General features: G+C 47.7%; 1 protein-coding gene and 2 pseudogenes across 1 annotated transcript; 1 reads left to right on the top strand and 2 right to left on the bottom strand.

The window, feature by feature from the left end:
• Positions 1–11,113: 11,113 nt before the first annotated feature.
• On the top strand, positions 11,114–24,694 carry LOC149336376 (uncharacterized; annotated as a pseudogene).
• An 11,683-nt stretch (positions 24,695–36,377) lies between these two features.
• On the bottom strand, positions 36,378–37,843 carry LOC149336375 (uncharacterized; annotated as a pseudogene).
• Positions 37,844–71,462: 33,619 nt separating this feature from the next.
• On the bottom strand, positions 71,463–143,969 carry Pxn (Peroxidasin). Its single transcript, XM_089552852.1, has 23 exons — positions 143,755–143,969; positions 126,930–127,001; positions 126,063–126,134; positions 120,075–120,146; positions 119,622–119,693; positions 119,435–119,506; positions 117,101–117,264; positions 114,759–114,876; positions 111,667–111,857; positions 109,884–110,171; positions 107,485–107,601; positions 106,586–106,750; positions 103,645–103,911; positions 99,903–100,190; positions 98,702–98,935; positions 97,760–98,004; positions 94,508–94,813; positions 93,428–93,687; positions 92,275–92,557; positions 85,486–85,675; positions 81,083–81,200; positions 77,451–77,662; positions 71,463–72,499 (listed from the first exon to the last, which is right to left on the bottom strand). The coding sequence occupies exons 1-23, from the start codon at positions 143,931–143,933 to the stop codon at positions 72,414–72,416; spliced, it is 4,071 nt and encodes a 1,356-aa protein (XP_089408978.1). The 5' UTR covers positions 143,934–143,969; the 3' UTR covers positions 71,463–72,413.
• Between the last annotated feature and the right edge of the window lie 210 nt (positions 143,970–144,179).

Here is a 144,179-nt window from a genome sequence, read left to right as displayed (position 1 = left end):
TTGGGCCCTTCCTGCCGCTTGCCTAGGGCCGTTCGTACTACGAGCGATACAAGCCAGTTGACTGAAAGCAATTCGCATTCTCGCCTTCTCCGCTCCCGCCAGTACTCACTGGTGCACAAATACCAGAAAATGTGCAATTACACGATCTAATAGGTTGGTACGCTAAGGAACGCTATTACCACTTACTGACAGGCTGAATTGCCGACCTGTGTTGAGAATTCCAATCTCAATCGGGTCGGGGCACTGCTCAAGTCGCTGCGTTTGTTGTATCTCTGGCACAGTTATGCATAGTGTGGATTTTTTTTTACAGTGCATTCGATGCGATTTCAGTCGAATAATTTATTACAATGCATAGCAAAGTTTACCGTCCTGTGCATGCCGTGTATTTTTTCATCTTACGTTGCCATGGCTGCATTTTCCCTCACTTTGCAGTTCGGTAAAAGTTCATGTCGCCGCTTCTATTCATGCCATGCTGTGCAAATTAAATTAGTATTTTTGCACTAACGACATGTTTATTTTTTTCAGATGGTGATCCCCACACCCTCCCGATATTGGCGATCATGTGGGGCGGCGAAATGAAGTTGTGGTTAAATTTGTGAAGTCCTCACATAGTGTACTGCTGAATTAAAAGAGCTCTGCCAAGGCCGTTCAAATACTTGATCTCTTAAAATTATGCACAGAGTATAGTTTGGTAACCCAGGCGCTGCGCTTCGTTCCGCGCCCGATATTAGGCACGGGCAGTGGGTTTTTTTCTCTCTGCATTTCGTTCAGAAAGTGCGCTAACGTTTAAGCTTTTAGTTGGCGCAAGTATTTTTTGTTCACCAACTACGTCCACTGCCAATGCAACTCGGGACCGGCGGAAAAGCGGTGAAGAAATGGACACCGCCGACGTGCTGAGACCTTCGCATAACATGGTGCGCGTACATACTGGCAGCGTTTGTTTTTTTTTCTACTTTCGTCGACTATTTCCGCAACCGACAATAAAACAATGACGTCTAGAATACGTTGGTGTACCGTACAACATTGCTGCTTTTGTTGTACAGACGCAAACACGCGCTTGACCGGTAAGCAGGGAACACATGTGCGACAACTTCGCCGACGCGCCGCACCGATTGTCGCGTGCGATCTGCCATCCCACTGCAAGCAGGGACACACGGAGCGGTGAGCATCGCTGCGCCGCTCTACCCAAGCTCCGCCCACAACCGCTGTCACACTCCGCCGCCGTGCAGCGGTGCCTCAGCGCTGCTTGTGATCGTGTACAAATATCCCAAGAAAATACAAGATTGCCTTGTTATCAGAAAGTCTGCTCGAGCAGCGACAAAGCATGCCTGCTTATGTTGCGAGCTTTCGGCAACGACACCGCTCGCGGGCGCTCTGGGCGACGAGCTCTGCTACTGCCTGGCTGCCGTGGTCGTCGCTAGGCCTATAGCCTCTTTCGTATCGAAGCCGTAGCGGCCGGCGCTTCGGAAGTCGCCTGAGCTATAATAAAAGGCCTACTCCACACATCGCTCTACTGTCAACAGCATGATCTCACAATAAAGTAATAATATGGTCAATTTCCGCGACGCCTTCGGCAGCGAAGCGAGCGGGCGCCAGGCGAGCCGGCCAGCGGCAGCTGCGAAGCGGTTGAGGAAAGAAGTTTGCTTATATCGCAGTCGTTACCTTTAGCAGCAGCTCAGTATTGGTCAGCGATCCTCAAAAATGACATATTCTTTCACATTTCTCATCCCAGGGTTTATTATTTAAGTCAAGAACACACTTTAGCTCGTTTTTATGACACCGGCAGACGGGATGGCTCAGCCCCGAGCGCCCTGAGCATCGCGCTCTACGTCATCATGACGCTGCCGCTCTCTGCGCTCGCATTGGCTCCTGCTTCCCGTCGTTGCGTTTGTCGCATGCGGCTCGTCGTTCGCATCCAGCAGGTTGGACGCATGCGACGAGCTGCGTTCGGTCGTTGCGACGACGGTCGCAACGACGCGCCGCAGCGAATCGCACGCACTTTTCGCACATGTGTCCCCGCCTGTAGCTAAGCAGCCGCGGACGTTGCTCCGCGCGCCGGATTATCAGCCCAGGGGAGGACGGCAACAGTGGGGTGTCGCGTAGCGCACGTGTTTGAGAATATTTCTCCCTCTCCTGCCCGCTCCTCGTAAATTGGTGTATAGCGTTTCCTTTCCCTGGACTCCCTGGATGGGGGCCGGCCTGCCGACGAAGGAGTGTCCAGAAAAGTTCACGGTGGCACCCATCACACTCTCTCTCATTAGGGAACACATCCCCGTCACGGGTTGAGATGGAGAGGATGCCGTCTACGTCGCGCAGACACCGGAATGTCGAAGACCGGCGTTCCTGCGCTTTTCATGCGGTCGCACGTGCAGGGTTAAGGCTACGTGCAAGTCCACGCGGTGCAGGAAACGCTCACTTCCTAGAAGACGAATGCTACTGTCAAACTTGTTGACTGGACTAAGCTGGCCCCCAGGCCCTTCGGAATGTCAAGTACTGCCGGCCTTGGCAGCTAACATCGTTCTTTAGAAGAGGGTGCACTGCAGAGCTGCGCTGGCCAGTTGCGGGGTGGACTACTGACGCCTCTTCCGTGGCTCATTCAGGCGTGGACCCCGCGTGCCTTTCGGGACTCGTCGGCATTGCGCTGCAACCGCGCCGATTTTTCCTCGCGACGGAGGCGAAACGTAACACCACCAAGCTGACAAGCGTGTGTGCTGAAGCTCACGACCTTTAGGATCAAGAAGATGGGTTCGCCTCATCAGAATGGGATGCCTGTGCAGGACGACGACGTGGAAGAACTGGCGTCTGCCTCCGCCAGTAGTGACCATGAGCAGGTGGGTAATGATCGTCATATAGCTTCATTTCGTCAACGATCTATTAATTGTCAGATCACCGAGTGGTGTCTTCTCTTCTTCTCCTTGACCTTGAGGATCCTTGAAGTGGCATGTTGGGACTTCCAAAACCCTATGCTCGGCGCTCTTTTCTGTTTAAGGAGGTGGATGGAAATACCAAGTTCTCGTGTCCAGCGCTAGCTTCGCGTTCTGTGGCCTTCATATCTCAAAGACGTCTCAAAGACGTTTCAGCTCCATCTCCACTTGGGCGTGGCAGTGCGCGTTGCAAGCTCCTTGTCCCACACAGTCGTTTTTAGTACAACCCAGCAACCCAACCCAGCAACCCAAAGGGCACGCGACCAGCAGTCGCTTGCGACCAAGTAGCAGCTCGACAACACCGTTGTTCACACTTGCAAGCGCGACCAGCGGGTCGCTTTCTCGTTAGATTCTCGTTTGAAGCGAAAACTCTCGGGAATGACGTTGTTCGCGTGCTTTCGAGAGTTTCGTCTGTTTTGGCCGCGCCTCCTGTACATCGCGCTCGGTCGTCTAAACTGCTATTCGCAATGCACAACAACTACCCGAGCGAAGATTAGGTTGTCGTGACGGTTTTGATGTGCACCGTGGTCGTACAAGCGTCATGATGACAGGGGCGCGCTTCTCTGCAGGGCCGGCCTACCAGCCTGCAGTATGCCGGCCGCCGCGGCGTCACAAAAATGCGCAAATATTGCTTGTTCGCGTTCATACCAAGCCCTTGGGTACAGGAATGTAAAAAATGAATCATTTTTGAAGATCGCTGGCCAGTACCGAGTTGCTGGTAGAAGGGATAACAGCGGCAAAAGCAAATTTCTTCCCAGAGCCGCTTTGCTGCTGCTGCTCCATGCGGCTCGACTGTTGTCTGCTAGCCCCGCTGCTGAAGGCGTCGCGGAAGTCGAGCATGTCTTGATATTATTATGATACAAGGTCCACAATAAAGCGGTGATGAAAGCAGCATCTTAATTACTAGCGCTGGCCAGGATCCGAAGCGCCCTCAGTTGCGACATCGATATGAAACCGGCTAGGCTTAGCGACGACTACGGCAGCCCGCTGAGAGCAGAGCAGGTCGTCGCCCGGCGCGCCCGCGAGCGGTGTCGTTGCCGGAAGCTTGGCTCGCTCGCTGATTGGTTCAGAGGTTTGCGACTCGCAGTCGCGAGGCTGAAAAATCGAGCAGCGAGCGACTGGCCCGCGACTGTCGCTTTTCGACCAGGGCGACCGTATGCGACTGTCGCTTTTCGACCAAAACAGTCGCGCGACCTCTGCGACTCGCAAGTGTGAACGGGCCTTTTAAGGAGTATCGTCCACGTCAGTGGCACGACCTTCTAAAAGCAAATTTGACGTCACGCATCTTGGCGCCCGTCGCTTCCTGAGTGTTGTGTTGTAAATTAATGTCGCGGTAAAGTTAACCGGGAAAAGTGGGTGACGTCACAAGAGGTGTTCAGAGGTCTTTTCTTTCGAGGAGTCGACATTGCCGGTTGGCTATTCGTTGCATCGTTTTTAATACGCTCGATATGCCTGCAGTGGTGTGAGAAACGTCTCTTCTCAGAAGCGGAGCTGAGTCTTAAGATGCATGATAGTTCTTTATGCTGTATTCTTGAATACAGTATTCTTGAGTTTGGCAGATATATACTGATGAATTTTTATGGCGCGAGGGCATCTGAGGCCAAATAGCGCCATGGTGCAAGACATTTTTCTTTTACTCAAGATGGGGTCAAAGACCCACTTCTCAAGCATTTCACCCTAATGAGCCCAGCACCAGACCAGGGGAAAGCTTGTACCCATTGTATCATTGGTGGGTACCCGGCGGCACTGGGGATCGAACTCCCGGCACTGAAAGAGGGGATCTCGTAGGCCACGCTCGTAGGCCACGGCCGTGGCGCACCGGAAGTACGGCTTTGCGTGTTTCCTTCCACAGCCTAAATATGCAGGGCCGCCATTGCATGCTGACCTTGCGGCAGGTCTTGGTCAGCTTACAGGCTGGATGGATGGATGGATGATAATGGCTTTACCCTTTGTACCGGGCGGTAGCTTTCGCCACCTAGCATATACTTCCCCCATTGTTAATTTAATTTTCTTTTCCCTTTCGCTCTTACAATATCTAATCTGTCTATCCTTTTACCCTCGAAATTCACGCCTCCCTTGATTTCCGCCACCAATCCTCCAACCTCCCCTTCGTCAATGTCACGCTTTTCCCATCCACTCGCCCGTCCTCCCCAGTAAATCCCAGCGCTATCTCTATGGTCGTTGCTGTCCCCTCTGGGAGGGCTGGGCGGAGTTCTGCGCACCTCAGAACCAAGTGTTCTATGGTCTCCGTTTCCGTTTTACATGCAGAGTACAAAATATCCACTTCTTCAAATTTGGACCTATACGTTTTTGTTCTCAGAGTCCCTGTCCTAGCCTCAAAAAGCAGTGAACTGCCCCGCGAATTATCGAATAATCGCTCTTTTTTGATGTCCTGGCTGCTCAAACGCCGTACTTGTTGCCAACCATTTTTACAATGAAATACCAATGAAACAGCAAGCAGCCTTTTATTTCGCATGAACGGCTTGCGTCCGTCATCTACGCGCCTTCATTTCATGTCCGTTATGTGCTCGCTTTTTATGTTCGTTATGTTATGTTATGTGGTCGTTATGTTTTTTTTTTTACATTTCTCCTTCAGTGCCGCCGGCACTCAAGTGTTCCGAAGTCTTCTCCGCTCTCGCGTGCGCAGTTTGTAGACTAACCCGCCGTCACGAAGAAACGTGGTAGAACACGAGAGACGTAACGGCCTTCATTTCGTTCCAGTCAACTTTCGTAGACGCCCTCGGCTTCCGGTAGTTATCGGGAAAGGTAGTTAGTTATCCGGTTCGGGTGCACTTAAAAGCTTGGCGCTGCTATTGCAAGGGAATAGGCGCTCGCGTACACGGCGTACACGGTTTCGTCTTTTACCGACAAACATGTGCACTGATGGTGATACTATAGCTCCGAAGCGTTTCGGGTATTAATGGCACAGCGTTCGAAAAGCTTTGCGTCAGTGCAGACGATGTGCGTCGCGCTGGTTTTGACCAGACAGCGCGGCATGCGTAGAGTTTCGCGCTGTGTTTGATAAGGCGCCGGTGCAGGTCACGCGCCAGCTTTTTCGATGCTTCTATTTTTCTTCTCTGTGGTAATTGCTTGCTGGAAAAACGCGCATTCCTGAAACAGGAAGGAAAGCGTTTGGGGCTAAATCGCAGTGTGCCAGAATAAACAACGTTCGACGAAAACTTGTACATGTGATGCACTTTTAGCTACGCTTCAGCTGGCGTCCGGCCGCGCCATTTTGTGACAGCTCCGCGCGTTTGACAACGGCTTCTTTAAATGCTGCCGAGAACGATCACCGAGGCTCGGGGGGCATGGTTGAACGAGGGGTTGAGCGAGGGGTTGAGCGAGTGGGAGAAGTTTTGTTTTTACGACGAGACCTCTAAAGCATCCGGTTAACGCTCTGATGGTGCGGCGCGGGAACCTGTGCTTATTTTTTTTCGACTCTTTAGAAAAAAAAGGAGGCCAGTGAAGCCTTACGTCGATAACAGCTGATAGCAACTGTCGTACTTTGTTAAGGCTCGCGTGCCATCGCCTACCTGTCAAGATGAGCCACAGGGAAGTCATTTTTTTAGGTAATCGGGTTACTATCGGGTACTTTGTTAGTGCGCTGGCAATTACAGTGGCCACTCCGCGCATTTAGGCGTTGTGTGTTTTTCTGCTTGGTGTTGGTCGAGCAACCTGCCTATCATGTCGGGTTCCAGCTGAATTAATCACTAGAGGCTGCTCGCGAAGGGAACCCGGGCCGCGACCCAGCCCAAGTAACCCAAATCCCACCGATGGCAGCACCTGCCATAGAAGTGCAGTGGCGTATCGCTTGTCCGCTGCATCACTGCGCCAGGAGTAGTATAAGGACTCCCAGAGATCTATGAATCTAAAGGAGAGAATGATCAATAGAGATATTAACCCATTATTCCTATCCAAACAAAAGCCTTCCGGGAACACTGGATCTGAACACCGGAACGGAAGTGAAAACCAAATTGCTAACGCAACTAATTCGCATTTCACCTAACCCTCAAGTCCTAACTACACAAATCGACCAATTTTTTTTGTCCAGTTTTGCACCCACAAAGTCGGCCCCCGCGTTACATTCGAGTAAACGCGGTACAAAATTGGAACCGGTGGTGGCTTTTCCAAACGCGTAAACCCGCGGCCTGTAACACGTGTCAACAAAAATAGTGCAGGAACAGAACAGGGACAAGAAAGGACACACACGAGTGCTATTAGCGCTAGTGTGTGTCCTTTCGTGTCCTTGTTCCTTCCTTCCTGCGCTATTTTTGTTCACATGTGTTACCAACAAGCGGAGCGCAACAGTCGACCACTGGAACAAAAATTCCCTGCGAGAGGATACCGAACCGGTCTTAAAGCCTGCATCATGTCGTGTCCCACATGACGGACGATGTATCATTACGCTGGCTACTGGCGCAATCTGATGGCAAAATTCGGCTGCTTGGTATGTGGTACCCTGCATTTAATCTCGTTAACGAAAGCTGATTGTTGTTTTGGGCACTTCGCGGCCGTTTGAGTTATTTCAGCTTTATTTGTTTTAACGGCGAAAATGGGTCAAAAGTCTGCACGGAATCCAGAGCCAAGCGGCAGCCGGGATCTGCTGTCAGTCTGCTGTCTACACGCTCTTACAACACCTTTTGGTATTAAGACGCATCGTTATCTTCGAAAGGTTTAGCTCTTTTTTTTGCGCTATCATTGTGCTGAACGAGACCGACTGGAAGAATTGCGTTCACACTCTCGGATGGCGGCACTTCTCCCAGTATTGCTGATGCTCAAACTCATGCCGTTCACCTGCGCAGGTGTTGCAGGGCCACCATTTCGGATATCGGTACACCGTGCGGGGATACGACTCCTTCGTCGACTGCCGCCAACTCGTTTTCGTTGATCCGCTGCCCAAAACGCGGGCATGTTCCGTGTGCTATGACGTGCTGCCGGTCCAGTATCGTGCCTCGAGCGGCAGTGCTGTATGCGCCAGCTGCCTGGATGCTTGCATCAAAGAGGCCAACGCCCAATTGAGGGAAAGAAGGGTGAGAACCTGCTCCGAAGGCGAAGTCAAATCCCGTATGCCTAGCCTCAACTTCAACGCCAAGGACCTGGGGACTCTGCACGTCTACTGCCCTAACATCGATTACGGCTGCACGCACAGCAGTGAGCTTCGGCACCTTGAGGAGCACTTCTTGAAGGACTGTACCCACCACCCGAAGATGTGCTTCAGTTGCGGACGGCTGGACATCCGGCCTTGTGATTTCATGGCGCACATACGCAGCTGCAAAGTATGCGAAGACTGAGCGAGCAGCGACGACCGCCAAGGCACCCCTGTCCAGCATTTGCTGTCCGAATCGCCTGCGAGTCAGACTCTCGAGGAGCACTTGTGTGCTACGCAGGCCATTCTGGCCGAGGTCTGTGAGAGCGGTGGAAAGGAGCATAGACTAAAGCCTGGCCCGCATGGAGCGTTTTTTACCCGCGAAATCGCGTCGCGCGCCGCGTCTTTCCGTTCGCCCGAAAGTGCAGCAGCGGAAGTTCCGGTTACGTCACTTCAAACATAAATAGTAAGAAAACAAAAGTTACATCCTATATGTTTATTAAAACGTATTGGAATTATGTTAAAACGTATTGGAATTACATGTAAACCAAAAAGATTTTGTTCAGAAAATGTTTTTGCTGCAATAAAACTTGCTCCCAGCAATCGACTTCCTACATCGGCTGCGTTTGTCGCGCCGCCTTTACTGCGTTGAAAAATAAAAGAAAAGCAGCAAGGGACTCGCGCGCGTTGTGGTGTGATTCACAAGGTTGGACTTTCTGTTGACAAAAAAGGTACTTTTACTATTCCTAGGGCATTTTCAGAATAAAGATGGGAACAGCAGGCAGTGTTTGCAAACATCATAGGGGGCGTTCTAGAGTTGCCTACGGAACAGCGTGGTCTACTCTGTCGTCTGCTGCGCTACGCGTTTCGCTCTCGACCGCGCCATTTGTGAACTTTTCGTGTACAGCTGTGTAGGTTGTCTAATTTGAATGATCGCATTAGCGAGTAAATCTGGCATACGCGGCAGCACGTCGGACTTTGAGAAGTTTGTGCAACACCCTGCAGGCGGAGGCGCCTGTTGGGAGCATGCCCGCATTCGCCACATTCAACGTGACGTTTTTAAAAAAAGATGGCTTCTAAATGACGTTACATACTCTGTAAACTTTTCTCCAAAGCACTCGCCAACTGCTAATGAACGAGCGCCTTGATAGGTAGGGTGTGAAATGAGAAAAATATCCCTGCAAGTTTTGTTTAAATGCGTCGCACTCCCGCCCGGTACCTCCTGCCAAAGCTGACTGCCGGGTACCGCTGTTTTAAAATTTAAATACATGCCAATGAAAATGAAGCTTCATATTTTCACGTTCATGTGCACTCGGGAGCGCTGTAAACATTTCTGAAAGCAGTACGTACCTTGTAGCATGTTTTCGATGCACTCGTGCAGGCAGGGCTCATGCATCGCCCATAACATCGCCCATTTTTCTGTGTCAATGTAATCACATAATCGCTCAGGTATAGCCCACCTGACAAATAATTTCCAACAATACTAGAAATTTAGCACAAGTAACCGCTGTGTTTTGCGTTGCAATAAGCCAACCACTGTGTTCCTATACATATACACAAAACGAAATTTTTTTTTAGGCAGAGGAGGAGGAGGATTTATTGACGGGAAAGGCAGAGAGGTTGGCCGGAAAAACGAATATCTGTCCTGCTACTCAAAATGAATGAATGAATGAATGAATGCTCCTCCCGATGAAGACCTTAGCTTCGGTTGGCAATGCCTCCGGGACGTTTCTGCTTCGACAACGGGCACTGTCGTTTTGCGAAGCGACATTCCCAGCGAAGAAAGGACCTCGGAGTGGGTGAAATGCTACAGTGCTACTGCGAACACATCATGCATCATCTGCAGCGCCCAACAGGAGGGAAAATGTCAAAAGTAGGTCTATTTATTTATTTATTTACAAGTACTGCGGTCTCAAGGAGACCAAGCTTTCTGCAGTTTGGCAATGCATTAAAAAAAAAATCTCTTTAGTAGTTCATGAAAATCCTCTAAGATAACAAACTGCCAGGCAATTTAATTATTGCTCTCTGCAAATTATTTTAGTCAACGTTAACTGTCCAATCCAAACCTGAACAGTTAGCTAGAATCTAAATGTGCTACCTTGCCCCCCCCCCCCCCCCCTCCCGTGGTGGGGGGCATCGAACCGCAAGGTAGTTTGTATACACACTGCACATTTGTAGGCGAGCTGCAGCTTTACAGGAAAGCAAGCTTGAAGTGACGAAATATGGTCTAAATAGCAGTTCACAACCACAAGCTACCTTTCCCACAATATTTCCCCATCTTGGTCGAATAGCATCTCAAGAGGTGCATTCCATAACTTCAAGGTACCTTTTGTTCAAAATAAGTTCTCGCGACACGAAATCACGGTTAACATGCGATGCAGGAAAGCTACCTTATCTGGAACGAAAGTGCTGTTCAGAAACAGGTTAATTATAATGTGGCCATCGGCATAAATTTGTTGCCGGCTAGAATTCAAACATGATTAATGATTTGTAGTTATATTCTTTTGACTGGCTTTTTGTGTACTATAATTTAAGTTTGGAGAAAGTCACACGCATTGTCAGAGCGGTGTGGCAGGATACATACAAAAATAGCTTAAACGATGCAGTTTTTAACAATGCTAGCGAAATATGCACACCTAACGTTAGTTTAGTCCACTGTATATCAATGTGCAGATTAGAAAATTGAAGAAAGTGGTGTGTTATAGAATGAACATGTGTCCTTTGCAGAATGGTGTGTCACAAAGTTTGGAGGTGCCACCTCCATCACCTCAACAAGAACAAAAAATCCTCCAAGTGAACAAAAAACTGCAAGGCAATGATCGACATAAAGATAAAAGAAGTCAACTAAAGAGACCCCCCGCTATGTGCAGTGATCAAGTTGCACACTCTGCACAATCATGCAACAGCAAGTGCAGCTGCTCTTCGCCTTCTGCGATGCAGTGAAGACACAAAACAACTTTTCCATCAGTACTTTGCCGATGGACTTACCCCGGCTGATGTGATACGCCTTCACGAAGCATCTCTGTGTGTTGAAGGTGACACTGGAAGCCTGCTGAAACTTGCCAGTGGTACACTTAACCCAACCAAAAGGGCTGTTTACCATATGTACAAGAACTGGCGACAGGAGCATTACGGCACAGTTTCCGAACCACTGGGGAGGCTGCAGGAGAAGGTTCCTGAGTATGCTGAACAAGGTAAGTGAAAACAGGAGGAGGTCCTGATAATATATATCTCAGTGTGAGTGATACAAACCTTTGTACAACATGCTAAAGGAAACCCCTTTTTTTTTCCTTGGATGCCACTTGCCAGTGGGAATAAAATGCTGCTGCTTTGGGAAGTTTATTTCTGACCCTCCAAAAGGGTTCCTTTCTGTATATCACCCTGTGGCTAACAAGCAGCCATGTCAGTATGAAGGCTAAACTGATTTTGTAAAAGTTTCCAGTCTAGTTGCTTTGCTCAGTGACCACACCACAGCACGGGAGCATCCATGCACAATGCTGCTAAACTAGCAATACAGCAGGACCTCTTGTCTCTCATCACTAAAATCAGGCTGAGTTGTGATGTCCTCCAGCAGTCTCTTATTCTGTGCCACCACTTCAACACAAACTAGCGCAATCAGCACAAGTGCAGAGCTGAACTGAGAATCAATAATTATGGACACAACATTAGACCATATGAGACCAGGAGAGAATGTCGTCACTTTTGCCAGGTTGTGTTGTTGTAAGCAGACACATACTTAAAGCTAAATGCATTATTACTGTCCTGGAAGAAGTGAAACAAGTTCAAATATGTGTCTCATTAGCCCACTGAATGTACTCACGAGGGTGGACAATTAGCAGCAACAATGTAGTAAGCATGATCGCTTTCTCAATTGTGACACATAGATACTGCATAGCAATACCCCAGCTGGGAATTAAAAGCACCTATTAATAAAGAAGAGAAAAATTTTCCAGCTCTCACCTTGTTTACACAAAGATGCCAAAAATGTTGCCTACCATAGTGCACCTTTAGCAATCTATTTAATGCCAAAAATTTATTCAGGCCTGTAATGTCAGGAGATAGCTTTCTGTAACACAACAAGTTAGTGACAAATATTTGTTCTGTGCACTACAAAAGCAATATGCCCTAAACTTTTTCAGCCAATTATTAGAAAACTACAATGTAGCACATCCACCTAGCAGACAGTGAGCATAAATATGTGAACAAGCATATCTGGCTTGCATGGCTGAAGGCCCAACTGAAAACGATTCCTTTCATAAAATGCTAGGATGACCTAATACAGCATGAAAATTTTGTCAGTGCAGTGGCCAGAAAGTTTTAATGCATGAGGAATGTTTTTGATGCCAAAAATGCAGTCTTGATTATAGGTGATACAGCCGTCACCTTAGCAGAGGACACGGAAATGGTAACTTTAAAAAATATTTGCGCTGGAAAGGAATATTGCATGGCCACCAAACTTAGAGAACATACAGTACAAGCATGTTTTTGGTAAAAAAAAAAAATTAGGAGTTAACAGTGGAGTATTTTTGGAGCACTTTGATAAAAACTTGCAACGGTGCTGATGACAATGTGTTGAGAGTTCTTTTAGTTTTATTTTGCACATTTAGCTGTCTTATTTTCCTGTTGAGATGAAAGTGGACAGCTAGTAGCGGTACAAAAAAGTTAGATTATTCAGGCACCTAACCCTCTGTTCTATAGAACAAAAAATCTCACCTGACAACACCCATCTCTCATTTTATTGTCCTTCCTACCACACAAAAATATTTTGTTTTCATTGAAAATATGCTCTTCGTCCACATAACAGTAATCCATTAATGCAGGAAAACTTCAATTGGCTCTCAGTATCTCATGAAGGTGATAATTTGTTTTGCAACACAAACTATGCTTTCATGTTATGCCATACTAAACCATCAAAACCCGCTTTTTATGCAGGAGTTGATGTGAAGGTGGACTCAGAGGGAGGGGCAGGAAGCTGGGCAGTTCTCCTGGTAACTCCAATCATGAGGTGTGCCCAGCTGCTTGAATCATCCTCTGAAGTCATCTTCGTTGATTCCACGGCGTCATGTGACTCAACAAGCAGCAGCGTGACAGTTATGCTGACAGCGACACCAGCTGGTGCTGTACCCATAAGTCATTGCGCACAGCAGCCAGACTACTAAGGGCTACTCAGCTGGCTTCGAGCTCCTGAAGCACAACTACCCCTTTTGCTTTGGAGGCTGCGAGGTGGGCACAGGAAAATTGCAAATCATACCTACTGCATGTTGTTTGAAAGAATGCCAGGTAATTGCAGATTACATGAGTTAGGCAACATTGGTTCAGAATATTGGTCTGCTCCAGCCTGTACTTTCTGCAAGCTCCAAGAGGCACTGCTTAACAATATCAGCATTGGCTACAAGCCAAGCCTACAACTTTTAAGCTTCAACACCTGTTGAAGCTTAAAAGTTGTAGGCGTGGCTTGTAGCCAATGCTGATATTGTTAAGCAGTGCCTCTTGGAGCTTGCAGAAAGTACAGGCTGGAGCAAACCTCAAAATCTTGGACTTTTCATCTTGTTTGATAAAAAAAAAATCTGAGTTAATGCAAGCCCACACCAATGCTGCCTAAACTCCTGCTTGCCCAACCTGTCAGGTCAGTAGCAGTCCATTTCATTTAAAATTTGAGCCACAAATGAACAAGCTGTAGAGCTGAAGTGTTTGACATGTGAACTACACTGTGTAAATGTCACCTATACATTTAAATATCAAGCTGGATATAGATTACACATGAACAGAGTTAGGACCCTTTCAGTAATGCCATCAAAACCGTAGTGAAAAATATCATCATAGCAACAAAGGGTAATGTAGCAAGGTTATCTGGTTATCAACTTATCCGGCACCCGCATATATCTGTCATGGGAATGACTTAGCTGTTGCACAGCTGTCAGTATGTGGCTATTTCTTGTCTGCAGGCACCAGAGACTTTCATGACTGACAACAGTGCTGCTGGGAAAGCAGCAATTCTTGACAACTGGCCAGAAGCCAGGCAGCTCCTATGCCACTTTCATGTGGCACAGGCTGAGTGGCAGTGGCTGACGCTTGCCAAGCACGGTGTCAGCCCAAGTGAAAGGAAGTCATTGATGGCCATTTTTCAAAAGGTATGGAATTTATTCATAATCAGTGATCTAAAATTTGAATGCATACAGAAACAGCAGTGACTGAATGATTCAGAAGAAAAAGTTTTATGGTTTTATGGGGGTTTAATGTCCCAAAGTGACTCAGACTATAAGGGACGCCAGAGTGAAAGGCTCTGAAAGTTTCGGCCACCTGGGGTTCTTAAACATGCACTAACATTGCACAGCACACAGGCCTCTGGAATTTCGCCTCCATCTAAATTCGGCCACCGCGGCCGGGATCGAACCCACATCTGATGGTTGGGTCAGCAGCCGAGCACCGTAACCGGTGAGCCACAGCGGTGGCAAGGCCAGGTACTGTGCCACTGATACTACGTCACAGGACGATGTCTCACAAGTCGCATAGTGCATGCATGCTGTGCAGGCCTATGGTATTTGGTTGAAGAATGGGTGCTATAGCATGTCCAGTGCATGACGACACAGTCAATGCATTGACCACTTGTGTTTCAGTTTGTAGGAATCATACACACACTAAGTAATTGCAAAAAGTACAGCCAAACACAGCAGAGCTTTTGCCTCTCAATTCAGCATATGAAAGATGCAATAAAAAAATTGTGGGGCTACTTATGCAGCACAGTAGCGGCAGCATAAGTATCAGCGACAAGCAAGCATAACAAAGACCATTTGCAACTGTGGCGAGAGACAATAATACTGTTCAGATAAGGAGCTGTACTACATAACCTCATGATCGTAGACAGCGGTATACAGTCGAGCCCACTTATAATGAACTTGACGGTCATGTGGATTGGGTTCGTTAAATCCAAAGTTTGTAGTCAGTGGACTTGCCCCATTACAGCTCGAAAATACAGCCAGAGAAAAGTGAAAGTTATTTCTTTAAAAGGTCTGCTGTGCATGCCTGTTTCTTCGAAGCAGACCCTATCAAACCGCTTTCTAAGCTCTCCAGAACAGTCATGTGCTCGTGGCCAAGCCCTAAGCAGCAGACGAGCTGTTTCAATGACGTGGTAATACCGTTAGTAAATGAGGCGCTCACGGCAACTGGTGAAAGCCCTCGTCTCCAATCCTCAAAAACGTTGTCAGGGTGCACCGACAAAGCTACTGCAGCGCATGAGCACTCATAATGTACAGTATACATGACCCTTCTGTAAAGCTCTCAAGTAACGCATAGAGCTCCAAATAAAGCTATAGCTTGCTGTGACTACTAGGGTCTTGAAGCAATCTTTCCACCAGAATACAGTCGAATAGGCCTATAAACTAGATGGGAAATAGCACCTTACCAAAAAACAATGGCTGCTACTTTCAATCATACGGCGCACACTGTTCGAGAGCTCTAAACAAGGGTGACACAAGCTATCTGCTGTCTACGAATTGCCTGGACGCGGCAGCCGTGCAGAGACAGCCGCGCAGTCACGAGGTATGCCTGCAAGGCATACCTCGTGACTGGTATTCAAGCTTCTCAAATTGCTGTCATTGACTAGGCACTGGCCATGTGCAGCAGTTTGCTTCCAACACTGCCCCTGTCTAGAGCTTACCATGCTTCTGTTTCCACTTTAAATGCTTTACCCAACAGGCGTGCACGCAAGCACTGACTGACCCTGTAGCCTGTTGGAGCACACCTGGCCACTTTTTTTATTTATTTATTTGGGGGGAGGGAGGGGAGGGAGAGACAGCTACATTTTCTTTGGGAGATCACAGTAGCGGGGAGGCTGTGGGAGTTAGAGTTACTGTATATACAGGAACTCTAGTGGGAGTGAGCTTACAGCGCCTCCTTGTTAGTTATAACAGAGTTATATAGCCAAGGTTGTTCGTTTTATCGAAGATGCAATGTCATAGCCCTAATAGATTTTTTGACGGTAGCTCTACCTCATTTGTAATAACTGTTAGTTATAACTGCAGTCGTTATAAGTGGGCTAGATTGTATTCATGATTTAATTAATGGAAAACTTGAACAGATGGCTGGCATCAAATTATCCATAAAAACCAGCAAATCTGGAAAAGGGAGCCTTGAAATGATTCAGTAGGCCTGTTAGGGTTATGTCTCCAGGTGCTGCAAAATGGCACAGTAGCAGGTGGAACTGATTCTTCGTCCTTCTGGTGTCAGCTTTTTAGAGCGCAGCTCTTTGGCGTCCGTTCCTGGGTTTCGCGTCGGCGTCGGCCTCGTAACCAGCTCCGCCCCCAATGTCACGCTTTTCAATTGGTCGAAATGCTTGTGACGTCACAGTGCGCGAATTTCAAATGGGGCCAATTGTACTTTGGCTAGTAACCATGCAACAAATCAAAGGGATCGTATAGTGATGCTGCAACTAAGTTGGACTGAGTTTAGTTAATTGCTTAATTAATCAATTAGCCTAATTAATATAGAGGAGAATTAAGATGCCAGATTAAGAGAAAAGAAAGACGCGCGCCGCAGCGACAACAGCGTCCGCGGAAGGAGACGCTGCTGGAAAAAACAGATAAGTACGAAGCCGCGTTCCCTCCACCACCACGCACTTCCCCACTCAGTAAGACGTTGCTCGTTTCATGTACGTTGTGTCGAACATCCTAGACAGTTCCAACAATTGACAGGTTAATGACAGAACACGATGGATAGAAATACAATAATATAAATATGAAATAGCCTAATTAACCTTTCTAGTTAGACCGCATAAATCAATAAAACCGAGAACGAAATTGGTCGAGTTGGGCAATCGAACCAGGGTCTCCGGAGTGCGATACGAGCACGCTAGCCACTCCGTAATGCCAGCTGAATGGTTTGGAATGAACAAAGGCGCGTCTAGCTAATACGGCGTCTTCGTTCACTCCCATCTTCCCCCTTTCCCTTACGGCGAGGTGCAGGTGTCCACCCAGATATGCGAGAGAGATACATTTCCTTTCCTCAAAAAATAAATTTACCGTCCAGCAAGGCGTACAGCCGAATTGGCGATGGCGTTCTGTGGACTCCCTGGCAGCGTTGCAAGACGCTGTCGCGTTCCACTCTTACAGGCGAAGCTTAACATGTTAACCACACATCAGTAACACACGCAGACAGCCAATGGACGCGTCATTCGCTGGCAGCACTTGATTCATCATTCACAACCACATTCTTAACGTACGCTCCCTTGCCGCACATGCCAAGGACGTACACCACGATCACATTCTGCGCCATTCCTCTGTACTTTGCTTTGCTGAAACCTGGATGGATCCCGAAGAGCCTCTCGAAATCATAGATTTCCTATACTGCTGTGGTGCTCGCAGAGACCACAACAGAGCGGCGGGAGTCGCTATCTACTTGCGCACAGGTCTCTCTGCAATACCAGTCGAAATGTTTGGCACGTCACATGAAGTTGGCGAACTGTGCGCCGCAAAGTTGCCCAACGGCTTGCTGGTAGTAGCTGCCTACTTCGCCCCTACCGCACTCACGAAAGACGTCGTGCACTTCCTGCAACTCGCATTAACCGTCCATCGATCCACACCGATGTTAGTAGTGGGGGACTTTAATGTTGACATAAAGACAAACAGCAATTTCCTAACACTTATGCGGGAGAACATCCCGTTCCTCTCGCTCGTAACGCGTCCCACGGCTGTGACAACCTCGCGAGGCACTTGTATAGATCTCGTCTTTGAGAATCAAGCATTGGTGTACCAATTCGAACATATATCACTCTATTTCTCCGACCACAAAGCTTCCTTCATGACTGTCAAGAACTGTTAGTGGAGTCTTTGTTAAAGGAATACGTGTGAAAAATTAAAAAAAAAATTCTGTGATAGGGCATACATGTGTTGCTCGATTTCTTTGCCTCAATCTATCGAAAAGGTGAAACAGCTTATTTGCTGCGCTCAAATTTCGCATTAGGAAGTAACGTAATCGTCGGTAATTTTTTTTACACAATCACACCGATGCCATAAAAAGTCCTGAACATGCACTTGACTTTACACCTGTCTCACCATTCACGGCAAGTATGGACTTTGCCCAGAGAAGATGGCTGCTTTCTCTCAGGGTCATAAGTGTAACACCAGGTAGCCCCAGCAGTGACCTGGAACAAAAAGTTTGTACATTTATGACAACCCTATGTAGCTCCATGCAGATGTCAATGCACTCCCTCCCAGTTCTGAAGAGTGGTCAGAATCTGGATCACAAATATGGCAATAAAATGACCCATAACAAGAGTTAAAACCTGCTGCCGTGCTTGTAACCAATTCAAGAAGTTGAATTTTGGTAACAGCGTTTCGTAGAGGTCTTGCAATCCTGCATGAATGCTTGCTCCATCATTGCCAAGGCCTTCATGAAACTTTTCCTAATGTGTGCCCAAAATTAACGCACCTGCTCGTTCTTCCTGACTCTCTGTAGCCCAAATTGACAAACTCAACGTACGTTTGAATAATTGTAGCAATTTTGTTCTTGTTCATAATTGAGTGAAGTTTTTACTGTCCCGTTGAAGCTACACTAGTGTTTCCTCCTGCTGCTGGACTGCAATACAGCAACCGCTCTTGAGATGGCAGCACCAGTGATGAAAATTTTGGACAGTGACTAATAATAAAGCTAAGCTCTTAGACTGCATGTAAATGTTTGGAATGCACTTCTTATAACTTGGTTCATAACTGAAATAGGAAGTTTTTTATGTACTACGCTAGTGTTTAAGTGCTTCTGATCGGCGCTATTCCTTTTTTTCCTTCTTGCAACCCTGCAGATCATGCACGCTGATAGTAGAGAGGCATTGGAGGCCACCAAACAAGGCCTTCGCTCCCAAAAGCACGAGGGCTTCATCACCCTCACTGAAGTGCTACTGGAGAAGGAAGAAGAATGGGTGCTGCTCTTCCGACTGTCGGCAAAGACACGAGGCCGCAACACCAACAACTATTCAGAGGCCTCGATTAGGGTCCTAAAAGACATCATCCTGCATAAAGCATCTAATGTTGTGGCCCTAGCCGAGTTCCTCTCTGTTGTGTGGGAGAAGTATTTCTTGCACAGAATACTTGACCATGCCCACTCACTGGGCACATGCTGCAATATGAGAGGCTTCTGAAGAAACTGCCAGAAGGTACCGAAAACAACATCAGGTGTGACGGAGATGGGCATTATGTCGTCCCAAGTGGCAGTCCAGAGAGCAAGTTTTACACGGTGTACTCTGACATCGGCCTGTGCACCTGCAGCTCTGGACAGCAGGGTGCATTTTGTAAACACCAGGCACTCGTGCACAAAGTGTTTGGTGGGATCTTCCCAAATGTACCTCTGCTGACTAGAGAAGGTCGCTACAACCTTGGAAAGCTTGCGCTCGGAGACAACTGCCCCGGCATTGATTTCTTCGAAGGCCTCCATGAGGAGACACAAGCGCTGCAAAATGCTGTGTGCGGCGAGGCTCCCATCGATGTTCTTGGAACACTCCCTCTACCTCAACAGCTGCAACTAGCCAGTACAGCCCTCCAGAAAGTAGGGAAACCTCCAGTGCTCAACCACTGAACCAGGTTTGCTATGGCGCTATACATTTGCAAGACAAATTACGGCAACTCTATGTTAGCCGGAGTCATTATAAACCATAGTCATTGATGACAAGTGACTACCGTATTTTCTGGTGTATAAGACGCACCCGCCATATACGCAAGCTGTCATTGAAAAAGTTCGTATATAAGACGCACGAGTGTATAAGGCGCACCCCAGTTTACCCAGTTAGGCTAGTGAGGCTTAATAAACCCGCTTGCGTGACCATCGCAATATGCACCGTACCTGTGAGAAATTCTTAAGCAACGCTAAGTGATTGAAAAAGGCAACACTCACGCCATACCCGCCCACGTTTTAGCAAAAAAGAAAGAAAGAAACGAATGAGCTCCCCATGAGTACATCTTGTCTTGGCTTGTCTTGACAATGGCGAGAAGTGCGATTGTCGCCATCTTTTGGCATTTCTCATTACTTTTGCTTGGGGCCTCCGAAACAGCCGCACGTTTGTGCTCCCGAAGACGTCATCCCTGCTGTTTCATGATAAAGTTCACCTAAAAAAAGTTGCGCAAGGCGGTTCCGGTATTAAAGCATTAACCGTGTTAGAACCGCGTTACTGGTAGTGATATTTTTTCGGTGAAAAAAGCTTGAGCATGAACCCAAGTAATCTCTGAACTCGGAAGAAAAAAACGAAAAATTCGCATATAAGACGCACCCTTGTATAGGACGCACCAGCAAGATTTTTGAAAAAAAAAAGCCGCATCTTATATACCGGAAAATACGGTACATTTTTTGTGGTGGAGAATTTAAAATTCTGTGAAATCATAAAGAAAAATGTGCAACATTTTGCAGGAAACATAACACACAAAATAAATACATGTTTATTTCTAAAAAAACCCTTGTACTTCAAATGTACCTTCAGTAAAATAGCATGTGCTGGTTGTAGTTCACAATCAGGTAATACTTGGTATTCCCTCCACTTGAAGAATGGTGCTTGTTTGACAAAATGTCTCCCAGTGACTGATTTATCTCTCTACGTCTGCCATGGTGCACAATCCTACACATGCTGTTGTGACCATGCATGCAAGCCAGGCACAGCCATGCATTAGTCTGGCCTCGGAGTTCCCTCACTCATTAATGTAAAGCCTGGTACCATACAAGATAAAAACCCAAGAATGGATGTTGAGCATTGTTCGAAACTAGAAACTTTTTGTCACTACCATTAATGCTTCTTTCAAGAGATGACAGTATTATGACTTTTCCTATACAGGACTGTGAACACGTTGCCACTACAGCCGCCAAGCTCGACACGTTCACTTGCTTATGTATATGCAGAGGTCTAGCATGTCACAGCATCACCAAAACTGTGTAACAATAGGCTGGCTTTCATGGGAATTAAAAAAAAACAATCACATTTTTATCATTCTCTCGCTCCGATTGGTGTCTGCAATAACAAAAAACTAAATTGTGGTTACTAACAAGAATTCTGCGGAAATTCTTAATTACGAAATTTTCCCCCCAAAGCAAGCGGACCTAACAACAGTTCACGCATATTTTAGCCCATGGAGGAAGTAAATTTAAATTTAGTGGGGAGGCCCAAATGCCACTGTTTGTGAAGCCACCCCACAATCAGACGATGTGCTTGCACCATCTGCATGGCTCATCATCCTCCTCTCACATGCCTCTCTGTTGCCCACAGCAGCAACAGCCTACACACGCCGAATGGCACGCTGCCTCTTAGCAACCATGATTCTGTTGCTACTGGCACCATAAAGAAAGTTTATGAATAATATGTTACTTCTACCACATATGCATCACAAAACTTCGCTCATTTTTCGATGGAAGAAAGCTTAACGAACCGTGCCATGCCAGTATCTTTGACAAGTATCAGAATCACACAGCTCAGCTTCCTCTTTGCATGCAAGAGATTATAACAATCAGCCCATGGGTAGGCAAACAGCAGCCTTTAAGCAAAAAACTGTTAGTTTAGTTTGTGTGTGTTTCAGGAACTGGAGGAAGACCCTTTTGAAGCCCTCATAGACACCTTTCGGCACCTAAAGGCTGAAGTTAAAGGGTCCCTGAAAGGGGTGTCTGAGGTTGGCAAACAAATACTTGCATTATGTAGAGCGTAGGCCACTGAACGTTCATGCCGCGTACAATACATCAAAGGGGAGTAGATAATTTACAATACATTTTCATAAACTACCTCTCCCGATCCTCGCGGCGACCAGCGGCGGTGAACTTCCGCCCGAATCCGTACTCATTATGTCAGTTTGTACTCTTTACGTCACAAGTGCTGGGCTATGATTGGTTCGCGGTGCCAACGTGAAATCACGCATTTAACAAACTAGAAGCTCTAGATACTTCACACTCTTACTCTTTTCGGAAACATTTCGCATTTCAGCAAGCAGAGTTGTCGTTTATATGCATGTTTACGCAGTTATTGTGTGTTCAGTGTCAGAAATTAGTACTGCACTTCCGGTTTACAATGTTTTCGTCTGCTCGTGCCGCTTGTGTCACTCCGCCGGCGCCGCCGTCGAACCGAATCGAGAATCGAGGTGCGATTTGGAGTCACCGCACTACTGATTTCTGTCGCGACCTCCGTCGCATGCGCAATCAAAATGGACCGGCCGTGCTGTGTCGTTGGTTGCAAAGCCAGGGTTCGGCAAGATGTTGCCCTTCGGCACTGTCTGCCGAAAGATGGAAGTGAGCGAGCCGTCGTCGTCGTCAGGATTCAGCGCTCGATTTCTGAACGGCGTGTCCTTAAAAGCTTGGCCGACGCGCTGCACCGATCGTCGCTTGCGAACTGCCGCCCCACTACAAGCAGGGAGACACGGAGCGGTGAGCATCGCTGCGCCACTCTACCCAAGCTTCGCTCACAACCGGTGTCGCAGTCGCACTTCGCCGCCGTGCAGCAATGCCAGAGCTGCTTGGGATGGTGTACAAATATCACAAGGCAAGATCGCCTTCTTATCAGAAATACTTCTCGAGCAGCGACAAAGCACGCCTGCTTATGTTGCGAGCTTTCGGCAACGGCACCGCTCGCGGGCGCTCAGCGCGACGACTGCCTGGCTGCCGTGGTCGTCTCTAGGCCTATTGCCTCTTTGGCATCGAAGCTGCAGCGGCCGGCGCTTCGGAAGTCGCCTGAGCTATAATACAAGGCTTACTCTACACATCGCTTTGCAGTCAACAGCATCATCTCACAATAAAATAATAGTATGGTCACTTTCCGCGACTCCTTCTGCAGCGAAGCGAGCGGGCGCCAGGCGAGCCGGACCCCACGTCGGGCCAGCGGCAGCTGCGAGACGGTTGTGGCAAGAAATTTGCTCGTATCACAGTCGTTACCTTTACCAGCAGCTCAGTATTGGTCAGCGATCCTCAAAAATGACGCATTTTTCACATTTCTTATCCCAGGGTTTATTATTTACGTCAAGAACGCACTTTAGCTCGTTTTTATGTCGCCGGCAGACGGGATCCACGCTGGCCGGCCGGCCGGCATGCTCGGCGTACATCACGTTCGCACAAGAAAATGCAAAACAGCCATGATACCAGCGAGGATGCTTCCTAGATTCGAGCAACGAAAATATGTCTGTGCAAAAGTGGATCTTTCGGCAACGACACCGCCTGTGGCAACGCCGCGCGACGAACTGCGCGCTGGTCCCAGGCTGCCCTAGTCGTCGCTAGGCCTATCTGGTTTCGCATTGAAACCGCAGCTGACGGCGCTTCGGAAGTTGCCTGCGCTATAATAAAAGGCCTACCTTCACATCGCTTTACTGCGAACTCGTCCCATAATAAAAGATATGTTCGATTTCCACGATGCCTTCAGCAACGGAGCTAGCAGACGGTAGGCGAACCGCACCAAGTAGCAGCAGCACCAAATCGGCTGTTGGATGAAATTTGCTTGTATCGCAGTCATCACTTTTACCAGCAACTCGGTATTGGCCCACGATCGTCAGAAATTATGCATTTTTGACATGCATCTATCCAAGGGCTTGCTATGGACGAGAACAAAGAATACTAGCGCGTTTTTCAGTCGCCGGTGGCAGGCATCAAGGCTGGCAGGCCGGTCCGGCGTGGCTCGGCCCCGAGCGCCCTGAGCAGCGCGCTGTACGGCATCATGACGCTGCCGCTCTCCGCACTCGTATTGGCTCCCGCTTCCCGTCGTTGCGTTTTCCGCGCGCGGCTTGTCGTAGACATCCAGCAGGTTGGACGCAGGCGACGAGCTGCGATCGGTTGTTACGACGTCGTTCACAACGGCGCGCCGCAGCGAATCGCACACACTTTTCGCACATGTGTCCCCGCCTTAAGGCTGAAATCCCATTTCGGCACTCATCCGCAGAAGTCGTTCCTTCAGCTCGGGGTCTATAGTACGAGAGAAGCCGCAGCGACGGTTGCGAGACACAGGTGAACATAGCAGACAGCGGGAAAGCGAGCGAGCGAGCGAGCGATCGAGCGAAAGAGCGCGTCAACCGGAAGTAAACAAACCGATCTCGTCGATGACGTATTTGTGGGCGGAGCATGGTCCCGGCCTGTAATCTTTATTTTTTATGGTTCGCTCCGGTGTACGAGTTGAGAGGGAAAAGGCTGGTGGTCATTTTTAATAGCCATTATCTCTGGTTCCGCACAAGGTAGATCAAAAATTTTTGCGGTAGGATGATGGATCGTTCAATGTCTATCAATACTTCGACTTCTCTTTGCCTACATGGACACCGTTTCAGGGACCCTTTAACAACAACCAGACATGCATGAAGCACACAGCCAGACTTGCGAAAAAACTGAAAAGCCTTCCAAACAAGCAGAGCTTTGTCACAGCACTAATAAACATGTCAGCTGCAGTCTGCAGGGTTTCAAGGTGCCGAGGCAAGATAAGTGTGCAGCCAACAAGCATCGCAAGGAGACGACCTGGCCTGCACAAAGGCTCGAAGCATGTCCCACCAGGCAGGCCACCAAAGAAGGCCAAGCGCAGTTATTCGCTGTGTCGCAGTGTGGCAGACAATGTCCCAGCTGCAAAGTGACTGTCGACTGCTACGTCAGTCTGAGTGTGCCTGTGCGTGTGTCACATATATTAGGAAATTGGAAATAGAAGTATGAACTAAAATCTGGAAAAGAAGAATGGGATGACGATAAGCATGACGTGTATTAATCCCAGAATAAAGAAAATGAAGAAGAAGTATTCAGTGAGGTGGGAAGAGTTGATTGGTGGAGAAGATTTGATTTATTGGGGTTTAACGTCCCAAAGCGACTCAAGCTACGCCGTAGTGAAGGGCTGCGGAAATTTCGACCACCTGGGGTTCTTTAACGTGCACTGACATCGCACAGCACATGGGCCTCTAGAATTTTGCCTCCATTGAGATTCGGCTGCCGCAGCCGTGATCGAAACCGCGTCTTTCAGGTCAGCAGCCGAGCGCCATAACCACTGAGACACCGCGGCAGGTATTGGTGGAGAAGAGAGCACGATGACGACGAAGGCAAGGATGACGTGTACCAACGACGAGGCTATAAAAGCGCGAGGGATAACGTGGCACGGGAGGGAAGAACAGAGAATGGAGGCTCCGGCAGGTCAGGAACATCTTAGCTGGAAGAGAGCAACACCGTCTACTGCTCCGGTGATCTCGACTTCTATGGCATCGCACCGTAGACTACCTGCCATTCCTAAGCTCGTTCCGGGGGTCAACGGCTGATGGAACCACTTGCTACGGCCAGGGGTGCCTCCAGCACTGTTGCCACCCATCCAGGTGGTGCCCTCCATGCCAACATCGCCAGCAACGCCTCCACGAGCACTTGGACCAGGAGCTCGTACGACGACGCCAACGCCGCCACCAGCGACGCCAGCCTGAGCACTTCGAACGCCGCCTCGACGCCAGCTATCTAGATGCCACTTACTGGACCCATGCAACGCATCAGCAGCACCGAACCGTGAGCACATACGCCAAACACTAGTAGACTGGCTGTTCCAGGGTCATGTGTAGTGGTAGTCTTTATGTTTTGTGTTAGCTTTGTTAGTTTTGTGTGTTAGGGTTTGTGTCGCGTAGTGTGTATTAAATGTGCGTCTGTGTAGGTACACCTGTCGCCTAGTCCATTCTTTCGGCCTGAGCGTTCTCGGGGAGATCCGTGATAGTGTGCCCATGGCAGAATCGTGTATACTGAAACTATACGACACAATATATATACGAGCGGGAAACAACAAAAACAACCTGCAGCGCGAGCTATACCTGGATCACGGATTAATCAAATCATCAAGCACATCCACAGTAGCAAGCAACAGCGCCCTTCCGTACGCTTGTGCCCAGAGTCGAAGGTACTGGTACGCCCCACTGTGAACGAAGCTCCCAACATCCAACTTTTAGATTAGCTTATTTAAGGCCAGTGCTTCCACTCCTTCGTCTCCATCCTATCCGCTACTAAACGACTGCCACAGCTAGTGCTTCAACATCGTATTTGTGGCGTGCAAGTTCTGACTGTCGCACTTAGTTGGCACCCATTGTTGAAGAGGCACCGTATATTTTAAGTGTTTAACATCATAAGGGACGCTGCCCAGTTTGCAGGAAATATAATGCTTTAGATTTTCACACGGCTGTGTTGGGTTTTCTGACAGGTTACCTTTTCGCTGGTTGGTTATCGCCGCAGCCTTGTCGCCAGACGCGTACACTTGAGTTGGACATGAACTGTGGTTTGAGGAAGCTGTCGTGGCGTCCCGGCGATGACGCTCACATGTCGTTCGAAGCGAAAAACTACGCTTCGTTCCGGGCATCTCTTGTGGCGGGGCTCTTCGCTGCATGGAGGATGGAGTCCGCTGTGTGGGGCACATCGAGCCTACGTAGCTCGACTCGCTGATCGCAGTCACCGAGGGTCAAACCGTGGTAAGCGTAAGTGTTTCATTAACTTACATAGTGTAACTTTGAAACAATAAAGACGGAAATAAATTAATTTTGCAGCGAACTTAAACCGACACTGCAGAGGCTGCAGAGCGCCAATACGATTATACGATCGGATCGGATTGGATTGAATACAACGTCTGACTTGATGGCAATCACGATGTTGCTGCCGCGCCAATTTCGTGATCGATGGAAAACTGGCACTAATCGTAACCTATTTGTTCTACAATTTTGCGAACTATTTTATTTTATACTTATTTTACAAGATGCACTACTTTGCGTGCATTTTTTGAAAAAATTGTTCCAAAACTGCTTGTGTTATTACTCCGCCAAATTGGGCAGACCTTGCTTTGTTGGTTGGCCTGTTGGTGGAAGATGGCTGCCTCCAGGGTGCAAGATGCATTTCTTAAAAATTTTTATGCGCATTGCTCAATGGCACATTGCTTGGCTGCATATTCGCAGTCTTTCAGCAGCGATTTCTAGCAGTTCCCTTTGTAATATGACGAGGCATTTCTTCTTAACGTGTGAAGTCAGCCCCCGCAAATGCTTTCGTTCTACAGGCGCTTCATCGCATAGATTTTGTGTATTTCTGGAGGCATTGCGATTTCAGCGATACAGTCCGCCGCTGCTGGTCTGTCATTGCTTTATTTTTTACCCTCCAGTAGCAAACCTGTTGTGTGCTCTACTTCTGGTATTTGGTGACTTCTCATCACGACCTACTCTTCTCTGTATCCCTCATTAGATATCCACCGCAAAACACTCCCGTCGTGATGTGGTAGCTCGTAGTGGAAGCTGTGACGCCAAATAAGGTTTAGTGGACCATTGTCGAGGTGGATTAAATTTTGGTGTTGTTACATTGTCAGGACATGCTCAAGTGCCTAGCACGTGCATTGTGGCGAGATATTGGTACCGACTTCAAATTGGAGAACCGCAAAATGCTGAAGAACGTGCTGTTTGGCTGGGTCGGATTTTTGCTGTGCTGTGGGCACGCAGTATGCAATACAAACCTCTTCTGGTTGTTTATCGCCAATTTATAAGCGTGTATGCTTTGACATCTTTGCCACTCAGTAAACAAGTTGAAATGAGTTACCTGTCTGTGTTGCATTTGTGCCTTCCCACTGTAGTTTTTCCTAACACTGGCACACTATGCATTCGACCAAATAAATGTTAGTGTACCAACCTCAAGAATGCGCACTTTACGAGAATCAAGTGTGTGTTAACTAAACACACACTTGATTCTCGTGAAGTGCACATTTTTCATGAACAGTATTATTATTTCGTGACTAAACTATGAACACTACAGATAGCAAAAACTTTCCTTGTTAAAGGGCATGTGGGGTACTCATGCAAGCTGTCATCCAAAAAGCTGTGGCTATCCCATCTTTCAGCACAAGTTATAGGAAACACACAAAACTGTAATATTCCAGCATTGCAAGCTCAAAATAAAATTTTGGCTCATAACAGCACGAACAGCTCATGACAAATGCAATAACAGGAGGACTGACATGTCCAGATGTGAGTTGCAGGCAGTGTAAGGTCTGCTGAGGGGTGTGTTCAGAGTTCACTTTGAAGCTAAGTAGTTGCATTATATTTCAATTCCTAACAGGCAACCTGTGATGAAGCCTACTGCGTTGATTGCAGTGCCGCAACACAGCCTAGCGAGAGGGGCAAGCATTTTGTAGGTGCACTTGTGGTGCTTTTCCATGCCACCTGCTTGCTTTTATAGGCATGAGCATGTGTGCTCTGTTGAACCCACATGTAATGTATGCCAGCTGACTGCGCTAAGATGAGAGCATCTAGGCAAGGGATGTTTTCAGCCAAACATACATATCTAATCATTCATAATGTGGTTGCTGCCAAAGCAGCTGACAGCAGCAGGCTTTAGATGCACATTTAAACAATCTTCCTTTTTCATGAGATGTGTCACCTTACAGGGAGGGCGTCAAAACTCGTCTGCCACCCATAAAAATTTGTTGAAAACAAATGCTCGTTGCTGACACAGGTGCGGTCTGATTCCACAAGGTGCCAACTATGCCTGCAAAGTGGCAAGAACCACTATCTGTTGCCTGCGCCTGTCTTTAACATGAACTGCACTAGCACCGCTGAAGGTTTGTTTCCAACCTGTGAAGCAGCTCAAGGAGGCGAGATGCACGTGCGCAGAGCGGCCATGTGAAACAGCTGGATTGCAGTGCTGCCTGGGCACTGCAGGTTGCCCATGAACACAACGATGATGAGTGTTAAATCCTGAATGCACCCATTTCACCGAAGCGGTGGCCTAGTCGTTTCGGCCTCCGCCTCGCATGCGGAAGGTGCGGCGTTCGATCCCCAGTGCCGCCGGGTACCCACCGGTTTCTTTGATGGGTACAAGATTTCCCCTGGCCTGGTGCTCGGCGCATGTGGGCTGAGATGCGTGGAAAAAGGGTCTAGGCCACAGCTGCCTTGACGGATCAGAGATATGTTCCCCCGTCAAGCAACCCTAAATCCGCCTCGTGTGGTAGAAGCCCGACTTGTGGCCCTTTTCTCATGAATGTGACGAAGTTCTCTGCCTTTGACAAAGTTTGCTTTGTACCTGTCTTCAAGCCCACAGTGACGGGATCTGAAGGCACAGGCTCCTTTCCCAAGCAATGCAACCCTAGGAAGCCGAGCACCAGGCCGGGGCATGACTTGCACCCATTTTGAGAAAACTGGTGGGTACCCAGCCGGCAGCAGGGGTTGAACCTACCACCTCCCAAAGCCGAGGCGGGTGCTCTGCCACGAGGCCACGGCCGCATCAACCACAAAATAATGCTAGCTAAGCTCAAGCACTGGGGTTTCCGCGGGCAGTTTCTTGGCATAATTCAGTCTTACTTGAGTTCTCGATTGCAACAAGTAAAAATAAACAATGACTTATCTGATACTAGGCACATCGTTTCAGATGTACTGCAAGGTAGTATCTTGGGGCCATTGCTGTTTATTCTCTATGTTAACGACATTGTCTGTATTAGTAGACTTCCAATTTTCGTCATTTATGCTGACGACACCACTTTATTCTTTAGAGCTGCACAGTTGCCATATCTCGAAAAACAAGGCACAAAATGTTTGCAGTTGCTCCTAGAATGGTCTGAAAATAATTTATTAAATATAAACACTGCCAAAACGAAGGCTGTGCTTTTCAGGCCTTGTAATAAGTTGACAAATATGCCACCACTCTATTTAAGGATCGGTTAGTCACTTTATAGAAACAGTCCCTGCGGTAAAAAGCTTTGGTGCTATTTTTAATGAAAACTTGAACTGGAATGATCCCGTTGACGTGGTGGTGAACAAGCTTTCAAAGGTTGTCGATATTTTGTGTCGACTGAAATCTTTCATGCCGAAGATTAAGAAAATGTTGTACAGTGCGTTGTTTTCTTCTGTTGTAAATTATTGCTTTTTGGTATGGGGTGCCACGTCTTTTACGAATATTAACCGCTTGTATCTCCTTCAAAAGAAAGCTTTTCGAAATGTAATGAATGCTCCTCGGCTAGAACACTCCGAACCGATTTTCAATGAACTTAGACTTATACGTTTGCCACAGCTGTTTGAAACTTTACTTCTACGGCAGTATAAAGCCCGTGTTGATAAAACTAATTGTCCAACGCTAAAGCTGTCAGCCTTGCAATGCGGAGAACAAAAATACCCTACGTGAGCGACATTAAAATGGTATGTACCAAGGATACCAACAAATTATGGTTGTCAAATGTTGAGCTGCACTCTCCCATGGCATTTAAGTAAGGAGTCCAAAATGATTAACACCTAATACCAGATTTGTTGTTTCTGTTTCTTTTGTTTTCCAAAAGTGCCATGTTATGTACGACTGCAATGCCTCTGTAGGGTGTGTCGGCCTCATCAAGCTTTTCCATTGGCTTTTTGTCGGCACACCCAACATCGTCATGATGTTAAATAAAATAATTCTGATTTCAAGTGTTTGTCAATGCAACTTTCAAGTCACCTCCAAAAGTAAATTATTGAGGTCGCTTAATTATTTTCATAAAGCAGTTAAAAGTATAAGAATAATTGCAGTATAGGTATTTGGAAGAAATTCCTCACCAATATTAATTACGATGATTTTTATGCATCAACGCAGCATCATGAAGAGTGCTTCACTGTTTCACGCTTTGTGCTCAGCGTTAGTATGCAATGACACACTACTTCATAGTGGTGCAAGTAGCTTCTTTATACAGTCATTGCTATATGGACATCAAATGCTCTCCTCGCTACTTTTGCTCTTCTGTGTTCACCTTCTCTGTCATTGGTCTCCTTGCCATGTCCGCTTCGTTTAACTAATTGAATGAAACCTTAAACGTAAATGGGCCTATGTGGTAATGCAGTGGCAAAACCATTCTGTTGCACGAACCAGGATATAGGTTTGATTCCTGGTCTCACGTACATATTTGCATACATGTTTGCCCCCATCCTTTTTTGATATCTCTGTTCTCTGTGTTTCAGCAAATATTCCCTATCCCTTTTATTTCCGCTGGTCACAGCCCAGCCATAGCTTAAGATAGCACATATAGCAATTGCTGCTGCAGGCATACATATTTTCCTACACTTTAACAACAACAGACTTGACTCCATTTTAGGGTGTTACATTAGGGACTGGGATTGACAAGATATAGGACATTGCGGCAGGCACAAAAGTGTGATGGGCAGAATATGGCGGCAATATGGTATGGCTATGATAGTGGTACGGATTTCTCTTGCAGACTAAGTATGAAAATCCCAGTCTGCACATAATTTTAAAGCACACCGAACAACTCCAGGTGAGAACATTGAGAGCAGCATAAACTGCATTGACTCTCTAAGCTTGCTGAAAGCAGTCCACTCCAAAAAATTCAGTAAAATTGTTATTAGAAGATACCAAGCACCATACAGCAACAGCCACAACACATGGAAAACAATAAAATTATGCTGGGTCCCGAGCCAAGTCAACATATGCAGTAGCAAAAGAGCTGAAGGGAGTGCTGCATGAGCATATGACGAGAAACTAGAAAAAGTAAATATTCCGCATAGATTGCTTGAAGCTGGTGGATAGTAAGCTACAAAAGAAATAGCGGACCACTTCAGATAATGCAATCAACAATAAGGTACACCTGGTAAAGCAGAATCTCGGGCAAATCAAAGTCACGTCGAAACCAATGAATGCTTTATTGAACTTATGCCACCTCACATCAGACGTATGCGCCTTACACATAACTTCAGGCCACCGTGGTGGCTCAGTGGCTATGGTGCTCGGCTGCTGACCTGAAAGACGCAGTTTCCATACTGGTCACAGCGGTCGCATTTCGATGGAGGCTAAATTCTAGAGGCCCGTGTACTGTGCGATGTCAGTGCACGTTAAAGAACCCCAGGTGGTCGAAATTATTCCCGAGACCTCCACTACGGCGTCCCTCATAGCGTGAGTCGCTTTGGGATGTTAAACCCCACGAACCACAAACCACATAACTTCATGCTAATAAAACAAGGAAAACCTGTTTGTGAATTAAATGCAAAATTGGTTACGGTAAGACATTTTTTATGCAGAAAGCCCAAAGAAGTAAAAAAAAAGCATTTTACAATTTCCACATAAAAATATCTGTTTGAATCTTAATTTACTGTTAGCAAAGATTGCCACAGCAGATTTACAGTGAGTTAAGTTCCTAAAAGAAGGAAATATCATAAACAAACTGCAGCACATTAAAAGCTAATGGTCTCTGACCGCAGCAACCACTTTTCAACCCTGTGCTTGGCACATGGATAGCCTTAGTTTCTAATGCTCCATAAATCCAAAAACACTCATGCTTAACACGAATCCAAGGTGCTGCGCTGCGCCATGCCTCATTGCCTGCTCTGCACTGGCATGTTTCACCCCATAATTTCAATATATGCCTTGTCAGAGCTACCTGTCGATGAGAGTGCACCGGGGTGAAAGCAGTTCGCTTTTGAACTGCGCGCTGAATATTAGGGAAGTTCTTCTTGCAGTTTTTTCAGTACACCGACAATGGTGCTGCAGAGTTTCGTTGCCATACATTGCAGATGTATGCGGTATTATTTGGTGGGTTTACAAGACTGTTAGGGAGTCACCACGAGCGTGTAGTATGCTTTTCAATAGAGAGTCTGCTATCATCTGTGTATGCAGGCTTCATGAGGTGGAAAACTGAGTGTAGTACTCCCAGAACAGTGCCTTCACTTCACTGCTGTGTGCAGCTGGGGCATCAGCACTTTAAACTGGGCAATTGTGCTCGGTGCCTCAGCTCTTGACAGCATAAAGAGAATGAGGCTAAGCAAACGAGTGTCATTCTTTTTTGGTGCTTTTGTTCATCTTCTTGGCCTCAACTTGCACTTACGGCGTCTCTCATAGCCTTAGTCGCTTTGGGACGTTAAACCCCATCAACAAACAAACAAACAAACAAACAAACTTAGTGTTGCGTCAGCTCGCCACCTTGTTCGAGTCAGCAAGGTGACATCGCTTTCACGGCACAGCAACCTGCCAGAGAGAAGCAAAACAAAAATTTAAGATCTCACTTACATTTTGTACCACCTCTATAAGAAAACTGTAGCTGTGCTCACCGTTGACGCCGGTTTTGTGGCCGCGATACTCGGCCGAAGAAATCTCGAGCCTTCGGGTACTCGCGACGTGCGCGCCGGGTTTCGACAAGCGCGCCCAGCCAAGGAGCGCCGGCGGCTGGCGTAGAGATGGCGCTACGCACGCAGGCGATTTATATAGTGCATTGCTCGGAGTAAGCGTTCATGAAGAAAAATATTTTAATAGCGAAGCGTTTTAGTTTATACACTACACTACATACTCGAAGAAACATAAGCGCGTAGTGCGTTTTGTTTTCTTACTATTTTTGTTTAGAGTGACGTAACCGGAACTTCCGCTGCTGCACTTTCGGGTGTTCGGAAAGACGCTCGCGCGCCCAACGCCCGCGCCGGCGTCGACGAATTCACTCCCGCATAGTCAGCAGCCGAGCGGCGCGCGCTACGGGCGACGTTGACAAGATGGCTGCGCCCTGCTCGCCCACTTCGGAATAAATACATGTCACCGCTGGATTCTTCGACGTGATAGCTCGCTCAGATGGTAGCGGTTCGCTTTTACTTCGCACAGCTCGCCCACGCGTAGAGGTATAAGCGATAACTAGCCTTTGTTTTTCAGATAATTTCTCGATTTTCAAGCTCTTAGGCCTAACTGTATTTACCTCGCAAGAACGACACCTGGTGAAGCAGTTGTCTAGCTTTTAGTCACTTGCTACATTTTCATCTATTAGCAGATCTTCTACTTGGAACGAAAAAAGGCTCGCAATGCACCCATCGTAGTTATCAGCAATTACGGATAAAAAAAATTCTTCTACACAGCATTTATGTGCTTTGGCGTCTTGTCACTAGGTGGCGCTACCGTTTACGCGTGCGCCTGATGGACGGCGCGGCCAGCTAAAAGCGACTCCTCCGAGAGACAACACGCTGCTCGGCCGTTTCGGCCAAGAAACCCGAAGCCCAAGCCTCGGTACTATAGTGAACTAGAACTCGGTACCCTCGGTGTGTCAAACGCCCGTCTTTCCGGATAATAACTATGCTTTCCGGGAAGCACGACGCAGTTTTGGTGGTCAAGCTACAGTGCCAGAGAGAGCTCGCAAGCGCGTCTCTCGGCCGGCGTGGCTCCGCCCAGAGTCACGTGACGCCCGTTCCGGCTCTCATTGGCCCTCTGTCGCTGCCCTCTCCCGGCGTCGGCGCGGCGTCGACGTTTTTATCTGTTTCGACAGAACCCGACGATTTGGCAAAAACGTCCTCTCCGGCGGCAAAAAAACGCTCCGGTGCCGTCGACGCCGACGAATCGCCCGGAAAAACGCTCAAGGCTCAAGGCCTCCGCGCGCCGCCGTGACGTCACGCTCGCGGGATGGGCCTGCAAGTCGGCTTCACCTCGCGCGATACTCCTCGACGGATCTTCAGTGCGCTCCTTACCCCGAGGCCGTCGGTTTATACCGTTTCGTTCATGTAAGGACCAGTAGTAATAAGAACTACTATTACAAAATACTTTCCCGACAGAAACACAATCACTTTTAATGTTGTGGTTTTATTTAGCGTATGCACAAATTAGTGTGCTTTGCGCTGATTGATAGGATCTTACTTCCGCAAGTAAATTTCGCCGCGGTGTCCGCATGGAAATGTTCTGGCCAGGTCATTTACCACAAAATATAAATTCAGTCACCAAAGAATCAATACACGGCATTTAAAGCAATGTAAATACACAGCCTGTTGACAACACAGAAGAAAGGAAGCCAGGAATGAATGGCTAGTGTTTCAAGAAACGAGTGATTTATTACGGTAAACAACACAAAATTGAGGAAAATATATACAATGCAGCATAATCACAGCAAGATGAAACAATACACCTCTTATGCATTTTTAACAACATTTTTAACAATTCCAGTAGTTTTGCGTGCAGTCACTTCATTTCTGTACAGTTTGCAGCTTTCGCTTTGGTTTTGGCATAGCCAGTTTGTTGTTGGCTGCTTTGCATAGATTGTTGAGGAGTGTATTTGCTGCCGCACTGAGGATGTGATGCATGACCTCCTGCGGAGAATGCCCCGAATCGCAGTAGTCAGGCACCTCAAAACTATCAAGAGCATGAGATACGAGTGCTACCAGTGCCTCCTTTTGATTAGCCAGAGCAAGAAACTGCGAAGAATACTGCTGGCTTCTAAGCTTGTCAAGGACAATCTCAGTGAAGAGCACCGCATTGACGACCACTGCTTGGGGGAATTTCAAACCCCCTCTTGTCATGCCTGCAATGAGTACGTTTTCATCTTTGTCTAAATCTGTATTTTCTAAAACAAGCATTTCTTTACACGATGTACACATGAGCTTCTTCAACGCAGCATGCGCACAATATCCAGCAACGTATGTCACAGCTGGCATCCTTGAAGTTTTTTTCTGAATGTCTCCGTTGTAAACTTTTATTGGAAACTGCTCGTGAAATGAGCTGGCAGTTGTCTTCGACACTGGCCGTCCTATGACATCTAAGTCGGGAAGATCTAGGACTTTTTGCAGCCGCAGTTTGCTCTCGGACTCATAAATCTGCCGAACCGAGACATGATATTGAGAACCGCTCAGCTGGCGATATTTTCCGAACCTCTCTTCTAGAGAGTCTGTCTGAAACTTTCCAAGTAGGACATATTTAAACCCAAGCTCCTCTAAATAGTAAAGTGAAATTTCATGCAGAGCGTGGCTTGTGTGTCCGAGAGCCATGTGTGTTTCTGGTGTGAAACGCCCTGCATCATGCTTTAGGCTAGCCCAGTAGTCAAGCCACTCTGTTATCTTCTTCAAAAATTCCAACTGAGGGCATGACGTGGAACTCACAGGATACTGCATCTCATCCCGCAGGCGCTGACCTTTCCTTGGCGTCTTTACATTGACTATCCGCCACCATGTCAGAATTGTAGCAATAAAATCAGCAGTTTCTTTTGCATGCTGTATCTTGGTAGATTTCAGTGCAGCCACTGTGGAGTCATTGAAAATTCGAAGTGCAAGATTCACGTTTTGCCGCTCCATATTCGATGGGTCTAGTGCCTTTAATGATAGGGTTGGTGCTATGTTTAATAGCTCATTTTTCTCTGCATCGTGGAGCTCCCGCAAAGTTCTAAATGATGCTGTCAGAATCGGTGGCTTTGGTTCAGCGCTGTTCGTATCTGGAAAATACATGCATTTTCTTATGCTACGCTGGTTCAACCAGTTATTTCGCACCGACTTTAACACATGAACTGGGTCTAGAATGAAAAACAGTGGCCGAGAAGAATCAGCTGGATGCTGATAGACAATGCTGGCCTTTGGCGGACTTGCGAAAAATTTCATAGCCTTTCGATTTATTGAGTTATTGTCTGAGACAACTGCTATAATTTTCAGTCCAAGTGATTCAAGATTCCCTATTAGTTTGTGTAAGAATTTATGAAGAGTTTCTGCATCAATCTAAGCTACGGGCAGAATTTGAACAACATCTTTGTGGTTTGAAAGAAGGCTTTGTATCATAAAAACATGAGCTGTTTTGGCTGGACTTGAGCTGTTTACTGCAGCGCCTGTGATAAAGCCACCTTTATAATCAAAGTAGCTTTGGAGATGAATCTCGTCCATCATCAGAGTAACAGTCCGCTCATGCTCTTTCATCACGCTCAACACTGTCTTCGTATAGCTCAGGAAGGAAGAGTCGTGCTGCTCTAGGGCAGGGTTTACCTGATATGAAGAGCAGAGGCGCCTTATGGTTACAGGGTGGGGCAACTTCACTTTCATAGAACTTCGGATAAACTTATATGCATGCGGTGATATTGTGTACAGCAGTCCCGCAAAAACAAGCATGTCTGAAGAGTAACGTAAAGCATTTTTCAAAACAAGCTTTACTTGACTGCTTACAAATTTGAGAACTTCCAAGTGCCATCCCTGATTTTCTTGTTGCTGGTACTCCTCGCACACATCATGAAGCAGTAGCAACGCAGTTTCCAGAAGATGGTGAGCCTTTCGGTTTCCATCCGCATAGCATCCACTTTGTAGCTGCTCAACCGACTGCTGCCTGAGGTCTTGCAAGTGTGAAGGCACATTCACAGTTGAAAGGTTCTTGATGCACGATTCTCCAATAAACACCTCAACGCACAGTTCTGCTGACACTGTCACCGAACTACGCACAGCGGGAGCACGATCAAATGACAGATCCAAGAATAGGACCTTTGACTCTTTGACAATCACAGTCCAGAAGTCGGAATTCGAGGAGTTTGAAATTGCATCGCAAAACTCCCTGAAACTGCCTACTTTGTTCTTCCGGTTTTCTTCTGCTTGTGCGGCAACAGAAAGCTCAATAGCTTTTCGCAGCGACGCAGCTTCTAATCGAGCTTTCTTTTCTTCTGGTGCCTCCCGGCCGGACGCTGTCGGGCGAGATAGATACTTCGGGCAGTCGGCGAACACACTGGGCACTGCTGTTTGCTTTAGGTGAACGCGTTCCAGCGGCACTTCAATCACCTTGCCGGTCTGCGCATCTGTGTATGTTGCAGTTCTAACGAAGTCTGCTTCGACAAAATGTTTCTCGCACAGCTGAAAAAAAAAGAGTAATGTATAGTTCTATGCACGCTTACGGGAAACGGATCGAAGCGAGCATGAACACAGACTTAACAAATACCTACAGGCGAGAGAGCTAGTGTGCCGCAATACGCACAACAAACGTAAGGAAAAGCGCTTGTTTTATGTTACATATACATAGAGCATAACCAAAAAAAAAATAAAACGATGCTTACCACAGTATGCTTTGTTAGCGTGAAATTTTCACGAGAAATCGCCTTTGTCCACGCCGCTCTCTGCTGCGGGTCGCTCGGAAACCTGTAGACACGGACACTTGAGACTTTCAGATCGTAGTTAGACTTTCAATTTGGGGCACAGCATGAGCCAGGCATTCTGATCTACCTGTGGGTAAGGAATAGCGTCAATCAGCCGGGGCTCCTTCCACGTCCGCTGCGCGCCCATGTTAGAGCCAGTCTTCGTTTGTGTTGACTATACGCCCGAGACCTTCCAACACAGAGACGCCCGAGGTCAACTCGTCTTTGCTGCTCACTGAGCAGTTTCAGCGCCCTGCCGCCATTCATTTAATTTCAAAAGCGCGCCATTCTGTTCTGCTTTTATTGTAAACCTGTGCACGAAACTTTCAAATCTATCGGTCCGTTATTACTGCATAAGGACAAACTATTCTTTTCAGTATGGTTCGGCCTCTTCGCAGTTTGCATTCCAATGTCTATTCGTTATGATTATTCTTGTAGCTTCCTGTACATTGTCCCATAGAACTAACAATAAAGGTCCCTTTAAATCCTGAATCGAGTATTTGCACTTATTCTCAGTCCGTAAAGCAATCGAATTCGCATCCACTCCTCGTAGGGAGTAGAATTGAATTGAATTGAGTTTATTTCCGTTCGAAACAACGGAGGTGGCTCGAACAAAAAGTGAAAGAAGGCGCCGTTATGCGTATTTTCTTGAGAAAGCTCGAATCTTCGCCATATTTGCCCGCGTAGTATAGGCGTACATCCTGATTATTAATAGAAATTTCAAAAAAGTCTTCTTAATTGCGGTGTAAGTTTTTACCAGTGGCATAAATTTATCTTCAATATTCGCTCTATATTTTCTTTACTGAAAGGTGCGATCGTTGCACCAGTAAATTGGCTATTATCTACACAAACTCGTCGAAAAAATCCATTAGGAAAGGCAAGGAAGTGTACCGTAATAAATCTTTATTTCCGGTAACGTCCTGCATGCGCATAGCACCTTCGCCACCGTTTACGATGGGCATGCCCTTAAAAATGGCCGAGCAGTATGCTGCGCGCGCGTTTGGAAAATGGCGTTTCTTCGGCCAGCCGCACGACGGACTGAGGGACAAGGACGTTCATCATTGCGTGTACTACCACTGCTAACCACTTGTTGTTTCTTGTCAGGAGGGACAACTGCCCCGTGGGTTGCCACCGATCTGGTGTCTCGCGACATGCTACTTTCACTCCGTGAGGTTCGCGTCTGGGCCAAGGTATAGGCCTAGAGTGGTGACGTAACTTTCAGAGAAGCCCATACGTTCAAAACATGGCGGCTTAAGGGGCGCAGCCAGCGCTCTCTTCGAAATAAGTGGAGAAGTGAACAATGACGCCTTCATAATAAAAAAACAAAAACATGGCGGCATAGCCAAGTGATTTCTGGTGGGAAAAATAAATCTTCAAACGCCTCGAGGTTCACCGCACGAGACAAGTACGAAGAAAAAGACACGACGGGTACACAATATACAGGCGATATCTTTAGATAGTCAGTGATTGTTGTCTCCTTCCTTGCCTTCGCCTCGTATGTCGAGTTTAATTGCAATATGTTGACGTACGAACAGGCCAATCTGCTCTATTCGTATAAATGTCCTAATTAAACGAAAGGCTATACAGTTATAGCTCCTTTTTAGGACCTGCTTTGAGCCCCTGAGTTTGCGATCGTTTGTGACAATATTCTGACCGAGTTCAGCTCGCATAAGATAATGCCATTTTTAAAAAAATATTTCAATAATTGGAAAGAGAGACTCCGATTGATGACAGAAAAGGTTGTTGAACTTGCCCACCAGGGCAGTTTAAAGTTTTTTCAGCACCGTTCTTGCATTTATGCAGAACAGACGCGTACAAAGAGCTGCACTCTTCCAATGAAACTAGAGGTGCCTTTTAGAAAACACGGAGGGAGGACATTTTCGTCAATGCGGCCGTGTATCTGTATTTTTCAGCCAGCGTCCGTTCCGGCGGACGCGGTTGTTGCGACGCGCGTCTTTACTCTGTCTTTTACTCTGTCCTCTTATCTTTCAACTCTCTTCTATCTTCACGTGGCAGCGGTGGTGGCTCGGCTTAAGCCAGTTGGCAGGCCCGTGCACTTTCCTTTTCATCCTTCTCTCAGTTGCAACCAACCAACCAACCAACCAACCAACCGACCGACCGACCGACCGACCGACCGACCGACCGACCGACCAAATAATGCATTGAAAACCTGCGCAAACCAAATGAAACATGTAATCAAGAGCTCACAGAATGAGAAAGCAAGTGAAGCTATCGGAGAATTAACAAATACGAATAGTGAGCTTGCCGTCACACGAAGCGTTCAAGCAAGCACTTGCTCCTGGAGGTTACCCGAGAAGAATTCAATAGAACAACTGACCTTTGAAGGCTGCTGAGTGCCTAACACACAAATTTAAATAGGCTCTTAGCATGCGAGATTTCGTAAAGGGTGCAAACAGTGACATGTGACAGCGCTCTCTTCTCTGATATGAGGACAGTATCGCAACATAGGCAACAAAACTGAATGTGCACAAAATCCCTTTCAGCCTTCCAGTGAGGCCAGCTGAAAGGTTCGCACTCTGACACTTTCTAACCAAGCAGCACTTCGTGCGCTTTGCGCCTTTCGTCTTGAATCTCACTGGTCTTAGAAACTTCGAATTATTGCCCTGCGCGGCCGATTTATCTATTATATCGAATTAAACTTCCCGGTTCCACCCCGCCTCCCTTTTTTGAGTCAGCCAACGCGTGGAGTACCCTTCAGTTAGCCGCATGCCGACTTGCCTTTCTGCCATCGGCGGAGTGATACGTAGCGCCCGGCGAAAGCAAATTATCCACGCTTACTCTTATTACCGTGTGCCTCATTCGCGGCTCTGTAGCCTGCGACTGAAACCCTTTATTAACGGAACAAAAGCAAAATAAAAGCGAAAGCGAAGCCGCCATGCGACTGGCTGAAAGGAACTCCTCGCGTGGTGGTGGTGGTAGTGGTTTATTTAAAAAAAAAGATAAATAAATAAATAAATAAAAAGTGAAGCAAAAGAGTGTTGCCGGCCGCGGCAATTGCTATCTAATATCTTAAGCACCCGAGCTGCAGCCGGCGGAAATGAAAGGGAAAGGGAGAGGATAGTGAGAGAAGTATAGACGGGAGCGACAGCAAGAAAGGATAGGGGAGAGCTTTGTACACTATTTACAAAATACAAAAGTAATCAAGTTCGCGCCGCTCGCGCGCTAATGTCCAAACATTGTCCGAAAATAAGTGCGCGCGAGCGACCACTGCGCACAATCACAAAAGATGTAAACACAATGTACATAGCCGCGCGCACACATAGCGTCCTGTCACGGACTAATCGCGCGCGCGACACACTGCACTAGCGGCCGGGGTGGGGCGCCCGGCCGCGTATACCGTCCGAGGTAGCACCAACGGAGCGTTCCTGTCACGCGTGCACTACCTGGCGAAGAGCAAGCGGGAAGTCAAGCCTGCCTGCTCGATGAACACACAGAGGCTCACCATTGTTCTGTCGCGGGTGCGCGCACTGCCGCGCGGCCACAGGAGCGCTTCGAGACTGTCCGGGATGATTCCCAGCGCCCTGTAGGCCGCGAGCATCTCGCGACGCGGCACTGCAGAAGCGGTACAGCGAAGGAGCATGTGCTCCAATGTCTCCACTGCGCCGCAGTCAGCGCACGCGTCGCTCGACGAAAGTCCGTGGCGCACCCGTCTTACCCCGGGCCACACGCAGCCGACGCGCACTCGGATGATCATCGCCCGCTGGAGGCGCGACAGTGAGCGCGCGCCGACGAGAGAAATGCGCTCTCCTCGCGCGATGCGAGGGTCCGGGTGTTGCTGACGGAGGTGGTCGTGGATCACCGCACGCACGTCTTCCAGGGCGAGCGGTTCGTCGCTGGGAGGAAGCTGATGTGCGGCGGTGGCGAGCTCGTCGGCTTGCTCGTTGCCGCGGATGCCGCAGTGACCGGGCACGCACTGCACGCGAATACTGCATCTGCGCTCCGCGAGGCGCTCAATGCGCTCGCGTAACGCGCACAGCAACGGGGTGCCACGGCCGGGAGTCTGCAGGCGGCTGAGGGCGGCACGGGAATCACACAGCAGAGCACACCTGGGTGGCGGCGGAGTAAGGGTGAGCACCAGGTCCAAGCCCAGGCGAAGACCCAGTAGCTCCGCCGTGGTCGAAGAGCCCAGGTAAACCACTCTTTGCTGGCGGTGCAGCTGCAGGGCGGGGATGGTGGCCGCTGCAGCGAACGAGCAGTTTTCGCTCACCACGGAGCCGTCAGTGAACACAAGCAGATGGTCGCGCAGTTGCTCGTAGATGACGGCTCCGGCTAGCTGCTGCACCGCACATAGTGGTATGCTGCGTTTTCCCGCGATGCCGACGATCTCTTGCTGTACCTCCGTCGTGAGGGGCCAGGGGGAGCAGAGGCCGTAGGGGGGCGTGGCGCGCGTCAGCTGGTCATATTCCTGCAGTGCCGCGCCCATTCTTGAGCGCGGGTATTGACGAAGGCGCTGCAGGAGTTCCCCGCCGTCCGGAGCGCGGTGAAGGCGGTCGATGTGGTGCAGCGAGCGCTGCGTGGCCTGTAGCTGCAGCGGCCACGCGCCCGCCTCGGCCAGTGTGGCCTCGCATTGCGAGTTGCCGGGTAGGCCGAGGCAGGTCCGCAGCGCTTTGCGATGCTGCACCTCCAGTGCCTTCCATGATGGTTTGCGCACCGTGACGAGGGGCAGCGCGTAGAGTATCGCCCCTAAGGCTGCGGCGTTGTAGAGGCGCAGCGCAGCCTGCTGAGAAATCCCCTGGCCCCGGGCGGTGAGCTTGTGCACGGCGGCTGTAGTCCTCTTCATCTGCTGGCAGGCCCTGGTCGCCGCGGGGCGAAAGGAGAGGCGCTGGTCGATATCCAGGCCGAGGTACCGCACGGAGCTCTTCCACGGCAGCGGCGTCCCAGCCAACGTCAGCGGCGCCAGGCGGGCGCATCTGCGAGCTCCGCAGGCCATGGCTGCAGACTTCCGCGCGCAAAGCGCCAGACCGAGGCCCCGCAACCGGTCGCCGATAGCGTCAAGGGAACAATGGAGGCAGTCTCTCACGCGGGAAGCCTCGCCCGGAGGTCCCAAGCACCACAGAGCGATGTCGTCCGCGTATATGGAGATGTACACGCGGTGCCGGTTGCCTGTGGGCAGACAGCCCGGCACCGCCGACATCGCCACATTGAACAGGAACGGGGACAACACCGACCCCTGCGTCACGCCTAGATCCACCGGGCGGGGCTGAGAGAGAGCCGCTCCCACGCGCACGCGAATAGTGCGAGCGTTAAGGAACCCCTGCACATAACGCAACAGACGACCGGCCACGCCCGCCTCTTCCAGCCTCGCGAGAATTACCGCACGGTGGACGTTGTCAAACGCACTCGAGACGTCGAGCAGCAAGAGCAGTGCTACCTGCCGCGCCGCCACGGCGTGCTCGAGTGCGGAGACAACGTCCGCGATTGAATCTGCCGCGCAGCGCATCCCGCGAAACCCTGTCTGACGCTCGTCGAACAAGTCCGCCTCCGCGGCCCGCGCATGCAGGCGTTGGAGCGCCATATGCTCCATCAGCTTGCACGCCGCCGACGTTAGCGCCACTGGACGGTATCCGCTGAGCTCCGTGGGTGGGCGGCCTGGCTTCGGTATCGGGCAGACGACCGCTGTGCGCCACTCCTCAGGTAGCACCCCGCGTTCCCACACCAGGTTGAGCTGCCGCAGGAGGACTTGACGTTGCTCCGCGTCCAGGTTGCGCAGCATCTGGTAGGTAACCCCGTCCGGCCCGGGCGCTGAGCGGCGGGTGCAGTGGCGCAGCGCGTCGTTCAGTTCCGCCGCAGTGAAGAGCGCGTTGCACGGGCCGTCATCCGGGGCGGGGGAAGAGGCACTGGCGTCGAAACTGGGGCCCGATGTCGTCACTGCACTGCTCGCGGGGCACTGTGGCGCGAATCGGTCAGCGAACTGCTCAGCCAGCTGTTGGTTTGTTTGGCCGCTCGAGATGGCGAGAGCGGCCAGTGGCTGAGGGTTCGCCTGAGGTGTAGTGATGCGCCGCAGTGTGGTGAAGAGCCGTCGCGAGCTGCGATCCTTCTCCATCGTGTTGCAGAGAGAAGCCCACTGCCGTCGATATAGCTTGTTGGAGTGACGTCTTGCCGCTGCGTCTAGCCGATTGTAGACCGTCCAGTCTTCTGGCTTGTCCGTCCGTCGCGCCCTGCGCTCCGCCTTGTCCCTTTTGTCGCGCAGATCGAGCAGCTTATTGTCGGGTGTTGGCTGACCTGCCCGCACCTCTGCGCGACGCGTGGCTGCGAGGGCGCTCCGGACAAGACTGGTGAAGTAATCGGCGCCGGACGCAGCGGCGGCGTCCACCTCTTGGCGGAAGCGGCCCCAATTCACGATAGCGTACGTACGCATGGGGCGCGCCTCTTTAGCAGTGGGCTCTATGGTGATGGAGAAGTGATCCGAGCCCCAGAGGGATGGAGCACGACGCCAGGTCGCCCCGATGCCGCTGGACGCGAACGCAACGTCGATGCAGGAGCCTGACGATCCACGCCGTCGGAAGGTGGGCTGGCCAGTGTTGAGGGGAGTGAGTCCCAGCTGCGTTGCTGTGTCATGCAGGTCGTCGCCGCGCCGGTCGTTGCGCGCACTGCCCCACGCACAATGATGGGCATTGAAGTCACCAACTATGAGCTGGCGCGGGGCACAACACGACGACACAGCACGAAAACACAGCGCGTTCCACGCCACAGCTGGGCGCACATAAACACTGGCCACTGATGTGTCAACACCCCCGACGCGCACTGTCACTGCCACGCACTCCTGAACGTCACTCGTCGCCGCCGCCGTGCCGACGAGCGCGTGCTGGACGTCGCGCCGCACATAGATGGAGGCCCGCGATTTTCCGGGTCGATGGGCTGGGTCGCCGCAAGGGATTGATGCACATGACCCCTCCTCACACTTCGTTGGTGAATGGTAGCCGATGTAGCCGGGCAGCCGCCTTTGGGGCTCCCCATCCCGCAGCCGGACGTAAGTTTCCTGCAGCGCGATCACCTCTGGTTGTTCGGATGTTATGCGCGAGCGGAGCTCAGCGTATCGCGCTGCAAGGGAGCGGACGTTCCACTGCAGGACTGTGGGAATGCGGGGTGCTGCCCGGCGACTAGCCATGTTGTTGGCTGTTCTCGGAGAGAGTGCTCGGAGAGTGTAGACCGAGTTCCCGCAGTAACAAAGACGATTTCATATTCCTCTTTAGTGCATTTTTAGGGTTCACCAGTGCCAGCTCCCATAGCAAATACATAAGCTCATGTCTAAATGTGCTTCGGTTTCCATTGGCTTTGTGGTAGCATTTTCTTTTTTAGTTAATAGAGGAAATGTTGCTGTTAAAGTTTCAGGTTCTACAGCCCTGCGCGTGGCCGGTAGCCGCTGCGATTTGTCGCAACATTTGGACATGGTGTATTCGACTAGGGGGTTACGGACATCGCGACAGTACGCTGCTCTGCTGTCACGTGATGGCTCACACTTAACACCAGAGAGGCCGAATGGCGCATCACGCGCAGCTCCCATGGTTTGGCTAATCATCAGCGAGTTATGAGACCCTGAAATATTGTTCGAAAAGTAATAGGATGGGCAACCAGAGGAAATGCGAAGATACAGCGTAGTGTCAGTCGGCGTTGTATCCCGGATCAGTTTTTCGCCTCCTGCGTGTTTTTTCAAGCACTCAACGATGCATCAGCTGCCAGTGAAAAAATCGCGGGTTTTCGTGTTTCCTCCTAGGTCTACTGCGCGGCTACTTCGGTTTCTATTACAAGCCGTTGTCGCCGTTTATTAATAAATAGGCACGAACAACGACACCTGCTCGCTCGCAATGCGCTGTTCGACGCTTTGTGTCGCTGCAATTGAACCGGTCTCGAGTCACTAAAATCGAGTTCATGTAAACACGCAATGTGTGTTTAGATGAATTCGATTTTAGTGAGTCGAGACCTCTTCGACTGCAGCGACACCAAGCGTCGAAGAGCGCTTTTGCCTCGTTGTTAAACTGCGCGGGTAGACAGGACAAACGAAAGACGAACGCGCTACACAGTAGCTGCGGGAAACAGTGGAAGACGACACAGTCGCAGCTGTAGTTGTTTGTGCACCCGAGCGCAGAGCAGTACCTCGTTAGAACCTGGTGCTCAAACTCAGCTGACACGTTTTATGCGTATGCAACACGAGTAACAACGCTGCCCGAAAGCTCGCTCGGGTATTCGAAGCCTTCCCGGCTCCTCAACGTGACGTCACCTAGGCTGACATGAACGAGGTTTCCCTCTCCGCTGTTCTACTATCCTCTGCTGGCGCGGGACGCCGGTGAATCGAACACCGCGCTTTCAGCGCACTGTTTGCGGAAAGTCAGCTTGTCCGGTAGGCTTTCGCATTTGTTAAAAAAAAAAAAAACGAAAAGAGTCAGTCCCCTCTTCTCAGTAACGTCTAGTATGTCGCCACTTGACTTCAAGATGGCTCCGAGAGAGCTGTCGAAAGAGTACAATAGTACAACATAGAGCAGGGGCTGGCTGTCAACCTCTAGCCCGAACAACAAACGCCTCTCTGACCATGGAACGCCCCCACCCCCCTACTTTTCGTGCCTGGCAGCGCGCGACCATCCGTAGGATTCATTCTCACCAAGAATGTGAGTGTGCCGTCTGTGTTACTGACCTTTCCTTGCGGAGAAGCTGACTTACTGATTTCCACAAATGATCAATCTGGGATTGCGCCGTCGTTTTAGCCAAAATCGAAGAAATAACTTACAAAAGGCATCAACAACGCGGACGGCCTACTTCAGAACCCTAGAAGGTTAGCACATTCGAAAACCGCCATGCTGACAAAAAGGCCGCAATAGGCAACCTGCAATAGCCAGGCGGCGCCGCTGTCGCGCTGCTTACAGCGCCGCCACCATATGTTTTTTTGGTACTGGGTAGGCGGTCGTTCTTTTCGGCGTGCATGCCCAGTACGAATTTGAAAATGTCGGTTGTTTTATATTGCGGATTCAAGCCTATTGATGCCATCGGTGTGTATTTTCGGCGACCGGAGCTCTAAAAAGGATGTCGCCTTTACGAGAGCAACCATGTGCACTCAGTGAAGGAAACGGACGGCACTGAAATTTCGGCGAAGTGTCAGTCTCAGCGGGACAAACACGTGTACGACGTTCAACTTGTGCATGTACAGTGCATGTGTAAGCAACCGTCTCGTCGCTTTGCATTGGTAACTGATATGGAAAATAGATTTTGAAAAACATAAAGGGACAAAGTTTAGATGCACGGGACCCGTGAATATGTGAATTTTTCCCGTAGCGTGTAATCGAAAGCACAGTAAACAGTGGTGGGTGTACAGAAAGAATTGCATCTATCGAGCCCAGACTGAACGTCCGAGCAACCACACAGTGAGCCTCTTTATGACTCCCGCGGTATCCAGGTGTTTACAGCTGAATTCAGGTTGTTAATAATGTTAGGGCAGTTTCATGCATGACCTTGCTTGTCGGGAGATAACCGGGATGCGTTTCAATGGTACTCTTTTCACCACGGACAAAGTGCTTTGAACATATTTTTGTGTTGTCATTTTTGCTGCAGTTGAAGAAGTCTTCACCACTCAAATATAATGCAACCAAATTTGTATGACACACAGCACTGCAAAATCAATTCACCCCTTAGGCAAAGCATGTAAATCTGCGCGAGACGGGCAAACACATAAGGGAACGACATACGGGAGTGGGACCTGAATTAATCACCTGCGACTCACCCCGCGAGGCGTGCTGCCTTTAATTCATGGTACCTCGACACGTACGCGCTAACGTTGAGCGCACGTACTTGAGTGCCAGTATAGGACAAAACCGCGACCAAGAGCCCTGCTTTCGAACGCGACGAATCCTGATTTGAAGACCGTTGTTCTGACAGAACCAGAAAAACGGCTTCTTAACGCGAGAGCGCGACCGCAATTCGACGATACCAAGCAAGAGAACTACTAGCGGCGAAATTAATGAACGCTCAATATTATAGCTTCATTCAGCAGCTCCACATTTATACTTTTTTTCTCCTCTTAGCTTCACGTGAATTATAACACCAGTGCAACTTCCTTGACACGACGCACTGCGACGATCCACTTCAGTCGCCGGGTTGACCCGTACGGCCTTGCAGGGAAACGAAACAGCTTCACGTCTCCGTTCTCTTCTCGGGTATGACAGTCCTTCACGCAACAGTATCTCCGGTTGGTTTTTTTTCCGAGTGCGACCGACATCCATGGCGTAGGATGGCCGAGGTAAAGCTTCCAGAAAATCCGCAAAGCTGCACAACCTCGCTGTTTGCGCCTTCCTCGGGAAGCGGAGCCGGTCGGGCCGCGCCGAGCTGCCTACTCAGTGCTTGTCTCTTCGGCCGCGAGACGGCGCCACATGTACCTGCAAACTACACTGCAGGTTGCCTATGGAATAACTTCCACACAGAACTTCCACATTAGATCATTCAAAGAAGTTAATCATTCATTTGGAGAAAATGATAATCACACACACAAAAAAGATGAAAATTGTCTTCTCAAATAAACACTGAGAAAAAGTCTGCCTGTTTCTCGAGAAATAAAAATCGAAAAGTCTAACTTCTAGTTACAGTGTTCAGTGCATTACTTCGCCCTTATTTTTCTCAATTGTCAAACACTTCCCGGATACTTGGATAATCCGGGATCAAAAGCGCGGGATAAGTAAGTTCCGTGCTTATTCAAACTGCTATAAACCCTTTAGCTTATTCCAGTAGTGCGAGACTTGTGGATATTTTGAAAAATGATTTGTTTGTTGATCATACGTATGTCTAGTCTAAAACACTTAAGCTTTTAAACGGCAAAGAACAAGTTTTTTTCTTTTGCTGGCGTCACATCTGGTCCATCATACGGGCACCTACCTCCTTCCTCCCCTTTTCCACATCAAAAATAACTAAATTATTTTGAGGCCCTTTGGAGGCTACAAAAGAACGTCTGGGGACATTAACCTTTGATTTTGAAAACATTTATTATCCGCTGATCGGGATAATCAGTTTGCTTAAGTTGTAGGTCTGCTTCGCGGTGACTATGGAAGGTTCTTCATTTGCTGCATCAGCTGGTCGAACCTGTCCGGCAGCTGCAGGACCCGTTTCACGCCTTCAACGCCAGACGGAGGCCGTCCAAAGAAATTGACGTCATTTGGGCGCTTCACTTTTTCTCTCGCGCACTTCCGAATGCATCTGGGAAGCGGGTCAGCCGCCGTGGCTCGAGTGTTGCCATGCTGGGAGAAGCAAGGGTATTAGTCCTTCAGCGTTCTTCTTTCTCCCGTGCTGTCATCGACATGCTCGACGATGTCGCAGTCCGGGATATCACTTATCAGGCAGCGAGGACATGTCTTGGGCCGGTACCAACACTGATTTCCCTGTACCACGCTGACTAATCCTCTTATCTGAGTTTTTCAGGTCCACCCAGCGCCTCCCCCCCGTCGCAGACCCTTCAAAGCCTTTGTTCATTACACACCCCCCGGATATAAGTTTTTTCCACATTGCAGCTTAACGAATCAAGATTCACCTCCCTCCCCTTCCTGACGCGCATCCCCTCTCACACCACTTTCCTTCCCCACCCCCGGGGCCTTCCTCCTCGGAGCGAAGGCCCTATTTAATCCCTGCCAATGATGAACGCTTTGCCCAGACGAAGACAAGTCTCCTTGTCGAAACGTTGGCTCAAGAAACCTGAGGTTTTCCCCTCCCATGTTCATTTTGTGATCACTTATTCAAGTAGTGTGACTTCATCGTACGAAGCTCGCTTACAAAGCGACAACTGTATTCGAAGTTGAGGCAGTGCACGTTGACGGAATCCCGGCTCTGCGTGTTGAACACACAGAGGGGTGGCTCCCTCTTCTCGAAATAGAGATGCCCGTCGGGGCATTTCTTATTTCCTCCGAAAACGTAGCCCTCGGCGCATGACATGGATTCTCGGCCGCGCGGGCATAAGTGGTCACTGGAAGGCAGTAGGGTGCTGATGGTGGCCACCTCCCGGCAAGTGATGCATTCCGGCAGTTTGGGCGGCAGCTCCGCAAACGTTATCGAGCACCCTGCGCATCTAACTCAAGCGCGACGCGCGCGGTGGCGCGCGCGTCCCTGTCAGGAAGGCGGGAGAAGTCCGACAGCTCCCGCTGCGCTGCGCGCGCCGTCCCGAAGCAGTTGTACGCCTCCTTCTCGAGCACAAAATGACACATAACAACAGCAGGACACATTGCTGTGTTGTAGGATGCAATAATACATATATAAATTCGCCTCGGACAAGATTTTATGGATTTTCCAGCTTGACATTTGAGACGGCCCACCCTTCGCGACGGGCAACACGCGCGCGCGGTTTCTGGTCAAACAACGGTCAAACCCGTGCGGAATGCGCTTGCTTGACTCGTGCATTACCTCCTAGACAGGTTTTTGAGTCATGGCAAATTCAGCAGACTCGGAGGAATGCTAATGGCTCTCTGGGAACCCTTCCCTCTTCTTGCACCCACGATTTCCGGTCACTGATTTGGCTGTCAACAATATGTAAGCTTAAAAAGCCACGCCGAAACTCGCCCGCAGTCACGCCTGAAGGAGCCCAAACTTTGCGCAGTAAAGAATCGTTTCCCTTCCAGTTATGCGCGGAATCCTTGCTCGCTTCCACTGCGCCTTGTCGTCCAGCGTCTTTTTCGACAGTTAAAGGCACTTTTTAAGGGGCAATGACAACATGTTCCTGATAAATCTTTGCTCCACATCTGAAGGACTGGTGATAATTTTCTACAAAAAACATATATCTAAATGTCGAATATTCAGGACACTTGACATTAAACAAAGCTTGAAATGAAATTCCGCTTCTTGAGCACAAGCTTTCGGCAAGAATCCTGCATGAATTAGCTGGGATACTCCTTTTTTGCAGAATCCAAATCAAACAGTTTGACGTTATCCGCATGACTTTCAGTGCGCACACCGAAGGTGCGGCAAAAGAGAATGTTATGAAGTCAGGTTTGCGTCGTTCGCTCAAAAACTGGAGTTTCCTAATTACCTCCAATGCTATGCCGCCTGGCCGTCTTTGAAAGTTTAGGGCAAGCCTTTTTAAATGCAGGAACACCCCAGGCTTGCTGGCGGCTCGTTTTGGAGAGCGTTTCATACCGCTCCAAAAACACAGCAACGGCAGCAGCGGGTTTACATTTGCCTGCCTTGCAACTGCAATTCGCGGCAACAAGCTATCTACTGGAAGATAGCTACATAAAAAAAAAAAACTCAGTGAGAGTGCAGCGCTGACAGGCATTATATATAAATATTTCTTAGCGTTAATTTGATCGTTTTCGGTGGCGCAGTGATGTTTGTCTGCGCAATGCACCGAGCTGCTACTTCGCTGCCCTCGCACGACACCACCTCTTTCACATAGTGTACACGGCCTGCTTCAAAAAGCTTCGTTCCTTTCCTGACCTTCGCTCCTCGAAAGAATTTTTCACCCTCATGAATGGATAGGTCGAAATCCCGCCTCCACGAACAGCGGCAGCCGCTATCAGACGCCATCCCTTCGCAGTCGCGGGGCGAGCCTTCCTGACAGGGACGAGAAACTGGCCGCGCGGGGGAGCTGAACGCAGCCTCGACGGTTTTTCTACAGGAAATCTACCGAGATAATGAAGTTGAAATTACATGGGAAGGGAAAAAAAGTACCACAACTGTAGGGGTGCACAAAGGATTAAGGCAAGGTTGCCCTCTATCACCGCTGCTGTTCATGCTTTACGTGATAAATATGGAAAGAAGGCTAGAAGAAAGTAATCTGGGTTATAATCTATCGTACCGATTAGGCGGAAATGTAGTTGAGCAGCGACTCCCGGGTTTAATGTATGCGGACGATATTGTACTGTTAGCAGATAGCCAGGAAGATTTACAAACTTTGGTTAATTGCTGTGGAGACGAAGGAGACGCTCTAGGATTCAGTTTTAGCGCAACTAAATCAGGTGTGATGATTTTTAATGATACAACTGATCAGGTGCTTACAATACAAGGCCACGAAATACCCAAAGTGGCCGAATACAAATACCTCGGGATATGGCTAAACGAAGGGCAGATATATACGGAAAAGCATGAACAGGCTCTTAGGGCAAAAGGACGAAGAGACGCCGGGATAATGAAACATAGGGCATTATGGGGGTACAACAAATATGAAGTACTAAGAGGTATTTGGAAAGGAATAATGGTGCCGGGACTTACTTTCGGCAATGCGGTTCTGTGCTTAAGGGCAGAAGTTCAGTCGAGATTAGACGTAAATCAGAGAGCTGTTGGAAGATTAGCACTAGGTGCCCACGGCAAAACCACAAACGAGGCAGTACAAGGGGATATGGGCTGGGCATCGTTCGAGGCACGGGAAGCTAAGAGTAAAATACTATATGAAGAACGCCTGAGGAAATTGGACGATAACAGATGGGCAGCTAAGGTATTTAAATATTTATACAGAAAGAACGTTGACTCACAGTGGCGGAAAAGAACTAGAAAACTAACCAGTAAGTATGCCGGTCATGAGGACGGAGAAAGAAAGAGCATTAAACGACAGGTTAAAAACGCGGAAGTTAAAAATTGGATGAATTCAATGGAAAAGAAACATAGTGTAGAACTATATCGATTCTGGAAAAGGCAGATCAGGAAAGAATTTTTCTATGATAACTCAAGAGGCAGTGCCCTACTTTTTGAAGCTAGATCAGGGTGTCTTAGAACGCGCAGCTACAAAAAGAAATTTAACGAAGAAGATGACACATGTGCAGTGTGTGGTAGATCTGTGGAAACAATTGAACACCTCATAATCAAATGTGATGGTATCCATCCGGATGTCGATGCAGGCACAGTCACTCTTTCTGAGGCCCTAGGGTTTAAAGATAACAATGGTCATGTAAATAAATCTGCAGTGGAAGTCAGCAAAAAGCGATTGGAGGATTGGTGGCTGAAAAGCAGAGATGTGGCATAAGGTTAGAATAGTAGGAAACCGTAGGCAAAGTTGATGGAGAATCTTAATGAGAATTGCCAACACAGTAAACAAAAAAAATAATAAATAAAGAAAAGCTGAGCATGGTGGCAATTGCCACCACCCCGTTTCAAAGGGGGCGCTCCTATCCATCCATCCATCCATACGGTGGCGGTGCCTGGCGGGTGCAGGGTGCCTATAAGCCGCTCAGCACATACTGACGCTCTTCGAAGCTGAGTTCATCCGCTTTTGGGTGGTTCATGTCCGGAGACGTCTCGATCAGCCCATCAGGCGGCCTGGTCAGTGCTGGAGTCACTGCTGCTGTTCTCAGCCGGCGGTCGTTGGCTGGAGCTGAAGGCAGACAAATAGTTATTTGCCCACGGCTAGCCTGCTGTTATTCAATCCTGCGGGTGCACGGCTGATTTTTCGAGAGACTGTCTCAAACTGCGGACAGGACGAGAGACTTTTGCGTTTGCAAGTGGCAGTCAACTGGCCAACGAAGGGCGCAGATGGAGTGAACAATAAGGCGGGTTTGTACCGGCTAGAAGCTAGTTTTCCCGGAATCGGAACTGAGGCCGTGAGTAAGGAGAGTGTTGTTGGATGGTCAAAGAATGGAACAGGTCCGGTTCTATCAATAGCGGTTGGAAAGGGAGATGGGTGGTGGTGGTGGGGGGGGGGGGGGGGGGGGGGTTAGGATTTCTGTGGTAACGCGTCTTCCCGATTTGTGACGGCAACTAGCCACTAGCTCATCTATGTTCTGGGAAGGGAAGTCAGCCCTTCTCCTCTTGTCATTGTTGCTTTCTTTCCGCGCGTTCTCCTGCTTTCAAGCTGTCTTCGTACATCCGCCACCAAGTTTTCGGCCTCGCAAACGAATTCCTTGAATTTCTCCCTGATAGTGCTTCCATTTCTAAACTCCGCTCGTGCACAGTTTTCTTCGGCCTCCAGAAAAGAATAAATTGAACACTACCAACTGCAGGGGAACCTTCACAGTGGGAAATAAACTGATTTGTTCTTTTTGTGCGAAGCATAATTTAGCTTGCAATACTTTAAATGTATTGCATGTGGTCTTTGATTACATTTTACTTAAAGGCGCACTGAAGAGGTATCTGAACTCGTATTTTTACCGCTGGAACTCGATCTACACGTTCCGAGCGTTCTTGGAAACTTCAAATTATTGCCTTGTGCGGCCGATTTCCCTAATTTCAGTCGAATTAACGTCAGCCTCCTGCATTTTTTGTTTGAATTCCCCGCGAACGGTTGGAGGAGTCGACCAACCGTCCACCCAGTTCCGTGGCGGCTTGCCGTTCTGCCGTCGGCGGAGTGATACGTAGTGATCGGCGAAAGCAGAGTACACGGTTATTTTTATTTCCGTGGGACTAATTTGCTGTGATGTAGTCTCTGACTACCTATTTGTTCACGGGAACCTAAGAGAAACAAAATAAAAGCGGATGCAAAGTCGCCATGCGACTGCCTGATACGCACTCCATGCGTTGGTCGACTCCTCCCACCGGATGCGGGGAATTAAAATAAAAAGGCGGGAGACTGACTTTAATGCGAGTTAATTAGGGAAGTCACCAGCACAGGGCAATAAATTGAAGTTTCTAAGAATGCTCGTGTTTGCGGCGCCGTGTAAGCTAGCTCTGTGTGCAATCATGAACCGAGATGATAGACAGCAAATATGCACCTCAAATCACAGCCTTGAGTAAACTGAATGTGCCAGAGAAGTTATTTATCAGGTGCCATTATCCTGTGGAAAGATGCACATCGGATAAACTGGGCGATGTTTTAATGAGAGGGCGGCTGAACATGTTCGCAATCTTTCTGCAAACTCAGGAGGAAATTTAGCTTTACATTGTAAGAATTGCGAAAAAAGTAATCGTCACCCGTTTCTCGAAAGCACAGAGTTCCCCGCTACGGCTAGAACCAAAACGGAAAGGGAGATAATTGAGGCCTTCCTAATCGCAATGAATTCGAAGAATTGTGTGAGCACACCGTCTATTATGCTTTGTGATAAAGAAATCTCGTTTTTAGAAAGGAACACTTTAAACCGTCCATTTTTACCCCCCACCTCAACTCTTGTTATTTGTTTTTTGCCATCCTTCATAGATTTTAGCGTGGTTTTTCCTTTTCATTGCTCGCGTCCCCTTTACCATTTTTGTTTGTTGTCTCCATCTTTCACTCTCAGTTTCACAGTTTTAGCCTCGATGTTTTTCTTAGTTCTTTCAGCTTATGTTTTTTAGTGGCTTTGCACCTTCATCGTTTACTGTTATACTGCTGTTTCCGCGTCTCATCCCATTTTGCTGAGTAGGTTGCGCTAGTAATACAGCGTTTTGTTGATGTCCTCTTTGGTGGTATTGGTATTATCTTCACTTTTAGGATCTTTATATTCCAGTCTCCTTTTTTTCCCCTTGTATCTAGGTATCAATGGTGCGTATGCTTCCACACACTGGTGTAGTTTAGATTGGCGCTCTGGCGGGTCTGCGCATCGTGTACACGTAACTGTCAATACTTATCTGTTTTTATCCCGGCTGTGTCATGTGGTGGTTGTTTAGAGCGTATAAAAGGTAATGCCCGAAGCGTTTTTCGAATAAACATTGGAAGTTCTGCGCTCAGTGTGTGTACGTGTTTTCTGTCTCTGTCCGTGTTTTCTTCGCGCAGTTAAAACATGAACGAAAAGCACCAACTAGCCCCGCCAGAAAACGCTTCCTGAAAATCTTAATGTTGAAAGAAACTTCTTTCCAGAAGAGCGCCATCTTTGATTAGCTATTGGTGCAGCTTGTTTTGGTTCTTCTTGCTCTCTTTGCTTCCTTAAAGGGGTGGAGACACCAAATTTTGAAGCTATAAAAAGCCTGCTATGGGATTCCTATGTTTGCAAGGGCACTCACAGCCAGGTGTTGGACGCAACAAACGTTTAAAAAATATTTTAATTTGGTTCCAAAGATTACCTAAATGCTCACTCTCACGATCTAGACCCATCGCTAGCGCCATCAACGCTGACGTCACAAGGGGGTAAACAAATTAAAGTTTTAGTGACGTCATACCAAAATACAGTGACGCATGATGAGCGGGGCACAGCCGCGTGAGCGCAGTCGACGCACCAGCGAGCCGCATTTGCTGCTAACCGCCACTCGCTCGGTTTGCGGCGCGCCGTTGCGAACAGCGTCGCAGCGTCCGATTGCAGCTCGTCGCCTGCGTCCGGCCTGCTAGATGTCAACGGCGAGCCGCTCGCGACAAACGCAACGACGGGAAGCGGCAGCCAATGCAAGCCCGGAGAGCGGCAGCGTCATGATGAAATAGGGCGCACTCCTTGGAGCCGGGCGGCCTGCGCCAGTCTTCGTGCCGACCACCGGCGTCCGAAGAACGCTACAGTATTGTTTGTTCACGTTCATAGCAAACCCTGGGATATATGAATATCAAAAATGCATCGTTTCTGACGATCGTTGGCAAATACCTAGTTCCTGATAGAAGTGATGACTGCGATGCAAGCAAATTTCATCCCATAGCCGGTTTTGTGCTGCTGCTACCTGGTGCGGTTCGCCTGCCATCTGCTAGCTCTGTTGCTGAAGACGTCGTGGAAATCGAACATATCTTTTATTGTGGGATGAGTTCACAGTAAAGGGGTGCCGAGCGGAGCACGTTAGCGCTGGCCAGTCCCGAAGCGCCCTCTGCTGCGGAGTCGATGTGAAATCAGCTTAGGCCTAGCGACGACTAGGGCAGCCTGGGACCAGCGCGCAGGTCGTCGCCCGGCGTTGCCGCAGGCAGTGTCGTTGCCGAAAGATCCACTTTTAGCACAGTCATGCTTTCATATCTCGAATCTAGGAAGCATCCTTACTGGTAGCATGGCTGTTTTGTGCGGACGTGAAGTACGCCGTGCCTGCCGGCCGGTCGGCCCAACGTTTATAGATACTTTTTTAGTTCCATAACTCCTCGCAGCGCCCGTAGGGAGCAGGCGGCCGGTCGCCGTCCCCGCCACCGCGGCGCTGCAATCGCGGGTTGAGCTAGGAGAGCGAGAGTCGTCTGCTAGCGTGCAGCGTTTTGCACGAGCACTCGCATTGGAATCATCGCTGCGCGACTGCTGTTTTTTGTTTCCGGCTCTTGCCCGGAGGTATTTCATAACATATGTGTGCTTAGCGCGTTTGCGAACTTAAGAGCGGTATTCTGAGCAGTGTCACAAGCAGCCGTTTTGTACGGGCAATGACGAAATGCATGCATGCTTCGATTCTGCTTCTCGTGAGATGAACCTAACCTTGCTACTTCAATAGATTCGGATTATCCGCCGAACCAGTTTTTCGCAACTGGCTGTTGTGTCTCGCATTTCGCGCAAAATTACTTTTACGTTTTATTACAGCAATACTGGTGCAAATAAAACCCGCTGCTGTCTCGGTGGCTACGGCCCGCGGCTGCTTTCCCGAAAGCCGCGAGTTCGATACCGGTGTAGGCGAAATGCAAGAGTAATTCAATGCCCTTGGCATTTAAATATAAAAATTTTATTCACAAATCCACTAAATATCGTTGCTGACAGATTTGCTGTCAACTAATTTGTCAGACAAACTTCGCCTACTTTCGCTCTTTTTGAGCTCTAACGGCGCTACTATTTTCCCAGCACTTTGCTTGCGCAAAGAAGTGCATGCGCGTCACTAAATAAAAGTAAATTAATTGAGCTGTGAACACCTCAGCATGCTCTGGTACACCAACACCAGTGCCATTTTTTACCGGAAAATCCAGCACGTTCCAAAACAGGTCGCCGAACAACTCGCTCTTTCAAGCCTGTTTTATAGCACCCTCTACCGCCCTTATACAGGCAAACATCTTTTCGGAAGGGTACGCGAGACTGCCACTAACATACTCGCGCTCAATAATGAGCATAGCCTCACGCGGCAGAGAATCCTGCCTGCCAAGTGCGTCACATTGCGTCACAGAGTTCATATTGTGCTTTATTTTTCATTTTGAAAGCCACATAGCTTGGCAAATAGTACAAGGCTATTTCTTCTGGTGATGGAACACTGTATCTGTGGTCGGTGGAGGCATCGGAGAGGTCCCTGAAAAGCATCGCCATCAGCTCCTGCCAGATCTGTTCTTTCTAGCCTTTTTCTGGATGAGGGCGTCGCGACGCTTTTCTCCGAGGCTCTCGAAGGCACTAATTAAGACACGATCAGTTCCCGTCTCACAGTTTCCTTTCACAGCTACTTCAACAGGTGTGTAAAAGAAAGCAGCCTAAATAATTGGCTGAACTTGGTCACTGTAGGGTGGTCTTCGTCACCTCCTAATGACCTCACTAGGCCAAAAAATCTCTGAATTAAAAAAAAAACACATTATATATGAGCATTTCTAGGCTTTTTCAACGTGCCAGTATAATTACCTCAAGCGGGTCTTGGTTTAACTTCGCTGTGAGTATACAGGGTGTTTCAGCTAAGACTTTCTGCAATTTTTAAAAATAAGCTATTTGAATTAGATGCGCGCTTTTTCTGGCATAGCACTGTCTGTGGTGTAGTACATCATAATGCAGCTTAGACGTGCTGACTAGCAGGCTTGTTAACCAATATTTAATAGTTAACTTTTAAACTATTACCGTTGGGCTCATTAATTATTGAGAGGCATGCAGCCCATCGTAGGTAATGTCCATATCCGTTTTTAGAATTTCGAGAACGCCATTATCCTCGTCGCTGTGGCCCAACAAATTTCGCCTACATCGCGCCAAAATACATGCGGTTTGAGAAGCTTGCAGGCAAAGCAACTTCTCCAGTGAACGTAACTCGTCGAAATAGCCAAAATTTGTTGGGCCACAGCGCCGAGGATAATGGCGTTCTCGAAATTCTAAAAACGGATATGGACATTACTTACGATGGGCTGCATGCCTCTCAATAATTAAGGAGCCCAACGGCAATAGTTTAAAAGTTAACTATTAAATATTGGTTAACAAGCCTGCTAGTTAGCACGTCTTAGCTGCATTATGATGTACTACACCACTGAGAATGCTATGCCAGAAAAAGCGCGCATCTAATTCAAATAGCTTAATTTTAAAAATTGCAGAAAGTCTTAGGTGAAACACCCTGTATAGCTGAGGCTCTTGTTGTGTAGGAAGTCTATAATGGACAGCACTGACATCAATGTCACCCTCAGGGACTCAGCGGTTTGATTTGATGCAATGAGTTTGATATTTCCTCTTGCTTCCGTCCGGATGGCGTTTCTCCGGGTTGCTCTTGTACCCGCTGGTACAGCCGGGCACGAAGCAAGTGGGCATCGTCGCGCTCGAAAGCTGCTTCACGGCCAGCAGCGTTTGTTGTTCTGAGTGCACGATGGGGACCACGTGTTCGCAGAGCGCACAGGAACACAAATGGACAAAAAAAGGCAACGACAATCCCGCGCACGGGCTAAGTAGTAACTGCAGGAGAGGAGCAGCGCGCGCGCCGGCGACCGCGCAAACATCGACTGCAGCGCCCTCTCACCGCCCGGGTACAAGCAGCGCCCGCTTTCAGAGGAGGAGTTATGGAACTAAAAAAGTATCTATAAACGTTGGGTCGGCCAGCCTGGATACCGTCTGCCGACGTCATAAAAGCGAGCTAAGGAGTGTTCTTGACGTAAATAATAAACCATGGTACAAGAAATGTGAAAAAAGTGTCATTTTTGAGGATCGCTGACCAACACTGAGCTGCTGGCAGATGTAACAACGGTGATATGAGCAATTTTCTTGCCAGAACCGCCTCGCAGCTGCCGCTGGCCCGAGGTTGTGGTCCGGCTCGCCTGGCGCCCGCTAGCTCCGCTGCCGAAGGCGTCGAGGAGATTGGCCATACTATTATTTTATTGTGAGATGATGTTGTTGACACTAAAGCTGTTTGTGAAAAGTATTCCTTTTATTATAGCGCAGGCGACTTCCGAAGCGCCGGCCGCTTGCGAAACAGGCTATAGGCCTAGCGACGACCACGGCAGCCAGGCAGCAGCAGAGCTCGTCGCCCGGAGCGCCCGCGAGCGGTGCCGTTGCCGAAAGCTCCCAATATAACACGGCATGCTTTGTCGCTGCTCGAGTATAGCTGGCAGTTCTGATAACAAGGCGATTTTGTCTTTTCTTGCGATATTTGTACACCATCCCAAGCAGCGCTCAGGTACTGCTGCACGGCGGCGAAGTGTGACACCGGTTTTGGGCGCAGTTTGGGTAGAGCGGCGCAGCGATGCTTACTGGCATTTTGCAAAGTGCTTCGCATCCTCACGCGAACCCGCGAAGGCGATATTAGCGTGCGATCAAAAAAAAGTCGATGTCCTCACTCATTGGATTCAGATCCGTGAGAATCCGAGCTGCTGGTACTAGCCATGCCACTGTTTTTTTCATGCGCTGGTCAGCACGTGTGTGAGAAAGCAGACGATGCAGCAGTATGTGCGTCACAACTTTTGTGGGCCCACGTGACCAAGCGAAGTAGTTGATCTTCCCCCTCTGTGACGTCACTTTCCAACTCGGCGTTCCGAAACCGAAACCGAAAATCGTTCCCCTAACAATGCGATAATAAATTATTAACTGTGAATATATGAATCTCTGAGTGTGTATCATGCTTCCTGGAGCCATAAGAAACGTTTGAAACTAAGAACGCGCGAACCACAAATTTGGTGTCTCCACCCCTTTAAGCCTCGTTTACATGAATGCGACAGTGGCGCATCGCATTTCCTAGCGTATCTCGCGGAGCCGATGGCTACTGTTTACACATACCACATCAGGTATGGCGGGACAGTGACCGTTCGCCCGTTGCACACGGCAGGTGGTTCCAGTCACCCCCATCTTCAGTGAAGTCTGCTTTGTTATCTTGCTGGGAGGGGGGGGGGGGGGAAGGTTCTATATAGCCACAACAGGGAGGAGGAGGGGCACCTCGAAGCAGGTTTCCATCCACTACTGAAGTCGACTTGCCTTCGATCTACTTCCGTCCGGCGCATTAGCCGCGTTTACATGAATGCGACAGGAGCGCATCGCATTTCCTAGCGTATCCCGTGGAGCCGATGCGCTACTGTTTACACGTACAGCATCAAGTCCGGTGGGACAGCAACCCTTCGCCCATTGCACGCGGCAGAGGGGTCCAGTGACCCCCATCTTGAGCCAAGTCTGCTTTGTTATCCGGCGGGGGGGGGGGGGGGGGGGGGGGGTATTGTATAGGCACGACAAGAAGGAGGAGGGACACCTCAAAACCTGTTTCCATTCACCGCTGAAGTCGACTTGCCATTCTAGATCTACTCCCATCTGGCGCATTGATGCGATGCGCTTTCCTAGCGCATTATCACCGTTTACATGAATACGATGCGCTAAAAAGTTGATGCGATGCGCTGCTGTCGCATTCATGCAAACGCGGCTATTGATGCGATGCTCTTTCCTAGCGGCTCTAGCATTTCGCCTCCATCCAGATTGGCGGCGGTCGAAATTCGATGGAGGCGAAATATTAGAGGCCCGTGTACTGTGCGATGTCAGTGCACGTCAGAGAACCCAAGGTGGTCGAAATTTTCGGAGCTCTTCATTACGTCGTCTCTCATAGCCTGAATCCCTTTGGGACGTAAAACTAACATACTGTATACCATAAACCAGCATTATCACCGTTTACTTGAATGCGATGCCCTAAATAGGTGATGCGATGCTCTGCGGTCGCACTCATGTAAAAGCGGCTGTACATGACTACCTGAAATATCGCCGGAATTCTACCTTACAGAGAGATATTTTCCAACAAAAAATCCTGGTCAGACTGTTCTCACTTCCTGTCCCAGCGGCTTTTCCCAGTGAGACGCCCATTCTGATGACCTTGCTAGTGTGAGAAAGCAGGGAGCGGTAGATGAAAGTAGATAAACCCTTCCCTCTATCTTCACTGTGGGGCCACTCCCTGCATTGTCACGCTATCAGGGTCATGAGAGTGGGCAGATGCCATTGGCTGGAGGGGGGGTCCTTTGAGGTGGAAAAGCCCCTGCGTTCTTAAGTTGTATCCAAATGTATTTGCAACCCCTGCATGCTTTTCCGGGAAGGAATGGGGGATGGCCCTTAATTTGCACGAACCTGAACTCGGCTCAATTGCCGCCAGCTTTCGATATCGCAGTTGTCGAAAGGGACAATGATGCCTTCCCTTGACCAGTAAGTAACTGCCTCTACCTGCTCACGTTCGAGCTCCTGCCTTGAGCACAAAGAGAACGCGAGGTGCAAAGCGCCAATTGCCCTAGATTTCTGGCCTCCTGACGAGGCTGCATCAATGCTATTTTCTCACTTGTAGGTGGTGGTGTTCACACTTCTGTGCTTGCTAGTGCCAAACATCGCAAGGATTTCAGGCCGGTCACCGTAAAGCCCCAACTCCATGAACACTTCCACAGCGTGCCCGCGGAGCGCCTGCGCGCCCAACACGCGCTGCGACGAGCGTCGAAAAGTGGCATGCATCTCCATGCTCCTGGTACTGGCTCGCTCCCCTCGCGAGCGGACTGAAAAAAATGTCAAGCCATGAACAAAAGATGGTTGGGGAGCTGCAAAGATTATAAGAAAATTTGGGGAAACCTGAAAGAGCTTTCAGCCGAGAAGAAAAGGGTCCCCGAGAGCCCCGCGGTCCTCCGATTGTTGAAAACCGGACCCCGCTTACGACGCGTTCCGCTTCCGACCTGCTCTGGCTAGAGTTACTGTATATGCTACCTTTGGTAGTTCTGGCCGACGCTTGGGCTTCCAAGCGCGCAGGACCCGCGCCGATGGAGTTACCATTTACTAAAAGTGCACTATAGCACAGCTAAACGGCGTAACATAAGTTCAGTTCAGTTTCCGCTTCACGTGGCGATGTGAGGAAACATTTGATGATGAAATCGGATTTCTTGATTGATGGTTCGGACTCGCAAACAATCATATTACTTGCTTGACAAGAAGGTTAACTATGTTTTAACACATTAATAAACAAGAAGAAACAAGCAAGGAGAAAAGTATTTACAACATGACTGAACCGAGAGCGTTCCGTTTTTAAGCCTTCTGTCTCTGCCCTTGGCGGGGACAGCAACCAATAATAAAACAGGTGACACTTCTAATCAAAGACTAGGGAAAGAATGTTAGCTAATCAAATACTTCAGAAAGGAAACGTTCCGAGCATGCATAAAACAGCACTGAACTCGCTACGTTCCGAACCTCTGAATTCCTCTTCGTTTCCCTCTCCGCGCACGTGCATACGGGACACACGTGTTCCACGGGAACCATCACTGAGGGTTCCTTAAAAAAAAAAAAAGAAAGCTGTCGCTGAGGGGTCCAGCGTCCAGTGGCAACTACAGCTTAACAATGGGCCTCTTCTGAGTATGCGACGCTCATAGACCCATCGGCGCCGCATCGCGTACCGATCGTCCACTGTACACCTGCGTCCTCACAGTAGTCCGCAGGGATGCGAGAAGGTAAAAAAAAAAAGATGCCCAGGCTTAGCTTGGTTAAGCCAAGAATGCGTTGCAGCGGTAAGCAGCTTTTCCTCCGTGACGTATGGCTGGATGGATGGATGGATAGGAGCGTCCCCTTTGAAACGGGGGGTGGTGGCAACCGCCACCATGCTCAGCCGTCTTTTTTTTCCTTTTCTCTTTTTTTTTCACGTGGTTTGGTGGCTGCCCGGCCGCGCCCAAAGGCTGAACTGAGTGAGTGCAATATGCTACGCATAAAAACATCCACTGGCCACAAACACGATGGCTACAGGCATTCAAACACTGCACTGTAGAAAGCTGCGCGCTAGAAAGTGTGTGTGGTGGGGAGGCAAGACGGAGACAGAACGAGCGTTCTGGCGACAATGCCGCCAGCAACAATAGAGCAGCCACCGCGTTTCCGTCGTGCGTCCGCGGTTCCATGAATTCGGTAACTCTTCGACCGGGGACAGGTGCACATGTCAATGTCTCGCTCCGTGCACTGTGCTGGAGGCTAGATGGCACATCGGAAAGTTCAGCGAACTTCACAAGTTCACTGGCCGAAGTGCGCACTCAGGCCAGAAAGCGTTCTCAAAATTAAGGTGGCGGTCCCACTCTGACGGTGAGCGGGAACCATTTTTGGTGATATTTGTACGTCGACTGTACCTCGCTCGTTCGCTTCATAAATATGGTTCAGATATCTCCGAAAAGCTAGTTTTCTATGCTTTCAAAAGATGCATTTGGTTTAACGGTAGCTGCAAATTTGTTTCAACTGTAAAAGAAAACGCAAAGATGAAAACTGGCAGTTGAGCTCAACTTGTCTCAGGAAATGCAAAATTGTGATAAACCTCTTGCACCTAGAGAAATATATTTCGGGATACTTTGAGATCGGATGCTAATGAACATATTTAAGCATTTAGAATTACGTGTATAGATTAGTTTATTAGCCACGCATGTTTGAAAAGCATAGAAAACAGAACAATGTAATCTGCAATAACTTTTGGGATATGCATTGCACTGCGGCGCCTTTTTGTACAGTTTGAGATCGTCTAATCGCCCTTCCATTCTTAAAAAATTTCATCCGTCTGCCTTGTTTAGTTTAAAAGTTATTCCTGATCAAAGTTAGCGTTTTTTCGAAATAGTTAAAAACGGAATGCAATACTGTTCAGGTAACCAGCGCGTGGCAGTTTTGAGATTTTGCGTGAAGAAACTTAATACTTCGCTCTACGCGGCTAAGCATCGCCTTTACTCTACAGCTTTTGGGGAATGCGCAATGTCTAGTTGATTTTAGCTACCTTTTTTGTTCTCGTCATGAAGGACACAAGCTCTTGAAACGTTCCGCGGCTTCTTTTTTTCTGGCAAATATACTCTTAAAATGTCGGTCTCTCATTCTTTTAATCAACTTGTAACAATTGCCAAGAATAAAGTCCACAGAATACAAACAATAATAGCAATAACGCAGCGACATGCGATAAATGTAGATAAATGTAGTAAGTAGCGCCATCTACACACATGCACGTGTACTAAATAATCACAGTTCAAAAAAATAACGAGTGTGGCGCTGCTAAACATTTACAATCAGGAGGTGTTCACGAGAGGGAACGATACCTCTACGATGTTTGCACGTTTCCCTCGATTTTGCCCTATGTAGTGTGTGTCGAACTTCCAAGCAGATTTCCGCCATATTGCTTTGCTGGATTGTTTTGTAGCGTAAAGCTAGTAAAGCCACACTACGCGGGTCAGAGCCGAGTTTTGCGCCAGTGTGCGCCGCCTGTTATGCGCATGCGCGAGAACCGCGTGACGTCACGAGAGGCGCAGGTCCGCAGGTGCGTCGCCTCCTCGCCACAGCCGGTGCGAGCTCTTCGCTGCCGGCGCCGCCGGCGTGCGCTCCTCTCCGACGCGTGACCTCGTGTTTACGACAGTTGGGCCGCGCGCTACTGCGCATGCGCGAGGAGGGTGCGCGGAGAAATGACGGTCGCGCTCAACATGTAAGCTCTGGTAAGCTAAGGAGAGTCGAGCCGGTGCCAAACGGCGCAGAAGACTGGAAAATGTAAATTCTTCCGATCCCGAGGTTGTCGCCTGGCAGTTCGCCGTCGAGCAGCCAAGGCGAAACGTGCGGCCGAAACACCGGAGCACTTCACGCTACGTATATCCAGGCATAGCAGAGCTAAGCCACTGCCAATTTTTTTCACCTGACGCTACGAAACGCATTCTGGGCGTCGTATTATTTTTCGAGGACAGGCATTGCTAAAGCGACAGGAAAGGGAAGAGACAGGCTTTCGCTTCGTGCTGCCGGTTGTTCGTTGTTCCGGCTAGCGCTGTGGAGGGGAAGTTGGAGAGCGCTCGATTCGCCTGCACTCAATGCACCAGTTCGGCAAAGTTCTGCGGCAGCGGCGGTGCGGCGGGTGTGTACCGCTAGTTCCGGCACTTTGAGCGCAGTTTGGCACTGTCTGCTTCCAAAACGGATGGTCGAGTGCAGGCCTGGTCGCCGCTAGCCTTTGCGATGGCAATGAATTGCAGCCAGCTGTTTACAGCCTACATCAGCGGCAGCCAACCTCTCGTATCTCATGAAGAAATGTGCAAACAGCACATCACAATAACATGTTGCCATGAACCAGCCTCGATCCGTTTCTTTGGAGAACTCGAGCAGCGTTCTAGCTTGTTGACGAGTGAAAGTTACTTGAGTCTCCGCCGTTTATCACAACCCGCAAACCATCATCTGCTTCCATGGCGGCCGCAGCTGCACTATTTCAGCACTAACCATGGAGCAGGTGCAGTTTTCCTGAACTAGACTCGCACTTCTTTCAAACGAATGCCGTGGTTCAGAGGGCGCCATGTTCCACCGCTGAAATGAATCCATGTGGTATATAAGTCGGGTACAACTCAAGAACGAAGCAGCACATGCCCATCAAAGGAGACCGCCCAGCCAATCGCGTCGACCGAACAGTTTTCTGTTCGGTCTCCACAGGTGCGCCGCGACAGCAGTGGAGACTGAAGCTGCCACGACCGTCTGTTGCCGAATATGACCCCACCTGTAACATTCAGCGCTTTTGCGAAAAAGACGCTCTCGCGCGGATCTGTGCGAAAGGTGAGCAGCGCAGCCCTCTCCCCCCCCTCCCCCTTTAGTGGCCAGTGCAGCTGAGACAATAAACGGGGGCACCACACCTACTAGTACCTTCGCCTTTCTCCCTGTCTTTTCCCCTGCTCCAGCTCAGGTGCTCCTAGAGACGATGGCGGATGCCGGGGCAGCAAAATCTTTTCCTTTCTTTTTGCGTTATTATTCTTTTAGCCTTATCCCGAACAAAGGACATCCACTCTCGGCTACACGGGGACAAAACGCCGTCTCCTTCCTTCTATTTCGCTGGCTTGGCTGCATGCACAGCCACAGAAATCGACGTGACTGGCTGGAGGGCTCCCTCTGAGTTGCATGTGCCGCTTCGTTCTTTAGTTGTAACCGACTATAGTGCTGTGAGGTCCCCTCTTCGGGAACTGGCACAAAGGACCGCCCCTTCCCCTTGCTGCGCGCCCCTCCTGCAGGCGGGGTAGACTAGCGCCGCAGGAAAAGGAATTCTCGGAAAATGATTACAAGCACGTTATAAACGGTGTTTACATGACGGGTTGAGTGGAGGATTTGAGCTGAAAACCGGTTACTGGGTTCATGTAAACGAGTCGGATCCGGGAGTCGAGGGAGCGAGTCCAGTCAACTCCGCTGCAGGGGGTGGGTTGACTCACTCGACCCCAACAACGATAGCACGTAAACCGGTCTGAGTCGGGTTAGTGGAAGGAGAGGTGATAAATGCGAACCTGTTATTCGCTGGCGCCGTAGCGCCTGCGAGGCAGCCGTGCATGCCGAAATCTTCCCGGCTGCCACTGCCCTTTCCCGCTGCGCCGTTCGACGCTTGGTGCCGCTGCTATTGAACCGGTCGCGACTCGCTAAAATCGAGTTCATGTAAACATGCAGTCAAGTTGGGCTGACCTTGCTCAACTCGATCTCCTGGCTCGACCCGCCGAAGTCGGGTTCATGTAAACGAGGCTACAGTTTCCTGACAATAGACGGTGTGAAAATAGCAGCTGTTTCTACAGTTTCCAGGTACGCGCGCGGGGACACGCACGCATACACACACACATACGCGGGCGCACTTTTTCAATCTTTGATCCAACCAAATCGAGGCAAATCGACGCAAGGCAAGAAAGATATACATTTCAGCACGCGATGGAAAATTCTGGAGGGAATAAGCAACCTAATGATGCAAACTGGATACAAGAAAGACGTACGTCTAAAATGAATAAGAGCACGAAGTTGAGGGTCCAAACGAGAGAGGGGAGGGGGTCGCCCTAAGTGCCTGCAGAACTATCGCTTTGTAGCCGACCCCTTTTTTTTTTTGGCAGCATTCCTGCACACCTCGCCCCCCCCCCCCCCCGTTTTTCTTCGTACAATGTCTATAAAAAAGTCTCGAGTCCACCTCGTGAATGGTATGCATCTGTATACTGCATTTTTGTGAGCCTTGGCAAAATTCCGTCGAAGTTGATCGGAATTGGTTGCAAGGTGCCGCCGCATGTACGACGAATATTTGCTTCTGAGGTAAACACATTCCGACACCCTGCGGTGCTAACCCTTTCAATAGCAATTTCACGTCTCTTGCGTAATGTCGATTCATCTCAAGAGTAAACAGAAATTGACAATTGCCTACTTCTCTCTACCTTTTTCCTTACCAACCATACCAAGGTTGGACAGGCATACGCTGAGCGTTGACTAAATTGTATAGCTGTCTTTGTTATAGTTTTCTTATCATAGATGCAATATCATTTGATAAAAAAACATATTTTTTTTTCAGCGCTATAGTTAGCAGGTTACACTCTAGACCAGGAGTGTTCCGACTACTACTAATATTACTATGCATCAACAGTGACGAAGTGATTGAACGCGCAAAAGACGAGGGCAGAAGGAAGGACACAAGAAAGGCACCGATTTCAACTATAAGGTTCATTGGAAAAAAAAAAAAAACGCTAGAAATATATACATGGGACATAAACATAATTAATTTTCTTTATTTCACACCTTCCTTATTTTTGGCGTCCGCTTCCTCTTTTCGCTTACTTACTAATTTGCTCTGTGCAATTATGTCGACAATTATCACTAACTCTCCCAAGTTTCCACTGTGTCGACGTTGTGCCTTTTGCGATGCGGGCTGGGCAGCATTATTTTTTCTTTTTCTTTGCTCCCACTAATATATGTCACGACATTGAAAACAGGAAAGTCTGTAGTCGGGTAAAACTCAAGAACGAAACGGCACATTCCCTCAAAGGAGGCCCTCCAGATAGTAACATCGACGGTACAGCTTTCTGCGGCTATTTAGCCAAGGCTAAACAAGAGAGAGAAGGAAACGGTCCTCTGTTCCCGTGCTGGCATCCTTATCCCGAACAAGGATCACCCCACCTCTGACGCCATTTGGACAAAGACGGTACCCTCTTTACCCCAGCTTTCCAACTTTTTCCCTTCACCCTTCCGGAACCATAGACCGAATAAAGGAAGCCCCACTCTCTTTGGCTTTGGCGAGGGACAGGCAGAGAAACAAGCATGCGGAACCACCCCAGCCAACACCTCCCCCCAGGCACGACGGGGACTAGCAGCCGGGCTTGCCATGGTTCGTTTGTCATCCTCTGAAGGCAGGCGCAGCAACAAAAGAAAAGCCTTCACGCAGCACGGGTGCACGGGTCAAGAAAGGACCGACATCTCAACCAAAACCAGTCTCGGGTCGCTGGGGGCAAGACGGGTTGACACTTTCTCAGTGATGGATCAGTGTCGTAGCCTGGTGGCAGAATATGAACTACTCGCAAGATGGCGGCAGTGGAACCGCCACCTTAACACACTTTAAGGTCCGAGTCTTAGACTGCAGTCATTTTTGGGGCATAAAATGTAATATATAATATAGTTGGCACACACGTTGATTTCCTCTGTTACACATATTTTGTTTTATTCGTGCAATGGTCTTATGAGAGCGGCAGGAAAGAAACACATGAATATAACGCGCTGTAATCTGGCATGTTTGTTGTCCGGATTCTGGATGGGCTAGGAACTTGACTTGCTGTGCTATTAGGATAAAACATATTTACTGCGCTCGTGGCATAAAATAACTATTATGCAATACACTGCTTTTTCACGTTGGGAGAGCGCCCCAACACTCTCAAGGTTAGGTGATTTGTAAACATAAATACCCCCGAAAAGCAGAAGATTCGACAGCCGTCGCCGTACCTCAGGGTTAGAGCACCGGACGCGTAATTCGGAGGTCGTTGGTTCGGATCCCAGCGGCGGCATGTGGTTGTTTTTTCTTCTGCTTTTCTAATCAATTAGCTTTAAGCGATAATATATTCAGTAATAATCTAAACCAAACAACAGCGCAAAATAAATAAATAAAAATGAAAAAATCCCCTGTGCCCCTGTGTTTCTGTGGCTGTTGGCTTCTCTTATATTTATAACGAGCCCCTCATTACCCTTCCCTTGTTTGCTATTATATATATATATATATATATATATATATATATATATATATATATATATATATATATATATATATATATATATATATATATATATGCATATATATATATATATATGCAGGACTTAGAACCAGCGAGAAAAGAAAAGTATGCAAAGGATGCTATATCTGAAATTAGTTTTGATGTGAGAAATGAACATGTATCTGTGTTAACTCGTCGCAGACTATTTATACATATTAAGATTACAACTGAACGCACAAAAAAAGAAAGAAAGATATCTAGCAGAAAAACCAAAAAATCGCGTCAGCAGCTCCAAAGGGCCAAATACAATCGGGTGTACACAAGTTCACATAATAGAAGCAGGAAAATAGACTATGACAAAAAGATACAATACATCCGCTGGAAAAAGCAGTTTGTGTCGGAGAAACATAATTAAACCCATATGTCTTCAAGAATAAGGTATTTCTGTCACTTGCATTTGCTAAGGTTATGTATATCTATATTTTTATTTTGTAAGAAATTCAAATATGTAGGCATGTGGTATTGCAGCATGTGCCGACCATGATTAGTGCGGGAAGAGGGTATAGACCAGTATTCTCTGTTGCTGAATATGTAGGGCACTTCTAATGGTCGATGTAAATTACATAAGTTGAGGAAAGCTTCGTTGTTAGTTTGAACACTGTTTGTACTTCATAACAAGGTTAAGTTTATGTATGTGGTGTATCGGGAGTACATTAAACGAAGCAAAACGTTCTCTTGTATGGGCGTCATATGAGGCATTTGCTACATGACGAATTGCTTTCTTTTGTAATAGTATTAATTTGGTAAGGTTGGATTGAGTTGTGTCCGTCCATACAAGACTGCAGTAGTTAATATGGGGAGCGAAAATTGAATTATAAAAAAAATCTCTGCCTCCCCCGCAACCGAGAGTAGAGTAAGCATGAAATGCAGGACGATGCAGAAGCGTACGCGGACACGACGAGACGCAGGCCTGACAAGAATATATATGCAGCGCGTTCGAAACTGTCTAAAGTGCGTAGAGGCGGAAGCGTTTTCCGCACCACTTTGCCGATGTGACACTGGATTACGTCACACATAATTTATGACGAAGTAATGACAAATTACTAATTAGTGATTAATTACTGATTACTGACTAAACACTAACTGCTTATTAGTGACGCTTAAGCTTCGCCTTTAGGAGTGGAACGCGGCAGCGTGTTGAAGCGCTGCCAGGCAGTCCACGGAACGCCACCACCCGTTCGGCGCGATGCCTTGCCCTTTGAACGCAACGCTTTTTGAGGAAAGGAAATGGCGCAGCAATTCTCTATCTCGGTGGACACCCGAACCGCACCGTACTGGAAGGGAGGAACGCCACCACCCGTTCGGCGCGAAGCTACCGGCGCTTGTATGCCGGTCCTGTAGGAGGGCTTAGAGAGTCTCGTTAAATCTCGTAAAATCGCGTACGGTGCCCGGATGTTCTCGTTTCAGTGCCCGGATGAGTGGAATTCAGTGCCCGGATGTTGGCTCTCGGTCTCGGCGTGACGTCACCACATTGCCGACAACGGGCGCTAAAAGCATTTCATGCTTAAAAGTGTGCTGCTAGTGTGCTGCTTCCTGTGTGCGGTCCAGCGCACACAGCCGTGGTAGCTCCATTGTCTTTGTCCCTATCTGCATGCACTGTGGTAATGTCTTTTCTTCCCTCGCGATGACCATAATCCTGGCAGGCGCTTAAGACGAACAGACGCACCTGTTTTGCACACCACGTACCGGACGATGTTTAGCAAATTTAAACTCCAGTTTCTAACAGCATATAAATCATGTGTCAATTTGCTTTGAAGGCTCATATATGGAAAAGAAAAGCTCTGCGTAAACATGGCATTGTAAGAAAGAAATACTCGGCCATTGGTTTAGAAACAGCTTTATTCAAGATATCAACAAATTACCAACGCGCAAACGCCAGGACTTGCCACTTGCGGACAGTTGGTGATGTATACAAGGTAACAGAAACTGCGTGTACATTGAAGTTTGAGCGATGGCGAGGTGGTCTAAAATGGCAGTGCTATGCGAAAACACAAATAATAACGCCAACTCAAACTCTCAGTTTGGTAAAACGCGCAGTACAACAGTGCGCAAAACAAGCAAACAAACAAAAAGCAACTGTATGTACATGACATATACAAGCGATCGGAGTGAGTATATTAAAGTGCAAGTTAACAGTGCCGCACCTACGCAATATACTTCCTTTATGCCGACTGAGAGTAACATCGTTAGTAGTTTTATTACATTTTTGAAGTTCAAAAACTAATAAAAATGAGCAGAGTTCTTGCGCTTTTCTTTCGACAGCTTGAAAAAGTTTTTTTTTCTGAAGAATTGAGTATCCTTTCACCGGAATGTTTTATAAGCTTAAGTTCACTCTATGTCACTACAGTTTCACTTATCGACCAATCAATCTCAAATACTTCAGTAAGTTGAGGAACGTTGAGGACACAAAAGTGATTACAAATAGAGGATAACGCGTTATTCGTTCGAATCAATGGTGAATGTAACGTTGAATGCATTTCTGTAACTGCTTGTATTTGAGAATAAACACAGCTATTAAGTCAATAGGAATAGAATTACCCTTAAATGAATCAAGTGGTCTCGCTTGGAAACGCCTTTAATTGGATAAATGACAGGTAAAGACGTTAAAGGTAAAGGTTCAGATACAGCACGGGTATCAGCTAGCATTCAGCGGCGATAGTCAAACGGTACTGAGCATTTGGATCGATGAATATCGTTTTTAGGTTACGCATGGCGGGTCGTATCCAAAGCAGGCAGAGTTTCGAGGGCGTCTAGCGTCAGACCTTATGCCCTCTATTGTCCGTTTCCGCGACGCACTTTGGTTACCGAGCGAAGCCCCTTCGAAGCCGGCTTGGTGCGAACATCCGGGCACTTGGGATCTGAATGAAAAAAAAAACGAGAGTTTAAAACAAGGTGTGCAAGCGGCTTAAAAACAACAGGATTAGCGGGCTCGTCCAGATTACCTGCTTTACAACAGAGGCAAGAGGGGGGGGGGGGGGGGGGGAGAAAGAAGAACGCCCGGTGAGTTGTCGCCCTAATCGGCTCCGAACAGCATTTACAAATATTTCTTTGTTTAATTACATTGTTTATGAACACAGCCTTTAAATTTTACTCGAATACTCACAAAGACCACCTCTACATACATGTCGCATTACAGCATGGCCATCAAAATTTTTAAGGGTCATTTTACTGTTTTTCTCTAAACATTTGCTGGAGAATCATGATTTGCAGTTGCGAGGTGCATGAGATGCTCGAAAAACTACCGATCACGAAGCAATGATTGATTCTGAGTATATTTTATAGTTTTCTTTTAACTCGTTATGTGGAGCTAGGTTACGTGCACTGGAAGCATTATAGTAAAATTAGTTCAGATCAATGTGCAGCGTGAAAACCGCGCTTGGCGTCCTGAAGAGGGTACTAAACCATAAAGCAGTGATTATACAACGAGTTAGCCTCGTGTCCTAGCAAAAGAGAGCGCTCGCATAGCCTTTAGCACATTTCTTTGGCTTTCGCACGGAGATGTTTAGAAGTAGTCAGAACTTTGTCACCGCTATCGTCGCACATAAAACGGAATCGCACAGAATTCCACATTCAAAGCAGAATATAGCAAGTCAGTTTAATGCCAAAGAAAAGCTTTTTCACACCCAACAATTCTGGACGAAAGGATTTTTGAGCGGGAAACCTTTTGTGAGCGCAATTTTTTCATATAATTAAAGATTTCGCTAAAACAATCAACGAACCGCAGATCACCTGACGGCGGTTTTATTTTTTTTTTCTATTATCGTTTTTGCTATCGCTCAAAGCGTTCCGCTTTGGTTTTCTATGGGAGTCTTAACGGTTCGATGCGATTGATAGAGACACTTTAAAAATAATATTAAGGCGGAAGCCTTTAATGCCTCATCGTTGTAAGCAGGAGTTGTCGACAGAATTTGTCACGCTTTTCAATTGGTCGAAATGGTCGTGACGTCACAGTGCGCGAATTTCAAACGGGGCCAATTGTACTTTGGCTAGAGCCGAAGAGGTCGCCGAACGACATCGTCGGTCGGCCACCTGGCGTCCGGCCTAGAAGAGGAGCCCACCGCGGGGAGGGGAGCATCACCCCAAATCCGCGCATAAGACCTATTCTTTAATAAAGTTTACCTCCTCCTCCAAGTAACCATGCAACCAATTAAAGGGATGGTACAGTGATCCTTCAAGTAAGTGGGACTGAGTTTAGTTAGTTAAACAATTATTTTAATTAACCTTTCTATTCATGGTTTGGCTTATTGGAATTTAACGTCCCGAAGCAACTCAGGCTATGAGGGTGAAGGGCTCCGGAAATTTCGACCACCTGGGGTTCTTTAACGTGCACTGACATCGCACAGCACACGGGCCTCAGACTAGTAAGTGCCCGGAGAGCGAGGCAAGCTCAGCTTTATACCGCTGCTGTAGCGTCACGTGGTCAGCTGCAGCGCCTCTGATGTGGAGCCTCCACCGCCGCGGCCGACCGCGCGAGCCGGCAGCCCATCTCTCCTCTGCTGTGACGTCATGTTGTCACGTGGTCAGCCGCCGCGCCTCTGATGTGGAGCCTCCACCGCCGCGGCCGACCGCGCGAGCCGGCAGCCCATCTCTCCTCTGCTGTGACGTCATGTTGTCACGTGGTGTCACGTGGTCACGTTAAAGGTGAATGGTAGCTCCACCGCCGCGCTCGACGGGCTGTAGTGTAGCTCTAGTAATATGCTTCGCATAAAAAAACTGAGAAGGGAGCGCGCACGCAGAGCGTCTCGTGACGTGATCACGGCGGGGGGGGGGGGGGGGGGGGGCGAACCACCTCACTCAATTTTACTATTTTTTACTTTTTATGGCTAGGGTTCAAGGCTGTCGCCGTACGCTCCCTCCGCAGTTTCTTTTTTGTTGTTCCTTCATGCGGGTTTGTAGGCATGTGCAAAACAGAAGGCGCTGCGGAAAGCGTTGTGCAGACGACGCGACGCCAAGGCTACGCCCAACCTTCTCCCGTCAGTCAGAACGATGCACCAATAGAGTGCCTTTAGCGAAAGTAACCCCCATGATGTCAACGAGGTTCAGAGTAGTGGGGCGGGGCCGTTTTTGCTGAAGGAAAGAACGAGCGGGCTTTGATTTGAATTTTCGCAGCTTTTCGGGGCGCGCATGGCTCTAGTATTTTGCAGAGGTTATCTTCGATGCCTCATCTATGCAGTTGGCTTGTTTTTCAAAAGTGTCCGGACCCTGCTCAGTGGCCCTTTAAGGCTTCCGGCTCACCACACTATGGGTCAACAAAGTGGCCCCCTGAATTTTTTTTTGCAACATATCAGAAGAACGGACCATTACGTTCAAAATTTCCGTAAAAATATGTTATGTTGTCCAATTTTGAAAATTTTTGTTCGAAACTGTTTGAGATGCAATAGCGAGAAAAGGCCGCAGACAGAAGAGCAAACACACGTTATGAAGAAAGGCAAGTGTGTTAGCTCAAGATATGCAACGAAATTCTTCTCTACGTGATCGAGGAAGCTTGAGGTCACGTGTACGTCGTATGCGCTATGCGCATCATCTTGTAAAGAAAGTGCTAAAGGGAATCCGGAAGTTCTCAAAGAAAACATTGCCCAAGCTGCACTTTTTTTCTTTTTCCCCGTGGTGCTCTAATTATACCGCTTATAAGGCAGTTTGTCGGTATGCCATGCACACGATAATGAAGCCTCGCCAGAGAAACAAAAAAGCCAAGGTTCACGCGAAAAAACCTAGCTATTTGGACACGAGGCGGCGTCTTCTGAGAGACGCAGCCTAGGAGTTCCTGGACAGAGAGCAGCGATGCGTTCAGCGGTGCTCTTATGAGCGATTCAGGCGACTTTTCTGCACTAGTGAAGGAACTAAAAAGGAGCAAATTTTGCACGACGCTGTGGGAACACATCCACCTTTTGCCTTTCAATGGGAACAGTATGAAGGAAAAAAAAAGGACTACACACATCGAATTTTGTGTTTCTTTCTCACCCGCCCTACTCGAGCGCCACAGTGTGGCGAGGCGGAGGCTCGAAGAAACGCTTCCGCTAGCGCAATTAGAGGCGCCTTTTTCGTCTCCATTATGCTGCGTACTAAAACGCGTAGCGCTAGCGCTGGAAACAGGAACTGGGAAGCGCATGTCTACACTGCTCCTGTACTTCCGGAGAGCGAGAAAAGAAAGAGAAGTTGTTTGCGCCTTTTATAATGCTTTCTTTCTTTTTCCCACAAGTGATCTTCAACTTCACACTCACACGAGCAGAGACGAATAACCGAGCTCTGTCTGATGCCGCTACGCGGACATTCGGGACAGGTTCCGACTACATGCATAGTCTTGTGATTTAATTGGTCGTGATACTATGATCGTAGGAGTAAACACTATCGGTCCTAAAGTTTTATACTATCTCGGACCCATGGTCCTGGGCAAACGCTATTTAAAATCAATCGGTGAGGAGGGAGTAGGATCAATTTTATTCCTAAAAAGCCACGAACTGTAATAAAGGGGCGAAGGGCAGCAAGGTGCGTGAAGTGTATCAATTCAGCAAAATAAAATATGAGAGGTAATTGGAGAGGAGCGAAGCAGGGACTAGCTGCAGTGTAGATGAACGCAAATACTTGGCAAAAAGGATTCTAACAGAATGTGGTTGCTTTAACTCCGGGCGATTATGTGAACCAAATGAGAGCCGCGGCAGCAACCGTGTTGGGACGAATAGACAATCCACCCCCCCCCCCCCCAAGGAAAACAGAGAGAAACGTAATGCAATGGGGCGATCGGCAGCGAGGGAGTGCATAAACGTACGACGCGCTTCAATAAATGTTGGAAGCGGAGTCAAGAGTCCGCGTTGCGAAAGTACTTGATTACCTCTTGGCCATTTTAAATTCAGGAGCTGATGCTACTGCCTAAGCACCGACGGCTCTTCAAGATAAGATGTGGTGGCAAATATTCTATTTCCCTTTCGCTGCTGCTTTTTAACGGAAAATGAAGTAAAGAATGGACCACGATCTCTTTTTAACTGGCCGTAATCTGCAGCAGTCTGCGAGAACAAATAAGAATGGTAACAGTGCGAAATAGCAAAGAAAAAAACATTCACCTGTGGTTATGAAGTGTTTGACGCCAAGTAACATAATTTCCGGGCTACATAGTCTGCACCCAGTGTTTAGCACGTACACGTGCTAAACACTAAGGGTTTCAGTCTAAATGAAAAAGGAAATTTTACCAGACTTCGCACCCTGAGCATGTAGTAAGCTGAGGCTTAGGGGAAGAATTATGGCACAAAAATTATTGTGCATGCGTTTATTTGGGTTTGATAATTTGTTTATGAGCATTATACTATACAAAACAAACCGAAAAAACTGTCGCCATCACTGTTTTCTTTTCGTGAAACATGCCTGTTTTTGTTATCTATACAAAACGATTTTGCGGCTGCACTGCTCGCGTTCAGCTACGCGCCTGCGTTTAGGAAGGCACCTCCCAAAGGCTCCCCACATGCTCTGTTTTCGTTGTAGGGGATAGCCGCGCGAGCAATATCCTTGATTTCTAGGCAGCTCTTGATGCCAGTGAGCCGGGTGGTATCAACGCAAGCACAGCATGATGATTGCGAAAGCATGAGGATTGCGAATACCATGAGAACCGCGCAACCTCCTGCAGAAGCGCGTGTCAACACAATAACAATCGTTAATTTGCTTTAAACGACAACATTTTTGATTAAAACAAGAACTCTATACTCCGACCGCACATGCCCTTTGAATATAACTCTCCTTTTCGGCGTGTGGCCAGGTTTTCTGCTCTTCACCTGATCCGATTCCCGTTCCGATTTTTCTGCCGATGCCTTGCATACTGACCTGGAGTGCGCTCCCTCCAGGCTTCGAGGTTCAGAGCCGGTATCTCTGAGCAGTTGACGACGCCACCCTGTTGGCGCTCGGGCAAAGTGAACACGTCACGTGTGACGTGCGTGATATTATCCCCGTTCTCACAGAGCACCCGGGCCAGCGAGGACCGCTTCAGTTCCTCTCGCTGCTCGTTGGTGAAGGTGCCATCGTTCAGGTACCACAGTCTGCGCACAACCGAGGATGCGAAACATCATTACAAGTGAAAGTTATTGTTTCATTAGGAACTTATTAGAGCTAAAAGAGCTGTGTAGAGCTCAAAGAAAAAAAAAACAAACTTTGAGATAACTGCAGCGATCTGCATTGGAGCAATGCGAAAGGAAAGCGTCCACATACTACATCGACGTCCGAGGCTGTTCTGACGTACATCTACTATATCAACGTCCATGGTTATTTTGACGTCGAAGTGTATTTTTTCGCGTTTTTTGCGTTTAATTAATTAAGCAATTATACCTCCTCAATTAACTTTTTCCCACTGGAACAAACATTTTATCAAACACTATCTGTCAAATCACACTTTCACCCATATTTTTAAGAGAACAACGCAATCTTGCGGACAAAATTCGCGGACATGTTTTGCGTACACTTTTTGCTGACGCGACATAACAATAAATGCTCCGGCATTAGAAAAATTATAAAACTACACTCTGGCAACGATAAAAAAATGGGCAGGAATTCTGGAGCGCATTTTTTTCAACGGTATGTAGTTATGTTAAATCAGCTATTTCGCATATCATAGGTTTGCATCATAACAATGAATATATCCGCATATCTCAATTCCGTAAGCCTGCAGTTTTGTGCTGTCAGTTGTCAAAAACGCACCTTATTTGTTTTCCATGGCGTTCGTACTACATTCGGTGCGAGCACAGGACCAACTTTGAAATCAATATTTTTGTGCGCATCGGAAGTCTAGACCATTCCCAATCAATATGTTCATTACAGTATCTTACAAAATTACACAGTTGCCTTAAAACTAAACCTGATGTCCAAGACAGCTGAAATTGCGTTGTAATGGAGTATTTATTGTGTACATGGCTGGAAGAGTTCTTACAAGAAGCATCAGAGAACAAATGACTTTGTACTGGTACCTCGTAGTACAGACATCTAGGTGCCATTAAACACTGTAAGTAATCACCTCCATTAAAAACTTAGGGTCTACGCTTTCCTGCTGTCGAGAAAAAACGTACTGATAGCGGCAATGCAAGCTTAGAGACAGGGATGGCATCAACAGAAGCTACAGTGCTGTAGTGATGACAAAGGCTTATGAGACGAATTCACACTTTGCGCCAGCGCGCCTCCTACTTGCAGTCAGCACGCTCTGGCTACGACACGCGTCAGCGTGGGGAAAACCCATCCTTCGAAATATAAAAACTGTTGGCTGTTCCACACTTCATTCGGCAGACCACACTTCAGTGAGTATGACTAAGAGTAACGCGTATTTCTCAGAAGCGAATCAGATTCATGGTCATTTTTCTCAGTTTTTCACCCAGTCCAGGTGAAATAGCCACATCATAAGCCAGATCCTCAATTGTAGCCTTTGAAAATCACATAATTTAAAAAAAGAACGTTATCAGTGTCAGTAGCTCCGGGCCTTTGCTCATTGTATTGCGCTACATCTCTGACAACTTGCAGCCACTGCTTGTTTCTTTCATTTTGCACATCAGCTTTTCAGGAATTGGAAGGAAATTTGGGGTTGTAATACTGAAGCTAGTGATACCCATGTAATGGTACACTATAACTTTGACCTTCCTTCTGCCCTGAATTATGTTGCTAGCCGGTTATCACTATATAGTCTGATGTGATGCCGTAAATTGTCAACTGCCGTTACCAGCGGCATTTAGTGAGCCCATTTTAAACAGGACACAAAAATTGAAACCATGTAGTATGTAGAGCAACTACTTGCTTTGGGAGCAAAAAAACATCGACGAATACAAAAAACAACCACCACAATGAGAATGCCCCGAGTTAGCTGTTTGCAGGATATTGCCTTTCTAACAGAGTTCAAAATGTGAAGACCTGTAAACGTGTATTACGCTCTAAGCAGAAAGGGGTAAAAAGAGAATAAGATATCCTCTGGCTCAGGAACTTTTATAAAAGAGAGTGCGCTGGAGGTCACCTTTTTACTTTTATTTAGGCGTATCAGAGGTAAAAGTGTATTTAAAAAGAAGCAATGCTTAAATCCGGCGAAAAACGAACGCGGAGCACATTAAAGGTGCAGTGAAGAGGAATCTGAACTCGTCTCTTTGCCGCGGGAACTCCATCTACACGTTCCGAGCATTCTTAAACACTGCGAATTATTGCCCTGTGTGGCCGATTTCCCTAATTAAATCGGATTAACATCCGGCTCCCGTCTTTTTTTTTTTTAAATTCTCCCCGTACGGTGGGTGGGGTCGACCAACGCGTGGAGTACCTTTCAGCCAGCCCCGTGGAGGCTTGCCGCTCTGCCATCGGCGGAGTAATACGTAGTAATCCATAGTAGCAAATAGTTCGCGCGTATTTTTATTTCTGCAGGCTTATTTTGCATCTATAGTATCTGCGAATGAAACTATTTATTCATGGAAACCTAAAAAACCAAATAAAGCTTAAGCAAAGCCTCCACGGAGTTGGCTGAAAGGCACTCCACGCGTTGGTCGACTCCACCCACCGTACGGGGAGAATTAAAAAAAAAAGGCGTGAGCCGGATGTTAATCCGATTTAATTAGGGAAATCGGCCACACAGGTCAATAAGTCGGAGTTTCGAAGATTGCTCGGAACATATAGATCGAGTTCCCACGGCAAAAAGACGAGTTCAGATTCCTCTTCAGTGCAGCTTTAAGCAGTGCTACCTTACTTTCAGCCTTGACTTCGTTTATTTATATGTTATACATAAATTGCTTGCTGCACGTCACGTGCGAGGTAGGTTTTAAGTAAACCTTCATCAAAGCTCTAGCGTGATTTCTGGTAATAAAGCGCCTTTGCAGCAAACGTTAGGGTTAGACGAGGACGAGCTAGTCAGGCAACGAAATGCTTGCTTTCCCCACGATTTGGTAAGGAGAAAGCAGAAGAAACGCGGATGGCGAGCTAACATTCTTTTTGTATGTATCAGGCTAAGCGTTCCTTATATTTTGCATATATAGATAAAAAAATTCGTTTGAGCTAGTTGGTTGTGTGCTTATCTTTTCGCTTCCAACTCTTTTACTCACCTTTTGTGTGTGTTTAGTTTCTTTTTCTTTCATTGCTTTTCGAACATTCCTTGCGCAACCTGCAGCTTACCTCACAGCCTCTGCTACTATTCACACGAAAGTAATTGGCTATTAAGCATTGTTTTGCGCTAAAAACAGCCCACACGCACTGAACACCAAAACATTTGAATGGAGCAGTGGAGTTGCTGATGTGCATCTTGACAACAAGTTGCAGACATCGAAAACAGAACACATGCAGAATATTCCGCTCCCAACGCTTACAGCATTTGTAATTGGTCAGATGTTTTGGGGAATCCTGCGCTTGGGTGGATGCCAATGAGTAATTACTCCCTTATAGCATTTATAATTGTGTGACGATTTCGTGTCATAAATTTCCGCGTTCAAACTCGAGGTATTTATACTTACCGGTCACCGTCACGAAGTCGTGCGAACTGTAGACTTAGCAGGCATGTCAACGTCGGTCCAACCTTGGAACCAGGCAGAGGTTCCTCACTGATAGCGCCTACCCATATGTCGATGTTGTCTGAGGAAAAGATGAAACATGTGGCTAAGTGTTCCTGTAGAAAAGTATTCTTTCACTTCGTAGGTCGACGTTAAGAGTTAGAGATTTCTTTTTTCTTATACTGACTAAATGTCCGGTACTTCGGCTCGCAGCTCCTTACTAAAGGACAGAGAAAAATAGCAGACCCGCCGCCATCCTAAGTGAAGAGAGGGCAGAAGTAGGCGTAGTTAGCGCACCTTGTCCGCAGTGCTTACTTCTCCGGCATATATTAGCGCCAGTGCACTGCAACATTAGAATGTACCGGTTGGTCCAACTGACTCAATAAGAATTATTACTACAACAAATGGAGTAATTTTGATAATGTATTTCCTTATTATTAATAATAAAACTGCAAACATTAGTGGACTAGATATACACTTATAAGGTACAGGCGCGGACAAAAGTAAACGGAGCACGCAACTGTCTTCGAAAACTTTTCACGCGTCACCTAATTGAAATTTCCAGCAGTGGTACGCGCATGCAGGTAGCGGAGGTTGGTGGGCTTCCTTGTAGATAAACAATGCTTCTTCATTTTTTGATGGAGAAAGTGTGATTGCACTTCGAACGCAATGACGTGCCCCGTTTACTTATGGCCGCGCCTGTAACTAAACTTCAAAAGTGGGGCCTTTTGGTGTTGTGTCGTTTATACGCGGAGTCTTTATTCACTATAATCGAATCCACTGCAGTTATAATGTATTGTGGAATTGTCTGGTCGTAGCAGCATAGTTCGACAATATACTTTATCACAGCGAAGTTTTCGCCTCCTTCATGCCATTGAAGAATCCTTTTGTCAACACTTAAAATGCTCGCATCCGAATTTCATGTCAGCTTTTTTCTGTCGTTTTCCTTTTTTTTTTCTACGACACTTCCTCCCCCTCTTTTATTCCCCCTTACCTTCCCTTAGCGCCCTTGTCAAGCAAAGAAGCATGCAGGGAGCGTTAAATAAAGTGGCAAAACTTTCTCCTCTTCAGTACAGACCTTTCTTTCTGCCTCTATCGGAACGATGGAATACACAAGCCTGAAAGTGAAAAATTCATTTAAACACTACGCGCCGCGAGCGGTGGCTCGGTGGTTATGGTGCCTGACTGCTGAGCCGAAAGACGCGGGTTCGATCCCGGCCGCGGCGGTTGAATTTCTTTGGAGGAGAAATTCTAGAGGCCCGTGTACCGTGCAATGTCAGTGCACGTTAAAGAACCCCCGGTGGTCGAAATTTCCGGAGCCCTCCACTACGGCATCTCTCATATTCTTAGTCGCTTTGGGACGTTAAGCCCCATAAACCAAACCAAACCTTAAATACTACGCTTCTGATAGAATGAATGGGAATGATATTTGATATAGCACTGAAATGCGGTTTATATATGACGTTTTAATTAGATTGCGTATAGTGGCTTGCATTGCAGCTCATATAAATGTAAATATACCTTAGCATGGAACTTTGGTTCACTGAGTAGGACTGAAGGTTTTCTTACTACGAACTTGCCTTTACCACTGATGTCGTCACTCCCATTATATATTTAACCCAGTTTGGTTGCCACCGTATTCTGATTCTGAGCCACAGTCACCCCATAATCAACTAAACTATGTCAGCTAGAGGAAAAATGTTTCTCCAAATGTTCAGATAGTATACGCCTGTCCTGCGACATCCGAGGCCATCGTATAGCAACAAACTCTATAGCCTGGACTCAGCATCTGACTTTCTGCCCCCCGCCTAAGCTGTCTTTCATGTGCTGTCCCAAAAGAATATCGGCTATCTGCTCGCCGCTTTACAGACCCTGCCTAAAGCTGTGTTTTTAAAATTTTCAGGCAGGACGTTATTCCCTACAGTTTGTTCCCTAACCTGCGCGATTATACCTTTCTGCTCTGAGGCCTAGCTTCTTACTTTCCTTTAAAATACGGCCGTGCTTTTCCGATTTTATTGACGAACACCCGGCATATTTTGTGTAATGTCCAGAGAACCCGTAACCCTTTAGTTTTGCTTGCCAGCATAAAGTTAGATGAGAGAGTTCAGCATTTAAAATCTCTGAGAAAGAAAACAGAAGTACGGAACAAAAGGCAGAGGTTACAAAGAAGATATAACTGCAGCAGCACCTCATCTTGTCTGCATTGTCTGTTAAGTAACTTTATTACAGAGTCCCTATTTGTTCTATCAAGTAAAGGGAGATCTAAAAAATTGCTGTGGCTTAGCTTGGTTAAGCCCGGTAATTGCGAAAGCAATATCCGTAGCTACGCCATGGTTCAGCTGGTAGTGTAGCTGGTGGTGGTGCTTGTGGTTAGACTTGTGGTGATGCATTGGTCATACAATCCAATCCAATCCAATACAATATAATTCAATCCAATCAAATCCATTCTAATCCGATTAAATCCAATCAAATCCAATCCAATCCAAACAAATCCAATCCAATCCAATATGCTAATATGGTAGCTACCGGCCTCGCTACGCGACGGGCTGAAAGTGCAACTAGTGTGGCTTTCGCAATAACATATTCAACTGCCACCAGCACTTCTATGATCATGGCTTAGCAACTGAAGTACGACTGTATCATGGTGGCGGGAAAAAAATTTTCGTTGTTATATTACTCATCACGCAACCGGGCTAGAAACGCTAAACTCCCCTTTAGGAAAAACTGGCAGAAAGTGCAGATACCACTTTGCTAAATGCGCAAAGCGTGTACTTTTCTCTTTCAGGAAAGAACCCTTCCTTACGATTTACCGCTTCCCCGGAAACGATATGGTTACTGATAAGGAATCGCATATTGCCTTCATTTTCTTAAAAGCACCCCGACACAGTTCCTCTGGCGTTCGCCACGGAATACGAGTGCGCGAGTTCAGTTCCGACCGCTACGGCTGCATTTCTATTCAGGCGAAATGAAAACATGGCAGTACGTTGAGATTTCGGTTCACGTCACAGTGCCGCAGGCGGTCGGGTTTAATCGGCAGTTCTAGACTGGGGTGGTGCTCGAAACCCAGAGCGCCCCTTCTGATTGTAAAAGCCACGAACAACAAAAAAAAAACACTTCCTTAAAACCGTATGAATCTCTTCCACGCTGTTGGGGCATCTAGATGATGAATTTCAAGCACCTATTACTCTTTTGATGGGTATAGCTTGCAGGCGGCTTATCTTACACGCAAACTGCTTTCCATTAAAATTTAGCTCTGGTACAGGGGAACTATCTAATAAGCTTAGTACCTTAGAAGATCTTCATGAAATTTAAAGATTTATGCATTCTTTCACTGAACCCAGCTTGAGATAATAGCATACTTTTTCGGAACTAGCTGTTTTTCTGTTCTAATGCGATGAATAGGCGTAAGAAAATGAATGGAGGTAAAAAGAAACAGTACTACAACTCCAAAAGAGGGAAATTGGGCTCCACTCAGTCCTCTCACAAAGGCAGTCTCCTTGCGAAAGGCACTTGCAGCATTTATAAGAACAGAGAGAACTCCGTCCGGTTATTATTCTAAGTTAAAATTGATTATTTCCCGCTTTCTCGGTATGTTAGTTACCCTGAAACAATTACTGAGCACAACACATCAACTCCTCCAGTCAAGCACTCTCTTTAACACATGAGCCAAATGATACACTTCTATATGCAGCTGAGAACCCACAATCACGCTCGAAATTTGGCGAGCCCTTTCTGGCGGCTTTTACATGTTCGCACCCTCCTCTGGCACAGGTTCCTGCGTAAGCCGGTCAAGAGTTGGCTATTGGTTAGATTCTTTCAGACGTCAGGTCGCTACCATGAGAGCGGCCAATCTAACTAGTTGCTCTGGCCGGTAAGGAAGCTCCGCCCCTGGGGAAATTTCCGAGCGCGTCTACTGTGCGGCCGCCGGAGGAGAGCTGACCTTTCAGTATTCAAAAAGCGACTAAAGGAGTGGTAAAGGTACGCAGACGCTGAAATTCAATTTTTAACAACAGATAACTAGGCTTCTACAAAGCGGAATAAACAAATTCTTGCTGGAGGATATTCGTGAAGCGGAGTCTTTTAACATCCCAAGCATACCACAACTTTATTTAGAGGCCCTTTCAGAGTTCCTTTAATGTATCTCGAGCAGCGAAAGAAAAAAAAAACTCAGCAAATTGAATTAAGAGTTGTTCCCGCATTCCGATTGAAATTTGTAAAGCTTAGTATTGTCATTAATTGAAAGGAACCCCGTGGGAGCTCAGTCTGCCGTTTCGACGCACAGAGGTCGACGCCGTCGATGGGCACAGTTACATCAAGGGACTGCAATATGCCTAGCTTATGTCCTGAGTGATAAAAGCACTGCTCACCTGGTGTCTTGTAGAGGCGCTTCAGCTTCTCCCTGAGCTGCGCGCTGGTGATTTCATGGCGCAGGTCTTCGAAGCTCACGGCTGTCGAGAGGCTGCAGAACTGGCGCCAACTGTTGTAGCCGGGCATGCCGTGGTCCCGACCGCGCTGGATGTTGAACGAGGCCAAGTCTTGGGCAACCACCAGGGCAGGCTAAGGAAAATAAAGACACACGCTCGAAATCAGCGACTCTTTAGAGAAAGAAATTTTCAAACTTCTCTGCCTACGTCATGAAGCGAAAATATACGCGTAGTTTTAGCCCCGCGACATCGCAAATATTGGGAAAGTTTCTTGCACACCGCCCAGACGATGTTTTTCGAAGTTGGTGTGCACTTTACTGTGAAACATTAATGGGAAGATAGCACATGCGTCTTCAACGAAGACCCGCAGTGTTTCTTGTTTTTCTTGTTTCTGTAGTTAATGTCTTTGTCCTCTGAATAATGATTTCGTTCCTGGTTCAGACGTTAGGAACATTACAAAATCAACACCATGAAGGCTTCATATTTCTTTTCTAAAAACAGAACTCACATCTAATCAACCTGCTTGCAGCAACAAGTGGCTTTATTGCCAAAGCGATTAGAAAATCCGAAACTGGTAAAATCTGTGCATTATGACTGTGTAATTTATCAGTGCTGAGAAGCCCCCTTCCCATAGCAAGTTGGCAAAGGACCGCCTCCTTGCCTTTCCTGCCTAGCCTCTGTTGCAGTGTCAGAAAAAGTTGTCCGCGAGTATAATGAATGAATAAGTCACTCAAAAGCTATAGGCACCAAATGCTCGCTTGCATGCTTCCCTCTCGCAAATGATTCGTTAGACACTAGAATACATGAATCACCCTGCGATATTCCTCTTGACATTGTTTCGGTTTCATCAACCAAACGATGGCTATGACATGTAGTTGATCTTTAGGTCGCCTGAGGCACAGAAAAAAAAGCAGCAATATAACCGTGAATCATCGTTTGTAGTTATTCAAGCTCATGAAGCAGGCTGGTTTAAAGGTGCAGTGCAGATGAATCTGACTCGTCTTTTTGCCGCGGGAACTCGATCTACACGTTCCTAGCATTCTTAGAAACTTTGGCTTATGGCTCTGTGCGGCCGATTCCTGCAATTAAATCGGATTAACATCCGGCTCCCACCTTTTCTTTTTTTTTTGAATTCTCCGCGTACAGTGGGCGGAGTCGACCAACGCGTGGAGTGCCTTTCAGCCAGTTCCATGGAAGCTTTGCTTTCGCTTTATTTTGCTTTTTTAGATTTTCGTTAATAAATAGTATAGTTCGCAGATAATACAGCCGCAAAATAATCCAGAAGAAATAAAAATACGCGCCGACTATTTTCTACTACGGATTACTACGTGTTACTCCACCAATGGCAGAGCGGCAAGCCTCCACGGAGCTGGCTGAAAGGCACTCCACGCGTTGGTCGGCTCCGCCCACCGTACGCGGAGAATTAAAAAAAAAGGTGGGAGCTGGAAGTTAATCCGGTTTAATTAGGGAAATCGGCCACACAGAGCAATACATCGAAGTTTCTAAGAATGCTGGGAATGTGTAGACCGAGTTCCCGCGGCAAAAAGACGAGTTCAGATTCCTCTTCACTGCACCTTTAAGGGTTGTAGTGAATTAAAACTGCGAATAACATTCGGTTCGAAGCCATTTGAAACGCCTAGCACTCGCGCAGAGAATAATAGGTATGAAAGCGTCGTCACATGGAATATTGCTCTCGGAACGCAATTAGCGTTCCAATGGCAGAAGAAGTACTCCTTTCCCCGGGGTGCTACTGATCTACCGTCCCTGCTCCGCAACCGTGCTCCTGTTCGCCCACTGGAAGGCTTCATAAATGATAACTGAGTGGTGCTGATCGAACGCGCATCACATCATTCGCTGCGGTGTGAAAGCTTTCATTACGCCAGGTTGGTTAAGCTCGGACCTTACAGCTGCATATGACCTTGGTATGTTTTGCTGTGACGCTGACTGCAGGTTTAGCGGCAGGCAAACCCTGCCGAAGAAATGACAGCGATCACTCACTGCGTGCCCCAGCGTAGAAGCGTATCCAAGGAAGAGCTCATACGGCTCTTGACAATACCGTTAAATAGATAAGAAAATGCGCAAAAATTTTCGGAACAAGGAAACCGCTAAAAAGCTCATCTCTTGGCGGTCCAAGCATGTAGCTGTGAAGTTAAACATGTGCTCTGCAATTCTCAGTTCAGTCTGCAGCTGTAGGAAGAAAAAACAAAGTGAGCTTTTCCATTGCCGCCGTGTTTCAATAATGTTTGCCGAAAACTGAGCATTAAGTTCTGGTTGTATGGTGGTTAATTATCTCCATCGACACAGCAGCGGTAGTCAGCGGGATCAACTCAAATACAAATACCGTAAATACGCGTTTGGTCGCGGAAGAAACAACCCAGTTAGAACGCGGATTTTTGACCACAGCGTTTCATACTGCTTGAACACAGTCGTCGCTGAGGGCGAGGCCATTTTTGTACAGGTGAAGATCGTATTATGTGATCTCTTCGGCTCTTTTAATACTGTCCCTATATCACCCGGCTTCTTAAAAACCACCGGTATTAAAAGTAACAGTGTTTCAAAGAAACGTCACTGCATAATAATTTACCCGGCTTTTTGCACTTGTAGGGCCACCGCTTTTGCAAGGCGGCTGATTTCTGGCGTTGCAGACACTCAGTCACAAAGTAGCTCACATTTTTCCTCTGCAGGCTAAGCAGCGACGTTTAATTGGCCCTGGTACTCAAGGATAAGTCCCTGGCGGTGAAGTGTGCGCCAAAAACTTTGACACACATACAAAACCTCCGATTCACTGTCTTCACCACCCATTTTTTATTCTGACCAGGATATCGGTGTCAACCTTCATGGAGGAATTTCTTGGTGTACAAGGCTCGCTATACACTCTGAGGGGTCAGAGCATTTCTCTCATTTCGCATTTCGTCTCCATGCCTCTGGAAAATATAAAGGATTAGCGTAAGCCGCGCATACCAAGAAGCAAACTAGTGCTTGGCAAGAGGCTTTACCCCAAACCCGCTTACGCAGCCATCCGGTGGCCCACACGGTCCACTTCCTGGCATTTCTCAATCTCATTTGCAGGCGGCGGTAGAGCACTGATCGTAACAGAGAATAGAAGCATAGATCATCACGGGAGCGCAATGGGTAAGAAGTACGGCAGGCTTAATTTTAGGAATGCTATTTGCGCTGGAGAGAAGAAGTTCAGGCGGACCTAGAAAAAAAATTCAGGGGCACTTTGGCTCTCTTAAGTGCTGCTAGGCGAAAGCCTTTCCTGGCGCACTGTTTGGCATTGACTCTGAGACTGTTTGTACTGTACTACTGCTTTACTTGACTACACACTTTGACTACACATTACAACTGCACACTTTGACTGCCTACTTTGACTGCTCCTTTAGCACGACTCTCTCTCTCTGCTTCGATGAGTTCGATTGTATCCATGGCTCTGTTCGCTGTAATGAGGTATGTAATGTGGTCACCCACGGACGCCTTACGCCCCTGTCGGAGTGGGCCACAACTGATTTATTAATTGTAGTGTGCTCCAAAAGGGGGCGTCAGGCATCCGTGGGTGATCTAATTATTTTGAATCCGCGCACTCTGACGTCCTAACCATTTCGACCAACCGAAAAGCGTGACACCTCTGCTGACAACCTTGTGTTGACAACCTTTTGTCGACAACCTTCTGTCGACAACGACGAGTCATTGAAGGCTTTCGCCTTAATAAATCAGAGCGCTGATTGCACATTAGGATCAGGTTCTCACAGCAAAATCACAATGAAGGCAGTACACAGGGACATGGGCTTGGTAACTGTTGTGTTCGTCGACGAAGCGACGCCAGGCCGCTCCAACAGCCTTTGCCTCCTACGCGCATACTCGCCGCCCGCTTCCCAGAAACAAGCGCGGGCCGGCCGCTCCAACAAAAGCTAGCACCCACAAAAGCTAGCAGGCGTCTTCCCTGACAAAGTGCATTCTTGCACACACTCTCTCTCTCTCTCTCCCTCTAAAGAAATAAACCCCCAGTCTCAACCCAGCAACCGCCTTGAGAGGTTCCTCGCACGCGGGGCTGCCACGCCCCGCACCAACGCCGCCATTAACAGTAACGTTTCAATCGCGGGAAGCACAAAGTGAAATGTGGTATGAAGAACGCCTGAGGAAACTAGAGGAAAAGAGACGGGCGCTTACTATATTTAAGTATTTGTACAGAAACAATGTTAACACACAGGAGCTGAGAAAGGACTAGGATACTGATCAGCAAAAATTCAGGAACCAGGAACGAGGAAATAATGAGCGTTAAACGCCGGGAAGATAGGCACAGAATGAGAGGAGGATTAATTCAGTTGAAAAATTCGTACCCTGGACTTGCGTACAAAATGAAAAGCAAATCAGCAAGGAATCGTTCTATGATTCAAGAGGCCGCGCTCCAAGCTTCGAAGCAAGAGCAGGGAGTCTTAGAACTTAAAGCTAAAACAAGACATTTACACAAAATGATAATGCATGTCAAGTGTGTGATAAACCTGTTTAAAGATTAATACATTTTACAAGAAGATAGCAGTATCGGCCTTTATGTCGGCGGAAACAATGAATATCCCTGAGGCTATCGTTTAGAGAAAACAAAGTTAAGTGAAGGTAAGTGTGTTAGGCGTCAGTAGAAGACGATTGTAAGACTGGTGTTTTGAAAGCAGGGCAGTGACGTAAAGATACAAGAGTAGAATTACAAATTCGCTTAGCGTGAAATTCAACAGAATTTGTTTTCCTGTCATAAAGATGAATTTCCTGAGAGTACCTGGAAACACCGCATATTGGTTTCGTGAACATAAAAAATATAGCTCAGGATAACGCTCCACCAGCCCATTTCAAAGAGGACTTTATTGACATCTATCCATCTGTTGCGAATAAACTAGAACCGCAAAAATTGCTAGAGGCTATGGTTTTTTTTTTACGAGATGCATCAAGCCTAAAATAATTGCAAATTGAAAATTGCTTGTATTACCACACCGAAGAGCCACATGGGCTATGACGGACGTTGCAGTGGAGGGATGCGGATTAATTTTTACCACTTGGGGTTCTGCAGAGTACGCTAATATCGCACAACACGCGGGTAACAAAGGCGCCATTTGCGTTTCGATTTCATCGAAGCGCCGCCACCGCGGACGGGATTGACGCGGGTCCTCGAGCTCAGTAGCTGAGAAAAAAAAATTGTGTATCAGTATTTGGGACGTAAACTTTCTTTTATGTTGTTGGCAATCGCGTAGTGGTGAATCAAACTAGTTGCGCTTGGTCGCTGTTGTAACTTGCATTTTGAGCCTATGAATTTGTGCAAATATATCATTATCTGTAGCGTGGCTTTTTGGGCTTGTTGGTACATACTTCAAAGACACTGTAGCGCAGCAAAAGACGAGGACACAAGAAACGAGAGACGAACACCACGAGCGCTAACTTCCAACAAACTTTATTCTCCTGAAGCATCACACTTTTATACACCAGAAAACAGTAATCACACGTGCGAACAGTATCAATTTCTTAGAAAAACGAGCTCTTTATCTTCATGCCTATCATTATCTGCCGTCCGCTGTCCATAGACTGAAAATGCAAGTTACAACAGCAAGCTGCCAACCGCAACTGGTGTGATTCGGTAGCAGGAAATTGCTAAAAACGTTGCAGAAAGTTTACATAACACGTATTTCAATCGATGCCGAAAACGACAGCGCATGAAGATAGGTCCCGCCATCTAGGGGAAAATGAATAAACAACTTTTGAAAAATTTTAGGAAAAGGCCACGGAATTGATGTCACGGCTGAAAAGGTCTGGCTCCTATGATGACATGTCACCTGAAAGACACCTGAGGAAGTCATATATGCTAAATATAATACGTGAGTGTGTTCAGCTGTCAAGCTGAATTTGATCAACACTGGTCTCAAGCTCGACACACTGGGTGACCGTTGCCACCTGTCGCAGGATAAGGAAAACGTCGCTTGAATTTGAATTCGCGCCGCTTTACTGAGAGCATCTTGCTTCGCGAATGTTCGCGGTTAAGCAAACGGGGCTGACGGTCAAGCCCTACACAGTTTATGCTTCGGGTCTTGGTTTCGCAATTTGATGTGGCAATGAAAATATCTTAAAGCAGTGTTCAAACATTAAACGAGGGCGCTATCAAAGAGGTGTTTTTTTTTAAGCAATGCATTACAGCATCAGTTCTGAAGGTTATGAAGACGACCGACTAGAAGCTGCCTCAGCAACTACATCCCCATTTCTCCTCCTATTCCCCAACACCGACCGAGTACCATTCCTCTCTTGAAATAAAGGCTTTATTATATTTATTCAATCCATACTCTCTAAAGCAACCATAAGAACGGGATGGCTTCACTGCTGCTACGAGCTCTACAGAGCGCCCGCTCCCTTGATTATCCAGACCGGATGCGAACGCCAATAGAAATGTATAATAATTTGACGCTGCTCGAAGCAGAAAACTGTAAATAACTTTGTTTTTAGGTTCCCGAGTGGAATTTTGTTAACCATATCACTCACTAATTTCGAACTTCTGGTTCATTCAAGCTGCCGTACTTTAATCTAGTCTTCATTACATGAATTAAGGGAGCTTTATAAGCTCATCTTATTGCAAGTTACTTAGTTCGAATTAACGGTGGTCAAACTTCGTATAATTCAAACAATGTTTCGGTTTCCTTAGGGTCCAAATTACCGAAAATAAAACGGTACAATTGGCCAGTTCTTGTGGGCTCACGTGCCTACCTCGAACAGGTGGTCGGTGAGCTCGGAGTTGAGCAGTTGGTCAGCTTTGCGTAACTTGGCGGGCGCGATGAGCAGGCCTCTCATGAGCGGGTCGATGCCACCCTCCCTGAGCATGAGATGGGGCGCGAAAAAGGCCTTGCGCAGAGGAACGGGTCCCTCCCTTACAGGCCGCCAGTCGGCGCCCAGACGAAGCAGCACCGGGTTGATCAGGAAGTGGCCGAAACGCATGGCGGCCGTTGCGAATACGTTGACCACCGACGGGTTCAGCTGGGGGTTGTAGCCCCTGCGTTAAGCGTGAAGAAATGCCTTGAATACCTAAGTTAACGTTTTTGCACAAAGCCCTTCATGCTCCGAACCATTCTACAAAGTGCGCAGCGCCTTCCTGATCTTCATAGCAAATAACCTCCACAGTATTCTATTTACGAGCCCGATATAATGATGATATTGCCGTCCCTACTCCCCACATAAATTCTTGCTCGCTCACTCACTTAGTACTGACTCAATTACAAGATTTTCGCCTGGCAAAGGTACAGCTTAACAATGATTTAAATCCTCAAGGCAATGTATTTACAGCACGTATGGTCGCGATGGAAAAAAACGTGAACAACGCACCGCCTACGCGCATCGCTGTTTGAGTTTCTTTTCACCGCACTTTTACCTGGGTGGTAAGAAAAAGACGTTATAGTCGTTGTGCAATGTGTCATACAAGACTCTAGCGTGTTGTTGCTAACATCTAAGAAAAAAGCGTGAAGAAAAGAAATGCGAACAGCGGAGCGCCCAGGCACCGCTCTGTTCTCGTATCTTTCCATCGCCTCCGTACGTCCTTCCTTGGCATCCTTTACTTTCTCAGCTGACCTTTTTAAATTTCACATCTGCAACCTCTTTCACTCAGTGAAAAGTAGGAAATCAGAACCTTAATTCCTCTGGTTAACCTCCGCCGGCTTCCTTTCGCGGCCTGTATCGTTCTGTATAGATCTCAGTGCAAAAGGTTTCCACCATTCTGCCTCTACCGAGAGCCGGCTTTCATGGCTAGTGTACCCGACCTCAAGCGTAAATGCCCGTACTAGCCGTTCAGGATGAGTTTACGCTGAAGAAGGATGGTCCCGTAAAGACCACTTGAGCTCAGCAGAGGTGGAGCTGGAGAGGACCTTACCGGTATGGTCCCATCGCCGCCATCCCCAGCGGTCCGAGTATCTTGGGCAGCCAGTGCTCGAAGGTGATGTGCTGCATCTCGGCGCCCACGATCTTGCGTGCCTCCTGGTACAGCCTCTCACCGTCCCAGTGTGGGTTGAGCTCGCTGAGTGCCTCGGCCAGCCGGTTGTGCTCGCGGAACCACAGCGTGTGCATGGCCAGGAGGCCCAGCTGCTCGTTTGCGCGGACGTCGCCCGATAGGAAGCAGTCCACGTCGTTGATCTGCGGACACCGTTGAAAGCAGTTGGCGCTTTCGCAGCGCTCGTTCTGACAATGTCCTGATTTGAATTGCTTGAGTGGGACGCACAGTATATCAAGAAAGTCTGGGCGTATTGCTGTCCAGGGATGCGAACCCGAGGCAAAACGGAATGTTCGTTTTTTTCGAGTGGACGAAGCGAATAAGGGCCAGGGTTGAGGACCCCAACCGGAAGCAGAGCACCGGTGTAACAAAATTCTTTAAATATATTTTTTTTCTCCTTTCAACTCCCTGCGCCTTGATTGGTACAACGTAAGTCAGAGCTGAATTCAATGTTTACTTTAAAGCGTAAATCTTGTTTTTTCTGACCCCAAAGGGTTTTTCTTGGATTTCTTTATCCTTACCCAGCACTATGGTCCCTAAGTTGATGGGTATAAGCGAGTAATTTAAAAGGTTCATACTGTAGGACCCGCCATCTAAGAAGAAGAGAAATGGAACAGAAAGCTACAAATGACTTAAGACCGAAATAAGCAACAGTATTAATTGAAAAAACAAATGAAGGATTCAGGAAAAAAAATAATCGCTGGCAATACTGTGCATAAAAAATCTCGTACATTTTCACTTCGAATAATGCACAAACATCAACGTATTTCCTGAACCCCCATAAACAACCTGGAGAGCTTGGCTAAACTCCGCGGATTTGGATAAGCAGCGAGATATAGCCTAACTGCAGACCTATCTCCTGGGGTCTTAACCAGATTCCACAATGAATCTATTCGCACTGACTGGGGCTAGTACCCTAGTTCTCTTCTTCTTTTTATGGCTTGCATGTTATTGCTCGTCTACCTCGGAGTTCCTCTTGCAGTCGTTGGGCTGTCCGTCGTTGAAGGGCAGCAGGTACTTCCCGGAGTTCATGCGCGGCCCCACTCTCAGCAGGCCCCTGTCGCTGGTCAAGTTACGCAGGTGGATGGCCTGCTTGGCTCGGCTGCCGTACACGTTGGACGCGTCGATGAACGCCGTCAGCTGGTTGGTCTGCTCACGAGGCGCCAGCGCCCCGTAGAACACCGAAGTGCGGCCCGATCCGCAGGCCGTGCTCGATCGGACGAACTCGATGCATCGGTGGCCTCGCACTCGGCGGTCATCCGGAGGCACCTGCGCACGTGTTACGGTCACGTACTGTCAGCGTGAAATTAAACGGGAACAAAGTATCTGCAAAGCGAAAATTAATACCAATGTGTGACTGAGCAGCGTAATGGTTTTGGCAAGTCTGTGCGTAATGCTCTGAGAGGAATGGCGCTGCAGGGAAAGACGTGGACGAAAGAAAGAAAACACGTATAGTCAAGCGCTTGTGTGTATGTGTTTTCTGTCTTTCTTGTGTGCATGTGTTTTCTTTCTTTCTTTCTTTCCTTTCTTTCTTTCTCTCTTTCTTTCTTTCTTTCTTTCTTTCTTTCTTTCTTTCTTTCTTTCCTTCTTTCTTTCTTTCCTTCTCTTTCTTTCTTTCTTTCTCTCTTTCTTTCTTTCTTTCTTTCTTCCTTTCTTTCTTTCTTCCTTTCTTTCTTTCCTTCTTTCTTTCCTTCTTTCTTTCTTTCCTTCTTTCTTTCTTTCTTTCTTTCCTTCTCTCTTTCTTTCTTTCTTTCCTTCTTTCTTTCTTTCTTTCTTTCTTTTTTCCTTTCTTCCTTTCTTTCTTTCCTTCTTTCCTTCTTTCTTTCTTTCTTTCTTTCTTTCTTGTGTGTATGCTTTCTTGCTTTCTTCCATGTCTTTCCCTGCCGCGCCATTCCTTGCAAAGGAATACCAAAATAATAGTTGTTTGGCAGTAAATGCAAGACGTTTACATTAACAGTCCCACGTTGTGGCCTTCGACGCAGAAGTGGGCACCCAGCACTCTAATGCTACGTCTTTTTCATTTTACGCCGAATTTTGTTGTTGCCCTTGTAATTTATTTAAATTGGTTTCTCGGGAAAGGAAATGGCGCAGTATCTGTATCACATATATCGGTGGACACCTGAAACGCGCCGTAAGGGAAGGGAGGAAGGTAGGAGTGAAAGAAGAGAGAGAGAGAAAGAGGTGCCGTAGTGGAGGTTGGTTGGTAACAACTTTATTCATAGTCCTGCAGAGCTTTCGCCGACGGGGCCTTAGGTCTCCCACGTGGGGACGTCGAGGCGCTGCCTCGCCGTCGCCTCGCGGGCCTGCTGGACGGCCCAAAGTTGGTCCCCGAGGCTGGGGCTGCGCAAGGCAGCGGCCAACCGCGGCGGGAGGGTTCCGGAATTAGCACCGTGAAGGTTTTTGTTACAGTCCCAGAGCATGTGAGTTAAAGTGGCTACATTGGCGTGGCAGACCTTGCATAAATTTGTCGGGTATGTACCGGGGTAAAGCCTGTGGTATAGTCCCGGGTTGGGGTTTGCCCGCCGAACCTTCCCTCCTGTTTGCCCGCCGAACCTTCCCTCCTGTTTGCCCGCCGAACCTTCCCTCCGCCCAGCGACAAGCTGGACAGGGCGCACGCGGTGATCCTCAGACAACTGCAGACGCTCACGTAGTGGAGGTCTTCGAAATAATTTCGTCCAATTGGGGATCTTTAACGTGCACTGACATCGCACAGCATATGGGCGCCTTTTGCGTTTCGCCTCCACTGCCTTGATAGCATTTTGCTTCATGCTGAGTGTACGTTGTGACGCTGGCATAACTCAAGTCACAATGTGCCGGAAAATAAAAGTATGAAATACAACTTGTAAAAGAAAGATTCCTGGCAGTTTTCATAGTACAATAATCGGCCATTTTTCAACACAGAAGGTACTCTAAGCGCTGCTCATCAAAATTTTCTTTGTACTTCTTGTAAACTCTGGCAGCACGCAAAACAGTGAGGAGGCAAAATAATAAAGGGAGCTGAGTGTTAAAGAATTAGGAGCCTATCGGCAACATCTAGTCGCATGATGAAACGTCGTGAGCTATCTTAAGCGCAATCTTATCAAGTGGGTTTTTTGCGCTTATCATTCCCTTTGCTTGAAATTATTTTGATGTTCGGCTTAAAAAAGCACAACACAAGCATTTCAGAAATTTGGTTTCTGTCATAAGTGAAAATAGGAGATGATAGAGTCCTGCTCCTTACCGCTGCAACAAATCTGAAAAAAGCCATAAGATGCTCTTTTCGTGTAGCCCCATAAGCTGAAATGCTAACGTGCATTCTGTAGCAGAACCGTGGGCAGGAGGTATGCAGTAGATGTGTTCGAAATTAAGATACTTTTTTCCGGTATCTAAAAACAGAAGCATTCTACTGCGACATTTGCCGGGAAAAACGTTCTGCTGTTTAAACGGTATCATGTACGGCATCGACGTCGAAAACTCCCATTCACGTGCTGACCAGTGATGATATTATCCAAGTGGAAAATGGCGGGAGAGCTCTCGAGTTCGTCCACTGTGGTCATGCCAATCAGTTGAGCTTTCCCTAGGCTGGCATCTTTGCTTTGAAATTTTCGTAGAGGCTGAGAGGAGTGTGGTACAGCTATGCTGTCAGTTGTAACCACGAAGGAAAGAGAATATTATGGAAGTTCGTGCAGATAACCAATTACAACTCCAAGCGTCCATAAATGTCCTTCGCCAATGCCGGGCCAAAATCATGTTGTGTGCCCAGATTTTCAATTGCGAAGCCGAAGGGAACGTGAACGGTACATTCTTCTCTCCACTAAAGAGACGCAAAGCTTTGCCGCGCATAGCCATGGCAATGAGACGGAATACCGCGAAGATCGCTGATTATAACTCCAGCAGTCATGAGAAAATTTTGAAACCCCTTCTTGGGGTGCTTACAGCAATCATCATCATTCTCATCCTGACTACGCCCACTGCAGGACAAAGCCTCTCCCATGTCCTCCCATGTATGCCAGTTGCGGCTAACATATCTCAGTAAATTTCTTAATCTCATCCGCCCACTCACCTTTCTGCCGTTCCCTGCTACATTCGCCTTCTCTTGGAATCCACTCCGTTACCCTTAAGGACCAGCGGTTATCTTGCCTTCGCATTACATGTCCTGCCCGATGCTGTGCCAGAGTTATGGCGTAGTGTAGAAGGCATGTGGCATGTACCACACCCGAGATCTGAAAGACTCACCTCGATGGGAAAACAAGGCATGACGTTGTCGCACGAGTCCGCGCAGTCCACGGTGTCTATAAACCTCTCGTGGCTGATAGCCGGCATGGAGAAGTCCATGTCGTGGTCCAGGAACTGCCCCCACTGCATCAGCATGTGAGAGTGCTCCGAGTCTCCCTCTACGACCTCGGTGGAAACGAGACCGGTCGACACGGAGCGAGCGAGTGGGAGACGGTGCCCATTGACGGGTTTCTCCGCAGTCCACCCTACGGAAGAAATCGGAAATTGTTACCACTGGGTCGTTATACGTGGGGCATTACGAGAAGATGTTCGTTGGAATTGATTTTAATGTTAGTGAATGAGGGACACGAAGTTTTTATCCACATAATTACCTTACCAATAGAACGACTCCAGCGCTTCGGCGTGTACCAAAGCGATAACTACTCTATTTATATCCCGTTTTAACAAAATCTAAGCTTCCCAGGCGTCGTACTGTTAATGCTTTAGTCCTGAAGTGATAAGGTTAACTGCTTTCCTGGAGCTAGTTTTTATGCGTGGAATTTATAGTAGAGTTGGCTGTAGATGCTGCTTCAAGCACAGTGGCCAGGGTTATTGAGATAAAGAACAGCACAATGCCTAAATTCAATGAGAATGACTGTGCCGCATGCAGTCTGCCCCAAGGGGCCATAGAGTGATTAATTCCTACCTTGTGGCGTCGCGGTTTTCCGAAGTAACCCTGCATAGACCGCGCAATATCTAACCTTTCCGTAAGCCCGCATTCTCGAGCTAGAGCTGGCACAGTGTGGCGAACATATTTTTAAGCTCGTTTGCAAGCATTAGATCAGCCATATTAATTGGTTGATGCCGGCAATGGCAATCCGACATATAAATGTAGGCTTCAACCTACCAGTCAGTCGTAATTGAAGACGGGACGCTACGTGTGTTAAGCAGCTTGCGCCTTACCTACGGGTGTATTGAATCCGTTCTCGTACTCAGCAGGAAGGAGCCTCTCGAAGGGAGTGAGCGAGGCGCCCCACATAGGGTGTTGCAGGTTGTTGCAGGTGCCGTCGTAGGTGCGGAATCGGCTGTGGAAGCACGTATCTGAGCAGTCTGGCACCTGGCGGTGCTGAAAACAGCCAGACTTCTCGGCCAGTAGGTCAAGGTACCCGGGGGACAGGAGGTCGTCTACTGAGGTGTCTGTGTATCGCAGAAGAAAGTGAAACATTAGCAGCTATAGTCACACGCTGAAGTGGTAGACACTACGAGAGGACTCGTGAAGCGAATTCGTGAGTCTACTTTACCAGATGTCGGTGACTGTGACGGCCTGAACGTTTGCTGTAACACATCCGTTAGCTTAAAGGCCTTGCACCTGTCGCGCCGTTGAGTATGGCGAATCATGGCATGCAACTTTCGAGGAGTGTTGCAGTGAACAACGGGGCTGTACGGGTTTCTACGGCCTGCATCATCAGCTCTGATGCGTCCATTGCAGGGCAAAAGTTTCACACAGTGACTCCAAATTAACTGTGCCCGGCGTTAACTGCGGCGGCATATTCTCGTAATCTTCCTAATCTTCAGTAATGTTAGTTGTTGGGCAAGTTGGTATAGGACGGAACCAGCGCTGTGTTCCGTCCTTTTTTTAGTTCTCCTTCTACCCTTCTTCCTAATCTCATCCGGCCATCTGGCTCTCTGCCACATTATACTATCTTCGCCTTGCCTTGAAATCCTCTCCGTTATGCTAACGGACAATTGAGCGTCTGCTTTCCACATTATATGTTTTGACCGTGTGCTGAGCCTCTTTTCGAGTTCTGCTAAGATATTCGATCGCCGTTGTTCCCTAACCCTGTTTACTATTTCTGGGTTCGACCGTTGCTACCAAAATGAGTCAAGTACGGAAGTACGAAGCTAATCATATTAATCGCGACAAGCCCTGTATGAGGCCTGGTGTGACCATTCTAATAAATCCAGTGAGCCTCCTGCTTGATCGAACCGATTCGGGTCCGCAACAAGTTGTTTACTTCACTTGAAGTTCACCTCCCTGGACTAAGCGACCGTTGTCTACCCATTCTCCACACACTAAACAAATCACGGAAAAATTAAAATGTAAAGAATGAAACAAGACACATCTCCGGACGTTTCTTCATCCTCGAGCCAAATGCCCTCTCACCTGAAATCTTGAAGCGCATGCCAGCGGCGACCTGTTCCTGGATGATGTTGAGCGCCCTCTCAAACACCTCGGCAGCTCTGGCCGAGCGCTGTGCTTCCGAGTCCGGGTAGCGAAAGATGCGGAGCAAGTGCGCGTGCCTGTGGCGCCCTCCTACGGTGCTCCTCTTGTTGTTTAGCAGGTCCTCGAGAGTACTGTTCACTGCCCGGTCTACCGACTGCGCGGCCTCGTGGAGTGCCGAAAGCACGTACTGGTTCCCTGGGTGGATGCTGTTGTCCACCTCCACGTCATCTGAAATGCGCCCACAAGGGAGATAGATCATCGCTGTCTTTTAGATTCAGTGAAAGATTGCATGATGTGGTATGGTATTGTATGGTATGGTATCTTATGGTATGGTAGGATATGCTAGGGTTCGGCAGGGTAAGGTGCAGAATCGTACGGCGCGGTATGTTCCGCTTAATTTAAGACTTGGGCCTAGGCATGAGGTGCTAAAGACGCCGTGACCAGAATTTGGTTCCGCCATCATCAACATCAGCCTGACTACTCCCACTGCTGGGCAAAGGCCGCCCCCATGTCTCTCCAATTAACTCTGTCCTTGGCCAGTTGGGGCCACTGTGTCCCCGCAAACTTCTTAATCTCATCCGCCTAGCTAACTTTCTGCCGTCCCCTGCTACGTTTGCCTTCTTTTGGAATCAACTCCGTTACCCTTAAGGACCAGCGGTTATCTTGCCTTCGCATTACATGCCCTGCCAAAGCCAATTTCTTCCTCCTTATTTCAACTAAGATGTCATTAACCCGCGTTTGTTCCCTCCCCCACTCCGCCCGCTTCCGATCTCTTAACGTTACACCTATAATTTTTATTTCCATAGCTCGCTGCGTTGTCCTTAACTTAAGCTGAACCCTCTTTGTTAGCCTTCACGTTTCTGCCCCATAGGTGAGTACCGATAAGATACAGCTGTTGTAGACTTTCTCTTGAGGAATATTGGCAAACTGCCATTCATGATCCACCATTCATGAGCCACCTTGCCTTACTGTCGTAGCCACTGAACGGCATAGATACCGAGATTGGCCGCAGTGAGCCCATAGAAAGAAAACTGAAAGTTTGGTGTGCTGTGGTTTACCGGTTTGTCATGAGTAAGCCCGATGCAAAGGCAGATAGGAATAAAACGAAGAGACGGTGTAGCCACTGAACTCATGAAACAAATGTTTAAAACGTGAAACGATGTTCAAATATACAAGGAACAAACATACCTGAAGGCAGCACGAAAAGATATAAAATTAAACAAAACTTCCCATCTTTTTGGCACTCTCAATACGAAGGAGCGACAGCAGTAATTACATTGTACCGCCAACAGTGGCCACTTCCGAGCCCTCCTAGGTGACACGATCACAGAAAGTAGGTTTTTGAGAGCGCGGTTACTGCCTGATTGTCATGGCTGTTTTTACCGAGACGCGGCTTGTAGCATCCTTGACTGCTAGCAGACGAGATCTCCACTTTTTAGTGCGACATAAGACGAGGGCCACATGTAACTGAGAGAAAGAGCGCCCGTATAGATATCACCATAATGGAAATAAAAAGGGTCGCTATCAAGACCGTAACTGGGACCACAGCGCGAAAGTTGATGAGGTCTTGGAGGGCTGAACCTTAAATACGGAGCAAAGGGTGGTTTAATTTTGTGAAAATTGTTGTGTGCGACGAAAAAATTAAGAAAGAAAGATTGCGGAGGCATAACCGGGCGCATAGAAAAACTAATATGGCGAAATATGCGGAATCGTTAAGCAAATCCAATCTAAAGAGCGGGCCTTGCTAGTTAACGTATTTTGCTCGGTATGGGGGTTAATTTACCATTTTGAGTCGGGATCGGCACTGAGCAGACCAAAATCACTGAACTTCAATTTTTCTTACTGGCGATCAAGGAAATCTGTACATTTAGTACCATTCTAATAGCAATTTCATTATTCAATGTGGTTTATTATTATCATAATATTTCCTTTTCTGCTCGTTTCCTCTGCTTTCTTCAGAATGGAACGTTAGTCGGTGATATTTCTAGCCAACCCCTCACGGGTGGTGTGACTGATTGTCTTTCTATCGGTTATTTTAAGCCAGAAGTCAAATATAATTAAAGCAAAGACGTAGAAGAGCTTTCATGAAGCCGTATGATTTGCAAGTAATACTTTGCCAGAGTGTTGAAGCAGTATTCAAAGAAAACTGATCGGCAAGATACAAAAAGGAAACAGATGGCTGTCAATACATGTACCAGATGCGGCACAGTACCTGCCCTGCACGCACTGTGCACTGTATACGCAGTGTAGATATAGCCAATCTGCAGCTTCACCGAAGCGGATGGTGCCGTATAACTGCACGATCGAGCACATTTTAAACATGGACGTGTATATGTATGGCCACCGCTCCTGCCACATATCCGTCTCCTGTGCCTTCTTTGATAAATCCTCGTCAGACTAAGCTTACATCCGTATGAACAACTCTGCCATTTTAGGTGTTTTTAAGAAGACTCACCCGTTCTGCAGCCTAAGCGCCATTGGAAGTCAGGGCGCTTTCCCTCTGCCCCGACGTAATAAACATTTCGAGAATTAATGGCGCTTTAAGCTGCCTTCCAAATTGATCGGTTCGTCTAAATGTGCTTTGGGCCTTGCGGCCTAACAGCTGCAAAGTTTTTCTGGTTGGACCGTAAGATTATTGATGATTTTGATTTAAACATATATTTTGCCGTATACGCTTTCAAATAAACATGTGTATAAAGAGACTGATGCATACTTATGAAGGCATTGAGACAGTAGAACAGAGCACACAAGACGTTCGTAGCGAAAGAACTCATGACCCTAATGCAGCAACATTTTTTTCTATGCTCATGGCAGCACCCTCACTTGAGAAAGGGAATGAAGAAGTTCTAATCAAGTTTTAGAGGATATGCCGGATCACGGTACTGTGCCAGGCGCAGGTACTGCGTCGATAAGGTCGTGACCAGAATATTACGGAGCATGCTTCTGCGGTCTGACGCTTTGCCCATCGGAACTTAAATTGTAATTTATACAAAAGCAAGCAAATGCCGCTGGAACGCGCGCGTATAAGGCCATGAAGACATGATATCGCCTCTACACCTTTACAGAACGCATGGTTAAAGTTCAAAAGCCGAGGTGTGGTCCTTATCATTTTGACCGCGCCTGTGCATTACTTTCAATTTAAACCAGTAAGCAGAAAAAGGGCTCACCTAAGAGGCGCCCCGAATATCGCAAAATGATGTTAATATCTACGAACCCATATAGGATTAAACTTCATCATATAACTTGGAAAAGAAAGAACGGTGTCGAAGCTGTCAGAGGTAAAACAAAAATTCAAAACAACGAAACAACGAAACAAAAAACCGAACTACGACTTTCGTGTGACCTGAGGCCGCGTTCTAAGATTTTTATAAAATTTACGGCTGAGGTACTGTTTTTTGTTTCGTCACTTCGCCACTACGCCGACTCCTGAATTTTGTCACTATTGAAATGCGTGCTGCATCAATAGAGTCGCTGTTGAAGAATTTGTCATATATTACAATCGCCCATTCCGTCCTTGATGCCACTGCTGCAGTTTGTCTAATGTGATAATATTTACATTCCTGCTTTCTAAATTTTGCACGCTTGCTGCTGCATGACGCGATGTACAGAGGCTGGTGAAATGGACCTATGGCGGCAGGAGAGCACGTTGTGGATGCATGCAGCAGCGTCCAAAGCACCGTACCCCTGACGAGTATGTAGAAAGGTGCCGTGGCTTGTCCCATCTCGTTCTCGGCGACACACTCGTAGCGGCCTTCATCCCGTTGTTCGAGGCGCTCCACACGAAGCCCGTCGGGACCCGTGCTGACCCGTCCATCGAGTACCAGGGGGCGGCCGTCTTTACGAAAGGACAGCGTAGGCGCCGGGTGACCCTCTGCCATGCACAGCACCTCGACGCTGGAGCCGAGGTCTGCCTCCGTGTTGGCCGGTGCGTTGACGAAGTGAGGCGCAGCTGTGCCGGCGTGGTGAGAGACGTAAAAAATGAGCAGGGGGATGACATGGCGAGATTCACATATGATACTCGCTTTAAGGAAACGATCTATAGTAAAATACTCGTTATAGCGAATTAACTGCAATTCTACTCACAAGTCTCCGCGCAAAGACATAAACTATCACCTCTATACGAAACTGCATAGAGATGAAAAGACGTTAAAGCGGAAGCTTGGTCGAGTTGGTACGACATTTTCCTGAATAACAGCGCGAACGTGGACGAGTAGAGAAGCAGCGAGGCAGCGCCCGTCCATGTGTTTTTCTTCTGTTCTCGTAGAAGTTCGCGCTGCTATTCAGGAAAAGAGATTGTCTCTTTTGTATCCGTGGGGCGGGCAAACTCTCAAATATATGCGGTTCTGCACTCATTCGGCGGTGTGCTCTAAAATGCCAGCACCACTAATGAGGTGCAGCGGCGACCACTAGTTCTTCAAACTGAAAAAAAAAAAAAAAATCCGCGGGAAAATAAAATTGGCCTGAATTTTCTTGATGAAGACTGGTGAAAAAAAGCACGGTGCAAACCAGACCGCCTTCCCAATCCGCTTGCAACCACCCTGCATGAGTTAAAAATAAACCAGCCCCGGCGGACAAGACAATAGCATTGTTGGAATAGACGTTTTATGAGGAATCGGTGGAATGCATTGATGTAGATGTCGCACATATCATGCTATGTCCCTTTTTGTTGTTTATCGTATACTCTCCTGCGTAGGGCCTTAAAACAAAGGCTGAAACGACTCAGTAAATACGTGAATGAAAAAGTAAACAATAGCAAACAAGTTTTTAGTGCCATCTGATTTGCTCTGCATAGATCCTGATATAAGCGTTCCGCCCTTACACCTAGAGCTTAATTTGTCGCACTAGCAACTTACGTTGCGCCGTGTAAAAAGTCTAGCCGACTTTGACAGAAATTCCAATCGCCTCAGGTGCTAAGATCGGTTCCCATGTTTGATGCGGGTGCGGCGCTCTGGGCTATAGCAGGGGATCTATCTAAATGTACGGACGGCCCACACTTGTCTCGAGCGCTCGAGCGGCGCCCTCGGTTATGCATTTCTAACAATCTCCACTGCCTCGAGGGCCCGATTTAGCTTTTAGGAGCATAAATAGTTAAATACATTTTGCAGGAATGAGGTGTTTCGAATCACAGACCACACGAAAATGATGCAAGTTCAATCCCAGGGGGCTGCGTTCGAACGCTGTAGTCAAGTATATCGACGTCCATACGACGTCTGTAAAGTTGTTAAGTGACCCTATTATTTTTTCATTGGGAGACAGAACGGGAGCAATAGGCGACATGTACTCTTGCACTCAATCAGAGTTGCGATGCTCCACACGCGGTTTGAACTCTGTTCAAGATGCACTGTGAACCAAGAACAGGTCAAAGTTTATGCATTTAGCTGTAGAAAGGAATAAAAAAGCGTATTTAACTTTTGTTGCTTACACTCAATCGCCGATGTATTGGAGAGGGGAGTGGGTTACAAGAAGCAAAATACAACACAAAGGAGGCAAAAATAGAGTACCAAAATAATAAATAGAAATAGGTAGCGCGATATGTCAAAAAGTGAGAGTGGAAGAAAAAAATATAGCTGCAATAAAAATAAAAAGTGACAGCTGGACAGCTTGGGCACACTGTTTGAAGGCACACTGGCATCCTATAACATGGACGCCTCAAATGCTTCACTCTACAGGCGTCGCCACTCAGACTAAGCGCGGTAGTGAGTTATTAGAGAGTTTTAGTATAGCGTACGTAGACATGCGCAAAGTCATATCGAACGCTATAAAATAACGTCATTCGTACTGCGCATGCGCCAAACGCTATTCCAAACCGGGGTCTTATGTACGTTCGCGTTCCATACTCTATTTTTCTAGTTTAGTGTGCGTGCTTTTGCGTACGCCAGGAAAAATACAGTTGTCAACAGGTAGCCCGCTTCGGAGAGAAATTGCCAATGTTATTGGTTTTTAGGCATATTCATTGCCCTTAAATGGAACATGTGATACTCACTTTGCCTCCTCTCGCCCACAGCAGAAGGAGTGAGTTATAAACTTGCCCTATTTTGAATTCTGTGTAACGATTCCGGCGTTGTTAACCCTAACGAGGCACCGCTGACTGTGGACTGGCTTGATTTGGATTTTTACGCCAAGGTAGCCATAGCCTTGCCAAAAGTAGCCTTTTCGGCGGTCAGCTGGCCCACGACCGGTCGTGGCTGGTCCGTCGCAGTGCTCGTAGCACGTGTTCGAGCTGACGTCGTCGCAGTGCGCGTAGCACGACTCATTTGGGGACGCCATACAACCGGCTGTCTATGTGATACGACTTAGATAAGCTTGGCCAATGCCTTGAGTATACGCGCGAAAAATATGACACTAAATGCTTTTACATTATAGCACCAGATGGCGCCACTGCTGCCTTGGCTATCGTTGCGTTCGGGTTGTTGTACGGTAAACTAAAAGCGCTCTTGTGAATTCCACAGTAACCTACCGCGAAATGCTCGTGTTTAACGTACGCAAGCGCTCATACGTTATACTAAAGGCGTCTATTATCACCTCCATGCTAATGTAATCACCACCACTTCGACAGGGCTGAAAAAGCGCCTCACGGGCTATATTGGGGTTGCAGCTTGCTTCTTTTCTCATTGCTTACTCACTCTTGGAGTTGACGGATAAGTCTGCGTGAGCTTCGGCGTATCCAACGGCGTTCTCAGCGTGGCACGTGTAGACCCCCTGCGCTTGCCTGGCCACCTCCTGGAGTCGCAGCACTTTGCCGCTGTGCAGGATTCTCACACTGTCCCCGTCTGCCACGATCCGTTGACCTATGATCCAGAAGAGTACATGGAAGCAACTCGAGAGGTACCCAAGATGCCTGTTTACAAAATATGACCAGTACAGCGAACGATTTCATTGCTAACAGCGAAAGCGAACCGACCAGAATATCAACCCGCCGCAGAACATTCGGTGCAATAGCTTGCCTTTATGGTTGCGCAGTTAAGGCTGCAAGTCGTAATGAACTCACCAATGTCGTATCATCAAGTCCAGCTAGACTGCATGTATAGCTGCATTCCAACGGTTCTCAGCAAATATCTCCACATACTACAGCTGCTCGCAGTTAAAGCGCCTTCCTAGCAGCGAGTGGCTTGACTTTCGCGACCGTCCGCTGTGAACGCTCCTGCTTTTGATGGCACGTTGCTAAGACTTCCGCCACCCGACTTCTACGTCGCTGTTAAATGACCTTGCAAAACACCTCTGGTCAGTTTGACGACACTATGCGCCTCTCCACACCCCTCCCATGGCATCATCTGACATCAGTCCGAGGGCAGTGCCTCCATCGACATTTATGATTGGTCTTTTCAGACGCTGCCTTTTCCTACGCCTCTCACGTCCCCTTTCCCGCTCTTGCAACCTGTAACCTGCTTCCCTCAATCTTCTCGCTCAACCGGAAACCCCGCCCGCACGCACGGACGCTTCACCTCGTACGTTGACTTTATGATTGGCCTTCAAATGTTAAAACACTTAAAATGTAGTGGTTAGCCTCAAGTGGGCACCATACCATCCTTGTACCATGACAGTTCCGGCGCAGGCGATCCCGCACCGCTGCAGATGAACTCCACGTCCTCGCCTTCGAGAACATCTTGCTCTCGTGGTTTCTCCTGGAAGTACGGGGGCTCTGCGCAAGGCGAAAAAAGAACCAGCATTACCGCGGCGTCTACGATGCACTGTACAGTCGTCAGCTTTATGAAAGGGAACGCGTGAGCGTGTGGCAGACAATCTCGAACCGTACTTGTGGTGACACGCGGTACAGTCGTCAGCTTTATGAAAGGGAACGCGTGAGCGTGTGGAAGATAGCCTCGAACCAAACTTGTGGCGTCACGGAGCGGCTACTTTTTGCAGCGTGTGGAAAGGGTTCTGCTGCCTTGCCAGCTTCTGGCAACTGGAGATCACTTTTCTCTTCCCGCTTTGTTTCAGAAAGAGCCTACCACGTATCACCAGAAGTAGGGTTTGCGGTTATCTGCCACGTGCTCGCGCGTTCACTTTCATAAAACTTACGACTGCAAGTGTCGTATAAGGCACTTCTGAGTGTGACTGGAGCCGCCGTCACCTCCTTCCTATGGTATCTCGGACGCTCTTCAGGCTCTAGAAAGGAACAAGGGCAGCGCTGCGCAATGAACAACACTGTTCATGCCAAGTAGGGAGATTTTTCTTCATCAGCAGCCTTACTGTAAAAGCTGTGCAGATTTCTTTTCTGACTGCATGGCTGCGCTTGGGTGTATGCTGAGCAGGTGCTCCCTTAGTTTACATCCAGTGCATCCCGAGGATTTCGCTAAACACACTGGAATAATAACTTGTCCATCGCACACCGAAATAAATCTGACAATAACTACCAATAGATTAGGCCCGCGAAGTTTTGAAGCGAATTGTATGAGATAAACACGTTTCTTGAATTTTCGGAGCAGAGCGTCGCTTACTCTTGAGCCCGATGGTTTAAATTACTTTTCTTCACAGTTGTATTGCATTTGTTATTAATTTGTACAATGGCAGCTGTTAAAAACCTGTGCCCTTTGGTTCAGCATTGTAGTAGTAGTAGTATTCAGAGTAACCGGAAGGTGGTAACCATAGGGAAGGAAGAGGGCTAGGGGGGAAGAGAAAGATATGGTGAGAGCGGAGGAACGCACAGCCAGAAGATGACTGCCAAGGGGAGCCACTCGGAGAGCGGTTGCCATAGAAGAGGATGGAGAGAGTGGAAGAATGGGCGCCCAGAGGATGGTTCACCGGGGAAGGTTACGGAGGAGGATTCCCGTGGGAGGAGAGGGTATGATGAGAGTAGGGGAATGCTTAACTGGAGTCTGGCTCCCACGGGAACTACCTGGAGAGCGGTTACCTTGGAATGAGGAGGAGTATAGGCTTACTGAGGAAGGAAAGAATGGCGAGAGCAGTGGAATGCGTAACCGCAAGGTGGGAGGGGAGTTCGAGTGGATGGAGGAGGGTGCGAGAAGAGCGCATCAATGCGTAACCGGAAGGTGAGTCCTGTTTTAACCGTGGAAAAAAACAACAGTCGGGCAGAATGAAATAGACAGGCACAGGTAAACAGGTGGAAGGAAAACAAGTAACAAATGAGAAGACAAAACTACGGCACCAAATAACATTACCGCAGGAGGGAAGCCGATGTCATTGATTATTGCAAAATTTCAATGTCGATAACGTTATTCCTGTTAGTTGCCCTTCTTGGAATAGAAGAATAATTAAAAAGGTATTGCGGGGCAGAAATGGAGTTATTCCTAAAGCTTGAGTTTGTCTCGGAGTGTTGCGGCGGAAAATGAAATTATTTCAGCAAAAAAACAGACTTGATGTGTCCCTTAATTAGTTTAAATAGAAAGAAAACCCGCTGAAACTTCTGTTTGAATTTCTGTGCAAGTTCCCTAGTAAATGTACATGACAGCCCTCTGCATTATTCAGCGCACTGCTGAAAACCGTTATGTCTCAGTTAACACGGACAGTACAATGAACCGATGTTTTGCCAGCGATTGAAAATAAGATCAGTATTTGCTTCCAGAGGTGCAGACAACTGATTTGAAAATTTTGCGGTGGTGCGCGCAGGGAGCAGTCAATTAACTTTTACTTATCACTGAGCAATCCAAAAAAGATGGTACCGACGTAGAATCGGCAAATATCATGTTATGACAGAGAAGTTCGAGAGCACATTACGCTGCGAAACTTCAACGTTGCTGATGTGTTCCCAGTTAACATTTGTTCACAGTTCATCCGAAATCGAATGCTCGTATGTATGCTGTAAGGATGAACTTAAAAACGAAGTGCTTTTTGGATGGTACTGACTTCTCGATACTAGATCCGAATGTCCAGCCTCTCATTGTATCCCTGATGAGGGGCTTCTGCTGATCACCTACAGCAGCGAGGCTGCTTCACTGCACGGACGAGAAAGACTGCACTAACGTTGCACGTCCAGCTTGAAGGAGGCGCTGTCTTCCCCGAGGGGAGAAGTGGCCTTGCAGCGGTAGGTGCCGGAGTCACTCGGGTCTGTGGCCGAGATCAACAGCATTCCCGCCGTCCGGGACACATGGTAGCGGTCGTGCTGCAGCACCGGCACGCCGTCACGCGTCCACGTCACGATAGGTGTGGGCCGTCCCGTGGCCTGGCAACGTAGCGTCACGCTCCGGCCAGCAGTGACGGCTACGTCAGAAGGTTTCACCACCAGCCGCGGCTCGTCAACACCCGCGCGATCTGAAGAAGAAAATGAGTTTGATGTGGCTTTCTTATGGCATAAATTGGCATGAACTTTTTCCTTGTATTGGAAAGAAACCAACCAACAAACAAACAAACAAACAAACAAACAAACAAACAAACAAACAAACAAACAAACAAACAAATGTTGCGATTTGAGTGTTCACTATAGCTGACTTCTTTTAGGTCGCCGCCAGCTGCCAGTGATGGAAAAGTTGGAACTCCCACTAATGTAAACACAACCGCGGACTGACTGCTGCCATTGTAAACAATCAATGCTTAAGCAATGTTTCAGTTGGTATCCTCGCATAGAGCACTGAAAAAGAACACGTATTTTGGTTTATTATCTTGTCAGCCCTAAGTACCACTCTCTCCTGTAGTGCCAAAGGGTGGGTAGAGTTGAATGAATAAACATCTAAATAAACAGCAGCCTCTAACTTAATCATACGTCAAAGAGAGAAATATTTCTAGAAGCTGTCGCGGACGCGACGAAATTGTGATTTGCCGATTTCAGCTCAGATTTTTGGCCCGTCATCACAAAGAATTACTCGGTCTCATGAAAATGCTCATGGTTGTTGAAATTTACCCCCAGACAGCGAAGCAGGCGCCGACATCACCGAGCTCACGTAAGAACGGCCTCAAGCTGGGTAGCATTATATACAGGTATTGCGCTAACGATAATTGCATCGCCAAATGGCGAACCAACTTTGCGCACTAGAGTACTTTCTTTTACTTCGGCACGCGATTTGTGAAAATGGCAACCGCCACAACCACACTGCACTATCCCAACTTCCTAGCTGAGAGCCCTGTGTGTGATTTAAATTCGAGAAAATGCTTGCCGAAAGGATTACGGGTATTCTAACATTTAAACGCCATGGATCGAAGGTTGATTCGGTTCTAACGGAAGCGGTACGAAATTAATTTCTTGCACCATACTTTACATACCAATCACGAAAATTAAAAATATACTTCAGCCGTAGACAACTAATGATGTCGGAGAGGGCAGCTCTTGTGTATTGACGCCGCCAGTTAAGCAGTTAAGTAGCTTTCACAGCTACAGATACGCTGGTCTGTAAACCAGGACCCGCCGCGGTGGCTCAGTGGTCAAGGTGCTCGGCTGCTGACCCGAAAGACGCGGGTTCGATCCCGGCCGCGGCGGTTGAATTTCTTTGGAGGAGAAATTCTAGAGGCCCGTGTAATGTGCAATGTCAGTGCACGTTATTAAAGAACCCCAGGTGGTCGAAATTTCCGGAGCCCTTCACTACGGCGTCGCTCATAGTCTCAGGCGCTTTAGGACGTTAAACCCCATAAACCAAACCATAAACCAAACGAAACCAGGAGAGAAAGATGGCTTATTAGGTTACGTCACTTCTACGCATCAGTTTATGTTTATTTAATCGCCGCCTCAGCTTATATGCTTATGTTAGCGGGAACTACATAAACCATCCGCTTGGTGCGTGCCTGGACTGCAGCGCGAGAGAGAAGCGACACCAACCTTGTCTCTCCGCGTAGTTGTCGAAGCCGTCCCTCACGTGTAACTGCACAATCCGTGACGTCACACTGCCGACAGCGTTTTCGGCTCTGCACTGGTACGATCCTTCGTGGTCCTCTCTGGCCGAGCGAATCACCAGGCTCCCGTCTTCGAGGATGTCAATCCCACCACGGGCCCCGGAGAAAACGTCAAGACTGCGGGTTCAGAGCACAACCTGATTATTACGCGATGAAAAAAAGCAGGAATGCTTTATTCTTTATGGACGGATGAAACTTTCTCATTAAATTGATGACATTCAGATGCTTATGAGAGCCATTTTTCTAGGCTGCCTTTATGTAATGCTGCTGGCCGTGATTCTAACTTTTAGAAATGTTGAGCTCTAATTTGACATTCACAGGACCAAGGAGAGACTACAGGACTGAAGCTCAACTTTCAACTCTAATAGCAGGTAAATGAAGCCAGACGAGCTTATGTATTTATTTATTAATTTATGTATTTATTTATTTAACCATACTGCAGGCCAATGCTTTGGCCCTAGCTGGAGGGGCATTTTAAAAACAGTGCAAAGTAAAAAGGCTACACAAACAAAATAAAAAAGTCCAGAAATTGAACGCTAATAAGTCTGGCAACAAATGAATACATGTCCACAAAAAGAATGGAAAAAAAAACTATACAAGAAAAAGGACATCAGTCCAAAGTACAAAAAGTACAACGTAAAGAGGCATTACTACAGAAAGACTGAGAAAATTACATTGTACATAAGTCATGGCAGGTAAGAAAAGAAAAATCAAGAATACAGTGCAATCAAGGCGCTTTTACTTGGGAAAAAAAAGACATTCCAGTTCTGATAGAAAGTTACTCGATTCAGAAATGGTCGGTGGTAGTTTGTTCCATTCATTCACTGTTTTAGAGAAAAAACTGTTCTGGTAAGAATTTGTTTTTGCAAAAATCGGAGCCAGTGTATATTATGTAGTGTGCCTTGTTCGCCTGGTGGTAGCTTTCTGAATGCAGTCTGGAAGTTTAACCAGGATTTTACTTGACAAAAATTTGATACCGCTGATACCCAAATGAGGGCTTTTTTTTCTGTGAACGTCCATTTAGCGAACATTTTTAAAAGACCGTGTACCAACAAGCCTGTCAGCAAGTCTTGCCGATTCTAACTTGTGGCCTATGGCCCCGTCATTGCAAATATCACATCGGGTTTCCTACGACAATACTCATCAGGGAGTAGAGCTGCCGTGACGTTATGCCATTGCGCACGTTTTTAACAACTCTTGAGAGGCAATGTAGCAAAGCGCGGTCAGTGATTAGGCTGCTTTCGCGTTGCAGTTTAAACAAGAAATAACTCTACAACTGTGTTTTACATGAACTACAGGCTTTCAGATGAAAACGCTCGCCCGGAGATATTATTATGACTGTTATTGCCTTGGAGAGAAAAATAATCATGCGCAGCTCAACGCAATGAACGTGTTTTATTGTGTAATTTCGTTGTGCTCTAAATATTAGGCCTGTAAACTTGGCCAAGACTTCTCCATTTCTAGGTCCTTGAGTCGCCCGGAGATATTATTATGACTGTTAATGCCTTGAAGAGAAAAATAATCATGCGCAGCTCAACGTAAGGAACATGTTTTATTCTGTAATTTCGTCGTCCTTTAAATATTAGGCCTGCAAACTAGGCCAGGACTTCTCCATTTCTAGGTCCTTAAGTAAAGGGAAAACAAACATAATGGTTTTTAGCTATAAACTGTGGACAACATCGGTACATATGCTACATAGGACTAATAAGCTGACACCGAATCTCGACGGGACAAAATAGGGAGCTGGCCGGTACGCGTTGCGACTGAAAATAGGGGCACGCTTCGGAGAGAAAAGGTTTAAATCAGCCGTGAAAATATGTCATCTGATTTTGCAATAGTTTCACGCCAAGGAAACACTGCGCTGAACAGAACAAACAGCGCATAGCTCCAGTGCCGTCTAACGGCACTGGAGGTTTGTGCTTTAAGCAAGGCTTCACAGGCGAGTGTTCTGCATGCTTGTTCCACAGGCTTGACGCAAAAAAAAAAACACATAAATGGAAGCTTAAATACTTTCCTGCCATCCGCGATAATTTTCACATAATCAGTGGGGCCTGTTGCGAGCGATACAGTGTAGAAGAAAAATTGAACGTGCTGTAAGCGCTGAGAAGTTAGGTCCAGTCATCTTTGCCGACGACTGCCTTAGTATCTTGTAGACCTGTATAACTTTCCTTGACATCGGTAAGCTTTTGCCTTTGACATCAAAGCCGCCGAGTAACATTGCATCTATAGCTACATACGCTCACATCACAAGGCTAGGAGCTGCCAGCGACGAATACTGAAAAGGAATCATGCGCAACCGTCTTCGGTCATGAGTCTTATTAGCAATTCACTCTTGCGCTTCTTTGTGACGGAACAGCTACACATTTGCAACCGGAGCTGGCTAGTGGCATTGGTTATTTAGTTCCCAGTGATGACGTAACATGTTGCAACTACCAATCCAATGGTAGCAGGGCACAAGAAGGAATTGGGAAATGAAATCGATCCAATGCGACGGCTGGCTCCAACGGCCGTGCAGGTAACGATGCCACATTATCCGTTTCTCTGCGACAGCCTCGGTAAACTGGAGAAGCCGCCGTAAACGACACAAAAGACCTTTACGCCCCTGATATGAACACTACACGCAGCATAGGAGCATGGAACTCGGCCGAGTTGCCAATGTTGCCGCACTGCAAGCGCTGAATGGGTTGACTGGCCGCACTGAGGTAAGGTTTAGTTTTAGTTTATGGGGTTTAACGTCCCAAAGCGACTGAGGCTATGAGAGACGTCGTAGTGGAGGGCTCCGGAAATTTCGACCGCCTGGGGTTCTTTAACGTGCACTGACATCGCACAGTACACGGGCCTCTAGAATTTCTCCTCCAAAGAAATTCTAGCCGCCGCGGCCGGGATTGAACCCGAGTCTTTTGGGTCAGCAGTCGAGGACCATAACCACTGAGCCACCACGGCGGCTGAAAGTAAGGTTCGGGGCCAATTTAATGCGTTGTTGATATTACGCATTAGAACAGCAAGATCTCAGTTTACCCGTTGTGAGTCCAGTAGATGTGAGGTCGGGGTGCCCCGTCCGCCTTGCAGGTTAAGTTGGCTGCATCCCCTCGCTCCACTTCCTGAGTCTGCGGCTCTTGGACAATGCGCGGTCTCTCTGCGAGGAAAACAAACCTTTTGCTGCTATCTTTGGTCAAAGAAATTTCCTTGACTGTACTTGCGAAAGGCGAGAGAATTACGAATGCACCAGAGCAATAAGAAAAAAGGCTTTAAAGAATGCGAAGTGGATCGAATAAAAAAAGAAGTGTTAGATGCTGCTGCAAACAAGCAACATCCCAATGTATGGTTGGGCTAAACCTGTCATGGGCTTCACTGCGGCTAGAGCAGTGAGAACTTAATGTAGAAGATCATTGAAATTGCTGTCTTTTCAGTACTCCAGTGAGAAAACTAGTCTGGCTTTGAATGAAAGGAGCCTGTAGGAAGCATATTCGTACTTGTTTGTTGTATTCTTGCAGCAATGTGTCTGCAGCACCGTCATATCGAGGATAGACAAGATATACTTTATTTTAAGACATTTGCAGTGCCACAGCTGCTTGCGGCCGTGGCAGTGCAGTCAGATTCAAGTGAATAAGAAAGCGGCTTATCCGTGTCAAAGGACCCCTTCCGGCAAGTGGCGCCGGCCGCTTCTCATGAACCTGCTAGCTTGACAATGCAAGCAGCGGCGTGAGAGTGCATGGAGAGGACGATCCCTGACCATGGAAGGAAGGGGGTATCCCCATTTATCGGCCACGCCCTACATTGTCACGCTGACAGGCTCATCGAAATCGGCCGACGCCATTGAATGGAAGGGGGTCTTTTGACGGGGAAAAGCCGCTTCATTCTTGAGTTGTATCGGACTATCACTCGGATACCATGACTGTGCATGGCGTTTCAATAGATAGATAGAGAGATAGATAGATAGATAGATAGAGAGAGAGAGAGAGAGATAGGACTATCCCCTTTCATCTGCAACTCCCTGCATTGTCATGATAGCAGGTTCATGAGAATCGGCCGACGCCATCGGCTTGATGGGGTTCCTTTTCCGAAGAAAAGCCGTTTTTTCTCGACTGGTGTCCGACATACTTTTTGTGAGTCCTTACTCTACCTGTTGGACCCACGCACTAGAAAATTTCAGTTTGTTGTTTTGCTTTAAAGAAGCAATAATTAGCCAATTATGAAATCTAGTGACGCTTTATACCGTATTAGGATGCTAGAGGGAGTTAAAGAATAAAGTGTTATCTACTTGCGTGCCAGCGCAGGAAGGTAACATTTGCGTGTTAAAAACAAGATGTTCCTGAACTGTACAACAGAACATGTGCATTTGCTCAGCACGTATTGCGTGACACACTTCAAAAAGACTGTAAAGTAGCGGAAGAACGAAGGAAGAGATAAACGGAACCAGAAGCAGGCTATGCTTTTCTTCTTACAAGCTCGTGGTCATTAAAGTTGCGTCTATTCAGCCAGAAACATGGACAAGTTGTTGGTTGGAAGGACCACCGATGAACCTCTGCGTTTTTTTCCTTAGTCCCCGTTCGTGATGTAGTGCAATGTGTGAAAGTGTTTGCGTTCATCTCTTCTCAGAGTAAACTGTGGCCACTCAGTTCCAGGAAGTTGATTAATCTCATCTTCCACCCGACCCTTGTCCGCCATTTTCTCTTATAATTATTAGCAATTTATTGATCATAAAATAGAAACGGAAGGAAAAGATGTTGTTAGCCACGACATTTTCCATCGAAGCATGAAGCACCTGAGCTCCGGAACAGGGGTACGCGTACGCTGTCCAAAATATCGAAATGTATAAATGAATTCAAGCCCAATACGGAGCCCGCACGCGGGCACAGCGGCGCACTTTCCTAGCGAGCTGGCGTGTGCGGCACACGTGATGTGCCGCGCACGGGCACCGACGTTGGGCACCGACGCCTTGCCTCGCGCGCGTGTAAACACTACAGCGCTGGGCCGCATACACACACATAGCCGCCTCGCGCCACGCACTCTCAGTAAATATTGTCATGGCGTTGGTGCTTGACGTCTTTGAGTCTGAGCGCCGCCTGGCAATATTTACACGCCCTTGGATGCGTCTGTTCTCCTTTTGTGTATATATTCTGTGACTCAAAACGACTCGTCTTGTCTGTTTCTACGATTTTGTCCTAGTATATTGCGCTGCCTTTTAAATTACTCAAAACAACCACCGGTGACATTCTCGGCGGATTGCATGTCCTGTCGGATTCAATTTACATTTCCCGTTCCTCATTTGGTTAATTATGCTTGAGCGAAGATCAGCGATAGCCTATAGGCCGTTGACATATTCACCCCCCCCCCCCCCCCTAGCACCCTCCACGTACCACACGTGAAGTCGGTGCTGTCCAGCGACGTCAGAGGCCGGTTGCGGAGGTTGTCTGGCTGCGAGCACTGTCCCGTGGCCTGTGTGATGGTCTGCTTCTCGCGCAGCATTTGGGTGAACCAGACGAGTCCGCAGTCGCACGACAGCGGGTTGCCGTCCAGCCGCCTGGTGAAGAACATAGTGTGGCTTGTTACAGAGACAAACTTTCCGGCAACAGCGGGCAAAGCTTCACGTTCCCCCGACTCCTAATCGTAATGCTCTGAGGAGGCTTTCAAGAGAACGGCTGGGTGCGTGATGTTAGTGTTCTCGAAGGACAGGATGCAGAGAAACCTTTAGGCAGCTCCCGCTTTGCGCTTCAACCGCATCTTATGACCTAATCGTGATACCAACATTGCAGTTTTTAAAGCGAAAGCTTTACTACTTGCACTTTCAAGCCTTTGCCGTGACGCGGCGGTGCCCCATTGACCTTTCGCATGACCTCTGTGTGACGTCACGCTGAAGAGCTGAGCGACCATCTCGCGCCGTCTGCGAGTAGTGGCGGTGCCACCACCGGCGGCCTTAGATTAGATTGGATCAGATTGGATTAGATTAGATTACATTACATTACATTAGGTTTGATTAGATTAGATTAGATTAGATTAAATTCGATTAGATTGGATTGGAGTGGAGTGGATTGGATTATATTAGATTATATTACATTGCCTTAGATTACATTATATTATATTAGATTAGATTGGATTGGATTGGATTGTATAACCGATGCATCACCACAAGTCTAACCACAAGCACCACCACCAGCTACACTACCAGCTGAACCATGGCGTAGGTACGGATATTGCTTTCGCAATTACCGGGCTTAACCAAGCTAAGCCACAGCGAATTTTTTTAAAGCGACAGCGAGAATTAAGGAGAACAGAAAACTGGGCGAGTTGGTGAAGGTTCAACATTATGTACAGCGCGAAAAACTAAGACAGGGGAAGAAACACGCAAACAAACAAGCGCTGACTATCAACTGAAAATTTTATTAGGAAACTCGTGGTTATAAAGGCTTCAACCTTGCACGCGCAGGCGCACAAAGCCTGAAACAACAAAACAACAAAAACAGCAAAGAATTAAGGAGGTTTTCGCTCAACGCCGCCATCCTATTGCATCGCAACAAGAAGGTCCCATGCTTTCCTGCTGTCCGCCAAGAATGTCCGACCGTTGTTATGGTGACTCAGGTTTGCGCCATCTATGACGGTGCTCCACGTAAGAGAAAATTCAAGGGCATTAAAAAAAAACAGCGCATCTGGTCATCTGATTCATATGGCCAGGGTATGCATGTATTTGCTCTTCAAACCACTGAGCCTCATGCGGTAGGTTATGAATCGAGCACATTCCGCAGGTGAGCTGGGCTACCAAATTCTTGGCCATGGTTTGGATAAGGCTTCATCCCTCTAGGCTGTGTACTAAAGGCTTCCCGTGGCCGCAGGATTCGAACCTACTGCGTTCCTGATACAACGCAAAGCATAGACTCCTAGAGTGCCCTGGAGAATACGCTCATTGGTGTTCTGTATTACGATATACGACGCCGACAACGTTTACTCGTAGAGCCCTTTGCACAAGGACCACTGTAAATAAGGAGCGCAGAAAGGATCCTTATACAGCTGTAGCATTAAAACTGCTGCCTTGCCACTTATGCCTTGCTCAGAGCAGCACTCTTAGAAAAGAGTAGTAGCACTTGCCAACTTGGGGGTAGTAACTGGTTGTCACATATGTTACCACCCTTTTAGTAACTGCAGTTAGTAACGGGAAGGTTATTAATTGTTACTAACCAATTGAGTTAGTCGCGGCTGTTACCCAATGTTAGTGACGGAAAGGTTAGTAATGGCTGCTACACAGTCACCAGCTGACGTTAGTAATGGGAAGCCTGCATGGTTACAAAGAAAAACCATGGCGACGGGCTTGAAAGAAAGCCGCAATAGCTACCATGAAAAGAGCCAAAGCTGTACGATCACTAGTGAAACTGTCGTTTTATAACGCTTATAATACTTTAATACTGTATGTCGACAAATCCGAAAGAAGTTGAATGTTCTCAAGGAATGGAGCCTGCCCTGTGTGCAAATGCGTATAAATTTGTACCTGGCATAGCTGCACATGTAAGGCCATTTTTTTTTCACAGTAAGCATTTCGAGGATACTTCGATAACACTGACACGAATACTTTGCATGCACAGCTTAACACCATAAAGCTTTCCACGGACGTTATGCACGCTGCGTTCCCTCGGGCTTTCGAGGCGTATAAAACGCATGGAAAACATGAAATACGTTCCACCAGAAATTCCACGCTTTCTTACAGGCGTCTGAGCTGCCTGAGGTTTTGCAGAGCTCCCTTCTGGACAGTCTGTATTCGGTTGTCGTTGAGGTGCCTGCGAAAAAGGCAACGTCAATGAGAATTTTACCGCCGCTGGAAAACCCCAGCGGCAACGCGGATTTACGCAAACCGCACGAAAGCGCGCCCGCGCCCGCTTAGCGAAAGCTCACAGCCGCTCCAACGACAGTAGATTCCGAAACGGGGCCTCCGCGATCTCCACAAGCTCGTTCTCGTGCACAGACCTGCGTAAGAGTCATTCGTGGATGCAAAAGTCAGTATAGAGTAACACAGCTGACTGTAGGGATGGTTTAACACTAAATCTGCCAGCTCTCCGCTAGCACTAGCTCTTCTTTAGTCCTTCGACAGAATCGACACACGTGCTTTATACCTTCGAACGTTTTAACTCTTCCCACTTGTACCTTTTAAACTTTCGTGATAGCGCAACTCACTTTATCATCGGATAAAGTTTATTATAACACATTTGTTGTTCCTTCTATGTTTGTGTCACTGCCCCTGAGCCTGAACACCTTCCGCACTGCGCCGTTCTGCTCATGCAATATGCGGTGCAATTGTGACTCAATTGGCAACAAATGAATTTTTCACACAAAGGAGGCCCGACTCACAGCTGCTCCAGTTGTTGCAATCCAGCAAAGGCGTCATCTTCCAAATGCTTGATTCTGTTCTTGGAGAGAAACCTGGCAGCACAACATGTAGAATAGTATTAAAAGACTACCCTCCAAATCTGCTAAAAATTGCAGCATACGGCGTGGGAGTCCGAACTGCGATAAACGCTCATGATGAAGGGGTGACTATCAAAACATCTTGCTCAAGAAAATATTTTCTTAAGTTCTTTTATTCTGCCGACTCTTAAAATTTTGTCACCCTTTTCATGCCCAATATCTTTGGGCAAAAATTTTGACTATTGAAATATTCTAAAGTACTGTTTTGGAAACATTGAAGGCAATGGTACATTCTTCCGGTGTGTCGTAAAATCTTTCGTTTAAAGTTTATTCATCACTCGCATCGAGCGGTTAAGAATGCCATAGAAAACCAATGGCGATGTTTTAGGGGATGGCAGCAAGAACATTAATAGCAAAATAATGCTATCCTGCCGACTGGACATCGGTGGATATATTGATTGTTATAGTGAAATCTTACAATGTATGAAAAAAAATGACGTGCATAGACTTTCTCCCGTTGAAAAATGAGTTTGTCCGGAATTGTTGGGTATGCATTTAAGCGAGAACGAGAGGCCGCGCCTATGCGAAACGTGCTGGAAGGTAGAGTCTTTGTCAAAAGTAACCAGGCTCCATGGTTTGCTTCTCATTCGTATACTAGACTCCTCACGTCTTCCCTAAAGATCAAAAACTTCTTCGAAGGTGAGGGCAGGGGTTCTCCTCGCCGTACAGAGATGTAGAGCTTGAGGGCTGGCATAATAGCTTTACTATACGACTGAGAAGTAAACCGTGCAGCCTGGTTGCTTTTGACAAAGACTGTATGTTACTTTCGTAAACACAGGAAGTTTAGTATTTTTTCAGGACGTATTTAAACTTGTGAAACGTGTCAGAGGCCCTCAGTTGTTCAAAATTTAATATACAGTTTTTGCCAAAAGTAACCAGGCTGCATGGTTTGCTTCTCAGTCGTATATTAGAGCTATTATGCCAGCCCTCAAGCTCTAAATCTCTATGGTAAGGACAACCCCTGTTCTCCCCTTGAAAGAACTTTTTGATCTTTAGGAAAGCCGTGAGGGGTCTACTATACGAACGAGAAGGAAACCATGAAGCCTGGTTACTTTTGGCAAAGACTGTACACCGTTTGTGAAAATTTCACAGCCCACATGGGTCCGCTTCCAGGCTGGGTCGTGTGGCTCGTTATGCACGCCCAGCGTTCCAAATACCTTTAGTGCGAGAGGTACTCAGGCCCTCCAGTGTGCCAGAGGTAGGTCTTCTACGGATATTGGAAGGGCCTCACTACACAGCTTAGAAACTAACGTCTCCAGGCTTTGAACTTTTGACAAAGGCTTTATGTGTCTTCAATGTTTTTAACGGTTGGACGGCGTCTGCGAACATTTTCAGCGCGATATATGAATTAAAATCAAAGCTTGCAGAAACGTGTGTAGTAACTGGAATTGAATGCGATAAGCAAAGTCCAAATTAATATTCTGATCAATGTTACTGTCTCCATTAATATTGGCAGCACTGAGGAGATAATTATATGAAGAATAGGGTGCATTTCCTAAATTCGCTTGGAGAACAATAATGTCAGATTACATAGCAGGAAGAATTAGGCGTGATACAGAGATTAAGTACAAGACTGAATAAAGTGTCATGAAACCGGGACATTGTTTTCTGGCAAAATTTACAGGTTACAACTGCGCATATGTTTACTGAAGTTTGGTTCACAGCTGCGCTAATAATTATATTGTTTTGTTTTTGGTACGCAGCGTACGTCGCCCTACTGTCTGAAGTTTTCGAATGAAGGCAGAAGACCGTCTGGTAGCGCCACCTGTTTCATCCTCTACAATCTTCCCCCTATCACGTGCACTCGCTTCCGTAAGATGGCGCGACGTCTCCCGCCAGCGCGTTTACTTCGACGACATTCGATCGGCTGAACCACCGTTTACAGTGAGTGCATGCCGCACTTGTGGCGCCGTCCTGAGAGAAACGGTGGAAGGCCGTCGGGGAAGTTCAGCGTCGTCGCTGACAGATGGCGCAAGTGGGCTGAACGCCAAGACAAGAAAAATGAAAATAGTGGCCACCTCCCTATCGAAAAATCTCATATATATGTGTCATATGTGTCTGGTTCATACGAGATTATGGAATATGTGTCATATGTGTGATATGTGTCGTATGTGTGGTATGTGTCATATGTGTCTGGTTTACAATTATTGGGAAGGGAAAGGGAAGGGCTGGGGTGGAATTATAAGGCAATTAACAATAAAATAGCTTCCATTGAAGTTAGTGAACTAAAGAAAGTAAAAAAAATTTGGACGCGAAAAAAAAACTATGGGTCGCTTCGGATTCGAACCACTGACCTACAGATCTACAGCTCACTACACTAACCACTTTTTTTTTCTTTATTGCCTGTCTTTGGCTCATGACATTGCACAACAAAAATACACATAACGCTATATACATACGACACTGTCGTGGTCAGCCAGCACGAGACTGGCTTCGTCAGCTTAAAATTCCCGCAACATACACAACGGCTCTAGTCTTGAGAGCCACTCGGGAGGCTCCGCAGCTGCTTTTTGGATTGCAAGAAACCAGTCCATGCTTTCCCGAAAATAAATTCGGGCCGGTCGTGCGTCTTTGTCACAATGGTAGCCTGCCATTCTGGAGCGCCATATACAGTGGAGGCCCAAGAGCATTATGAGATCAAAAGGTACCCCATCCTCATTATCACTGCTTAAATAGCGAATTCCGTGCGCGTCAAGTGGTAGCTCTTTCTTTATGGTCCTTTGTAGCACGTCCCAAAAATAAACCCCTTCCCAGCAGTGCAAAAAAACATGGTCAATACACTACACTAACCACTACACCACGGCTGACTTTTTTTTTTCTTTCATGGTATTTATTTACATGGTTTTGTATACAAAACATATATATACATATGTGTGTGTGTATATACACACACAAAAACAACTATTTACAGAGCACCTAGGTAGGCGCTACGTGGCAGAAAAATAATAGTAACATATTGTAACTAAAAGGCCGGTAAGGATATACAGCGCATCAGGCGAGGAAACCAATCCGGTACAAAGTCCAATTTTTTGTAAATGTCCGTTACCTGCAGCAACATTCGTCTAAAGTGAATTCTGGGCGAAACAACAGCCAGGGCTGACACGGAGAATATAACGCAACAGTTCTCCGTGTCAGCCGTGGTGTAACGTTGCGCATGCAAGATCGCAACGTTACACCACGGCTGACACGGAGAACTGTTGCGTTATATTTGGATGACAAGACTTAAGCTATGCTCCCCACTACTATAGAATTCGACGGTTAGGTGCGAGGTCAAATGTTTATTTGTAAGGTTTAAGGAGCGGAACTACAGCCGATTACACTTCCACTGATATTGTGAATCTTGATGTGCTCTGTGATAAGCACTGAAAGATCTGATATTTGTATGTATTTTAATTTTCACAGCGCCAGCACCATTCATCGTAGTACTCTCATTGCGCACCTATTGTTAACTACAGTCGGAGCTCTTGCATGAAAATACCTGGCGTTATTCGCTCAACAGCTCAACTAAGCCCAGAAGGCAATATTTGCCTTCCAGCTGAACGTTTGTCCAAGGACATTGGAAACTCCTAACGTCATACTGTTTGGATAGGCGCTGTTTATAACAAGAGGGCACAAGCAGAGAATCAAGGAGACAAATATTTGAAACAGGTCAAGAGTTATTTTTATGCGTTGATTGGGCACTTGTTAATCGCTTGTTCATCCCTTCTTTTCCACGTGTTTCAAACAGCAAGGCCCACTCTATAAGAGGCACTCATCAGCGGCTATCTGTTTCGCACGAGATTGATGTAAGCTGATACGATGCATATCGGAGCTCTTGTGTACGCACGAGTGTTACATATGTAACACTCGTTACATATGTTACATATGTATTACATATGTAATAAGTGCATACAAGTCACATTTCCGTAGCGCATGAACTACTATATATGCCGCACATGTGTTCATCCGTGACATTTGTGACGCGTATGACCTGGTACGCAGCCTATACGCGTTCATACGAGACACATTTGTGACACATATGAACTCGTATGAAGCATATGTGTTGATACGAGGCGCATTTGTCGACATACATGGCTCATATGATGCCCATATGAGTCCATACGAGGCACATATGTGGCACATATGAACTCGTATGAAGCCTATATGTGTTCATATGAGGCACATATACTGACACATATAACTCATATGGGCTGCATACGAGTTTATATGAGGCACATATACTGACACATATAACTCATATGGGCTGCATACGAGTTCATATGAGGCACATATACTGACACATATAACTCATATGGGCTGCATACGAGTTCATACGAGACACATATTTGACACATATAGCTCGTATGTAAGACATATGGAATGATACGAGACACATATGAGTTCATATGAGATTTTTCGATAGGGCTGACCTAATTAGCGTTGTCTTTAAGACCAGGGAACACTATGGTTTCGTCGGTTCACTGGCGGTTCCCAAACCCAAATAGTGCAGCTACTGATTTAGCGTTTGTCACTTATAGCTCTTCTCATATATGCCTCTGCAAACTCCTGCTGTCCTTACTACCACTGCTCTCATCGAGAAAGACTTCGCTGTTTGGGCGAAAACAATAAAGCCACAACGCATGTCACTATACGAGGTGCGGTGTTTCTGTGTGGCCGGTAAGTAATCGGCAGCTAAAACGATGCTGCCGTACTGACATCAAGACATTTGAGAACGTGACTAAATACGCGTAAGGAATATTTCCAAACACTGAACCTCAAGACATGCGAATGTTTACCCCGCATCAATTTATTTCCTAAATAGACCCGCATCTGCTCCAAAAGCCATTGCAACAAGAGGACGGTGCCTGACATTAAAAAAAAACTACAGTAAAAATTAAAGTGGGAGGAACTTTAATTTTGCTTGAGCAGTCAAACGGCTCAGGCAAATTAAAATTGACAGTAAATAAAACATCAGGACAACAGACAAAGATTTAAATGTTGAGAAAGAAGAAGGAAGACAAAGCAAATATGACTGCCATACTCATTAGGCATGCACAATAAAAGGCACACAGTTTAAGAGCAGGCATAAAATTTTAGAGTTATGGTATGGTTAAAAGTTTTCCTTTCAGCGCATAGTCCACAACGGACCCAAAAACATCCTACCGAATTAATGACACCCATTTGGATATGATATGAAAAAATAAATAAGCATTGAAACAAAGCGTTTTTGCCCTGAATTGCTCGAATTTCAAACGCACGGTGACGACGGAAGGATAAATGAGGCGCCATTATCACGTACTTTGACAAATGAGTGGCAGTATATCCGCAAAAAATGTTTTGTCAGAGCTTCCGATACAAGTTAGATATACATGTCGGCGGTTAAGCAAGATTAGGAGTTCTAGTTCAGCTTTATTCTAGCGAAGCTGCGAAAATCATGTTAGATGCCAAAATTGAATCTTTGTGGGTGGTTTCTAATGCTCCATAGAAGGCCTACTATGCCAAGTTAATAGGGGTCTCACAAAGCCACATCGTGCTTCAGAGCTGGCCTGATATGAAAAGCATAGAGATCTTGTTCTAAACGCTTACAGGCCAATGACTGAAAACGAGTGCAAATAACGCATAGGTTTGGTTGGCTTTCACGGTAAGCTTTCTGATGTGAGTTATAGTTATAACGGCTATTTATGACCACCCAGAAATCGCCGAACGTTGTGAATTACGGCGAAGTCTCTGCAAAGACATGTAAGACTCTGCAAGGACATGGACAGTATGTAGTCTGAAAATATTTAACAGCGCCAAAAAATTAGTAATGACACCGGCTTTGTTGAAGCTCTAATAATGCATGGTGGCAGGATGCAGAAGTTAATGGGAATTTTCGCTTCTGGAAATACGTACAAGTGTCGCAGCTTGTTCAATCCTTCGAAGGCTTGGTTCTCGATTATCTGCAACTGGTTGTTGTCCAGCAACCTGCAAAATATGCGCTTCATATGCATATTGGAATACTATACAACCAAATTTTTGTTTTATCTCGAATGTGAGGAAAACGAACAGTGATGCACAAAACCAAGTATCTTCAGATGTTTTGGAGGGCTCCTGTGATTTAGAATTCATACTGGTAGGAAGGTGTAGAAGAAAATGTAGAAGATTTAATTTCATAATTTTGCTAAAGCAATCTCTGCAGTTGGTAGCTTCATAGAGCTTTTCATTTGACAGTGAAAACTGTTGCAGAAAAAAATTCCCATTATGTACAACGAGCGAAAGTCATTACGGTATACTTTTAAAGGTTAGAATTCAAGAGACAAGAGTGGTTGGAAATCCTGAAACTTTGAGCACTAACCGTGGTGCGTATACTTTTAGAATCCACGAGTCATGCCAAGCTTTCCTGGACATAAGGAACTGCAGCGTCATCTGTTGGCAGCGAACAGAACGCAATTCAATGGGGATATTTTAAACTTCCAATTTCGCGAAAACTGCAGTCTCGAGAGATTCAGAGCGATTAACTCGGCCGACTCTTCCACCGCTCCGCAAAATCTGACCTCGAAAATGCTTCCTGAGCACACAACAAGATGTTCCGAAGATAAGAAACATCCACGGCGATTTTGAGTCTTCAGTGCCACGAGCCACTTGGTGGCAGTCGTGCGAACTAGAAACGTTTCTTCCGACTTTCTGGGTTTGTCTAAACGCACCGGTCGATATACTAGATTAGCTCTTGTTTGAATAGTTGAGGTTTCCGAAGAGACAGAGCCAGCACTGAGTACTTACAAGGCGTCAAGCTGATGCAGGTCTCGAAAAGTGTTCGGTGGTATGCGTTGTATGTTGTTGAAACGCAGGTCACTGAATGGTTGCCACCATGTAAAAAGAGAGAGAAAAACAGGAAACGATTAGGCGCCGCTTGCTAGTCACACAAAAAAAGAGAGAACATTTAAAACTTGTAGATTTGTGCACATCACATTATAGTGGTGCTAGTGGCAGGCCCCATGCGGGATTCTGTGCGAGTTTTTCGTTTTACATGTATAATCAACTCCATAGTGACTTCGGGACTTCGAACGGTTTGCGGGCTTGCGGAACAACAATCATTGCTAGCCAGGTTAAGTCCATAAGAGAAGAAAGTGAAAGAAGAAACTGAGAATGAGATTACGAGAATTTAGTAGATTCCCGGCCGCGTTTCGATGGAGACGAAACGCAAGAGGCGCCCGTGCGCTGTGCGATGTCAGTGCCCGTTAAAGATCCCCATGTGGTCGAAATTATTCCGGAGACCTCCACTACGGCACCTCTTTCTCTCTTTGCTTTTTCACTCCCACCTTCCTCCCTTCCCTTACGGCGCGGTGGAGGTGTCCGCTGAGATATGTGAGACAGATATTGAGCCATTTCCTTTCCTCAAAAACCGATTTACCAGAATTTAGGTCACCTGAGGGTCTTTAAAGTGCATAGTCATTGCACAGTACATGGGACTTTCGCGTTTCGTCTCCATCGAAACGTTACCGCCGTGCCCGGTAAGGAGGCTACGCGAACAGGGAAAGAGCTTAGGGGTTCCAACTGCTTTATTGTCAATGGCCCGTGGCTCCAGAAGCAGGTGCCGGCGCGTGAAACAAGCGTGCCTTAACCAAGGCAGGAGAAAAGCGGCGCATTGCGGATCGTGGTGTTACAGCTCCAGTGCATTTCAGAAGAGGAGCTGGCAGTACGAGCAGAGTCGCACTTAGGGGCGACGAACTGAGCACCGCACAACTTAGCACGATACTCTTCAGTAGAGACAACTTAGACTTATGCGACTGTGTGTCACTGTGAGACAGTCATGAAGGAGAAATTCGATGTGGCCTTAAGATAAAATACGTTAACGTATTCATGGTTAACGAGCGCAAAAAAAAGACGAAGAGAAGACGAGGACAACATGACACAAGCGCAAGCGTTAAAATAGAAGGCGATTCTGTTTCCTCTGTTCAAGGGCGTCCGCAGAACTTTTTTCGGGGGGGGGGGGGGGGGGGGTGGCATCCGATTGCCTGGTGTGGGGGAGGCGGTAGGTTAGCACCAAAAAGGAACTATCTGTGGTCTAAACTGCGCACATGAAACAAAAATTAGAAACAGCAAATTAGTGCTAGGCTTCGAGGACAAACATTGAAATTTATTACTGAACTATGAATTGAACTCAATAAGCAAAATCCAGTAAGTTAGCATCACCTAAGCGTGCTAATCAAGCTGTGTAGTTGTTTTCAACTTGTGCATAAATAATATCCGTAATGCCCCCCCCCCCCCCCCTGCCATCCCTTCCGGACGCCCATGCCTCTGTTCCGAATACTTTCCGAAGAAGTTTTCAGAATTTTTTTTCTCCATGAAAGGGTTTGATAAAAATTAGCAGGCGGTTTAGCATGTTAGCATGGCATTGAATATCGTGCAGCAGCGCTAGTTACGGTAGGCACTTAAGGTACTTACATACTGTGAATGTGAAAGCCTTTTCCATAACGCCTTTGCCCTAAATCCATTTGACTTAAAGATCTTTAACCTGAAGGCATTTATCTTGAAGGCCTTCACCCAGATGTGTACACATGCCAGGTGTATACATGCCAGGTGTGTACACCTGCCATGTTGCCCACAACTCGGTGGACACGTGGTCCGCCTGACACAAAGCAGACTTGAGGGAGGAACGGACGTATGCCCAAAATCGGAAAATACGCCCAGTACTGCTGCCGAACGAAAAAATTCACAGGGACACCTAATTACAGTACAGTCACGAAGTTTATGAGCGTGAACACGGCAGCGCGTGGCTGATAGCCTCGAACCCTGCTCGTGGCGATGTACGGTGGCCGCCTTCATAAACAAAGTGGAAAGAGAGGTGTGTCCTTTGGCTTGCTGAAAGCAGGCAAGGCGGCATTACCCTTTCCAACACGTTGGTAAAAACAGCCGCCGCGTATGGCCACAAGTAGGGCTCGAGGTGGTGGTGGTGACCTCTTTTATTACTCCCAAAAACAGGGTACCAGTCCAAGGACCGGTTGCGCTGGCTTAGAGGAGGTCGGCGGGGATTCCTTGGGATGTCGCGGCCTCCACCGTGCGCTGGATAAGCCGGCGTTGGTCTACCGGCTCGGAAGTACGCAGGAAAGACTCCCACGTCTCTGGGGTGTTTGAGCTGAGGCTTTCGGCCACGCGCTCTCGTGTTCACGCTCATAAATTGCATGACTGTACGTGTTGGTGATGAGACAACAGTCGGAGCTGCTGATGCCTTTGCCACACGTGACTGGCGGGGCTTGTGAGATCCAGGTTGCTCGAACTTGAGCTCTTTCCCAACACCACCTGACAAATGGGACTTGTGACGCAATCTACTTTTCCCGATGAGCCTTCTGATGGTATCGCATGAAAAAAGTCCTGGGATCATTCGCGGGATCACACTATTATTTTCCTCTGAGACCGAAGCCGAAGGTATTCGAGAAACATCGGCTGGGGACCTGTTTTTTTTAGTAAAAATGCACTATTTTCTTTCAGACAACTGCGAAAACGGTGCAGTAAGTGTTATGAGTTAAAACTATTTAATGATGCTTTTAGCGGGAAAAAGCATATTGCAGAATATAGCCGAGAGCTAAATGAATACAAAACTTCTGTTGCAATGTCCCAGTGACGGCATGCACTATATCGCGTGTTGCGGAAATAGACGCGCCCCGTAAAATGCTTCTTTCAGCTAAACGGGCTCATTGTTCGAGCTCAAATTTCGCATAGAAATGGCATTTGGTCGGCAGAATTGTTTAATACCACGTTTTCTTGGGGTACTTACCTGATTCGAACAGAATAAGTCGGATATTCACATCGTCTGCGGCGACGACGAAGGAAATTAGGCTGCTTTGTCAGCTATCGCACCGGTGGCGCTTGGCAAAACTTAGTTTTCAGCAAGCTAAGTTTTCTGTGAGCATTAAAAAATCAGTTGAAAGAGCGTCTTCAAACCCCCCGAAACCCCCTCCTTTGCTGATTGTTCACGACCAACAAACGAGATGGCGCCACCGGTGCGATATCTGACAAAGCAGCCTAATTTCCTTCGTCGTCGCCGCAGACGATGTGAATATCCGACTTATTCTGTTCGAATCAGGTAAGTACCCCAAGCAAACGTGATATTAAACAATTCTGCCGACCAAATGTCATTTCTATGCGAAATTTGAGCTCGAACAATGGGCCCGTTTAGCTGAAAGAAGCATTTTACGGGGCGCGTTTATTTCCGCAACTGTCGATATTACAAATATGGGTAGGCTAGAACGTGCTGTTACCTTAGTGTATCTTGATCATTGCATGATGGAATGTAATTACTTTTGTGAGGAAATTATAATTTCATCAAAGCTTCCACGGTTGCGCAGAAGGTACAGCTCAAGAGCTGACTAGTTACTGCTTGCTCAATGCTCATAATGAAATTTGGGGCAGCTCACATACATGTGCCCGAGGTGCCAAGCTTGCAAAACTTCTCTCCAAGCATTCAGTTCAGCCATTAAATGACGGCAGCATCACCTACCTCCGAGGCGCGACGACTACCAGCAGCATCGACGTGACATTTGTCACAAGTTCGTTCGCCCACAACTTTGGCTGGTGCACTGATTTGGAGACACGCGGAAGCGACCATTACCCAATCCTCATATCGGCTTTCCATGCGCTGAGGAACCCAAAGAAATTCCTTATAAAATCTTATGGGTTTCTACGTGGACAAAAGCCACCACCCACCGCGGGTTCGAGCTTCGCGCGAGCCAAGGGCCCCGATCAGCCGTCACCACACACACACTGGGACACCGATGCGGTGCACTCAACCTCCGCTGGGAGGAGAGCGATTCGCCGCAAAGAAATAGGCCTCCAAGTTCACAAAGGAGACGTTTATTCACATCGTCCTCCAGCTGATACACACACACTCAATAGTCACCCCGTCCCGGGGGCGCGCGAGGAGCAAGGCTCCGCTGCGCGCACGAAGCGACTCGAGTAATGCGCACCGCTAGCACGCCGCTGCAGGAGAATGTCCCCGCGGCAGTGCTGTGATCTCTCTCTCGTGTCGACCGTTGGGCCGGTTGCGAGAGAGAGTGGGCATTCAACGCAAGGTACGCCTGTCAGAGGTCGCTGGACCCCGCTGGACAGGCTCGAGCCGCTGCAGGTCAGAGGACACGTGCGGGCGAGCTCGAGTAAGCACTGGTCCGAACGGCAAAGGCCGGCAGGGACAAACAGTAACGTACGCACCTTTCGCTGTCTCGGAGGGATCTCTCTCTCTGGGCCCCGCTCGGACGGTCGCGCAGTGCGCGGCCACCAAAGCGGGTCCCGGAATTCCCGCCAAAAGGCGCCAATGGCAAAGGCCATTGGGGAGCCGGGGCGGAGCTGTGGCCAAATGACAGTGATTAGTCACCTAGCCGCCTCTCCACCGCCTGAGGCGGGAGCAAGGGAAAGAGGGGAAACAACGCGGGAGGCCGGCTAGTCGCGCAAAGGCGACGGCGGAAAGCCAGATTCCCACATCCCCCTCTCCTTAAATGCCCTCCTACCCATCGGCAAAGCACGCGGCCAAAAATAAAGAAATCAATACACAAAAAAACTACACTTCAGTTCCAAAATAAAGAAATGAATACACAAAAAAACTAGCTACACTTCAGTTCCAAAATAAAGAAATGAATACACAAAAAAAACTAGCTACACTTCAGTTCCAAAATAAAGAAATGAATACACAAAAAAAACTAGCTACACTTCAGTTCCAAAAATAAAGAAATGAATACACAAAAAAAAACTAGCTATACTTCAGTCCCAGCCAGAACAACGTAAGAAAACAAAGGAAAACAAGGCAAACAAACAAACACGGGCATACGCTTCAGTAAATCAAAGCAGCCTGCAGATTATATACACGGTACACAAGGAGATGTGAATACCACTGTACAGCTGTGTTACAGGTGGATGCCAGCCTCAAAGTTCGATGGCGCGGCAAATTGGGCCGGTCGGCGACTCACCGCTCGCAGACTTCAAGTTGAACGGGTTGGGAGGGCCGACGACTGATGGCGGTCTTCTTTCCGTTGATATAGGGTGCGTTGATGACGACGGGGCCGCGGCAGAGCACTGACCTCGCGCCCTTGGCCACGACATCACGTTCGGGCACAAGACAGTTAGTGCACCCCTTTCACGCCGGCTGAAACGGGCGAGGTCGTTCGGCGGCGTCCTGATGTGTAACCTTGGCCACAGCGAGGGGTCCTTCTCATCCTCGCGCTCACGCAGAAGCACACAACGGCACAACCTACAGGCGTCGCCTTGGCTCATGGTTACGCGCGCACACAGTCACAGCCACAAACACGCATACACCGGCACGTGCGCGGAAGCTGGTCGGCGACAACGATCCCCTCATCAGAAGCGTCCAGAGGCGCCGCGGCGAGGGTCAAAGGGTGCACTTTCCGCCCCCCATCGTCCCAAACGCCCCGCCAACTTCCCCTCCATACGGGCCGCACAAAACTCGCACCGCGACACACGGCTCCTTAACGAGCCAACCACCCACAGTCGGGCCGGAAATGAGAAAAGGCGCGCTGTACAAACGACACCCAATCTATTCCTTCTAGCAGATAAGAGCCAGCACGAGCGGGCTGAAGTTTGCCTATGTACATCTGGTAAAAAAAACTGAACGCCAATGCTGACGCATGTTGCCTATGTACAATCTCGGTACGCTAGAACGAAAACAGATGTTGCCTATGTACAATCTCGGTACGCTAGAACGAAAACAGACGTACAAGCAGGAAACGAAAGTGGCTAGAAACTGACGCAAGCAAAACAAATAAATAAATAAACTGATAAACACACAAGGCTGGAACTGAGCATGCTGCAAAAACAAAACAAAAATAACACACCGTGCTTCGCCTAGGTAGGGCCTGACGAGAAAGCTCGCCAGCTAGCTGAGGCTGCGTGCCTTCGGTTGCGGAAAAGTCCGCCGTCCGGCATTAATCACACCGGTGACCGTCGCCTCAGATTGTACCGGTGCTCCGTACGCTTGCGTTCCGCAGCACCAGTTGTGCCTTTGCGCTTGCCTTTGATACCAATGGGTACCGGCGCAAGCTCGTCAGACCGTGACGCGTAGGCCTTCAGGTCTGCGATGTGGGCACGGCTGGTTTTCCCCGTAAGGGGATCCTCCAGCAGGTACGCGAGTGGCGACCAGACTCTGACCACTCGGTACGGACCAAGCCACTTAGGAGCGAGCGAGGCTGAGAACCCCTTGCTCACATCGCTAAGAACGTGGTTGCGCTTCAGGACAAGGTCACCCACCTGAAAAGTCAGGCGGCGGTGCTTGCGGTCATATTGAGCCTTCTGTTGGGCTCTCGCTGCCGCCAAACTCTGCCTTGCTCTGTTGAGAGCCCGACCAAGCCGGTCCCGAAGCGTCGACGCATAAGCAGAGCAGTCTGCCCGCGTCTGCTCATCCCCGAGCTGGCTTTGCACGACGTTTGACATCGGATTCGCCAGCTCCCTCCCGAAATTGAGGAAGGCGGGAGAGAAACCAGTTGAGCGATTCTCAGCTGTTCGAATGGCGAACGCGAACTCACTCAAATGGTCTGCCCAATCCTTTTGACACTCGGCAAAGGCCGCCAGCATTGGCTTGAGCGTTCGGTTGATTCGCTCGGTCAGATTGGACTGGGGGTGGTAGGGTGAAGTGGTGTAGTGCTCGATTCCGAGGGAACGGCACGTGTTACCGAACACCCGAGCGGTGAAATAGGACGCATTGTCCGTGATCAGTCTTTCCGGAAAGCCGAACCGACAGAACACTTCCTGGAGTTTATCCAGCACCGCTCGTGCTGACACTTTCCGAAGGGGGTACAACTCAACCCATTTGGAAAAGTGGTCAGCGACTACCATCAGGTAAATGAACCCCTGCTTGCTCCTGGGGAAAGGCCCCATCAAATCGCAGGTGGCCATCTGCCACGGACGCACACTGTCAATTGGTTTCATCATTCCAGGCGGCTTGCCGCCCCGTGACTTCACCGCTTGACAGACATGGCAGGAACGGCAATAGCGGAAAATGTCACGCTTCATGCCGGGCCACGTCACCGATTGACTCAGTTTTGCAAAAACTTTGGAGCCACTCAGATGACCGGCCAGTGGTTCGTCATGAGAGAATCGCAAAAGTGCGCCTCTCAGACTTTTGGGGATAACCACCTTGAACGGGTCGATGGACTCGTCATCGGTGGCTATGTACTTCAGCACGAGCCCGTCATTGTCCAGCAAATATGAATCCCCGGGGTTCGCCGCGACACACGCTGGCTTCTGCCCCCCTGCGCCCGCTACAATACCAGTAGCGTCACGGCGCTCCGTCTCCCTGAGACCGTCGCTCACCTCGCGACAAAAGGGGTCATTTTGCTGGGCTTTCAGTAGCTCTTTACGGCTGAAAACGATTCCAGTCATCCCAGAGGGGAGCATGGTCTCGTCCCCACTCAGGTTTGCAGCCAAAATTTCCGTTCGCGTCGGCAACTCCGAGGCGCTCACGAAGAGCTTTGCCTCTCGTCCGCTTTGCGAAGCGCTGCTTGCCTGGTTAGCGGAATGGGTTAACCCGTTTGCGGGTTCCCCCTCCTTGCCGCCCGGCGGCTCGTCCGCTGTTTCGCCCCCTCCGCCTACAGGCGTCAAGGCGCCGCTGGCGAGTGGGGCACGGGATAGCGCGTCAGCTACCACGTTTGTGCTCCCCTTTCGATACTGCACAGAAAAGTCGTAATGCTGTATCAGGAGAGCCCAGCGCGCCAGCCGACCCGCAGGCTCGCGGAGCCGCATCAGCCAACTGAGCGCACTGTGGTCTGTCTGCACCACGAATTGCGTTCCATCAAGGTAGACGTCAAATTTGCGCAGTGCAAACACGATGGCGAGGCACTCCTTCTCGGTCACGGAATAATTCCTCTCCGAGGGCAGCAAGGAGCGGCTGGCAAAGGCCAGCGGTTGCAGCACGCCATCGAATTCCTGTAGGAGAACTGCGCCTAAACCCAGATCGCTCGCGTCAGTCTGGACTACGAACTGTCTGGTCAGGTCGGGTAGCCTGAGCTGCGCTGTCTCGGCAATGGCACTAGACAGGAGGCGAAAGGATCGCTCTTGCTCGGGCCCCCATCGCCACGCGGCAGTCTTTCCCAAGAGCTAGGTCAAGGGTGCCTGCACGCGGGCACAGGACGATAAAAGGTGGCCATTCCCACACAACGGCGCAGGCCGCGTACGTCCTTGGGCGCGGGAAATTCGAGTATGGCTCGAAGTTTCTCCGCATCTGGCTCAATGGAGCCCCGGCCTCAGCGACTGCACCCCTGCCTCAGTGGAGGCTTGGGCGGGCTGCACGAAAGAGGGAGGCAAGGCTCCTAGTTCGATGAGCGGCGCGGTTTCCACAGGGAACCGGCCAGCGCCTCGCCGTTCCCAGAGCAGAATTGACTGCTCGCGGGGCACGGCTGCTGCTGTTCGAAACTGCCGGTTGCGGCAGCGTGACACGAACTGCTTTCGCACTGGGCGGAAAGCGTGCACAGCTGAGGCATGTGACCAGCGGATGCACCGCAGGGTGCTTCCGATACAGCTCCAATGGGAGCCACGTGGTCAACATTTTGGGTTGTGTCACCGTAAACCCCAATGGGGGCCGCGGCCAACCACGGTGTCTAGCTATTCGAAGGAACAGCAGCCAGCGGATCAAACGACGCTACAACTCCGTAGGGAGCCGACATGTAGCTGCCGAGTGCCGCGCTGGGGGTGGTAGACACGGTGCGCAAGCGTGATCGTCAAGGCGACCTGCTCGGCTAATGTGCCATCAAAGGCGTAAGCGCCAATGACTTAGCACGTTGGGCGCCAGTTATGGGTTTCTACGTGGACAAAAGCCACCACCCACCGCGGGTTCGAGCTTCGCGCGAGCCAAGGGCCCCGATCAGCCGTCACCACACACACACTGGGACACCGATGCGGTGCACTCAACCTCCGCTGGGAGGAGAGCGATTCGCCGCAAAGAAATAGGCCTCCAAGTTCACAAAGGAGACGTTTATTCACATCGTCCTCCAGCTGATACACACACACTCAATAGTCACCCCGTCCCGGGGGCGCGCGAGGAGCAAGGCTCCGCTGCGCGCACGAAGCGACTCGAGTAATGCGCACCGCTAGCACGCCGCTGCAGGAGAATGTCCCCGCGGCAGTGCTGTGATCTCTCTCTCGTGTCGACCGTTGGGCCGGTTGCGAGAGAGAGTGGGCATTCAACGCAAGGTACGCCTGTCAGAGGTCGCTGGACCCCGCTGGACAGGCTCGAGCCGCTGCAGGTCAGAGGACACGTGCGGGCGAGCTCGAGTAAGCACTGGTCCGAACGGCAAAGGCCGGCAGGGACAAACAGTAACGTACGCACCTTTCGCTGTCTCGGAGGGATCTCTCTCTCTGGGCCCCGCTCGGACGGTCGCGCAGTGCGCGGCCACCAAAGCGGGTCCCGGAATTCCCGCCAAAAGGCGCCAATGGCAAAGGCCATTGGGGAGCCGGGGCGGAGCTGTGGCCAAATGACAGTGATTAGTCACCTAGCCGCCTCTCCACCGCCTGAGGCGGGAGCAAGGGAAAGAGGGGAAACAACGCGGGAGGCCGGCTAGCCGCGCAAAGGCGACGGCGGAAAGCCAGATTCCCACAATCTACAGACTGGGCCGCATACAAGGACGCTGTAAGCAAAGGAGTTACTGCGGCAACTCGAAATGAGGAATTAGCATCGACAATGGCGTATTGCCTGAGAGCGAGTACACAAATTACAGCTAAAAATGATAACCTACCTTCAAATGATGACACATTCCAAAGGCTTTGCGCTATACGCAGGCGAGCTGAAAGGAAAGCTCTGCGCACAGAAAGCCTCGATGACCTACGTGCATGCCGACGGGCACAACGTCACATTCGACGCTACATGGATAAACTGAGTCGGCAAAAGTGGCGTGACTTTTGTTCTACGCTGGATGTGCGCCAACCAGTAACCAACATTTGGCGGATAGTTAGAGGTATGCGCACGCCACTTCAACAACTCCACCCCTTCGCTGCACTCTCCCTTCACGAACAAAAATCTATAAAAGAAGTCTCAGAAGAATACTGCAGGCTACTGTCGACAGGGTCAGGGCATTCGACACTCTCCGCAGATGGTCAAACAGGCATCCCAAAGGCGGCAGTGCCAGCGTTAGACCTGCCTTTCACAATGGAAGAACTATCCACAGCTATCGCGGAGACAAACAGACACACGTCTCCGGGTCATGATGAGGTGACCTATGACGCCATTGCTAAGCTACCCCACACCTCCCGTTTTCGACTCCTGGAGTATTACAATTCTTCCTGGATGGCTGGTGAGGTCCCCACGGAATGGAAGCTGGAAAAAATTGTGCCCGTTTTGAAGCCCTGTAAGCAGCCAACAAGCTACGCATCATTCCGGCCCATTCCCCTACTGAGCTGCGTAGGTAAGCTCATGGAGCGCATGATCTCCAAGCGCATAATTTGGTTCCTAGAAAGCCGAAATGAGTTCCCCCAAGAAATGAACGGGTTCCGTCAAAACAGGTCGGCGACTGACAATATCATCGCCCTCGTCTCATCACTTGAGGAGTACCTTCATGCTGGGTACATCCCGACAGCCGTTTTCCTAGACATCAAGGCCGCCTTTGACTCTGTCTTTCACCATGCAATTCTCGGAGCCTTTGGCAGTCTTGGCCTTGGAGGAAGGCTATACAAGTGGATTGGGCATTATTTAAAAGAACGGCAAATTTTTATGACCACTCCAGACGGTCCAACTCGCTTTCACGCAGTGGAGAGGGGCGTACCACAGGGAGCGGTGCCCAGCCCTCTCTTGTTCAATATTGTCCTTATTCACATAACAAGAAACCTTCCGCGAGGGGTCCGCATAACAATTTATGCTGATGATATCTGCATCTGGACCGCATCACGTTCGCGCTATATTACCCAGCAACGTCTTCAGAGAGCGCTATTGCACGTTTCGATGTACCTGGCTTCCAGAGGTCTTCGTCTATCGCCAGAAAAGAGTGTTGCAATGGCGTTTACAAGAAAAACGATGACCCGATATCCGCTGCTCCTAGGCGGACGATCGCTGCCATATGTACGATCTCAGCGATTCCTGGGTGTTGTAATCGACTACAATCTGTCATGGTCACCTCAGATAAAAAAACTCCACCAGAGGATTACTGCAGCATCGCAAGTGTTCAGGTTCATGGCGGGAACAAGGTGGGGTAGCAACTGCCGATCAATGCTTCTGCTTGAAAAAGCCTACGTTGAAGGAACCTTGCGCTACTGTCTACCAGTGCTTCAAAGATTATCTACATCAAGCAATAAGACTCTCAATTCCGCACGGAACAACTGCCTGCGAATATGTCTTGGCCTACCAAAAGGTTCCTCTGCGTCAGGAACAGTAGCGGAGGCAGGATGTCTCCCACTAGAGGTGATTGCCGCCCAGGAAACTATGCGTACCCATCTCCGCCATGTCCTGCAAGGGAAGAAGCACTTCCTACACCGCGTCCATCTAACTCACAGCAACTCTAGCTTTGGCCAGGCAGTACAGCTCCTGCCCCTTCCTACTATTAATCAGCCACAGAAGCTACTACCTCTGGCCTTTCCTCCATGGACACTCTCTCCTCTAAAGGTGAAGAAGTCTGTTCCAGGTGTGAATGCAAAGAGCCGCATGCCACAGGCAGCGCTTCTGCAAACTACTCTCGCCTACTTAACGGAGGAATATACGCAGCACATCCATATCTTCACCGATGGTTCAACTACTAAAGAAACCTCTTCTTGTGGCCTTTATGTGCCCTCAACAGACCATGCCCTTTCTTACCGGCTGCAGCGGAGGACATCCTCTACGACAGCTGAGCTTCACGGCATTAAGGAAGCTGTTTCTTACATCCTGCGCCGAACCGCCGGCCGTTGGGTTATCTTCACCGATTCAAAAGCATCGCTGCAGATCCTCGCCAACCTGCTGAAGAAAACGAATCACCAGCCAGTTTCCCTCGACATCGGGTATATACATCATTTAGCTATTGCCGCAGGCCACTGCATAACATTTCAGTGGGTACCTGCTCACTGTGGCATTCTGGCTAATGAAAAAGCAGATGAAGCGGCCCGTAAGGGCCATCAACATCGGAGATACATTCGAACTTTTTTCACGAAATCGGATGCGTCCCAAATGGCTAAAAGTTTTGCTTACGAAGAAACGTATCGGCTTTGGAGTTTGCCGACACATCAGTACCAATTTCTTCACTCAATCGACCCACATCTTAGATCAAGACTCTCACCCAGAATTCCTCGACAACTGGAAACACTTTATCACCGACTTCGTCTGAATTCTGCATATACAAACCGCTTGCGATACCGTTTTGGACAAACGAACAGTCCGCATTGTGACAATTGTGCCGCGGTAGAAACTGTGGAACATATCCTACTTGTGTGCCCTGCGTATGCTAACGAGCGTGCGTACTATGAACATTGCATGCAGAAGCTCTGCCCAGTGCCCCTAACAATGGACAAAGTTTTAGGTCCCTTAGCCTGCTTCAGGCAACAGAGACTTGCAATGAACTTTCTTTTTTCATATTTAAAAGACATTGGACATCTAGATAAGCTCTAAATTCACTTGCACGTTACCTTCATGCATTCTTCATGCAGTGAACTTCGTCAGCCCATTTGTCGGACTATGCGCTCCATCATTCCATAGGTTACATCAATACTCGCCATTGCATCCTTAGTACCCATTTCATGGCCGCATTTTATCTTCGTTTTTTTTTCTTTTACCTCTTCCACGCTGCTCTCCTACTGTCTTTTTCTCCCAAATTCCCCTTCCTACGCAGAGTAGCATGCCAGCGATTTTTAAACGCCGGCTAAATTCTCTGCATTTCATTAAAGAGTCTCTCTCTCTCTATATATATATATCAGTTCGGCCATTACAATACATATATTTTTCAGTTTCTGCATGGCTGTAGTCATCTTTTTTTTTTTTCACAACGTACCTGCCATTTTGCCTGAAGAATATATCTTTTGGAAGGAGACCTGACTGTTCTTTCTGGCCCAGCTTAAAGACCGACAGGAATATCAATGCCGATCAGTAAAGCGTTGTACGTAATAGAAAACAAAAAATAAAAGTGCGTACTAAAGCGAGGTGATCAGAAGCCGAAGAGAGAGAGAGAGAGACAGAGAGAGAGCAAGACTGACTTTATTTGCAGGACATCACACAGGCGGCGATATTTCCAGCCGTCTGGCCAGTGAAACTTTGCCCCTGAGAAGTGCAGGAGACGGTTTACTAGAGACCATACTTACACCACCTCTCGGCATTAACTACATTTATATCTAACCATTGATTTACTCCCCTAACGGAACCACACGTTTACAATTGTCTTCCTCTTATGCGATTCATAAACTCAAGTCAATGTTTTGTGCCTTACTGGTTCGCTGGACATAAGACGACAACCAAGGGGGAGACGCAAGGCCTCATAGTACCATAATGCTTCTGAATGCGTTATGAATTCCTGGGTAGGCAAAGAAGGATATGAGTTATATTCTTAGTTGTTACCCCAGTCGCACCGGTCGCCTCGTGGAGGCCTTCAAAATGATACACTTCCCATGCCTGCAGACCTTAGTTTCAGCTCTTAAGGGAAATACGACACAAATTCCTCCTAAATCCTGGCGCTCCGGCTCTTACGACGATGCGGTCATCTCCACCGTGACGTCTTAGCAAGACGACACTATTGCGTAACAGCCGCTGTGCGAGTGAGAGGGATTCCAATGCCATCGCTCGCGATGTTCTTTCAAGGTCCATGCTTATTGCGCTGCGAGTCAGCTTTTCGTTTTTCGCGTTTCTCAAAGCCAGCGATAACGCTTGCTGCACTTGGCCGTCTAGCGGTTTTGATGTCAAGGACTCGGCGCAGTCCCCTTCACGGGCTGTACACAAGGTCTTGGACAAACTCCTTTTCGCACCAATACAAAGCAGCCGAGGAGCTTCGGTTGCTGACCCACAGTCCTACGCATGTGACAGTTTACAAAGAAATATCATGGCTTGGCTTGTGTTGAGGATTCACTAGTGTAGGCTTCAAAAGAAGGAACATCAACGACGTCACATTCTTTTGCCAAGATTGCCTGTATCTGAACATTGTTCAGTTTTCGCTATTTTGCCTTTTTTTAAAGCACCAACTCTCTATTCCTAGCTAATAGTCAGTAGGAGCCATGTAAGGTTTGAAGGGCACAACAAAGAAATGCCAAAATTGTGACCTTAGCAGTTATGTATGTCACCTTTTTTTCTCAAATACTACGATCTGAAACTTCCAGCCTGTATAGTTGTCTCGCAGGCAGTAATGCGAGAAACAAGCTGTCTCGTACGTTCATGCCACTGAAGACGATCTCATATCTTGTAATAGTACATCAGAGACCATGTCCTGAAAGACGTTCGTGCGCTGAAACAGTCGGTGACTGGCAGGCATTTTTGCTTAATTAATCACCATTAGTCAGTGAGATACCATTTGGTACATGGGAAGAGCCTTGAAAACCTGGCTTCTGATTCGACGATGACAGATGGATACCATTTTGGTGCCAATAAATTGAGCTAGAGTGTAATGTTGTACCGTTGTCAGACCACATTTAAGACCAAGTAGGAGTGTGTTTGTTCGCAGTTTAGAATAAAGGGTCCACTTGTTTTACAGCAGTAATTCACGAGGCGAAAAAGCTCCGGGTGGCCCAACATCGTGGTCAAATATTTAATCTTATTAATGAGAAGTAATTTTTGGTAAGAGGCTTGTTTTCGCGTTTTACATGTCTCACTTGCAGGTCTCCGACCGTGAGCACTTTCCTTGTCGGAATTTTTGTCGCAGTCTCCCCAGTCACGTTGCGAAGGGATATGCAAATCATCTTCAGACTGTATCATTACGCGTCTGAACCAAACTGCTCTGGCTGACAAGCTCGGCTTACCTGTTCGTCACAGTTGACTGCGGCACTTATCGGCGACAGCCTATCTTAAAGGTAAGCTAAGTGTTTTAACCGGGTAGCGTTAAGCGTCCCATGTAGCAGAAAAGTCGGTGTCGGCATCGTTGGACTTAATCGAAAAATAAAAAATCCCCAAAGAACCTAGATGCCAGGAGGGGTATCTAGGTCACGTGTCATTGATATATCATTACAACCTATCCATTGGATTGTGAAAATCTGCCCACTGCGGCAGGTGGCAGTTTAATTAACGACTCGTGGCCAGCGGCTGCACGGGAAGAGCAACATGAGTCTCACAAGCCCCACCGGTCGCAGCACCTTTCATCGGAAATCAGTGGTGCATCGCTTAAACGTTGCACCACTGCACCGGGACTGGTACGAAGACTACCAATGGTCTAGGAATTTAAAGTAGAGAATGACCAACTTGTGCTAAGTTTTCCTTGTGCTAAGTTTTCCGACCTTTACTGAGATAAGAAAGGAACCCATTTCAGTAGAAGTATCGACTTGGTTATTAGACCACTGTATTCTGTCAAAGCCGCCCAATGTCGATTAGTTCTAGTGCCAGTTTAATCTTGACTGAAGTCTTCGTGTAGCCAAAGATACTGTTTCAGCATATTATTTATGGTTGAAATTGCATGGCTGCCGCAAACTTTATGCGATTATTCTACGAAAAACAAAGTGAAAACTGAGAGTAAAAAGACCAAGTGTCTGCCCAAGATACTAATATTTATACTGGACACTTTTCAAAAAAAAAAGCAACACGTGACCATTGGGTTAGTCGCGACGTCTTATCCACGAGGCAGATTTTGCTTCCTCTTTTAGTTTACTCATTTGTTTTATTGCTAAGACAAGGTTAGTCTCGGCGGCCAAAGAGGTCAGCCTTTCAGACACAATAATGAGAAGTAACAGAAGCAGCTAAGGCGAAAAGAAAAAAGTTACTTTTTATATAGCTCACATGACCTAATCCTTTTTCCCAATCTGCTTTTGTGTGAATGCCGGGAAATCATGATGATCATTCACGCTCCAAAAATAATATTTTGAACGAAAAACTCAGGTTTGCAATAGTTCCGCAGCACGTGTGCAAAATCTTAAAAGCAATAAAAAGTTCTGTCTGACTCGCCAGTTGAATTCGTTCATTCTTTGTGATTGAGTTTTTTTCCCTATTTGATTTCTTGCTTTCTCTCTCTTTTGAAGGTTGCCTTACGTATTAGAGATGCTGAAGGTAAAATCGCAACGAACCTTAAAACTTCTCTGAGAAGCTCGCAAACTGGATTTATAGTTTAGGATCAACCAATAATGTCTGAGTTATGTGCTGGGCACAGGAAAAGGGAAATATAGTAATTGTTTGCAGCATGCTACGGGATTTTGTTAATTTTATTGCGAGCTTAGGAACTTCTTCATGAAAAATGTTGCCATTATGGCTTTCTTATGCAAATATTGGGCAGTAATTCAATCTTACTCCTAAGTACGTGTCTAATTTAAATGGGTATTTTACCCATTCCTATTTTTAATCGCACCCTCATGAAGGTATGTAATATACTGGATCGAATGAAGTTTCGGTTAAATTTTGCATAAATCGCTGTTCAAAGCAAAACTAACATTTAACGTGAAGCATGTTATACAGGTTCTTAAATCAATTTTCGGGATAGCTTAGAAATATACGAATATTCCGTCTCCTTGAAGGTACAAGAAAGTGGCTACTCACAGCACTGTAGTGTTCTCGGGCACTTGTGGCACGTGGTCGAAGTTCAGGAACATGCAGCGGACTGTGGTGCCGACACAGAGGCATCTTTGGGGACAAGGCCTGGCCGACGCTGTGGCGAAGAAGAACAGGAGCGACGATGCCACAAGGAGCAGCTGCAGCAGCAGCCGCGCCGGAGACATCTTGCCTAGCGTGTGTCTGCCGCGCTCGCTGTATGAGTGCACCGTTGCAGTGGTCTAGAAATGTTGTCAGTGATCCGCACGCTGTCGCCTTTGCGACATGTGCTTTCAGACGTGGAGATTTTCTTGCTAGAGCATAATTCCGTTCGCAGCGCCATCTGGTGTTAAAGAAATTAACTATGAAGAAACATTATCGGTAAATTTCAGTGATGTTTGCTTGATTACTAGTTCAGCGGCAATAAAACGGCG

Source organism: Amblyomma mixtum, chromosome 7 (assembly GCF_055824585.1).
Source record: "Amblyomma mixtum isolate Tamu chromosome 7, ASM5582458v1, whole genome shotgun sequence".
Classification (NCBI taxonomy): domain Eukaryota; kingdom Metazoa; phylum Arthropoda; class Arachnida; order Ixodida; family Ixodidae; genus Amblyomma; species Amblyomma mixtum.
This window is presented reverse-complemented; position numbering and strand designations above follow the sequence as displayed.

Excerpts from the sequence above, each read along its gene's own strand:
- Pxn (XM_089552852.1), bottom strand. The coding sequence starts at position 143,933 with ATGTCTCCGGCGCGGCTGCTGCTGCAGCTGCTCCTTGTGGCATCGTCG. Across the intron at positions 106,751-107,484 it reads ACTGTCATGGTACAAGGATG|GTCAACGGATCGTGGCAGAC; the intron begins GTATGGTGCCCA and ends TCTGGATCATAG. Across the intron at positions 92,558-93,427 it reads GCGGCGATGGGACCATACCG|GGGCTACAACCCCCAGCTGA; the intron begins GTAAGGTCCTCT and ends CGCTTAACGCAG.